We start from the raw sequence: 144,179 nt of genomic DNA, 5'->3' as shown, positions 1-144,179 counted from the left end.
TGCATACAAGACATGGTAAGCACTGTCAACGTTACCTAGCACCGGCTGGAACGATATTCCTTTGCCACGATTCAATTAGACAACGTCAGTGAGGTCTAAACAACGAATTTAAACAGTTCAAATATGTTTAAAAGCTCAATTTCCCAATACATTTATTTTATATAACAGTATAACCCTGTATATGTCCATTTAAAAGTTGATTAACCTATTATTCCATAGCGGTAATTTTCTAACATTGCAGTGCCAAGTGTTTGCAAATGTTATTTCCCTTGATGACAAGTACATGGGTTATATTGTACTTTATTGTTGGCACGAACAATTCCATAACAAAGTATTGCTATGTCAGCGTTATATGACTTCCAAAGAAAATTACGTGAGTTTTGTAAAGTCAAAATATGGGAATGAACACTGCGTATATATAGCATATATAAAACAATGAAACAAGTTTAGCAATATGTTGTTACACATTTTGTTATGCATGACGAGCAGGTATATTTGTGTTATTCAAGTTTTATTTCGACGCATTTCCTTTCAGGCTGCTTGCTGTGTCTTTATCATAGAAAGTAAAGTTATGACAGTAGTGTTCTCTTTGATTGCTCAACTAAATAGTATATGTAACTTTTCTCCTGCTGGGTATGTGCATTTGAAGTAGGAGCATGACGATATATGGAATGAAGTGTGTATGGCCAAACTGCGGTTTTCAAGAATCACATCTTCACACCGTAGCGTCTAGAGCAAGGTAGAGACATGCCAGTCCGATCTTTAGTGGCTCGTCTTGGCGGTCTATTAGCTAAAGCGAAATGAAAGTGCGTGGTCAGAGTTAATGATGGGCTGTGTTATTTTATTCCAATTAGTTTAATGCATGTGTTGTTTCTTTGCATTATGACGATGAACGGCTCTCGTTCAATGTTTGTGTGGCCTTGATCATTGTGTCTTCAAACATGGTCATCGTTAAGGCTAAGGCTGTCAGGCTTTTCTGAGTACGGTATATTTAATTGTTCGGGAATCAGAAAATTATTTGAATACTTTTTTAAAGAGTTCGAGCATCAATGAAAATTAAAAATAGCACCCCGAGTTTGACTGATACTGTTCTGTGTGTGCGATAGTTAGCAAGTTAACCACAAATGCGCCCCGTGCACAAGGCCAATATTCACTATCACCTGTGGTTTGAATTGGAGACTTTAGGCTCATAACTGAAAATCTTGAGTTCCTCGTAAACATATCAGAAAAAGATTGATGATGGAACTTGCTTTTAATAATATACATTCGACAATTGTTACTATAACATAATCAAATAGTTTTGTCAAGAGGGATGATACTGAAATGGGCATTTTTTTTAATTCACAAGAAACAGTGCGTGTATACCACGTGATAATTTGCAATATAAATGCTTCGTTGGAATACTGCGTCGAGATAGTGAATCAAGCAAAATACTTTTTTCATATTGTTTTCGGTGTATTTTTACATATTCTTTCTCGACAAACAGAATACCAACACCTTTTAATCGCGAAACATATACTATGGGTTTACCGGGCTTCCAAATTAACATCAGAAATGCATCTGATGTAGCCTGTAACATATCATTAAGACATTCACGAATGAGAATCTACGCTCCATAACGGCGGTTGACTGTGAAATCAGCAGTGCCAGTTTGAAATAATGATGTATTGCAGGAAATGGTTAATGCTGGTGCCTGCAGCAGCTTGTGATAATGACTTAATAATGCGTGTACATTTATGTTTATTTTTTTGCTGATTTATTTTTCTCGAAATGCCTCCAGGGTTGAGATAATTTTTACAAGTAAATTGCCAGGCTCGCTCTATTAAAAAGACTGAATACGGGACACATATTTCATTTTTACGGGAAAATCTATGCTTATTTCTCAGGGGGATAATTGAAAATGGAATTGATTAATTGAAAATGCCATGCAGCACTAATGCACAATCCTTATGATTTATAACACCGTCACTAGAGGGCAATGACATTCATTGATGGCACCACATTCACATGAGATTTTGCAACCTTCTAAATCCTATAATTTTATTTGATGAAACAAAAAAAGCCATTGCATCCGTACTTCCATCAATGAAGAACATTTTGATATTTTGTCGGCGTGTTTCCAACCGTGCACAATTGAGGTATTGAACCTCGTCCGTCTGGCACACACGGACATTATTCATGCAACGTTACGAATATATTGTGAAAAATTTCCTTTAAAGGCTACACAGAAACAATAGTGATATATCATCTATGGGGAGATATTGTATTCGTGATGAGAACAGAACATATGTTTAGAAGTTATTGTTTTTATTATAAGTATTCCTCACGTGACCAGGGTCCGTATTACAGAAGCATCTTATCTTTAACTTTATCCTTAATTCATACAAAAAGTCCTTAAATGTACTAAAAAAATCTTATTTTTTAAGAAATATTTTAAGTGATATTACAGACACTTTTTATCTTAAAATATTCCTTAAATGGAGCGATTTCTTCCTTAAATTATAAGGAAGGTCCGAACCTTCCTTAGAAGTTGAGGAAAAATTCTTAGAAGTTGAGGAAATTACAAGACCGAGGAACGCTGATCCTGTTTTTGTCAAAAACTATCGTTTGCAGACAATAATACAATCGGCGGTTTTCCAAAGGTATGTATTCATATTTAGATACCGATAATACCGTATTCAAGGTTTCCATTATGACTTGAAACGCGAATTGCGTCAGCGGAAGTAAAGAAAGAAAACATCCCCTCACGATTATGCTTTAAAAGAGTGGTGCACTTTCTTGTTTAAAACAAAAGGATAATACTGTTTTTGCTGTCATTACATCGTTCTTTTATCGCACGAAATGTGAAGCTTCAAGTGGCAAAATATTTAATAGGCGTATAAATACTAGTTGATTAGTATAAACACGTATTCGGATGAGGCTCGGTTTCGGATTTAATTGTTAATGTAACAATGAGTGATTTAATTGTAAGCCACATGTTTGCATCTTTATGTATTGTCTGCCTTGTGATTGTAAATAGGCAGCTTTGATAAAGGTGTGTAGTATTGGCATTTAACATCGCAAATTTTGGTTTGTATTATTTTTAATTATGTTTCTGCTTTTTCACAGGCTTGTAGGGCTGACAAGTCCAGCATCTCTTTCTGCAAGACACTTTCAGTGACCGGTGGGGGCTGACAAGTCTAGCGGCTAGTTCTAGCCCGCTGGACACTTTCAGTGATCGGTCGGGGCTGACAAGTCTTGCAAGTCTTGCAGTAGTTGTGGTTGGACACTTTCGGCTGACAAGTCTAGCGGCTAGTGCAGCTAGACACTTTCAGCGACTGGTGGGGGCTGACAAGTCTAGCGGCTGGTTATAGCCTGCTGGACACCTTCAGCGACCGGTTTGGGCTGACAAGTGTAGCGGCTAGTTCGGCTAGACACTTTCAGCAGTTGATTTGAGCTGACAAGTCTAGCGGCTGGTTCTAGCCTGCTGGACACTTTCAGCAACCCGTTTGGGCTGACAAGTCTAGTGCGGCTAGACACTTTCAGCGACTGGTGGGGGCTGACAAGTCTAGCGGCTAGTTCTAGTCTGTTGGGCACTTTCAGCGACCGGTTTTGGTTGACAAGTCTAGCGACTAGTTCGGCGAGACACTTTCAGCAGCTAGTTCCATCCTTCCAGTATGGCAGATAGGGGCAATATCCTAGATGAACTTACCAACCAGCAACTTGTTGATAGGTATCGCTTCAACAGGGCAGGCCTCAATTACCTTGAAACTGTGTTTGGACCAGCACTGGAGCCAGCTACAATGAGACATAAGAGTTTGTCGGCTATGGACAAACTCCTTATTACTCTAAGGTACTTAGCAACAGGGGGAATTCAGCTAAACGATGCTGACATGCACAATGTCTCACAGCCAGCAGTATCAAAAATATTGACTGAAGTGACAAATCATCTGTCATCTGCTGATGTTTTGGGAAGGTTTGTGCGTTTCCCACTAACAGTGAGGGAGCTTGATGCACAGGTTCAACAGTTTTATGGACTGGCACAGTTTCCAAAGGTGGTGGGTGTCATAGATGGTACCCACATACGTATTCAGGCCCCTTCGGAGGATGAGCCGTCTTTTGTCAACAGGAAGGGTTTCCATTCAATTAACGTACAAGTTGTGTTTGATGGTTTAAACAGAATAGCAAATGTGGTTGCCCGATGGCCAGGGTCTGCACATGACAGCATAATTCTTCAGCAGAGTGGCCTTAGGAACCTATTTGATGAAGGTCACGTACCTAATGGTCAATACCATCTTCTTGGGGACAGCGGATATTCTGGGCGAAGGTGGCTACTTACCCCATACCTCAATCCCCAGCCTGGTAGCCAAACAGCATACAACAGGTAAATGTAATTATTCTGCATGACATTGATATAGTAAACAAAGTGAACAATTATTGGAACATTTGTCAACACTGAAAGAAAATTGTAAACTTTAATCATGTAATAAGGTGATCTGTAACACTAGAAGCTTTCACGAAACATAACTGAACCTATTTCTTCGTAAAGTAATTAAAAACAACAATGCCCTCTTCATTATTTTCTTTCTGAACTCCTTTGAATACACTGATGCATACATGTTCTCACAGTGCATTTACTTTGATATGGCAGTGGTAAGAAAATAATCTTATTTACACTCGTCAATGTATATGTTATGATATATATATATATATATATATATATATATATATATATATATATATATATATATATATATATATATATATATATATATATATATATATATATATATATATATATTTCAGATCCCATAAAATTACTAGAGCCAAGGTGGAGAGAGGCATAGGCCAACTTAAAAGACGATTCGGTGTTCTCCATGGTGAAATTAGGGTGCAGCCAGAAAAAGCTTGCAGGTATTAGTAATATGCAAAACAAAAATTGCATAAAAAAATATACTTTTAAGTTTCATGCACTTTTTCAAACAAAAACAAAACTGATGTATGGGCATGTGGCCATTGTCAGAAGAGTTGTTCCTAATGAAACAATGAACATGTTTGGCCCAGGAACTTGATGGACATGTTGATCATGGGTAGGTGACCCTATTGATTTGGAGGTTTATATCAAACGTTTTATGGTGACATTGAGCTGAAAATTTTAGCTATTGTGTCCTAGACAAAATACATAGGCCAAAACTTTAGGCCAAAACTTTAAGGAAAGTTTTAAGTTAAAAAACAAGCAAGTATTTGTGTAAGCTTAATTAAAGGAACATTACTGGTACAAACATAAGCATGACACAGAAAATTTACTGAACACATACTGTTTTATTCAACTCATTCCTGCATTTGTCATGTCCAGCAAAGTTACAGCATAAGTTAACATGTCAAACATACAACTCATGAGCTCACTGTTCCAGTTATATATATATATGCAAACATATGTTAAATTAGAAAATGAAAACAACCTTTCACCGGGTGCATTAACTCTCTTAATATGATTAAATATTCAGTTAAAAATGATTTCTTTTTACATACAAACACCCAGTAATGACATGTATTTACTATTTAACACTCTGTTAATCAAATCCTAATACATTGAAATAACCAAAAAGCACTTAATACTGTGTTTAGACAATGTATGGAGCCTTTTTGTTTAATGTTGTTGAAAGAACCCTTTCAAATTTACAAAACTAAATTGACAATATTTGTAAATTCAATCCATTTAAAAAACACATTTATGGTATTATTATTATTTTTGGTCAGTGTGGTTTGTTGATTTCAATGTTTACTTACATACTGGATTAACAGACATTTTCTGAAACAATATCTGAATATACAACTGATTTTTTCATATAAGGTTTTTAATACATTTAATTTTATTAGATTCAATACATAATATGAAACAGCTTTGTTTCAAATTATTTTTTTTTTTTTGCTCTTTTGGTTGCAATTTACTGCCTTCTAAAGGCTGTTTACCCTCGTGTAATTCTCCCCCCTCCCCCCCCCCCCCCACCAAAATTATATATTTTTTCCAAGTTAATTAATGAAGGCTACTTTAATAAATAAAAAAAAACAATGAATTTATTGAAAATGAACAAAATCTCTACAAGACTTACTCTTTCACATGATAATGTATTCATAAAAAGGTAAAAACATGTATATTTGCCATTACTTAAGCCAATGTGACCTGTTTATTTTTCCCAAAGTGAACCTTTTTTCCAAATTGCAAGGCACAGGCTGTAAAAATAATCTCCCCAAAAATCACTGAAAATCTATACTATTAAAGTGTATCAATTCATTAATTCAAAAACATTAAAGAAAACAAGTTATTTGCGGTGTTAACATAATTATTCTGAAATTGAACAGTAGTGTTCTTAAATTTCTGAATAAGAACATTCCATTGTTTCTCTAAATTACAGAATTGTTCTGACCTGCGCTGTTTTGCACAATATCTGTAAAGCGCGGAACATACCAATGCCAGACGTGATTGATAACGGCGGCAATGCTAACAACATGGACAATAACATTGCTCCTCAACATGGTATGCAGTACAGAGATTACTTCGCCAACACCTACTTTTAAGCAGTACATGTAAGTTTTTTTATTATATCCTCTATAATGATATATAGAGATTAACCGATGAATTGAAAAGGATATTTCAATAGGTGAAATAACATTTTGATACCATTCTTTAATTTTTTAAATTTAACAAGCTCCTACTGAAAGGAAATGCATATACAAAATGAACGTGCAAAGTGCTGGTACACACTTTTTATGATGTCAATTCTGAAATGACATTACATTTGCCTAAATTTTGGCCGGTTGCCTGAAAAACTTCCAATAAATTTTAATTATTTTATCTCATATATTTAAGCATATAATAAAAGAAGTGTTGAATTCAGTGTAAGATAGCAAAATATTTCACATTGTAAACCCAGAAGCCAATATTTCACAGATGAGCTACACCAATTGTGAAATAGAGATTTTGGTGGTCACTCCGTGAAATATATTATGATCTTATATCTGAACATTAAAAGTACAAATGAATCAGAGGCTATAATCATTCTTCGCCAAGCTGTTTTTTGAGCACCCTGATCTGGAGCCGTAGCTTCTCTTCCTGCAAACCTTGCATCACAGTATGGCAGGAACAGGTGCAGATCACTGAGTCACTGCTGCAAACAATAAGCCAGTTTTAATTACAAGTAAAAAAAGAAACTTGAGCTATCACTAAAGGTGATTTGAACACCCCAAACAAAGTTACCACAGAAACAGGTTTGCCATATAAGTATAAGCATTTTGTATAAAGTTTCATTCAATAACATATTATAAGTTAACTTGGTACTGATAAATACAGTACAAGAATTGATTGTGAGACTTTCTTCTACTTTGTACATACATATATATACAGTTCATTTATTAACAGTGACAACTTTTATCCTTTGTTTTAGATTGTGCCATGGCCTGAAATCATTGGATGATGTGCTGATGAAAAGTTTACAACTTCATTTTATGAATAGACATTATTCACACAGTTTGCAGTAAAAAATTTGGCATGAATGTGTTACTTACATGTTGTATGTCTCACTGGTCACATTAAGGTCTGTCACCATCTGAACTGGGCTGAAAGAAAAAAAATTATTTCATTACATTAAAAATGAATAGCTTGAGAAAAATAACTTATAATATATTGATGTATGAAGAACATAACAGCTGCACGTTTTAACCACTACTGAAGTATAATATATATTTGCTGACCCAATATTGAAAAATATGACCAGCCCTGGACCAATATATATACACACACAAGTGAATTTCAGCATTAACATGCACTCTCAAAAATTGACCGTTTTGGCAACTCCTTAATAATAATAAATGATACAGTCCTGAAAAGTTACCTGTAATTTGTAACCAAGTCTTCACTGGCACTAAGACTTGCATTGGAACTGGCACTTATTCCCCATGTTGATGCACTGTAATGGTTTTAGGAGATATAAATACTTGGTACAAATAATAAAATACAGATATCATTTACAATTGAAGTAGTTGGAAAAAACAACACACAATAAAATTATTGCATTTTGAATTTTGAATTTGCATTCTCAGCTTTTCACATAACCCTGTTGTTGTTGTTCTTGTGGCCTCTTCCTTTGTTCACTTGAACTAGATACAAATTTTCTATTTATTATATATAGTGATAGCTTTCATCACAATCTAAACAAAAATGTATCAGTATGAGATAACTGATAATATGTATAACCAGTTTACATATTAACTTAACTGTCAGACAGTATATTTGCAAATTGATATTGTTTCTTAATCCTAACATTTATTTTAAAAGTTGCTTTTATTATAGCCATACTTTTACCTGTTAAGATCACTCCCATTAGTTGTGGAAATGCCTGTGGACACACTGAAAAAATATAAACAGTTTTCTGGTTTATGATTGCAATGAAATTAAAATGTTCAGTTTGTGATACATAAAACATTTATGAAAACAGTTTAATCAATCAAGATGCATTCACTACCTGAACAATTTGTTAAAAATATGTAACTTCATTCTTTTTATAAAAGTTCTTTGTATGTACAGTGTTAATACTTATTAATGCACCCACTCCTGGAAGAATGGAGTGCTTATTTATGTTTCATCTATGAGCATGTGCTGCAGGTGAACAATTAAAAAATGATAACCCCATTAGTTATTACATGTCATTAGCTTTATTTATTTAATCTTTACAATTTTATAATCAATAACAAATACTTGAATGAATGCATTTTTTTATTTATCGCAGTGTTGTCTTTCTAAATATGAATGATACTATGAAAATATTAGTCTGATGCACTAAGGAAACATGGATAAGAAGAGTGGTTCTAAAGTTAAGGTGTCTGCAACTCGCTTAAAATGTTATAGGCTAGAATTCAACATGGTGAAAATTCTCATATCTGATCGCAACGGAAACCAACCCTGCTTTTACATTAGAAATAGGTAGCAAGAAATCCCAGTATTTAGCTGTTTAATGGTAACAAAAGCAGTATCTGTTACACTCAATATGGTCGGGAGGTAACTATTACAGCTATACATGCAACGATTAATGAGTTTACTTGTTGGAGGGCAGCTGTAGAAATCCCGAGTCCATTGGCATTCCGGCCTGGACGGAGATTCCAATTAGGCCGCAGGCTTTTTTCCCAACTACAGATATTACAGCATCTGTCAATAGACCAATGGTCCCAGCATTAGGTCCACCACCTGGAATAAGTGCAGTGTAAATGATTATCATTGTGGAACATAATCGAAAAAATGGATAAACAATAGTAATTCCTTGTATTAAGATTTTTTGATACATGATCAACTGTTGCAATATCAAAATGATAAATTTGCAAACACATGACATATGCTTTTCCTTACTAGTGTCATAAATGTATTTATAAACAAATCGAACACAAAGGTTCTTATGAAGGGTACCAAGTTAAATTTGAAAGAAATAAGCATAAAACACAGTATTTCTTCTTTATGAGACTATAGTAGACCATAGTAAATCTTTAAGCGTTCACCAATCATTAATATTGTTTTGCGCTTTCAGCTATTAAATATACGGTTAAAATCTTGTTAGGCCTTAAAAAGAAATATGTCTGTTTCGGGTAACCCGACCTTACCTATAAAAATGTGCTGTTTCAGGCGAAATGGCCTGAGTACCACCGATTATCCGTCAATGGAAATCTATAGTCGGACATTGGTCTAGGTTGTGTAATACACCTGTGTCTCGTATCAATAAACGAATAGCTCTTTGGGCAAACGGGAAGGCATGTAATACATACAAATCTTGGTTTTATTATGTAAATGAGAAGATGGTAAGCCTTGACATGGATATATATACTAATATGAATGACCATGTACCAAAATCCACCGTTGTTAGCCAAATATATGATAAAATGATGTCAGCGTATATCAATGAGTGGCACGATTTTATTAATAGACCAAAAGGTATACGTGGAAGGGGTGGAAATAAGTTAAGAAACTATTGCAAGTATAAAATTAACTATTCTGTTGAAAATTATTGTAAATTGATTATGCCGCCAAAACATAGGGCAGCGTTAAGTAAATTTAGATGCGGGGTAGCCCCTATTCGAGTGGAAACGGGCCGATATGAAAATCTTGCCCTAAATGATCGTCTTTGCCCTTTTTGCAATTCTGTTGAATCAGAAATTCATGTGTTATTCTATTGTAAGTTGTATAATAATATAACAATGCCATTGTTAGAAAAGGCGAACACATTTAATCCATTATTTCAAAGTATGTCCGATATAGATAAGTTGTCTTTTATTTTATCAAATAACATGTTGTCAAGACTTAGTGCCAAAACCTGCAACGATATTCTTCATTATAGGATGTTTTATTTGTGTAAGTAATGTTGTTGTTGTTTTTTAAACTTAAATTATTGTGTTATTTTACGTTAAGCTAGAAATGAGTGCTAATCAGTTCATCTACGGTCTGATCGGGGTGATATTCGATTTTTTACACCCATTTCGTAAGTATGCACGTTTGTGCGCGTTCATGTTTTCAGTATTTTATTTTGTTTGATTTAACTAAGTTTTAAAACAAGATTAGCATTGGTTTCTAGTTTCTTACTTTTGTATATAATATCGATTTTAGATGTTAAATAAGTAATATGTAGTTTTATGTTTTTTGTGTGTGTGCTATAGTCTCTTATAACTATACTGAGTGGCAATGCATATTTTAATGTATATTTAATAGGTGATGTATATATGTTGTATTGATGAGACTTTAATAAACTATCAAATATATACACCGACATATCTTTGAATTTCTTTGTCAAACATATTATGTTCTTGCTAATGGATGTCTCTCATTTTAATAATGCATTATTAGAAACAGGGACTGGCTCAATCACAAAGGGCCTGTTTTAACAAAAGGATCTAAGTGGTAACTAAGATATCTTTAATTCTTTAGAAGCTTCAAAAATGTCAAAATGTTGGAGGGTATCGATTCATTAACTTTGTGTTCATTTTCAAAGCCGGGGCTTAACTCAAATTATCGAACAAATTAACAAAACTATGAACCTTAGATTATTTCATTTTACGACTAAATAGATACTTAATGAAACGCGCCGGAAGCATTTAACAAAGGCACTGCCTCGACTTAGAGGCACAGAGTTAATGCCTGAAATCCACTAAATACATCAATTTGATAGTTTGTGTTTTGAAATGAAATACTACTGACTGTATGTATAAACTTGGATAATGTGGATTGTTCAAGGTTTTACCTGTACGTAAAGTAATCAAGTTAACCGATTGTACTTACCTAAATGACGTATTAGTCAATATGATTAAGTAGCGTTGTGAAATGGCAATAACAGAAAGGTTGACGTTTATTCCCCGCGAGACACACAAAAGACATACAAGTATACAAATGAAGCGCGTATTCCTTGTTTATCTAATCTTGCGAATAAACAAACAGTAACATAGTAGCCTGTTTGAAATCATTTGACTCCCAGTCGCTAACATAATAGGCTAACACTTTCAGATTATTTTTTTCATGAATATGAATTATAGTATGAAAGAGTTTCCTTCTGTAGCACATTAATGTTTAAAAACATCAGCGTTCGGTTGGAACCTGTGGCTGAATAATAAAAGTGATCAGTTTAAAATTATCAACATCTTTTAGCATGCAGTGGTGGGCCGCGGGGTTCTAACTTCAAAAATCAACTAAGATAACCTATGCACAAATTGAATCATTTGAAGGGTTGATGAATATAGAACAAAAAAAGGATTTTGTACACATTATACTGAAGAATATATTATGAACAATATATTCTGGCCTTTACATATTAAAACGAGGCTCTCCAACGTCCGATTTTAGTTGAAATAAAGAACAAAAACACAAACTGCAATTATGTTATACCTAGTGTTGTGTAGAACATTTCGTTTACATATTTTCAATAAACGAGCAGTACCCTTTCAAAAGGTATACCTACGTTATATGGAGTAAGCAGGCATCTTAATTTAACATTATCAGCATTGACTTGGTGAATTTTCCATCGGATACTTAAGAATTTACTAAGGATTATCTAATACGATTTGATGGTGATCAATTGGACATTTTTATTTTCACGTATGTTCAAAAGAACAATCTATATTGGTATAACGATGTAGTAACGGCAAAAACGATATCAGCTGTTTGTTATCTTGACAACAGCAACACTTACAGATAGGAATTCGAAAGATAAATTTTGGTTCGTAACCAAATAAAGTTTGGTAGTCTGATTTAAAATCGCAAAATCGCCGGATATTCCAATACATGTAGTAGGAGATGTGTGGCTTTGATGTTAATCTCATTCCTAAGGAGTGACAGGTCCATTTATAGAATATATGTTTTCTCCCCGTAAATGCCCCTAAGTGTTCAACTATCCGTGAGGTCTCATTGAGGAAAGGAAATGAAATATGTCGTTAATCCTATTTTCCATTTGCAAAATGTCATGAAATAATGTTACATTTGCATTTAATCCGTATTCCAATAACGAAATACATTCATCATATGTTAATGAATTGTTATTCCTAATAATCACTTGTGCTTTTCTAAACAGCAAGAATCTGTTAAATCCAGTTGAGATTTGACTAACAGAAAATGCAGACCGAAACCGTTAAGATAACAACCTTCCCCTTTCCACAATGGAATGAATAAAAACGATCACTAGCGTCGGTCCCAATGATAGTATTAGTCTTGTAACATGGTAGGGCACAGTGTCGAGAGGGTATGAAAGATAAAAATATCTCGGTTTCTTTAAAAGAGATGCGGTGATTTTGTTGCTAGAAATAATTGTTGTTTTTAAAGTATAACTTTGGGAGTAGTAAACCCTAGTGACGTATCTGTTTGCATACAAGACATGGTAGGCACTGTCAACGTTACCTAGCACCGACTGGAACGATATTCCTTTGCCACGATTCAATTAGACAACGTCAGTGAGGTCTAAACAACGAATTTAAACAGTTCAAATATGTTTAAAAGCTCCATTTCCCAATACACTTATTTTATATAACAGTATAACCCTGTATATGTCCATTTAAAAGTTGATTAACCTATTATTCCATAGCGGTAATTTTCTAACATTGCAGTGCCAAGTGTTTGCAAATGTTATTTCCCTTGATGACAAGTACATGGGTTATATTGTACTTTATTGTTGGCACGAACAATTCCATAACAAAGTATTGCTATGTCAGCGTTATATGACTTCCAAAGAAAATTACACGAGTTTTGTAAAGTCAAAATATGGGAATGAACACTGCGTATATATAGCATATATATAACAATGAAACAAGTTTAGCAATATGTTGTTACACATTTTGTTATGCATGACGAGCAGGTATATTTGTGTTATTCAAGTTTTATTTCGACGCATTTCCTTTCAGGCTGCTTGCTGTGTCTTTATCATAGAAAGTAAAGTTATGACAGTAGTGTTCTCTTTGATTGCTCAACTAAATAGTATATGTAACTTTTCTCCTGCTGGGTATGTGCATTTGAAGTAGGAGCATGACGATATATGGAATGAAGTGTGTATGGCCAAACTGCGGTTTTCAAGAATCACATATTCACACCGTAGCGTCTAGAGCAAGGTAGAGACATGCCAGTCCGATCTTTAGTGGCTCGTCTTGGCGGTCTATTAGCTAAAGCGAAATGAAAGTGCGTGGTCAGAGTTAATGATGGGCTGTGTTGTTTTATTTCAATTAATTTAATTCATGTGTTGTTTCTTTGCATTATGACGATGAACGACTCTCGTTCAATGTTTGTGTGGCCTTGATCATTGTGTCTTCAAACATGGTCATCGTTAAGGCGAAGGCTGTCAGGCTTGTCCGAGTACGGTATATTTAATTGTTCGGGAATCAGAAAATTATTTGAATACTTTTTTAAAGAGTTCGAGCATCAATGAAAATTAAAAATAGCACCCCGAGTTTGACTGATACTGTTCTGTGTGTGCGATAGTTAGCAAGTTAACCACAAATGCGCCCCGTGCACAAGGCCAATATTCACTATCACCTGTGGTTTGAATTGGAGACTTTAGGCTCATAACTGAAAATCTTGAGTTCCTCGTAAACATATCAGAAAAAGATTGATGATGGAACTTGCTTTTAATAATATACATTCGACAATTGTTACTATAACATAATCAAATAGTTTTGTCAAGAGGGATGATACTGAAATGGGCATTTTTTTTAATTCACAAGAAACAGTGCGTGTATACCACGTGATAATTTGCAATTTAAATGCTTCGTTGGAATACTGCGTCGAGATAGTGAATCAAGCAAAATACTTTTTTCATATTGTTTTCGGTGTATTTTTACATATTCTTTCTCGACAAACAGAATACCAACACCTTTTAATCGCGAAACATATACTATGGGTTTACCGGGCTTCCAAATTAACATCAGAAAGGCATCTGATGTAGCCTGTAACATATCCACAAGACATTCATGTGCAAGAATCTACGCTCCACAACGGTGGTTGACTGTGAAATCAGCAGTGCGAGTTTAAAATAATGATGCTTTGCAGGAAATGGTTATTACTATTGCCTGCAGCAGCTGCCGATAATGACTTAATGCTGCTTGTGTATTAATGTTTTTTTTTGCTGATTTATTTTTCTTGAAATGCCTCCAGTGTTGAGATGTTTTTCACAAGTGAATTGCCAGGCTCGCTCTATTAAAAAAGACGGAAAACGGGACACATTTTTTTATTTTAACGGGAAAATCTATGCTTATTTCTCAAGGGGATAATTGAACATGAAATTGCTTATTTAAAAATGCCATGCAGCACTAATGCACAATCGTAATGATTTATAACACCTTCACTAGAGGGCAATGACATTCATTGATGGCAAAACATTCACACGAGATTTTGCACCCTTCTAAATCCATTAATTTTTTTGATAAAACAAAACAGTCATTGCATCCGTACTTTAGTTCATGAAGAACATTTTGATATTTTGTCGGCTTGTTTCCAACCGTGCAGAATCGAGAAATTGAACATCGTCCGTCTGGCACACACGGGCATTATTCATGCAACGTTCCGAATATATTGTGGAAATTTTCCTTTTAAGGCTACACAGTAACCATAGTGATATATCATCTATGGGGTTGGATTGCATTTGTTATGAAAACAGAACAAAATGTTTAGAAGTTCTTTGTGCACAAAATGTATACGAAAATGTATGTTATTAATCTCACGTGACTTGCTCATGACATGGTAAATAATCGCAAACATAAAAAAATATCAGATGCCGTGGAGGGTGATAGCTCGGCTGACTTAAACGTGCTCGAGTTAACATATTATATTCTTGCATACCGGACGTGTGTTTCCGGTCATGTGACCGGTGCTGGAAAAACTCTTCTAGCACACCGGATAGGCATTTCCGGTGAATTCAGCCGTGCTGGAAATCTCCATCTGGCATCCCCCCATGCCAGATGAGTCACGCGCTGTGACGTAATAATTTCAATTTCTTTTATAATTCACTTTATGTAATCATAATTTTGAGATTTAAATAGATGAGTTACATTAACATTAACATTACTAAAATAAATTTTAGAAAACAAAACAAAATAACCCTTAAAAGACGTGATGTCGAAGGAACTTATTGACGTATGCAGTGAATACAAATTACTGCGCGTCATGACGTCAGTAAACATCATCGCACGCGCTTTTTGGTGATATGTACAAAAATGCGCTTTTTTATGTATTTTGTTCACAAAAAATGTAATTTAATGTATGCTAGAAAAAAATATCTATCATGTGTGTCCGTTCCGGATAGAAAAATCCGACCCTCGGGCACGCTGCGAAGCCGGTAACTCGGTAAGGCTCGTTACCCGGCAACGCAAGTGCCCTCGGGTCGGATTTTTTTCATCCGGAACGGGAACACATGACAGACATTATTAATCGTACACCCCCCATGTAAGATGAGTCATGCGCAACAACGCGCCACTTCTTATTTCTTTTATTGTATGGTTTATGAGAAGTAATTTCAATAAAGCGTAATCAAAAATATAAGTATTCAATACTTTTAATTAAAATTGAAAATAAATAATCGTTAAAAGCGCGATTTTTAAAGGAACTATTTGACGTCGATAGTGATTTAAAATTACTGCGCTTCATGACGTCAGTACACAACGTCGCACGCGCATTTGGTGAAATGTACAAAAGTGCGTTTGTTTTCTACGTCAATTTTTCCACAAATTCATAATTTTAGGGTCGGATTTTTCTATCCGTACCGGAAACTTATGAAATATACTTATATGCTTCCACTCACCATGGCATCTGATATTTATATAATATCAGCACTCTATGACTTTCATAATAACAGAGGGATGCCATTATGAGTAACAGAATAGGGTAAAAACCATTAACATATTAACACGTTCATGATTATTCTAAACTTCAGTATTTCACAAAACAAGAAAATGGAAACTATAGCATGGCATCCTTATCTGTACTAAGTAATTGAATAATGAGCTTTGAATGCATACAACGTCTATCTTGCACTGTTGTTAAATACATGTATGAAGTATGAATAAAAATGGTGCAATCAGAAATGCTTTCACATTCAAGTAAATAGCTCATTCTCGTTGCAGTGTTTAATATTGTGGCTTTAAATTAACAAGTGTCAAGACCCAAAACAAAGGAAGAGACAAAAACATCACCAGATTATAGACAGTAGTATATGATTTGAATGTAGGATATAACATATTGCGCTACTTAATAGTTGTCTATATCAAATTGAGACTGCAGGCACGAAGCTGAAGTTTTCTCCACACTTCATGCCCAAATAAGCTGTGAGAATATGGCAATTTACAAAAAAATAGCAAATTCGTATGCTCCGAATGGTGTCGTTTTGACGAATATTTCAAGGTATCTTCCGAAACTACTTTTCTATATATATACCAAATGCCATTAAAAGGTCACCATCTGATGCTGCATAAGCCGTTTATTTACGAGGTAAACACCGGCACCCGTAAATTGTACTCGGAACAGATTGCTACTGGATAAAGTTTATAATTAATATTCCTTTCCATCCTGTATTTTATTTTTACTGTTTTTTACGTGTCATTAATTACCGAAGTATTCCAGTAATTAACACTTCCAAAAAAAAATGGCGTCTTAGAAAATTGAAGTTGTTTGTCCGCAAAACAATTACAATAGTATCGTAATACGGACTATTGACCTATTAAAACGATGCGGATACATACGCTTGAGTAAAATATTAAATATGAATAGTTTAAGACAATAATATTAACTGTGAAATGTTATGAACTTGCAGATTGACCAGTTAACTGACACTTTCATTTTCACAAAAAAATATTACATTATTTATTCGTTTCGTATGTTCAAATGTAATGATTCTGCTGCAGCATAAGATACTCCGTTAGGCCTACTTGGAAAGCATTATCCGAATGAACAGTTTGAAAAACACCGGCGTATGAAACGTTAATACAACATGGTATTGTGTGTGGGTAGAAACCAGTCGACCAAAAAGCTCAGTTGGGTAGAAAGCCGTGCTAGCGCTACGGCGGTCGTGGGTTTGAGCCTCTCCCCGGCTCATCCCAGGTTAATTTTTATATTGTTTTTTTTTGTTGATCATCATTTCAAATGTGTGAACCAGGTCCTTGTGGAGACAGAGTGTTCTTTCCCAATATATTGTAATAAAATGTAAATGATCATTATTTATGACAGTCATAGATGAATATTATTAAATAAATGAGCTACATTTTAAAAATAACCATAAAGGATTTGAAATCAGATGATCCCCACCCAGGGTACAAGCAGAGTTTATTGGTATGTAATAGCAGTTGAAGATTACGTTACGAATTCCTTAGATTGAAGCTTGTACACTCTCATTTCATAGAGTTTAAAACAAACATAATCTTCCTTGGTTAGGTTAACATTTTAATATTTTGATAATGTTAAGATTATTTTTACAGTTATTGTGATCACATGACTACCACATGATCACGGAATGAGAGGGCACTGCTCGCAGTACCCTGATTGGCTGGCAAGATAAAAACTAAGGGTTACAACATACAGAACCAGACAAAACAGACGTATATCTTAGCAGTTACAGTACAAGGTATTTGTACTAAAACGCAATACAGTACTCTCAGGTGTATTTAATCTTGTCTTATGGATGAATGTTACTGATATACTTGTCCTTAAACATTCTTAAGAAATGGACCTTCACTAATATTAAAACTAGTAATTATAATTGCACTGTTTATTTAAAGAATAACTTATTGTTATGAACATGTTCGTGTGTGCGTTTTAAGTTAATAACTAGTGCTACATGGATATGATGTGAAATGAATGAGTGTGTGTGTTTTGACATCTTATTGCTTTTAGTTGGACTTTTAACAATTCAGGATGTCCAGCTGCCTGATCATCAGAGAAGAAGGTGTTCCTGTATTTACCATATCTGTTTTGTAATCCTCAGAAACACATAGAATTGACGGTGAATACATATTCAATAAAAATATTCATCAAACTCTTTTTTATTTTATTGAAGGAATAGAAAATAGGTAGAAATATTACCACTTGAAGTTAATAATTAAACAATATTTGGATTCTATGCGTTTGCAATATTTCTGTAAAGCTAATAAAATCATTTCGGTTGACTAATTGATTTTAAAGTCTGCATATGTACATTCTGTATTAACGCTTAGGGATCTAGACAAATCATTGCAATAGTTTGAGATGCTTGTTTTGAAACACTTGAATAGTATTGCATTTAAAGTCTGGTAATATACTTTTTAAATAGTATTCTATCATTCTGCCAAAGCGGGTAAACAGTGAAATTTTAAGTCAATGGTATTGACATTAGATATTTTAACATTTTCAATTACTTAGAAATCAAAATACAACATTGTTATAGTCACTAAGAATTCAAAACACAACAATGTTGTAGCTAAGCATTTATCAAGAAATGATTTATTTATGACTATTCTTTTAATTCCTTTTAAGGTACAGTATGGAAGTGCAGAATAACTAGAACTCTGGCTCCCTCATAACAGCAATCAGTATGTAAACAAATATGTTAAGAAAAAAGAAAACAAAGGTCAAAATATTTAAGTTCACGTTACACATGATTAGCTCAGATGAATTTGATCATTTATACAGATCAGTGACATTCACTTCCTTAACTATATATATACTGGACATGAATACACTGTGTCGCCAATCATTATTTTTTTAATTGTTAATTTTTGTATTAAATGTGTTTATTTATGTAGTGTTTATGTTATGTTTATGATATGGTCAAGGGCTTAGTATGAATTTACAAAAATAAAACGTTTTAATGTGACAGCTACACCGTTTCAGCAGCTTAGTGTTTGAGATGATATTTTGTCAACTGACCCAGCCTCTGTTCAAACCTACTGATTCACATAATTTAAATCAATAAACAGAATCTGATTAACCCTAATAAAAGTATGCCAGATTTGAAAAGTAATGTCATCCCAATGGACAAAAATGGTTTTGAAAACTAAGGCTACATATATCGGGTACCTATGTTATTTAATAAACTGCTTCTAGAATACTATGATCTCATTTATTTCTCCTGTATATTTGAAGCATAATGAATCAAAACACGTAGCTAGATACAGATGTTTGAGAATAATTAAGCCACTTCATCCTCCCTCTTTTAGGCTTAAAGATAATGTTGGGGTACGGATTGTTCTGTTACATTTATAAACTATAAAAGTTATCAAAATATAGAAATTTCTCTGAAGGGAAATATAATGCCTTCACTAACTAATTACCAACAGTTTAGATGGTGGAAATTCTTATATGTTTTATTACGCCGGAAGTAGGTTTTAATATAGATAGATAGATAGATAGATAGATAGATAGATAGATAGATAGATAGATAGATAGATAGATAGATAGATAGATGGATGGATGGATGGATGGATGATGGATGGATGGATGGATGGATGGATGGATGGATGGATGGATGGCTGGCTGGCTGGCGGGCGGGCGGGCGGGCGGGCGGGCTGGCTGGCTGGCTGGCTGGCTGGCTTGCTGTTTACCGAGTTTCCGCAAAACACTCTGCCCGAGGGTTGGGATGAACCTATGTTATACGAGCGGCTATGGTAGATGCTTTTTTCCCACCTCAGTTAAATAAAATTAAGTAAAAATGTACTTTTTGTTGAAACTCTTTTGTGCGTAGTGAAAATAAATGCGTATGGATATGTGATTATTCGTGGTTGTCATGGATATGCGCGCAGTGATTCAGATTATGTTAAAAGTCAAACCGGTCTTTAAATAGTTCTGAGGAGAGTGACGCATTATTTCTTGACAGGTGCGTGAAAACATTTTTATGGTGACAATTAATTAGCATTCTAAATATTACCACAAGACAAGGTTTCTATGATGCTACAGACGACAGTCTTCAACAGGGGAGATAATTACAATGTGATGGCCATTAAAAAGGAGTTCCATACGGGTACTTGTTTTATCTTTGCCCGTGGGCAAGATAAGAATTTCTAGCATAATTAATAGTTAAATTTTTGGATCTACTTATCTGATGTGGGAAAAAGATACTTTTTATTCCTCCATGGCGTAAGTGAAGAGATTTACATATATGCAGATGAACACAAAGAATATATACACACATCGATGGTATGATATACACGAACATCAAAAGAACATTAGGATATTATATAGATGGACATTACGAACATTAAACATTTTGCGTAATCATTTACAAGGACATCTTCCATGCACATTTAATTATGTATAGATAGTAAGATGTAGTCTTAATTGACAAAAAATATGAACGATAATTATTCAAAGATGTATTACAGACAATATCTACATGGCACTTTCTTTGTAAAATACAAGTGAAGCACACTTGTTCAAATTAGTAATAGCGTAGCAAATATCATAAAGTAAACACTAAGGTTGCCTTAAACAAAACGTAAATTATGACAGTTTATAGTGAAAACCGTTATTAAAGCTATTTTGTAATCTAAAGCTACACCCACCGCAAGAGTCTTACTATTGAAACTGTGACAGGATAGTTAACAAAGCTTTCATCATACATATCGGAACTAGGTGAAAATAAATACATACATTGATAAGTACATGTCATTGTCATTATCGACTTAAAAATGTCGAGCCCACTATGTTCGTAAATTGTAACCCAAAGGGAATTATGGTAATCTTCTTGCGCATGACAATAAAGTAAGAGATGAACAATAATATTGTCTGTCCTTAAATTACAGCATTTACAAATTTGTAATTTTTTATTTACAATATGACCACAATGCATCAAACAAACAAATAGTACATGTAGTATATCATGTAAAACAATATAATCGCTATTTAAAGCATAACTAGGACCTTGAATACATATTAAGGTACAGTACATTGACATAAGCGCGTAATAGTGTTTACACAGGAAAAGTTAAAGAAAACACCCTGTCGACACTGTAATGCAAACAAAATCAAGTCTAGACCTGCAGAATAAAGACCAGTATTTCATTTTAACACGGATAAATGTTTCGTCAAATGTCAGAATATATAGACATTAACTTGTTTAAACACCAATGAAGGACCAATAATTTCACAGACCACATACGAATATTGTCATTATTGAAATATATACTTTTCCGCAATGTGTTATCTGTCTTTGTTGTTTGTAACTTTTGTGTCGCTCGTTTATGATTCAGCCTTGTGCCTTTAAACTTTTGTTTAGATTAGGCTACTGGGCTTGTCCTTGTATCTGCCAGTGTACTATATAAACTAATTGTCTGTATAAGGCAAGTCTTGAAGAAACGGTAGGCCAACAATTTTATATTAGTCTGAAATTAAACTCTCTAAATATTATTTTCATGAGTATTCGTTAACGTTGACACCCCTGCAGAATGTTCAGTATCATGTCAAGATTCCTAGTGGTGTTTGAACTGCTTAATTCTGCCATTGATGTGGGTTATCCAAGCATCTTTCTGGTCAGGAGATTCCGCCTCTAATAAAAGTTTCCTAAGGTTGAATCCAACATCAGCATGTTTAGCTGCAAAGAAGTCGCGAAACTTAATAAAACTTTTTTTTATTATAAAAAACACAAAACATTGAATCAGTATTGTTATCGGGATGTTTTATTATATGTATTGGTGTTGGTGCAATGTGTTTCTGATTTTATAAAAGTCATCGACGAAACTGCCCTTGGTATACTCAACGTTGACTAAAAGTCTTCAACTTTCACAAACAAGAACTTAACAAATAGGTGCAAACAGGGGCATACTACGTGTTTCATGGGTTGTCATTATGATCATGTATGTATTGTGTAAAGCACAAAAAATGCATTTTTCCATAACGGCACAGATGACAGCCATATCATGGTTTCAACAAGGGTATAATACGCGTATTGTATAAAATACATTTACAATTTATTTTTGAAAAGTAGACGAATAGAAAATATTATACGCACATTTTATTCAATTGACCCAAAATAAAACTGGTAATAGAATTTAAAAAAACAATTGTTGTTTTTCATGTAAAGAAGAACTATTAAACAAAGTAAAAACACAATTGAAATACAATAATTGAATTATGCTACCAATATTCGTACCTATTGGAATCCTAGGACAAGACTTGATGCTTCCGTCGTCCTTGTCATAGTGCTTCTTATGTGTTTTGATGTCACATACTGCAAAAGAGAACAAATGATGCAAGGTAAATACATAATTTGAACAAGATTCGTGTGTAACTTCTAAGTCTAAACTTAGTCACACGCAACAATTATCTATTATTGTAATGATTAGTTAAGGTTCATTTTACCCTTCTGTATATGTGTCCGCTTATAAATTGTAGGCGTTGTATTGCATGAAGATTAAATTATAATAATAATAATAATAATAATAATAATAATAATAATAATAATAATAATAATAATAATAATAAATATTTGAATACATATTTTCAAACGCTCTGTCGGCACATTTGTTTTCAGCATACGATCGTTCACTGTAATAAATTGATTTTATTTGATTGAAGATATCAATACTAAAGAAAAGAGCATAAACTGTAGGAAACAATCAAGTGAAATATTCGATTTCAATGTCGCCTTTCGAAAGATTTCTCAAGTCGATAACCGAAGAAGAAACCAGAACTGTTCTTCCTATTTTAAGTTGCTAAGAGAACCTGTCCGTGTTTGTACACAAACGAATGACGTCTTTGACTAGTAAAGTACTCCTACATATTATATTGAACCATTTTCATCCGCCGTACCTAACTAAATGAACTCCATTAGTTGACTGCAAATGTGAATTTGCATTAATTTTATTAAAATAAATCATTGGTAATACTAACTTGTGCATTTAAATGCTGGCGGAGGATGCAACATATTCCACATGGATTTCTCACATGCATGACATATTGTTGGTGTTCTATATTGCACGTCTTGAAATACGTGACCTTTATATTCGAGGTATTCCGAGGTTATCTGAAAGTTGATGGCAATGTTAATTGGTTAAACATATGCCCACATCCTTGGAAAGGTATTCCCCTTATGAGTCCATACCGATCAATGAATCTAGTGATTAAGTAGAGAAACATTTACTGGTGCTTCTAGTATACGAGCTTGAAGTCCAGCACAGCTGGACGAAAGTCCTTATACCGTATTTACGTGAAAGAGACTCAATCTTTTCTTTGCTGGAGTGATAGCAATCTTTTTGGTAGGGCACAACGTAACCATAAAACTGGAACCAGAAAAGCTTGTCATGCATTGCTCATATAAAACGCGCGCAGGCCGGCAAGCAAATTGTACATGTTTAAGGCGGGTTTCACCTCCGTTTACCAATGAAAAGGAATACGGAAACACCCGAGGTACATGAACATTTTCAATCGGCATTTCCATTTATGGATATATTTGTTTATGCGTTGAAAATAGTTCTACATTTGATAGGATTTTAGTGTGTTTCATTACTATTCAATACAGTAAGTAGCAAACTTTTTTTTTGTCATTTTAACTATAATTGCATTCATTTAGGGAATAAATGAAACTGGCAACACAATAGCTAGAAATTGTTTCCAGTAAAAGAATTCTTATTAGCTTCAGTGTTTTCCGCAACACCTCACAGAATATTTGCCCATGATGGCATAATTTACCATCATATTTAAATTGATTTTTGTCCATTTACTTATAGTAAAAAATACTCTTGTTTGTAATATTATTCTGTGCAATCAATATTGTTAGAAAGACTTCCAAGTTGCCTTTGCATGTACGTTTCCCTTTCACTTCTAGTATGTTTCAATTAGTCATTCAGATTGAGTTAACTTTAATTATAACATGTACGGCAATAATACTTCAAGCCCGTAGAGGCAGCGCCTTAGTTCCTATTATCTCACGATGTTGGTTCAGACAAACATGTTTTCACTATAACTCCAATGTATATCGGTCGGGAGCAAATACAACCTGATATGTTACGAAACTTCTTAGGGACTTTGCTAAAAGATCCCTAGCAGATCTACGTATCATATGTGTAAGCTTTATAGGTATTTTCCCCTTCTTGTTCAAAGTAATACTTTTGCTCTGGCCGCCATAACTGTACTGTACCGCAACTTTTCGAAACATTCGAGAGGTTAAGAGCAATGGAACATTTAACTGAGCATTCAAATCATTTTAAATCTATTGAAGGTTGTCATAGGAAGTCAAAATACTTCAACATTAATTAAGCTGCGTGCGTAGTAACACGTCATTCGAAAGGCATTGTTTCAGCGTCAATGTGCGTCAACCATATTATGCAATATTGAACCTTTTAACACTGATAACTATGTATGCCTAACGGAAGTTTACCTTTTCCGCATCCAAGAAGGCTTCATATACTACTTCACCTTGTACGTCATACGTCAACTGGAATAACATTTCAATGAGCACATAAACAGAAAGTCTGGTTCACTACGTACACAAGAATTACCTTTTGTAAATTTAAATGAATCGGTTTCGATTTATTGGTGTTAACCTATTACTTAGATTGCATTAAAAGTAAAATGTAAAACAATGCGGAATATAGATCACTATGAAGAGAAACTTATGTCTAATAATGTGTACAAACACGCAAAAATAAAATGACAAAAGCAATAATTATATGTTAACACGTAATCCGCTAAAAACGAAGCATTTGCCTGTAAGTGTTAGGAACAATTGCTTTAACATCTAGCAAGGACTTAAACCTTAACTTAAGACAATTGCCTTACAATTATTGATAAAGCTAGGTTGATTCAGTTGTAGTTTGTCAGTATTGTTTGAACTTTGAGTGTTTATCATTCAGAGCAACTAAAGTATAACTATGTTGCCCTTAAACAGGGTTTGATCACCGGGTTTGTCCCTGTGGTTTCCACTGTATTGATATATGTACTCACTGCGGAAGTAGTATGCATCTTTAATAAGGACATTAGAACCACACCCATTCGAAATTACCTAAAAAGGAGTTTCAAGGTAAAGCAGTAATGCAGTCGTCATTAAGGTCAAAAGGCCCTCGGGGTGCATGTTGATCAGACATTGTCATGGCATACACATGTTTATACTGTAGTGAATAAGCTTAATTCAAAATTTGCACTTCTAAGAAGAATAGCATATTATCTAACAGACTAGATGAAATTATTGTATTATAATGCATATATCATGTCAAACATGGAGTACTGTTGTAGTGTCTAGAGACTTACACATTCCTCAGATACCACAAAAATCACTTACACTCAGAAAAGAGCGATTAAGCTAATAATGAAGTCGGGAACTAGCCACTGTGGAAACATATATTCAAACAGTCAGGGTTGCTATCTTTTGAAGACAGGTGCTATTATCATCTTTCATTACTTGTTTTCAAAAGTATGAAATGTTTGACTCCTTCGTACTTCACAGAATTGTTAACATTTGCCAAAAATGAGCACTAAAGCTTGCGTTCTTCAGAAAACAAGGATCTTTTTGTTGTAAAACCTAGAACAAACTATATCAAAAATACATTTGCCTATAAAGCAATGACAATTTGGAATTCTCTTTCTACATACATTAAATGTCAAGATAAGCTTCCAGCCTTTAAACATGCATTAAAAGGCTACTTATTGGCAGAATAATATTATCACTTATGAAAAAAATCTTGACACTTAATTTAATTCACATTATAATAAATAGTTCATTGTTTACATGAATTGTGTTAATGTACGTATATGACATTCTTGCAACAACTTGTAATGGATACTACCAAATGTGTCAATGTTGAAAATATATTGATTGAATGTGGTTTTATTGAATATATCTACATTATTTACAGGATGAAATTATTGTAATCTATAATCATCATATTAAACTGTGTTGTGTTTGTCGAAGAAATGTTGAATACATGTATAATTATGTTGAATTACATGAGAAAAGTATGATAGTGATAGTGATTGTATGTTTTGTGTGTTGCTTAATATGTAAGTTAGTATATGTGTTTTTGTAATACTTTTTGTGTGAAGGCCATGCTGGAAATAAGTAGTATGTCTGTAATGAGTGTACACTTAGTATGTAACCTTCGTTAAATAAAGTTATTATTATTATCATTATTATTATTATTATTATTATTATTAACACCAAGGCAAACAATCAATCAATCAATCAATCATACAATTCAAGGTTTCAATGAGTAAATATGAATATATTGTTCCGATTTCTATGAATTTGTTTGAATATACAGACCGAAAAATATATTGTTTTCATTTCCTATAAGTACTGATATGTCGAACCAGTTTTGCAATGGAAGTGACGGTGCGCTTGCAAGCGAAAACATCCATTGTATAGAAAGGAACGAACTAAATATGAGGCAAATATTATCAAACGGGTTAAATCAACAAGTAAGACTTGAATATTGAACATCAGATACAAATACGAACCTTAATAAGGATGCCATTATGTGGACATAAACATTGTGTATTATAAACCCGTTTTACCACAAATATATTAGACAGGTTCCTTGTCCATATTTCCTGATAATTGTCCACTGAGGAAATACCAGACCGACCGCTTCTCCCCAATTCTTGAAACTCGCCGTCTGTGAAATTATTAGCGTTCTGAATTGAGCTGAATAAAAACACCAAACTGTATATGAGCAACCGTTTGTTATGGCAGATTGAGACCAAAAAAAACATGTCTTAAGGCAAATGCTTTCAGTGTGCTTTTAAAAGATATACAAAAGACATCATGTGTTCATGTGTCCCCTAGCTATTTCATTGCATGTAATATATTAAAACCGCAATTGTATAATATATGTATCTTTTATAATATATCCTGTAACTATGGTGGCTGATTTCTGACGTTTGCCTCGGAAATTCAAAAGAGAAATCGCATAGAAAAGGGGCGATATTATAAAATCGCATTTTGCCCGTCATTTGGCGTATTGTAGTTATTAAAAACTCGCTCGTAGTAAATGGCCTATATTTTGTCATTTGCAGGTATGCAAATTTAAATAGATAGATTAACAAAAGCAAAAGCAACTGTTACATGATAACCATAATTCTTATTGACAAATAAAAAGGCTTAGAGATATTAATTTATGAATCGATACTGACTTACACCAATTCTAATTGACTTAGTTTTGTCCCGGGTCGCTAATTAATAAGGCCGCCGAGCGACCGCCAAAAAGGACATAATCATTCTTAAAGCCAGAGTTGTTAACATATGGCCTGGCCACACATGTGCGCTAGATCACTATAGACATGTGTACCAGGTTTCATATGGATATCTTGAACTGTTTTTGTATTTATTGCCATGGTTAAAAGATGGCGCGACGAAGCCGACGCCAACAAGCATGACGTTGAGACCATTGCTACGAAAATGTTCAAAAGAGCAGACGAGCGAACTAGCAAATGAAATTTCCTTATATCAACGATTGCATTTTTAAAGTAAGAGAAGTTGAAATTGAATATTGAAATACGAGGGGCATTCAGCAAAACGTTAGAACTCCATATATTTTGTTTACAGAGCACTTCTGAAAATAATCAGTTTCCATTTCTTTGATCATTTTGATGTTCGTTTTTGTATCAACCAGAAATACCTTTTAATACGTTAGTAACTGATTTTTACGGACAAAAACAATATCGATTTAAAGGTTCAAAATATTAAATATAGACATGGAAATATGTTCAGACATGCATGCTATTGTCTGCATTCTGTAATCTTTTCCTGGCACAGTTTTCGAAAATATTTAGGTACTTTGTAAAGAAAATTAATCTATTGAAAATATCATCGCTTAATTTGCCTTTAAAAAGCGTACAAATTGAACATAATAAGAATATTTAAACAGTGTTGTTTTAACAAAGAATTCGTACTAATTGCAAAATGGCCTATATTTTAGTAGAGACATTTTAACAATTTGGTTTCCTGCATGTTTATTAATTGTCATTTAAGTTTAGATTTATCAAAATTTGCACGAAATGTCTAGCATTTTCTTAAGACAAATACTATCGCTTGAATTGTATTTCATTCTAAATGACCTTTTTATTACTCACGCAATGTCAAGCACCAGCACCGGTTCAGTTCTCTGCTTTTTGTCGAGCAGTTTGAAGAAATATACGTGATATTGTCTTACGACCACATATAATTTATTCCAGCTGAATTCTGAGACGTTCAACCAACCATCCATGTTGATCTTGGATTCCTCTGTGAAAATGTGATCATTTAGGAGTGAAAGTTGTGGAGTGGTAAAGATGTCCGCATCTCACTTAAGAGATAGTTAGAACGTTCTCTTTATTTCTCGAAACAGTATTCTAATAAAAAAATCGGACACAAAACTGATTTGTAGCAGCAAATAGCTTTTGAGCTAATCTAAACGAATTTGGAAAAAAGTGTCAGTCTGAATATATCTATAATCTCTTAAAAGTGATTTATACAAATAACTGTTGCAACTTGAAGGCGAGCGTAATAAAATATATATTCGACTTTGACTACAGATATTTGATTTGGTATTTAACATTGTCACAATAATAGGCAGAATAAACTCGTTTTTTTTCGTAATACATAGCTAAACTAATTCGTTAATGGTAAGCTTAGCATGAATCGAGCACACGTATATCGGGCAGCTCGGACGTTCGAGTAAGAAACGAATCCGCTAAGTTCCCCATAAGTTTTGTGATGACATTGAGGTGACATTAATAGTGCATAAGTAAGTTTATAGTACTAGTAGAAGTTTTCACGTCAACTTATATACCGAAGGGGTTGTTCGTTATTAGTGTATACATATTAAATTTTGTATATACGTAAGCGTATTACAGATTAGCACGTGTTATGTATACTAAGACAGTGCATGCATGTTCTTATATAGCACGAGTGCGAAACAGTGGCTCCAACTCTTTAAGGAGCTGTATATAAAAAAGAGACAATGACATTTCCGAGCTAGAGCAAAAGAACGGACATCATCATAAAACGTAAGTATGACTCGTTATTTTATCTAATATCATAATTATGAGGGCTTATTTGAGAAATCGGGGAATGCAGTGCCATATAAATATGTTTTATCTTCACACGTATTTCGGTTATTTTGTAAACATATTGTTTATGGAGTTATAAGACCGATTCTCCCATCAAACACGTGTATGTTTACACACGCTTTGGCTCAAGCTCCGTGGCGTTTGGCTCAAGCTCAACCCAGAAAAATAAGTATACACATGCTTATTCCGGTGGTAATTTTTATTTCCGACAAAATAAAAGCCCTCACCAACATTATAGTTTTTTATCTGTGTTGTTGGCATAACGTGTTTGCCTTCTGACATATAGACAATGGAAATGGACTTGAGCAAGTAAATTTGATAAAGTCATTATATGCTGATTGGTCAAAATTATATTTAAAATGTTTCAGGGTTTCTAGAACTAAATGTGAATCTTCTGTAGGCCATAATAGGCCAGGAATACATGTTTCCCAAATCATTTCTATATCATTTTTAAGTCGAGCTATAAACACAACAGTAGGACCTGATATATGTTTATACTTTCATGCCATCGGATAGCGACACACATCAAACGTCAAAGTATGCAGTGACGTCGTCAGGCAGTGAACAGAACGAGACATGTGGATCATCCAAAATCTTCACTTTTAAGAACATGTACCTTAGATTACATTTTTGGTCGAGTCTTTCTCTTTCCGGAATTTATGTTTGGTGCTGCTTAATATAAGAAAAAATATATGTATACAGTGCATGTACGATTGGCCACAAGCAACGGATGGACATCGCAAACATGTCTCTATAACCGAATAGCTGACTTGTTGTCGTTGTTTAACAAAATTTAAATGTCTATATATAGTTACCACAATCCAACAAAACACATTTGATATACCCCACACTCAGCATGTATACCTTAATTTATTTCAATCAAAGTGTGACGACCCCTGTTGCACTGTCCGAAAGATTAAACAAAGAATCAGCTCTTGTATTTATTGTAATCTAACATTAAAAGGCCGAGGTTCATGACCCCAAATATCCTACCAAACAGTCATTAAGCCTATTTGGCAGAGGATTCGGATAAATCGGGTTTATGAAGTCTGCTCAGGTCAGCAGTTATGAATTGTAAACATTCACATGGCTAGTGGTGTTATGTGGTTCTGATAGTGGTACAGAATAATTTGTCCTTTGGCTTCTCATTTGAAAATAGATAAATAAATTTCATATACCATGACAAATACTTCCACCAATAATTGTGTTATAATAAGCCATTTCATAGTATATATTAGCCCAGATAATGATGTTTCCCTGGCATATGTCCATTTAAACATCATACTTTAATAGTAAACATGTATCGGTAGTGAAATTCAGTTGCTGTTAGAAAGCCATGAACTTTCAAGATCTGTCAGTCAACATTGCTGGGAAATTTGAATTCGTTTGAAAGTTATAAAAATATTTGAAACTAGTATTTATAACTGTTTGAAACACTTACATATCAAGCAAAATAATTATTGATACAATATACCCAGTATTTTTTTTTCACTTGTCATGTCACGCAAAATTGCGATTATAAGATATATAATATTTTAATACACTTACCAGGCATCGGCGTTGTCATTTTAAATTCCTTGTTTTCACTTCCCTTCGCAGCTAGTCTCATTTGTGGTAATAAGTGTGCCTCTTCCTTCAAACACAATTAAATATATATGATAAGCCGTCCACATTAAATCTATTTATAAAAACTGCTGAATCAATAGGTTGACTTAAGGACCCATTTCATGAAATCACTCTACACAGGGTTAATGAAGCTGTTCATACTAAAAGCTGATATAAATTGATCGTTAATTAAAGCGAATAACTGGCTCTAACTTAACATGTATTTACACTTCAGGTAAAGTGGGAAATATCATGCATGACTGTCGAGGAACTGTAAGGGTTACATTTCAAAAACGCATTTAGATATAATTTGGCCATGTTCGCACTAAATTAATATCGAAATTTTGCTGAGACGATTATGTGACCTACAGTTCCTTTCTATCAAATACACTTCACACGTTTACCTCACATATACATGATAAATGAAGCTGTTTGTACTGAAGGCTGATATAAATTATATCCTACGTCGGTTAACAATAATTTCAGGCTCTAATATTCAACAGCATCTGCCTTTGTCCAAAGAAGCATTTTATTTTATTCAAATATCATCATTAATTCTACTCAAACGGGATCTTAAGCTTTAGCAATGGTCTCTGCTTAAGAGAAAAATCATTGCATGTGAAAACCAAAGTCAACCATGTAACATAGAACAATTACATTGAGCAATGAATATGAAGTTAAGGAATGGTGCGCACGACCCAATGGTTTCCATGAGTTGTGAAATTAATATGTCTTATCTTAATTATATCTAAGTGGCAGTTAAAATGGCAGCAGCTTTAATCCCTCTATATGATTTGTAGTATAACAATTTGTAGAATTGAAAGGCATGAAAGTTAGTTATGAAACATATATTTTTTATTGACTTTGAAAAAGTTATTGCCCATGGTATTTTCATGTGACAGAATGTATTTATAGTAAGTAGAAATTTTAAGTAAAAATTTATTTTAAGTAAGTGAAAATGCTTAGGTCAATATGGCAATTCATATGAACCACGCTAGCATATTTGTACAAAACAACGAAGTGATTGCTATAGTAGCACAAATAATGTCAATGTCCTTCCATCTGGCCGGATAAAAATTAGACCCTACGATAGTGCATGAAATATGTACATTTGTAATCACTGAGCAACATTTAAACTACCATTGGCCCAAAACAATTTTCTATTTTTTATTAAAAATGAAAAGTCCACCCCAGGGTATGTTTTCAAATGAGCTTGCTTTGTATAAAGTTTCATAGCTACATGTTATTCTAAACTCAGTAAATAAGTAAAATTGTTTTGTCTTTATCATCAGTTACCCGAGACCCACTTTTTTCACTTATTTACTGACCCTAAAAAAATTAAAGATACATGTTATTCTTTACATAACAAGTATTATCACTGAACATCAATTCTAACTAAATTTAATGAGCAAAACCCTTTTTGCGTTTCAGTAACCGCTACCAAGACCTTAACCCCTGCAGCTCAAAATAGAAAACAAAAAGTATGTCTCTACATAATAGTCAACTACAAGTTCCATGACAACACATCGATTTCCTAAAAGTCCTAGATCAAACATTTTCGGTTGACGCATAGCTTCCTCAATACATAAATGTAAATTGCAAGCTTTCTTCAACCTATATAAAAAACAACAACAGTATATCTGTCAATACAATACACATGTTGTTGTTTTTTAAAAAGCTTGACTAATTGTGAACTGTGTTTAAGAGGAAGTTTATATCATTCATTTATCTCGATCTTCATCTGACTTAGTTCATATTGTTATGCTCAAACAGAGGAACAACGTTTGTTATGAGGACATCTTTAGTATGTTTCTCATTCAGTTAGAAGTGTAATTGTGTCTTCTGATATAGAGCTCTGGTGTATAATACGTAGGGTTAAATCAATACTTGCATATAGAAAAATATATTGTGTGAGACATCTGACGAGGTTCCAATATTTTCTCATGCCAACCTACTAAACCGTACATGTATTTGTCAGAAAACACTAAATGTATCAGGAAAAAGTGGGTGTATACGTAATAGAGACACATGGGGGGAAAACATTGCATTAAAGTTTAACTGAGCACTATATTTCTATATCTATTACGTTTGCTGGTACACTTTCCATCATGCGGTTGGAGATGAGAATGTATTCTATATGTAGGAAAGGCAACAAACAAGAGCCTGATGGTTGGAGATGAGGATCTATTCCATTTGTAGGACAGCCAACACACGAGTGCCTGATGGTTGGAGATGAAGGGCTATTCCATATGTAGGACAGCAAACACACGAGTGCCTGATGGTTGGAGATGAAGAGCTATTCCATATGTAGGACAGCCAACACACGAGTGCCTGATGGTTGGAGATGAGGAGCTATTCCATATGTAGGACAGCCAACACACGAGTGCCTGATGTGACAATACTGACAGAAAGCCTTTATTATCTAACATTTTCATGAAAATCCTCCCATGTAGTGTGGACATATTGACCGAAACAAAGTATGCATACAAAGATGATTGGTCACTGCAAAAGGGAGCGAATGTCAAATTGTGTATGTTGTACTAATAAATAAAAGTTGGGAATTATCGAATATGCATGTATATGAACACTTTACATAATGTTAAAGATATTTTGCCAGGATATTAAGTTTTTAATGAAACCAGGAATTTTTAAAAAAACAAAACAAATTTGTTTGGTAAAAAGAATAAAGAACCAAAGTAATTGGTACTTTTGAGTTTTACGTGAATGGCGTATTTGGATCGCTTGATTATGTGCATGTGGTATTTATACGCCTGTGTCCCTAGTTCATTGTCGTTTGGTTCCTTGCCGTCTGCCTCTAAACAGGGTCTTGACCAACCTGCATACCATGTTTGAGGTCGATGGGCAACAACATTCTTTAGTTATTGACAGCTAAACGGATTTTCAGCTTAAGGTCACCACGACCTTGACCTTTGCTCCAATGACCTCAAAAACAATACGGTTCATCTGTTGGTCATGTCCAACCTTCATACAAAGTTTGAGGTCCCTGGGCAACAGAGTTTTTCAGTTATTGACAGCTAAACGGATTTTCAGCTTAAGGTCACCCCGACCTTGACCTGTGTTCCACTGACCTTAAAAACAATACGGTTCAACCGCTGGTTATGACCAACCTGCATACCAAGTTTGAGTTATTTATCGGAAACCTTTTGGATGGACGGACGGACGGCATGACGTTTCGATTACTATATCCTTCAGGGGCAAAAAAACATAGACAAGAACATAGAGTTTGTTTATAACAGTTTCGTGACATAATATGATGTGCATCAGAAAATGATTAATATGGTCACAATGATACTTGGCATACTACAAGGAAAACAAAAATAGACCCCAAGAAACATAACAGAGAAGAAAAATGACTCAAACATACAATAAATATCGAAATGTAAATGATGCATTACTAAAATAACTGGATAATAGGACTTTGAGAGGCTTTTATAAAATATTACTTCATGGTTTAAATCATATTATTTATCATAGAATTTCTTAGACGAAATGCTTGATTTATAAATCTACTTCGATTTTTTGTTATGACGATGTTTTGCGATTTTATTAGTCCAATAAACATGTACATGCTAGGGTTTCTAATATAAAATGGTCCTTACTGATATTGTTATACACAGGGCATATTACGACAAAGTGGTATTCATCTTCTATATCGTAAAAGTTGCACAAAGTACATTGACGATAAGCTCTATTAATTATGTTAAGGCCATATAGGCATGTTTCAATATGTAATTTATGAGACGAAAATTTAAGCATAGACAATTCCATCCTTAATTAATTTGGTAAAATTCCTAGATAGGATCCAACTTCCGAGTGTTTTGCAAAGCATTTTACGTGCATAAGGTTTTACTATTGTTAACATTTTCAAACCAGACTGTTTAAATATATCGAGCACTTTGTTTTTAAACGCAATTTGGAATGCTTTCAAATTAACAGAGTTTGGATTTATCCACACATAAGAGAAACCATAGATATATAACAATGTTTTTTACATCATAAGCCCATTCATAACGATAAGCAAGACTACCTAACATATCATTGTATAGCTTATTTATAATCATGCTATCTAAAGAAATAGTCTTACACCAAAATTTATAATTCTGGCGTATCTATTTACAAATAATAGGTATTTACTTATTTCACCATAAACGGCTTTATTACTTGTGCTCGTTTAAAACCCAAAAACTTTAAGTGAATAAGCATAAATGAACACGTTTTTATCCGTTTTCTATTCCAAGGAGTATCAAATCAAATCAGGCTTCCCGAAAACTCATTTTTTTAATAAAACAATCTAATAATTATGGTTTGATGGCTGATCTTTTTTGTCATATCACAGTATCAACGTAAAATATCTTAGTACCCAATTAATGCATGCACCGTTTAAAACGAAATTATAATACATTACAACTGAAATGTGTTTACTTGATTTGTATTACCTTAATAAAAGATATGTCCTTACCTCTGCGCTGTATATTTATAGCATTTTCAATCCGAATGTTAAAATCGATTTCCAGATATATTATTTTCAATAACTTTTAAGCTCCAAAATGTTTATGTTATAATATTAACAAATAAATCAATCTCTCTAGAGATTCTTAGTGGGTTGGTGAAATTTATATCATAGTATTATCTTTCCAATACTCCCAATCATTGTCAAATGGAGTGAAATCGATAAAGGTAAAGAATAACATGTACGAGGGTCATTTAAAACGTAACTAAAATAAAGTTGCTCACGTACAAAGGAAACTATAATATATTGCGGAAAGGCGCAACGGAGCACTTTGAAAATAAGTTCAGTGATCGTACTTCATTCAGTATGTTTCTTGTAGTCATAATACTTTATAAATATATATTGCGATATTGACTTGCATGTATAAAATTCTATTGAGACGGTATCGAATGGCCAGCATTTAGTAGCATCAATGCTAATTAATTTGAGTAACTTTAACCTTTGTTTATTTTACCACGATCGGAAGAAGGTTATATTATCTTATGCCAACAACTGCCGTTGGCATAAAAATGCGCGAGAGTGTGGTTTTGTTTTTTCGGGAAACCGGAAAACTGATGTAAACCCACTTATCGGGCTTTGTTACCACTAATTCACACACGCCTAGGACGGAAATAGAGCCAGGGTCTACTTTGTAAGAAGCGAGTGCGCTAACAGAATAACCTTTTACAATGTTGTATATGTGGCAATACATTTTTTTCTCTGTTCTGAAAAATCTACATTTAATTACCAAGCAACACTCAACAACGACTATTAAATTAATTAAATTTTGTTAGTCGGCAAAGAATTTTATTCTTTGATTATAACCGACATATCATGCCTTTGAAATCGCAAATCAATATTCAATAAGTACATCCAAGGAAAATTAGAACTATTAGAAGATGAACTGTTTTATTGTTTTCTTTTTCGGTTCTATAATATGTCTGTTTAGTTTTATTACGTTTTGGTCTATGTAGGTCTAAAATCGATATTTTTCTCCGCATGATCTGAAAACAAACAAACATTGTTTACCAAACATATCATGCAATATTGAAACATGACAGGTGATCAAATCTCAAATTATAGCCAAGGCATTTCTATGATGGCCGAGAACCCTACGTCGGCGTAGAATTTTAAGCAATTGGACCGTGGTAAATAGATTTAGCGTAAAAGGTCCAACAACCATTTCACAAGATTCAGAAAGCACTTTATCGGTATCTTGCCACCTAAAATACATACAAATATCTTGTATGTTGACTTTAACTAAAGATGTATATTTTCGTCCGCAGAGAACCCAATCTAGAATGTTTTAACTTTCCATTTTAGGTTTATACAAAAAGTTACTTTCAGAGTGAACTATGACGTGCATACAATGAATATATAGTTGTTCTTTGCGCTAAAAGCTTTTTTTTATTTTGGGATATAGTGTAAAAATGAAAAATTCCTTGTTTGTTGACGTTTCCTAGACAGCGTGGACTCGTTTCAGCAGGTATAAGTGACGTTCGTTCCTTCCTTTGACCACGCTTGAGCGTTCAAAATTGTACTGTTGCAACGTAACAGACGTGACGTCGCAATTTAATTCCCCGGATGCTAGATCAGTTGATAATCAAAGCCTTTTAAAACGCATGAGGTGAAATCTTCTTAATTGAACCAATGTTTGAATTATTACTTAACTCTAATCCTCTTTTGTAGCGAGAACGACCCTCACGCATGTTTTTAAAATGTCCTCAATCTATTAATAGACTGGGTCTCCTTGTATGTACAATGAGTGCTCTTGTGAAATCGAAGGAAGACATAGTTCGATTTAATGCACGTAAGTATTGATTTTGGTAATATGTTATCAGCCCACCCATCGGGTGAATTTACATTCCATCTTGTATGTCTTAGGGCTGACGTATACATGGGCTTTAAATGTGCTCGTTTACATTTCAATAGATCATACATAGAAAAAAATAGTTTTGTTAAGCTTTTGACACAATGCTTGGTACAATATTAAAAAAAAATCATAACATAATATTATAAATGTGTGTTCTGTTGTTAATATTGTTTTAAACACATGACAGAAAAAAAAGTTATATTTGACCAAAAAGCGTAAGTCTAGTTATTGAAAATTATATTAGGCATTATAACGCTTTAATGCTTTTGAAATATTTTATGTTTTAAATTTCAAACTTCTGCTCAGACCACCATTTACTGTTTGGTGATAATAATATTAGTAATTAAAGAGACTTTTGGGAAATTAATGATATAGCGTCCCTTTAAAAGGCCCATTGACTAACAATAGCTAGCGTATGTAACGCACCAGTTTTTAAAATGAACAGATAAAAAGAATAGAAAGGCTACAAGTATAGTTTTGTTCAATAGCTACATGTACAGGTAAAATGTGCAGCAAAGTTAAAAACTCCGTCAAATTTCTCTCTTCAAAATCTTCCTGATATATCATAAATCATTACTTCATGCTATCGTACTTCTCTGCCACTAAATAGTCTTCAGTTTGAAGTATGATGAGTTTAAGTGTCCTTATTTTGACAGCCCTACATACAAAATAAACACATTTATTGACATACAAACTTTTATTACGTTTGCGCAGTATGTTTTTATATATGATACCGTCTGTAAATAAAAACGTTTGGGATTTTCATTACTGTATATCACTGTTATCTGTAATGTGTGATTCAATACAAAAGCATCGTCAGATAAAGTTAACGAGCTGGCGATGATTAATCAAACAAAATTTGGATTCAAAATGATTTACAGTGTACACTGTTTACATCAGAGGTACGTGTTTATGTCCGATGTACGTGTTTAGGTCCGAGGTACGTGTTTACATCAGAGGTACGTGTTTATGTCCGAGGTACGTGTACGTGTTTATGTCCGAGGTACGTGTTTATGTCCGAGGTACGTGTTTATGTCCGAGGTACGTGTTTATGTCCGATGTACGTGTTTAGGTCCGAGGTACGTGTTTACATCAGAGGTACGTGTTTATGTCCGAGGTACGTGTAAATGTGCTCCAGACATAAAGAGTGTACAACATATACATGTAAGCAAGGCTTCGCTGTGAATTTATGTAACCCCTTTATAGATATAATTGTCATTAAACACCATTTAAAATCATTGCGTTTTTATGAATTGTCTATCTGTTTCAACTAGCAATCTGTTTAAAACAGAAATACTTTCGAATTCAATTTGTATATAGTATACATTTAGCCATAACGTAACGTTTTCAGTAACGGTACCGAATACTGGCTTTTAACAGCTCTATGTCTGATTGTAATGGTCATTTTGATTGGTCACTGAACAAGAATTGCTGCATCCATATTTTCCTAAAATAACTATCGGAATAGGGCAAATTACACAAATTCGAAAGTACCTTATCATTTTTACATGCCCTATTTGTTTTAATTACCACATGACCGGAAATCAAATCATGGTTATACATATATTACATATGTATAGGTATTAAACTGAATGCTTTGTCAATTCAAAAACAGGCTGGATCTACTTGATCTACTTTTTATCGTTTACATTTTCACCGCATTGTTTGTCCTTATACACCGGATGTTGTCATTTTACCGAATACAAAGTGGCTACGTTCAACCATATTTTTTTCTTATGAGAAACATAATGTTTTTCTAAAGCTAGCGATATCTGACCTTACAGTCTTATATACTGCCCATAGCTTTTCCTGTGCTTATCGTATCTTTACTGGGTCGTCTTTTTCAATTAGCGTTTCCGAGCCTTCAAGAAATCGGTTATACATTTCCGAGCCTTCTAGAAATCGGTTATACATTTCCGAGCCTTCAAGAAATCGGTTATACATTTCCGAGCCTTCAAGAAATCGGTTATACATTTCCGAGCCTTCAAGAAATCGGTTATACATTTCCGAGCCTTCAAGAAATCGGTTATACATTTCCGAGCCTTCTAGAAATCGGTTATACATTTCCGAGCCTTCAAGAAATCGGTTATACATTTCCGAGCCTTCAAGAAATCGGTTATACATTTCTATGTTTAAGCCTATACTTGTTCAGTACGAAAGGCTCAATTTATTATGTGGATATAAAGTAGACGCGTAAAGTGTATTCGATAAAATGGGACTTTAAGTCACCTTATTGATAAAGCCTTTTTGTCCTCTAGTGTTGACGGGCTACTTGTACATTTGATATGAAATAATTGTATTTATTTGTTAACATAACTATATTATAACTTATGTGAAAATGAAATAATCATAACTATATTTCACAAACTGGCTCAAAATACGTTTGATGATTCGAGTTTGTGGTTAATACGAGACCTAATATAATTAGCGGTCCTTTTGTTGGCCATTCAAAAATCGACAGGAGAAGGAGAACTTAAACACTCTTTACGACATATCACAAAATGTACACTTGTCTATGTATATGACTGTTATAAAGCCTGTTTACATCTCTTTTTTTAATTTTCAGTGCATGGTGTATTTTCGGAATAAATGCTCATACGTAGTTCGTAAGGTCATGCCACATTTATCCTATTTTTAGCGATATCGTGCGGATAGGTATCCAGCTATCAGAATGAAAAAATACCACAAAAATAGATTACAAAATTTCAAAATTAAGCAAAAAAAACATTTTCTAAAACAACAACAACAATAACAACAACAGCCATGAATGCGCTGCCGATATTACATCAGAAAAGCATGGCAAATCAAACAGAAATATAAGCATATGAGGGTATCAACTATAAAATGCAGTTATGAAAAACCTTGACGCTAAGAATGAGAATACATTGTTTTCACACAATAATAAGGATACAATAAAGAAAAGAAAAATATATCTCAATCATGAAATGCATCATATACAAGAAAAAAGTTCAATTTTCTATATGTATTGACCTAAAAAAATAAAATGTTTTATTTTTGATTTTCATTCGCTGTTACTAGAATTAGAGTTGACGTCTCCCTGCCAGATACGAAGGTTTGGAAATTGAAACCTGATATTCGGACCAGTAACAAAAGCGTACATTCAATTGCTTAGACGTAGACAGAATATTGTTGCTTAAAAAAGTATTTTGGTTGTCTAGCTGTGATTAATCTTTAAACATGAATTTCAATTTGAAAATTAAATTTAACTCCAAATGGGAAAGTAACCGATCGCAGATCAACTCGGCAATCTCCGGCTACCTTCGGGATATACATCGTTAAATAGCTCTTAGATTTGCGAACAGTTGATGTCACAAGAGATTAACTCAATAAATATCAGTATTAATTCGCTTAGTAGGCTGATTCCATAACGTAACCCATGAACTGAAATGACGAATTAAATTCCTGTCTCAATTACGCTTTGGGGAATCTTGAAAATGAACTTTCAGGACCGTTATAATGTCAATAATTATCTGCCCTAAAACACCAATTATGTCCCCTCTTGGAAGATAACGCATACAACACATTTTCAGTATGTGCTCCGTCATGATTGAGTATTAAATTATGTCAAGTCCCGTATTATTCTTGAGTCATATCTGTCGGATAATGGCCGAGGTGATCCGATTAATCACAGAAGTGAATTATCTTGACAGTTTAAGTGCAGTTCCTACAAATCAGAGAATGTAATTAGGACGGCATGCAAAGATTTTCCCGATAAGCCAGAAACGCTGACAAATAACACTATCTAAATCACATTATTTCTTTTTCAACTGCAAAAACACTCGTGAAAAAGCACCAGTGATGTTATTTATGTTCAAAGGCCGTCGATATCCAACCAGGTCATGTCATTGACTCAATTATTTAAGCAATTATATCTCGTTTCTATATTTAATAAAAGTTCTGTATAATTGTAAGAATTGTAGTTAAAACTTGCAATAACATAATCGTCAGTAGACATTTAATGGTCACATCTAGTATCGATAGGATATAGATCTAGTATGTATAGCAGACGCACTTGGTATGCATGGGAGACGCGCTGATTTGAATGAGAGACACACCCAGTATGAATAGAATGAGCGACACACCTACTATGAATGGGCGACACACCTAGTATGAATGGGCGACACACCTACTATGAATGGGCGACACACCTACTATGAATGGGCGACACACCTAGTATGAATGGGCGACACACCCAGTATGAATTGGCGACACACCAAGTATGAATAGAATGAGCGACACACCTACTATGAATGGGCGACACACCTAGTATGAATGGGCGACACACCCAGTATGAATTGGCGACACACCCAGTATGAATAGAATGAGCGACACACCTACTATGAATGGGCGACACACCTAGTATGAATGGGCGACACACCTAGTATGAATGGGAGACACACCTACTATGAATGGGCGACACACCTAGTATGTATGGGCGACACACCCAGTATGAATTGGCGACACACCTAGTATGAATGGGAGACACACTTACTATGAATGGGAGACACACTTAGTATGAATAGAATGAGCGACACACCTACTATGAATGGGCGACACACTTAGTATGAATGGGCGACACACCTAGTATGAATGGGAGACACACCTAGTATGAATGGGAGACACACCTACTATGAATGGGCGACACACCCAGTATGAATAGAATGAGCGACACACCTACTATGAATGGGCGACACACCTACTATGAATGGGCGACACACCTAGTATGAATGGGAGACACACCTAGTATGAATGGGGGACACACCTAGTATGAATGGGAGACACACTTACTATGAATGGGAGACACACCTATTATGAATGAGAGACACACCTAGTATGAATGGGAGACACACCTATTATGAATGAGAGACACACCTAGTATAAATACGGGACACACCTAGTATGAATTTGAGGCACACCTAGTATGAAAGCCGGACACACCTAGTATAAAAAGGGGACACACCTAGTATAATAGGAGGCACACCTAGTTTGAATCAGAGGCACACCTAGTATAAATAGGGGACACACCAAGTATAAATAGGAGACACACCTAGTATAAATAGGGGACACACCTAGTATAAATAGGGGACACACCTAGTATAAATGGGAGACACCCCTAGTGTGAATGGGAGGCACATCTAGTATGAATCAAAGGCACACCTGGTCTGAATGGGAGACACACCTAGTATAAATGTTCTGAATGTAGTCTTGAAAGATCAATACACAAAATGAACAATATATTCGTTCAGTAAACAAACAGGATATATATCTCCCCGGAGACTTAGATCCAAACTATACAATCAACGCTTCACAATAAATCCTGATTAAAATAGTTCAATTGTTTGGGCGAGACGTCTTATATATGCTTCGGAACACGAATACACTTAATTAAGTCGGATAAAGGTGTATAAGGTGTTGACAGTGTCTTTCATTAGACTGTCTCAATCAATCGGAAACTTTTACTTTGTTTGCAGCTTTTAGCACTTTAATGATATGTTTTAATTGTCAAGAGAATATGCCGGTCCGTAATTTCTGTATTCTACATTGGACCTTGGAAGTCTGAGAGGTCTCGTGATTAAGTGTTAAAATCGTGTCACGGCGTCATTGCTGCAGTGGTTAAACGGTGCTAATGAGTCTTTGCTATAGTGGTCAAACGGTACTATGGGGTCCTTGCTACAGTGGTAAAACAGTACTATGGGGTCCTTGCTACAGTGGTAAAACGGTACTATGGGGTCCTTGCTACAGTGGTCAAACAGTACTATGGGGTCCTTGCTACAGTGGTCAAACAGTACTATGGGGTCCTTGCTACAGTGGTCAAACGGTACTATGGGGTCCTTGCTACAGTGGTAAAACAGAACTATGGGGTCCTTGCTACAGTGGTAAAACGGTACTATGGGGTCCTTGCAACAGTGGTCAAACAGTACTATGGGGTCCTTGCTACAGTGGTTAAACGGTACTATGGGGTCCTTGCTACAGTGGTAAAACAGAACTATGGGGTCCTTGCTACAGTGGTAAAACGGTACTATGGGGTCCTTGCAACAGTGGTCAAACGGTACTATGGGGTCATTGCTACAGTGGTATAACCGTGCTAAGGGGTCCTTAATAAAGTGGTTAAACAGTACTATGGGGTCCTTGCTACAGTGGTAAGACGGTGATAAGGGGTATTTGCTATAATGGTCAAACGGTACTCAGGGGTCCTTCCTACAGTGGTAATACAGTACTCAGGGGTCCTTGCTACACCGGTAAAACAATACTTAGGGGTCCTTGCTACAGTGGTAAAACAGTACTCAGGGGTCCTTGCTACAGTAGTCAAACAGTGTTAAGGGGTCTTTGCTACAGTGGTAAAACATTATTCAGGGGTCCTTGCTACAGTGGTAAAACAGTACTCAGGGGTCCTTGCTACAGTAGTCAAACAGTGTTAAGGGGTCTTTGCTACAGTGGTAAAACAGTATTCAGGGGTCCTTGCTACAGTGGTAAAACAGTACTGTGGGTTCCTTACTACAGTGGTAAAACAGTTCTGTGTGGTCCTTACTACAGTGGTAAAACAGTATTCAGGGGTCCTTGCTACAGTGGTAAAACAGTACTGTGGGTTCCTTACTACAGTGGTAAAACAGTTCTGTGTGGTCCTTACTACAGTGGTAAAACAGTACTATTGGGTCCTTGCTACAGTGGTAAAACGGTACTGTGGGGTCCTTGCTACAGTGGTAAAACGGTACTGTGGGGTCCTTACTACAGTGGTAAAACAGTACTACGGGGTCCTTACTACAGTGGTAAAACAGTACTATGGGGTCCTTACTACAGTGGTCAAACAGTACTATGGGGTCCTTACTACAGAAGTAAAACGGTACTATGGGGTCCTTACTACAGTGGTAAAACAGTACTATGGGGTCCTTGATACAGTGGTAAAACAGTACTATGGGGTCCTTACTACAGTGGTCAAACAGTACTATGGGGTCCTTACTACAGTGGTCAAACAGTACTATGGGGTCCTTACTACAGTGGTCAAACAGTACTATGGGGTCCTTACTACAGAAGTAAAACGGTATTTTAGGGTCCTTGCTACAGTGGTAAAACAGCACTATGGGGTCCTTACCACAGTGGTAAAACGGTACTATGGGGTCCTTACTACAGTGGTAAAACAGTACTATGGGGTCCTTGATACAGTGGTAAAACAGTACTATGGGGTCCTTAATACAGTGGTCAAACAGTACTATGGGGTCCTTACTACAGTGGTCAAACAGTACTATGGGGTCCTTACTACAGTGGTCAAACAGTACTATGGGGTCCTTACTACAGAAGTAAAACGGTATTTTAGGGTCCTTGCTACAGTGGTAAAACAGCACTATGGGGTCCTTACCACAGTGGTAAAACGGTACTATGGGGTCCTTACTACAGCGGTAAAACAGTACTATGGGGTCCTTGCTACAGTGGTAAAACGGTACTATGGGGTCCTTGCTACAGTGGCAGAACGGTACTATGGGGTCCTTGCTACAGTGGTCAAACAGTACAATGGGGTCCTTGCTACAGTGGTAAAACGGTACTATGGGGTCCTTACTACAGTGGTAAAACGGTACTATGGGGTCCTTGCTACAGTGGTCAAACGGTACTATGGGGTCCTTACTACAGTGGTAAAACAGTACTATGGGGTCCTTACTACAGTGGTAAAACGGTACTATGGGGTCCCTGCTACAGTGGTAAAACGGTACTATGGGGTCCTTACTACAGTGGTAAAACAGTACTATGGGGTCCTTACTACAGTGGTAAAACGGTACTATGGGGTCCCTGCTACAGTGGTTAAACGGTACTATGGGGTCCTTGCTACAGTGGTAGAACAGTACTATGGGGTCCTTGCTACAGTGGTCAAACGGTACTATGGGGTCCTTGCTACAGTGGTCAAACAGTACTATGGGGTCCTTGCTACAGTGGTAGAACAGTACTATGGGGTCCTTGCTACAGTGGTCAAACAGTACTATGGGGTCCTTGCTACAGTGGTAAAACGGTACTATGGGGTCCTTGCTACAGTGGTGAAACGGTACTATGGGGTCCTTACTATAGTGGTCAAACAGTACTATGGGGTCCTCACCACAGCGGTAAAACGGTATTATGGGGTCCTTGCTACAGTGGTGAAACGGTACTATGGGGTCCTTACTATAGTGGTCAAACAGCACTATGGGGTCCTTACCACAGCGGTAAAACGGTACTATGGGGTCCTTGCTACAGTGGTAAAACGGTACTATGGGGTCCTTACTATAGTGGTCAAACAGTACTATGGGGTCCTTACCACAGCGGTAAAACGGTACTATGGGGTCCTTGCTACAGTGGTGAAACGGTACTATGGAGTCCTTACTATAGTGGTCAAACAGCACTATGGGGTCCTTACCACAGCGGTAAAACGGTATTATGGGGTCCTTACTACAGTGGTAAAACGGTGCTATGGGGTCCTTGCTACAGTGGTAAAACGGTACTATGGGGTCCTTGCTACAGTGGTAAAACGGTACTATGGGGTCCTTGCTACAGTGGTAAAACGGTACTATGGGGTCCTTGCTACAGTGGTAAAACGGTACTATGGGGTCCTTGCTACAGTGGTCAAACGGTACTATGGGGTTCTTACTACATTGTTAAAACGGTACTATGGGGTCCTTGAAACAGTGGTAGAACAGTACTATGGGGTCCTTGCTACAGTGGTCAAACGGTACTATGGGGTCCTTGCTACAGTGGTAGAACAGTACTATGGGGTCCTTGCTACAGTGGTCAAACGGTACTATGGGGTCCTTGCTACAGTGGTCAAACGGTACTATGGGGTCCTTGCTACAGTGGTAAAACGGTACTATGGGGTCCTTACTACAGCGGTAAAACAGTACTATGGGGTCCTTACTACAGTGGTAAAACGGTACTATGGGGTCCTTACTACAGCGGTAAAACAGTACTATGGGGTCCTTGCTACAGTGGTAAAACGGTACTATGGGGTCCTTGCTACAGTGGCAGAACGGTACTATGGGGTCCTTGCTACAGTGGTCAAACAGTACTATGGGGTCCTTGCTACATTGGTAAAACGGTACTATGGGGTCCTTACTACAGTGGTAAAACGGTACTATGGGGTCCTTGCTACAGTGGTAAAACGGTACTATGGGGTCCTTACTACAGTGGTAAAACAGTACTATGGGGTCCTTACTACAGTGGTAAAACGGTACTATGGGGTCCCTGCTACAGTGGTTAAACGGTACTATGGGGTCCTTGCTACAGTGGTAGAACAGTACTATGGGGTCCTTGCTACAGTGGTCAAACAGTACTATGGGGTCCTTGCTACAGTGGTCAAACAGTACTATGGGGTCCTTGCTACAGTGGTAGAACAGTACTATGGGGTCCTTGCTACAGTGGTCAAACAGTACTATGGGGTCCTTGCTACAGTGGTAAAACGGTACTATGGGGTCCTTGCTACAGTGGTGAAACGGTACTATGGGGTCCTTACTATAGTGGTCAAACAGTACTATGGGGTCCTCACCACAGCGGTAAAACGGTATTATGGGGTCCTTGCTACAGTGGTGAAACGGTACTATGGGGTCCTTACTATAGTGGTCAAACAGCACTATGGGGTCCTTACCACAGCGGTAAAACGGTACTATGGGGTCCTTGCTACAGTGGTAAAACGGTACTATGGGGTCCTTACTATAGTGGTCAAACAGTACTATGAGGTCCTTACCACAGCGGTAAAACGGTACTATGGGGTCCTTACTACAGTGGTGAAACGGTACTATGGAGTCCTTACTATAGTGGTCAAACAGCACTATGGGGTCCTTACCACAGCGGTAAAACGGTATTATGGGGTCCTTACTACAGTGGTAAAACGGTGCTATGGGGTCCTTGCTACAGTGGTAAAACGGTACTATGGGGTCCTTGCTACAGTGGTAAAACGGTACTATGGGGTCCTTGCTACAGTGGTAAAACGGTACTATGGGGTCCTTGCTACAGTGGTAAAACGGTACTATGGGGTCCTTGCTACAGTGGTCAAACGGTACTATGGGGTTCTTACTACATTGTTAAAACGGTACTATGGGGTCCTTGATACAGTGGTAGAACAGTACTATGGGGTCCTTGCTACAGTGGTCAAACGGTACTATGGGGTCCTTGCTACAGTGGTCAAACGGTACTATGGGGTCCTTGCTACAGTGGTAGAACAGTACTATGGGGTCCTTGCTACAGTGGTCAAACGGTACTATGGGGTCCTTGCTACAGTGGTCAAACGGTACTATGGGGTCCTTGCTACAGTGGTCAAACGGTACTATGGGGTCCTTACTACAGTGGTAAAACGGTACTATGGGGTCCTTACTACAGTGGTAAAACGGTACTATGGGGTCCTTACTACAGTGGTAAAACGGTACTATGGGGTCCTTGCTACAGTGGTAGAACAGTACTATGGGGTCCTTGCTACAGTGGTCAAACGGTACTATGGTGTCCTTACTACAGTGGTAAAACGGTACTATGGGGTCCTTACTACAGTGGTAAAACGGTACTATGGGGTCCTTGCTACAGTGGTAAAACGGTACTATGGGGTCCTTACTACAGTGGTAAAACGGTACTATGGGGTCCTTGCTACAGTGGTAGAACAGTACTATGGGTCCTTGCTACAGTGGTCAAACGGTACTATGGGGTCCTTGCTACAGTGGTAAGACGGTGATAAGGGGTATTTGCTATAATTGTCAAACGGTACTCAGAGGTCCTTGCTACAGCGGTAAAACAGTACTCAGGGGTCCTTGCTACAGCGGTAAAAGAGTACTCAGTGGTCCTTACTACAGTGGTAAAACAGTACTCAGGGGTCCTTGCTACAGTGGTAAAACAGTACTCAGGGGTCCTTGCTACAGTGGTAAAACAGTACTCAGGGGTCCTTGCTACAGCGGTAAAACAGTACTCAGGGGTCCTTGCTACAGCGGTAAAACAGTACTCAGAGGTCCTTGCTACAGCGGTAAAACAGTACTCAGGGGTCCTTGCTATAGTGGTAAAACGTTGCGAAGGGGTCCTTGTCATAGTGGACAAACGGTACGATGGGATCCTTGCTAGAGTGGTAAAATTGTGCTAAGGGGTCCTTGCTACAGTGGTAAAATTGTGCTAAGGGGTCCTTGCTTCAGTGGTAAAATTGTGCTAAGGGGTCCTTGCTACAGTGGTAAACGTTACTTAAGGGTCAAAAGTATAAAGTGTCAAAACCGTGCCACTGCGTCCTTTAAATGGTAGCAAAACAATGCCAAGGCGCCTTTGCTATAGTGGTTAACCGTGCCAATTCGTCTTTTCTAAGGTTGTAAAAACATGCTCAAACGTCATTGCTAGAATAGTAATACCGTGACAATTGCGACCAAGCAATAAGTGACCGTTTAAAGACTTTATGTTTTTTTTCTATAGTGTAAAACCATGTCAATGCGTCCTTGGTAAAGAGGTAAATCCGTGCTGATGCGTCATTGCTGTAGTGTTGCGATATTGTGTATCTAGGCATTGCGTCCTTTCCATAGAGGTAGACCAAGGTGTCATTTTATAGTAGTGAGACCGTGCCATGGTGTCCTTTCTATAGAGGCAAACTGTACCAAGGCGTCCTTGGTAAAATCATGACAAGGCCTCCTTTATAAAGGTATATACCGGGCCAAAGTGTCAATAAATATGGTACCAAGGTGTCATTGCTAGGAAGTTGAAAACCATGCCACGGCGTCCGTTTTATAAGGGTGAACCGTGCCAAGTCGTGATTTCTATAGTCGGGAAACATTTCCAAGGCGTCCCTTCTAAGATGTAAACCGCGCCACTGCGCCCATTTTATACGGCAAACCGTGCCAATGCGCCCATTTTATACGGCAAACCGTTCCAATGCGCCCATTTTATACGGCAAACCGTTCCAATGCGTCCATTTTATACTGCAAACCGTGCCTATGCGCCCATTTTATACGGCAAACCGTTCCAATGCGTCCATTTTATACGGCAAACCATGCGCGCCCATTTTATACGGCAAACCGTTCCAATGCGTCCATTTTATACTGCAAACCGTGCCAATGCGTCCATTTTATACGGCAAACCGTTCCAATGCGCCCATTTTATACGGCAAACCGTGCGCGCCCATTTTATACGGCAAACCGTTCCAATGCGCCCATTTTATACGGCAAACCGTTCCAATGCGCCCATTTTATACGGCAAACCGTTCGAATGCGCCCATTTTATACGGCAAACCATGCCAATGCGCCCATTTTATACGGTAAAACGTGCCAATGCGCCCATTTTATACGGCAAACCGTGCGCGCCCATTTTATACGGCAAACCGTGCCAGTGCGCCCATTTTATACGGCAAAACATGCCAATGCGCCCATTTTATACGGCAAACCGTTCCAATGCTCCCATTTTATACGGCAAACCGTGCCAATGCTCCCATTTTATACGGCAAACCGTTCCAATGCGCCCATGTTATACGGCAAAACGTGCCAATGCGCACATTTTATACGGCAAAACGTGCCAATGCGCCCATTTTATACGGCAAACCGTTCCAATGCGCCCATTTTATACGGCAAACCGTTCCAATGCGCCCATTTTTTACGGCAAACCGTGCCAATGCGCCCATTTTATACGGCAAACCGTGCCAGTGCACCCATTTTATACGGCAAACCGTGCGCGCCCATTTTATACGGCAAACCGTACCAGTGCACCCATTTTATACGGCAAACCGTGCGCGCCCATTTTATACGGCAAACCGTTCCAATGCGCCCATTTTATACGGCAAACCGTGCGCGCCCATTTTATACGGCAAAACATGCCAATGCGCCCATTTTATACGGCAAACCGTTCCAATGCTCCCATTTTATACGGCAAACCGTGCCAATGCTCCCATTTTATACGGCAAACCGTGCCAATGCGCCCATTTTATACGGCAAACCGTGCCAATGCGCCCATTTTATACGGCAAACCGTGCCAGTGCACCCATTTTATACGGCAAACCGTGCGCGCCCATTTTATACGGCAAACCGTGCCAATGCTCCCATTTTATACGGCAAACCATGCCAATGCGCCTATTTTATACGGCAAACCGTGCCAATGCGCCCATTTTATACGGCAAACCGTGCCAATGCTCCCATTTTATACGTCAAACCGTTCCAATGCGCCCATTTTATACGGCAAACCGTGCCAATGCGCCCATTTTATACGGCAAACCGTGCCGATGCGCCCATTTTATACGACAAACCGTGCCAATGCGCCCATTTTATACGGCAAAACGTGCCAATGCGCCCATTTTATACGGCAAACCGTGCCAATGCGCCCATTTTTATACGGCAAAACGTGCCAATGCGCCCATTTTTATACGGCAAACCGTGCCAATGCGCCCATTTTATACGGCAAACCGTTCCAATGCGCCCATTTTATACGGCAAACCGTTCCAATGCGTCCATTTTATACGGCAAACCGTGCCAATGCGCCCATTTTTTACGGCAAACCGTGCCAATGCGCCCATTTTATACGGCAAACCGTTCCAATGCGTCCTTGCTACAGCGGTTAACCGTACCAAATGAAACCTTAACAGTTTTCAATGACAATATTGATAAACGTTTGTTTGTAAGCCATACAACTTATAATCGTCAATATGGGACCTCGTTGCACATGATATGAATCGCGATCAAATATGTAAGTCAAATAGAGTAAGATTCGGTGCATACATATCATAAGGCAATACACTGCTTCAAGACTTTCAGACGAATATTGTGTACGGTATCTGTGAGTATCCATCTTGGGAAACTGTTGAATATTAAACACTCCTGCCGCCGTTGTTACCCCGCCCACCATCGGCGTAAAACTCCAAGTGACGTTGTTGGCCCTTTCACAATCGTGTTTCACACTCCTGCCGCCGCTGTTACCCCACCCATCACTGTTGTTTAATATCAGAAACAATAGTCTCACTATGCGTAATGTATTTCCTGTGCTAGCTCCGTCTCGATGAATAATAAATGATCCTTTTCTCAAATATTCCATAGAGTACAACCACGCACCGAATATCAGGATATTACTCAAGTGGCAATAAATCACAAACGGGCCCTCTTGCATGAAAAGGGAGAAAAAAGGATGGGAAAGTACAACGAAAACAGTTAGCACGTCTGATTGTTCCACGATACACTCTATGATTATTTTAATCCTAAGGCCACATCAGATTTATGTCATGGTCATTGGTCAATTTGACTACAACAATAGGAGCGAGTTTTTTTTTTCTTTTTTTTGGAAAATGAAGAAGCGACCGAAGAATTTATAATAGTAAAAATGTTTATATATCATTTAAAACAAATAACATTGTCAATAATTTTATACCCGCCTTTATAAAATATACAGTTTAACTGCTAGATAACTTCGAATGTTCAGTGAAGTTTTGTTTGTCTGAATTTCCATGTTTCAGTACAACCGCTAAATTTCAAAAGAGTGCTTAAAGTTGATACGTTACAGCATTAACATGTATAGCTATTTCTTACTTTGTTTGTTTTGTGTTTGCTATGCGAGCAACTGTAATCAGCAGAATGTAAAACTGAATACAAACAGAATGCACAGTTACTAGCCACATTAAATCTGCCATGAACACTGCAAAGAAATGGTCCACTGATTGTAAATATTGTGTGGTAGTTTCAAACCATTTAACTAATTACCTCTTCTTTAAATTACATTCACTTATAAATCACAATATGAACAAGGGTTAAGTCAGTACTGTAAGTGTGAAACATTATGTGTTTTTTATTTAATTTTGATCGAATAATCCTCAGAACAAGTCAGTTATCAAGTCATTTACACATCGATAATAAATGACGTAATTTGGTAATATAGACAAACATCTGTTTGACAATTCTGCTAAATGTCCCTAGGATTTACACATATTTCCAGTCTCAAATCCTGCGTGAAATCCGTTTGAAATGAAGTTGCAAATAAGATGAAAATATTATTATGTATTTCATGGCAAATTTGAATAAGAATTGACTCTCTCAGTTATCTTGGCAAACTTTCTACCAAGGAAAGTAACTTGTCTTTTTCAAGTTGAAAGAGAATGACGGTCAATCTAAATTTCAGCGCAAAAAGTGTGTTCGTGTATTGCTATTGGTACGGGTGCAGCGTTATTTGGAAACAATGACAGGAAAATGACTGCTAGCTGTTACCCCAATGGCCAAGACATCAATTTTGTTCGCCTAAGCTTTCTTAAATGAATGTCTGTATTGTATCTGGTATAGTGAAACATAATTAGTATGACCTCTGTCGAATTGTTATCCTTGTAAAACACAAAACAGATCATTGTGTTACCCCCATGATATTTCTGTACAGATACAGCTAATCCATCCTATGTATATCTCATTGGTAGAGTCGACAAAAAGTTGGCCTTGATAAAAGAAAAATGGTAATTGAGATTTATGAGCGAAGTTTAGTTTTGCGGTAACAGGATATATCTTTATTCAACTAATAAACCGTTCCGTCTACAGGATCTCTCTGTAAGAATGTACTCCTGTTTGCAATTATCCTAAGTATTCATAGCTTATGTGAGTCAGTTTCTCAGTGTCATGTTAATATATCAATTCCGTCTGCTATCGTTTTCGTCCATTAATATTTTTCAAATCTTTGCCTCAATGTATCGTCTTGCCAATCCGTCTTTAGTAATTATATATATTCCCTCTATTTAGTCGACGGGATAGGCATAAAGGAATGTCCGAGACCAGGCGTTTTATGGAATATAAACAGGCGGAAAGTTGATTAAAACTATATTCTCAGTGTTCCACATATAAGTGCAAACACTAAATAAGGTGTAAGGATCATTTTTGCATTAACCTAAACGAGTCTGTATAACTCCAATGACCTTTCTTGAAGAAAAATTACTATTTATTTTATTTTGTACCTAAAAGATTTGCTATTTTCAGGACGTTGAAAATACTGCTTACACATCAGGTGTCGGACAAAAATTTGATTTTTTTTCAATGTCGACTTTTAAGCTAGTACTCGCACAATTTGTCTTGTCCCATGGATGATATGGTATCTCAAGGTTACTTGTAATGTCAGTAGCTATTTGTATTTTATATACAGTCGCTTAATGACTTATTTGACCATGTTTTCATGACTATATATTGTGATTGTAAAGATACATGGAAGAGGTCAGGTCAGCGGCCATGAATTTGGTGTATTGTTATTTCTGACAGTGACTGTGACCATTGTTCCTTTACAAAGCACTCATTGTCGATGATGTGTACTTTCTAAGCTTAATTGACTGTAAACGCGTCAACTATTTGAAGAATTATACGGTTTGTGTAAAAATTTAGTCCTGTAATACATGTTTTATTCCATATATGCTCGGAATTGGCTAATTCTCAAAAAGAACTAAGGAGAAACCGTGGTCTAACAACGTCGTTAGTGATACTAGTGGTACAAGGGAAATAATCATGTTTTAGCCTTTTAAAAGATACGCGCATAGTTATCGTAGATAAAACTGATAAATTTCTATTGGTAATGGTAGCGCTGTTTCCCCGGCAGCGTATCGCAGAACTTTTAAAAGGGATAACCACCGTGTTGGAAAATGGAAGTTGTCGAACGCCCAAACGGATAACGACCGTGATGGAAAATTGAAGTTGTCGAACGCCCAAACGGATAACGAGTGTGATGGAAAATGGAAGTTGTCGAACGCCCAAACGGATAACGACCGTGATGGAAAATGGAAGTTGTCGATCGCCCAAACGGATAACGAGTGTGATGGAAAATGATTTTCGTCAAGCATTTACGATTGATGAAGTATTAAATAGATGGTTCCTACACCGGTGGCGTCTCAACAAGAAAAAAGTGAATGTCCATGTTTGGAGTTCATCAACAATACATGGACAATATAAAATCATGAATCAAACACATGAAAATGTGCCAATGAAATCAAGTTTTGTTTACAAAAATAAACAATAGTTCTTGTTACACATTTATTGAATGGAGTCCGTGGTAAACGGCCTTTGGTAAAGCAAGGTATAGCTGGCGGTGGCCTATGAGGGTAAATTATATGTACAACAACACTGAAGATTCCATGTATTTATCACTAATATATTCATTTAAATTATTGCACGTTAAAGAATATATGAGACGCCTTGCAACAGGACAGGTTCAGCCCAGAGGCGTATGTACAGTTTATACAACCACTTGTTTGGTATAAATACAACCACTTGAACAGTTACGGTACAATCCTTCCCTTTTAAACTTCCATTTTAATCATTCAGACAGTAGGATGGATCCCGACCGCCATACTCTCAATGCTGCACTCGTCATTTCCCCGCCGGATCCGAAAGAAGCCCTCCTCACCCCACTCGGGGCCCCACGAGTTCTTTACAATCCAGTAGGGCACTCCCCCTTCTTCTCCGTAGCCCACCACGAGTACCACGTGGTTCGTGATTTCCCAGGGGTTAAACTTTCCGTCAAGCTCACTCACGTGATGGTATACACCTTCCTGGAATAGAGGCATGTATATGTACGTTTGTGCATTTCATTTGTTCCGTAGAGGTTAAGCTGCACTCTCACAGATTGAACGTTTTGACAAGTTTTTTTATTTGTCTTGGAACGAGCCCATTTTTTGCTAAAATGCATGGAAACCAGTGATAAAAGACGGCTGACGAAAAAATCAGAGCGCAGGTTTTATTTTAAAGAATTGACGTCTTATGCATCTTTTATTAAAGCGTTAGTAACACTTTTAGCCATAAGTCATTATTCTTCGAAAGTAGATATCAAAAACTGCGATCTGACCTTTTTCAGCAGTCTTATATCACTGGTTTTCCGATATTTACGCAAAAGTTGGCTCGTTCCAAGACAAAAAAAAAAGTTGTCAAAACGGTTAATCTGTGAGAGTACCTGTACTTAACATTTCTCTTGGTAGTCCAAGAGGAAAATAAAGGAAGACATTCCGTTGGTTGAGAAGAGGCCCAAACTTAAAAGAAACTGCTGAGGAGAGGTTAACAATGTAAGAAATTTCTGTGTAGTAGAGGTTTATAATGGAAGACATTTCAGTCTAGTAGAGTTTAAAATAGAAGACATTTCTGAGCAGTAGAGGTTAACAAGGGAAGACATTTCTGTGCAGTAGAGGTTTTAATGGAATACAGTTCTGTGTATAAGACGTTGATAATGGAAAACATATATGTTTAGTTATGGTTAGTTGTTTATATTTAGTATCGGTTAATAGGGAAAACGTTTCTGTTGAACACAGGTCATAAAGGGACAGTAATTTGTTGAGTAGATGTTCATAAGCGGGGCAGACATTTCTGATCAGTAGAGGGAAATAAGGGAAAATATATCTTTTTTCGATTACCCAAGGAAGGGTTAAACATTTAATATTCAAAAAAGAAAAATACTCCTTATAAATCATAACATAATGGGCTGTCTCGTTTCGTTTTAGAGTCGATAAAAGTCTGTCTACGCACTCTGGCATGATCCCGCCGTGTATCACCAAGACATAAGTGTATTTAAATAGCATAAATACATTGAGTTCGAAAAGAAAGTTATTTACAGTCAAGGTTTACGGGAGCTACCCGTACAAGCGGCTAGGGATTGAAACCGGGACCTTTTTCGCCCAAAGCAGACGCTTAATCACTAGGTTATCGGGTCAGTCCTGTGATCACTGTCCGCACAATTCAAATACCTTATAGTGGAGGAAGTCGTTGTACACCATGAAGCTGACGGCGATTGGCCCGCGGTTAACAAGTTCCGCTCTCATTTGGGGCTCGTTACAGGCGCCATAGTAACCGCCCACGTAGTAGTAGTCACGTGTGAACGTTCGTGGGCACGTGGTTTCTTGGCATGGCATGTCCTTCCCCTCGTATGGGAAACAAGACTCTTCAACCAGACCAAAGTCTTGACCGTACTTTCCTGCAGTGAAAGAGGTATTCAGTTCATGGATAATTTATTGGAGAGTTGCGTCAATCATGAGTGTGGATTTTGGTGATAGATTTGAAAACGTTACAATACTATATCGGCTAGTAAAAATACTTTCAAAATGAGTCAAAATTAAGGCTGAACCTCGCCAGTTTTGTGAGCGGTACCAGGAGCGTTTTAAGAAGTGTTCAGAACCTTAGTGGGTGAAAGGAATAAAGCTGAGTCTCAATATTAGGCATTAGTCATTGAGATCAAAGTAGTCAGATCATATTTGCTTTGCAGGGTGACGTAGAAAATGGATGAGTATTCTGTTCGCAATGGGATATGAGGTATTGCATTTACGAAACTAAAGTGAACCTACTTTAGGGAATGAGGGAGCGATGTAAAACTGCCTTAAACTGTTCACTACTATAACATAAAACCTACCTGCTATCAAATACGGGAATCCACCGTCACAACCCTGCGAGTATTCGGAGCAGCTGACGACATCCTGTGTAGAGTACACCTTCTGGACGGAGTTGTTTGTGTAGATTCTCTCCCTTGCCTCGTACAACGCCATTGATCCAAACGCGTAGCAACTCCCGCAATTTCCCTGGTTTCTGATTGGAGACACATAATTTACACCTTCCTTGTTCCGCCAATCAAATTGTTTTGGTAGGGCACGAGCAGCTAGACATTTCAAAGAAGTATAAGTTATACTTAATTGTAAAAGGGTACAGATAGTAAACAGAAATGAACATAAATAACTTGGAGAAAAGCAGGCACGAATACAAATTAATAACCAAACACATCAATACCAGGTTATAATACAACCTAATTCAGCCAATGCAATTACAGATAGGCAATCATTAAGAACAAGGATTAATCATTAAAAAAGATTCGCAGGTGTTTAAAAATCTGCCTACTGCCACTCATCCGATACACATTGACAATGTATCAGCCAATGAGGTTGTATTCTAAGTCAGTTATATGACCTGAAGTTAAATCTTTATGATTAAGAAGGGCTCGTTCGCTACGCTCACTCCACCCATTCTTAATCATTAGGACTTTACTTCATGTCATCTAATACTTAGTTTTAAAAAAAATAAAGCGTTTGTTTACTTTAGTGTTTTCCTTCACAATTAATGGACAGGTGCGATATTCGTAATACATTTTAAGTCGATTTCTTAAACCTTTCATAGTCAAAGAAAAAAAGTATAAGGCTTTTTGAAATAAAAAAGTATGTATATTAAATAAAATCAATTACAATAAAAAAATCGAGTTCTGATTAAGATATTATATCATATGATCAGCTTAGGAAATAACTTGATATCTTTTTATACGGCCTAGCCTGCTATACGTATGGGGCACCTTGGTTGATGAACAGCTTTACCACACGATTACTATCCTAAATGCCAGGCGCCTGACAAGGAGGAAATATGTACTCGGATCTAATAAGCTGCCACACCGGCCATATCTAAACAAGCACAAAGTGGGGCTAGACCCATCCACATGCCGCTCCAGATGCGGACGCCCTAACTAGTAGGTCATGGTGGCAGTTGTATAACAATTGATCTGAGGCAATATGTTTAAATATGTTTATTTCCTATTTGTCAAAATGCTTTGACCATTAGGTTTATAATGGATTAAAAGTAACTTAAAAAGTTATAACCATCATACCTTTGACATATTGATCACTGACGGGCGCTGGGCGAGGGTAGGCCCTGGCAGAAAGGCGGCCACCGGCCATCCTCTGAACGTCCGCCCGGTCCATACCTGCAAAAACCGTCCGTGAGGTGGCCCTCCACGCGCTCTGATTTGAATTGACAGCTGGAAAATATTAGAAGCCTCTTTTGAAGCTTAATTAACTATAAAAGAACTAAACACATGTACCCTGGAGTATTGGTCAAGGGATGTATCAATGGTAACACCGGGGGGAAAAGAACGGGGTTGGTTCCAAGATAAGTAACTCGTACCAAATATATTTAAAATGAGTATTGCTAACGCGCAAATAAAACGTGCAATACCACAATAACAATATGATTCTAAAACCATGGTTTTATTCATTAAATAAGCGCGCAAGGTGGAAAGTTTGCTTTCATTTCTTATATTTTGGCAACAGGTAATACTTCAAACATTTGTAGAGCAATGGAAACTACGAGGTTTATCCTAGCACTCAAACCCTCACTGTGGCCTAGATTAAACCAGTTTCTTAAGACCAACCAACCTTTCACGAGGTCTTCATTCAGTCCGAACCTCTTCCGGTAAGCGTCAACCTTCTCCGACACGTGCTGTATCTTCACGGCGGTGTCACAGTTAAGTTTCATCCCTCGCATACAGTCCCAGTTCCGCTCATCAATGCTGTGAACCCAACCTAGAGTAACAATGGTTTTGAGTTTAGTTTAACCTTTCTTACTCAAATGCAATTTACAGAGTAACATTGACACGCCTATTGCGCTAAATAAACGATGCATGTTCGGAACATCTCTGCTAGTACAAAATAACTCATGTGGACTGTCATGTGACATTTTGTCTCGGTAAAATGTGGTGGATGAAACACATAAAGCCATTGACGCTTCAACTTTTCAAATATATTCTACGTTCAATTGCCTTGGAAGTGTTAAGTTTAGAGAACTAAATACGATCAATGGGCGTCAGTATAAACATCGAATATTTTTCTTAAAAAAAAATAAACTTATAACAACATATGAATAAACAGAATGGCCTGTCCTACCGGGGAACGTATTGCAGCATTCACTCAAGATTTCCTTGCCACGGGTCTCGTAGAAAGAGAAGGCGAAATACTTCCGGCCGCCCAACGTCACCTCGAACCCCTGGTTGTATATCAGCGTCCATGTACCTAGAACAAAAAACAAATACGCAAATTATCGTCGACACTCACGATAACGACAAAAATAGAAAGTCAAAGAGAAAAAATGCATTGTTTTTGGATTATGTCCATAAGACATATCCGCAGTGTACGTGAATTCACCAAGCATATTCTAAACACTGGCAAAGATATATATGCTAGAATGTATCACTACATGAGCCCCGCTGCAACACAAGGTAAACTCACGACGTCAGCGTTATAAAACGGTATTTATTTATAACTTGTTTGCTTTGTTTTATAATATATTCAGCAGGCCTCGTTACCGACTACTGCACGTGCCCTCAATTGGATTTCCTGATCCGAAACGCAAACACATCATTATAATTAAATTTATTCTCCATAGAAACTTATTTTAGAAGGTTGGAAAAAATCTAGCTAGCTACTCTCGTACCTGTATTTCCGAACTCGTCGATGGCGAAGTTTGGGAAGTCCAGTGTGACCTTCAGTGTGCGGGTGTATTTCGTCTCAACCGTACAGTTGATCGAGTTGTCGCCAGATATCTAAACCAGTATACATGTGGTTCTAGTATTATTGCGTTTAATGTTTTTATCTTATTACAAACAATAAAGGAATAGCCATAAACTAACAATGATACGGTCATTTATTATTTTATTTGGCGGCAAGTGAATATATTAACCACGAGAATGACAACATAAAAGTGAAACAAAATAGCAAGGAAAATGGGCAAATGTTTTGATGGATAGTAAGTTTATTCATTTTAAGTAGTTGAGTTATTATGCTAAGATCTGACATTTTTTAATTGTTTATATGAGCTATTTGTCTAATCAGCTAGTAGCCATGAAAAACAACGAAACTATTGTCAATAGTTGATGGAAGTTTAGATTTTACCAACAAGGGAGGTTGCTTATAGCCCCATTGAATCCTTTTTATAACATCTAGCTGACCCCTTGGCTCTTTAACGTACGTTTGTAAGAGAGAATCCCCAGGTTCCCCTAATGTCCTCGAAGGTACAGTTGGCGGGCGTGTCCGCGGCTACTGGGCCCGTCACCGTAAACATCAACACGGCGGCCAGCAACGTCGTCCACAGCAACTGTAAATTGAGGAGCTGATTGAAACAAGATCGAATGAAGCAGTACATATTGTACGAATGGCGTGTGTACGATACTCGTACAATTGGCGGACCCCGGGCCTTGAGCAGTCATCGTCACCATCATAACGAAGACAGCAGCGTCATCTACAGATTCTGAAACGGTAAATCGATCGAAAACAAAATAAAATGTAGCAGTGTATATCAGAATAGAACGTAGTGTGTGGGCGTATCCGCGGTCACCGGTGGCTCAACAGTGTCGTCCATACGGGGTTGGAACGCCGAGGCCTTCACTGATAGAAGGAATTAATGACATAATAGTTGTCAGATAGACTGCGAAAATGGAACCCCCTCTAATACGTCCTTATACACTTTAAGTAACTCGAGGTAATGTGTCCAGTTCAAAACTTGCGGAAGACTATACTTAGTATGATAGACCATTTAACAAATTAATGCGAGCGTAAAAGTATCCCCTGGCTTGAAGATTCATTTATTACTAAGGTAAATCTGTTTATGGTATAACATACTTCTTAATATCGTACTATATACGTACTCCATAAATGCAGTTATTATATTTATTTTATATTTTTAAAACAACTCGAGGTTGTTTTTCATTTTCAAAGACCATAAACCTTCCAGCCAGATGAGATGAGGCTAAAAATACAATAAATCTGGCATGGCATTTTCTGTGATTTCGAAATTCAACCAAAACATAATCTTTTATATTGTGGTTTATATTTGCTTGATCAGTTTTTACACCATCAATTGACGATGGCTCTACGCTGTAACGATATATATGCTCTGTTTACAATTACGCTATTTCAGTTCACGTCCTCTTTATTAACGATTCGCTGACTTTATTGAAGTTTACAGTCTAAGTTAAGCTTCCTTGTCGAGAAATTAAATATCAATCATAAAATACAATACAGAACATTTCATTTAATTATTACCTTTTCCATTCTGTTTTGAAGAAAACTCCAATGTATAATGAATTTAAATAACTTTAAACTTCAAACTGAAAGCAGAACAAACATGATCACAAGGTTACAAGTAACTCACGATATCACATGATCGTTCATGTGTGTGATCCATGGTCACGAGGACGTAAATATATAGAGGATAGTTGTTTGTTTCCGTGTAAGATCGCATTACATTTTAAGCTTGGCACATAAAGACATTTTATTAAAGTTTTTCAGAAAAGCGTCCCAAATTATATGTGAAAGTAACGCGTATGTTTTATCTGGATGTAGGAACGATCGAGCTAAAATTTCGAAACAGTAAAAAAATAAAAATATTTTCACTGTTTAAAACAGTAAAAATTATCATTTTTATTTCATTGATATATCTATATAAATATTAACACACTTATTATATGCATATATATATACAGTCACCCTTATTTTCTTCTTCATACCTGAATTTTGGTTTGACACGAACATTTGAAATATTTTAGTGTTTCAGTACGTATAATAATAATTACAGGTGTTTTAATACTATGCAAGAAATTAAAAGGTTACCATATTTAAAACCGCTCTCAAAGCTGATAACGAATTCTGATTTCAAGTTTTCCATTTGTGTGTATTTCCAATATTGAAGGTGTAACACCCTCTTTTGATTCGCTGGGTTGGGGTATTTGGGATACCGAGGTTTGGTTGGCTAGAGTTTACAAAGTGTGGATTCGGATTCCATCAGATAACATCCGAAAGTAATACAAACACGTGCAGATTCAGGTGGTTGGCACTCCACCCAACTTCCAACCCTGTCCACTTTTCTAAAATGGTCCAAGTTAACTTTTTTATTTCATTTTTGGAGAGAAAAAAATATAAGATACGACCAAAAGCACGACTCCGCGTGTGAACCAGGATTATATTGTTCGCTTCTATGGTAAGGACGCATATTAAATATTAATAATAGTGTTAAATAAAGGTAAAGCAAATTCGAAGCCCATTAATATATATAAGAAATACATTGTTTTAAATGCCACTTTCTTATAACTGTGTAATTATATTGTGTAAATAACCTGATTTAAAATAAGGCAGTAGAAATTTGAAGGAGAACAGGAAAGAGGAAGGTAAGTTGGTGAAAACCAGTACACGATTGTTAGAGGAGAGGCAAGTTGTGTGGGGGGGGGGGCGTAAATGAAGGAAAGGAATTATGACGAGAGTGGTCAGAACAGAGATTAAGTAAAGGAGATATGAGTGGAACGATGAGGAGAGTTCAGATCAGAGATGGTGGACAAGAGAGAGGAGTAAGATTAAGAAGAGAGTAGAACAGAGACATCGACAGACAAGAGAAGTCAGAACGCAGATGAAGGATATGCGAGGGGATTAAGAGAACGTAGCATGCGCGACCACATACGCATGTACGATGCTGGCTCAAAGAGCCAGTGGGAAAGACAGAAGAGGGGAGACAGATCTCGTACCATGCACAACCACACGTACGAGCGGTTGCTCTGAGAGCCGGGTTCGAGAACCAGCACCGCTAGTCCCGTACAAATGCATCCAAGATTTGAAAGCCTGGAATGATGTTTTTCTTCTCCAAAATCTAGAGGTCAAATGATAGGCATATATAAATCACTTTCCGTTGAAATAAGATATTGTCGAAATGCGTCAAGTGCCTTATAATAAACTACGTGTTATAAAAACGTAGTTTGTGATGTTTAATCTAAAATAAATGTTCATCAACATTGTGTTACATTGTCATATTATAGGGAATTATTAATATGTTTCTGGCTTCCGGTTTTTGCGTCAGTCTACATCATTATTTTTTTTTAAATAAATTTATTATTAACATAAGATATTGATTTGCTGTTTGGCGTTTGGACATTCAATGAAAGGTGCGAAAAAATGTACATTGTATGAAACACAATTACACTTATAGTCACAACCAGGTGACAGAAGCATAGGAGGCATTATCCGTAATGGATGGTGGAAAATATATAATATTATATGCACAATAAGAAAGTCTCCAAGAACGCGTTCACCCCGATGAGGACTTGGAATATTATTTTAATATCTTATGAGGACAGTTTAATAATAAAAGGATAATTGACTGGTTTGGGCGAAAAAATAATAAAGATGTTGAATAGAAATATTTTTAATCCGCCTCCCTCCTCGTTTTTTTTTTAAAAACAAAATTGAGCCAGAGAAACTAACGAATATTTTCCGGGGCCAAACTGAAATTTCATCATAAAGAGCAAGATTTTACCAAACAAATACGTTGGAACTTAAATAATCCGTTCATGGATATATTGTTCGAGGGAGCAATTAAAACTCTATGATAACTTCCGGGACATCGGATTTCCCGAGAGTTGACATTGAATGTATCCTTTTATATTCTTCAGTATATTCCATTAAATAATGAAAACATTGTGAGATCGCATGAATTTACAATTGTAACCTTAATATAATAGAATGAAATTGATAAAACTTTGATTATGTGTTCTTTAAGGAATCAATTAAAAAATCGAATATTATTTATATGTTGCCGTTCTTCAGAAGAACTTTTCACCTCCTCACTGATATGGAGTCTTATACTTATGATCAACCGTAATAAGCTATCATGTGTTGTTGTTTTTTAAGTTTTTTTAGTATATTCGTCTGTTATTATGCACATGCTCTGTCTATCTGTCTGTCCTTTTAACGTACGATAAAAATACTGACAAACTTACGATTTCAGAAAAGTCTCTTATAAACTCTCCGGTCGTTCGGAAAAATAATGAACAAGCTCAATATTAATCTAAAGTGAAAGGACGTCAATTTATGATAATAAACCTTAAGTGCGCACCTGTCAGGTTTATTTGACATTAAGCTTCATATTCTGACCGTCTCTGAAATGAATTCCTGACCAAGATCTCACTAAAATATATGCGTACAAATATAAATACGTCTTGCTACGCCCTAGCTGACGGGAGACTTAATAAAAATATGTGTCGAAATTAATGTATTTTTTTATAATATCCATTTCATCCCCGATATAATTATGGAAAATGTATTCGTTTTGAGCATTGAGAACGTTACCTAATATAAAATTCGGCTATACAAAATGCTGTTCCGAGTCTTCGAGTCTTTTCTTGTGTTTGCATTTTCCGCGGGGGGGATAAATGCATTCTCATTAGATGTTAGATAATGATATAAAGTGGTGCGCAAAGCATCGTCACTCTGGTGAACGAGAATGGGGTAAATGAAACAAGTAATACCATTACTTGAAATCATGGACTGCCTAAAATGGAGAAAAGTGTTGACTGTTTCATTTGCGAAAATTACTACAAAGAAATATATCGCAAGTAAAAAAGAAAATCTACGACAAATTTTACAATATTTATCATAAACATTTGCGTAGAATAACAACACAATCTTGTCAAAATGGGAGATGACCTTCAGGCCAACCTGTCTATGTACAAACTTCAACTCCAACAGGTACATCTAACCGAAGATATACTTTGTGCGAATGTACAGTATCCGGAAGTTCAACAAATTCGGATTATCATTAAAGTGCAAATCATTCCAATTCAGAAGTGACTCCTCAGAATTACATGTGTTCATTATTTTTTTAAGCACATAACAGTGAATCAGAGCATGGTTACATCATATCCGACTGTTAGTCATAGTAATGCGCATAAAGGGAACGTTTTTTAAGGGTACCGGATGTTTCGTCACCTTACCTGTTTGTCTACCTTATTTTATAGTGCAGAATGGGTAGCTTTTTCGTCAACATATTTTTACAGTTCGTCAACCTTATTACAATTAGCAATTAATGCAACTATTATGTCCAATTTATTAGGTGTGAGCAGTCTTCCCGAAATTGTAAAAATTCTGCTTGTCCACCGGACAGGCACTTTGGAAGTTTTTGCCGGTATGAAAAAATATTTGCCTGTCGGAACAATTATGTCATTGCATTGTATACAAAAAGAGTAAAAAAATGAATGTCAACTGGTTTTAATGCATTCCTGATTTAGTTCACAAAAAAACAACAACACATAAACATTACATGGACAGGTTTTTCTGTCTTACGGTAATTCCACCAACTGTCGCCATTTTGACTGTAGACGAAGAATATATTGTGCGCTGACGATTTTGATTGTACCTTGTTGCAAACCAAGAACCAATCAAAACAGTTGTAATTAAATGCTGTTACTGATGAATCATATTTACTCGTTTATCCCGGGCGATCAACATCATGATTGCATATCGGAAATGGCCAACTTTTGGCGATGTTATGTGACGTCAATATCAGTATGGGATCGACTAACTACCGCTAAGGCAAATGATCAGCGAACTGTTTTTAGAGACATTTCGCTTTCAGGTACCTTTTCGCTAAATTTAGTCATCTCCAAATATGTCGGTCATCCGGACTGTCATTTTCGGAAGACCTGCCGGACCTGTACAAATTTTGCCGGATATGTCCGTCGGACCGGCACATTTCGGGAAGACTGTGTGAGCAAATGTAACGGTCCGCTGTAGGCGGCGGATTTGTGTTCATAATAATATTCCGTTATAAACGGAAGTACGTTCGTAGTACGTATGTTAACTTGGTAATATGCAAATTAGCAAAGCCCGGGATCTGTGTGAATAGAGAAGTTAGTATATATAAAGACCAGCAGACCCCTTCAGGGTCGAGCATGCTTTTCTCTGAAGGGATCTGTTGATGTTTGTTTGGCTCGCACGTTACACAAACACCAATTTAGGAAGAAAGGAATAATTCAGTAGACCATTTTATTGAATATTTTACCTTTTGATGTGTATGTTGACAAGCGGAGTGTGTGAAATCGTTTATTACTCAAAACATTGTTATTGCTATTTTTTTATTTATTTATGTGATACATGACTGTGCCTAAAATAGCATTGTTAATAAATGAAGAAATCTTGGTGTTTAAAACTATTTAATAAATATAAACAGTATAGTATATACATTATTTATACAACAATCTCAGTCATTTATGTGACATTAATAAACGCAATATTTGATACATCATTTACACAACAATCTCAACATATTTATTTATTTATGTGACCAGTGTTAGAATTTAGCACTCGCACAGTCGCAAAATGCAAGCCAAAATTGAAAAATGCGAGTGGAATTTAAAGACACTCGCAAAAAATTGCGAGTTCAAAATTTGCAGAAAATATGCAATCCTCGAATTGTATATGAACATAATCGGTGATCAATTCCTGCACAATAGATGTAAAACTAATTTAAGAAATGCCTACTTTCGTTTTCTGATAATCACACAGAAATTGATGACGTAGATTAAAGTTATGTGCACAGGCAGGTACCGGTACTCATTACTAAGTATTTTTGAAGACTGGTTTTTCAATTCCAGATTTTTAACACACTGCCTATTCTAAACATAACCCACTTGAAATTGACTTGAATGTTCTGACTGACTGTATTTTAGAACTTAAACATATTATTTTATGTTTTTGGAGAATGTTTAATATACTATCAACCACACTGTTAATTCATTTTCAGTGAATTTTTTTTGGTGCAGTTTACCGCCTTCTAAAGGCTGTTTCCACTTGCGGAAAACTGTCCATTTTTCCCAAAATTTTAAATATTTTTCCTAATTTGATATATGCAGATAACGTAAGTGAATAATAAAGCAATGAGTTTCTTGAAATATAAACAAATCTAGACAAGACTTACTCTTTCACAGCATAATGTATGCATAAAGATGTTAAAACAGATATATTTGCCATAATGAAAGTTGTTTGACATGATTTGGTATTTTTACCAAAATCGACTTTTTTTTTCCAAATTTGCAAGGCACAGGTGGAAGAAATAATTCCAAAAAAAATCACTGATTTTAATTTTGAAATTAATATCAAATTTGGGATGGGAAATGCTTTTAACTACTGAAAATGATTTTGTTTTTTTAGTTAATGTTAAACTGTGTGTCCAAAGGATTAACATCATGGCCCATTTATCTGTATGACGGAAGTCACTGTTTTAAATTTGTTCCAAACTCTTCAATACTAGATTCTGACAATCCTTTTAAGTTGTATTATTTATTTTCAGGTCGATGAGTCACTATCTTCAGACCCTGATAACGAAGATCTCAAGAAACTGAGGACAGATTTGCTGGTAATATATAACTGTGTATTAGCTTACTATTTGGAGAATACTCATACTAATTAGAATATAAGTTATGAGATGATGACATTTAACTTCAGATTAAGTATTTGCGTAAAAATAATAATGAAAAAGTCATTCACTTAGGAGTAAATTTTTCATTGAATATGTTTAATGTGTTGTTAGATTGTATTTTATAGATGAGGATGAAATGTTATTGCTAAAGTCCTCGACATCGTTTCTGGTGTAAGTATAAGCTGTCCACATTGAGCGACCATACATGACCAGGTTTGGTTTTGTGGAAAAGCATTCTTTTATTTTCAATATCTGTTGGCGTCAAGCTTAATTATGAATCTAGGCAGAAGTGTAGGTAATACATGAAGATCAAAATGAATATCATGCCATGTCCAGCATAATAATGTCATTTTAACAAAAGTGGCCTAACTTTAGAGCACATTTAAACAATTTGAAGACTATGACAGGTTAAAAACAATAAAATCAAATATTAGAAGAAATAATAAATGGACTAGTCCATGTTAAGTGTATTTTCCCCTACTAAAGTCGGATATTCTGTTAACAGGAAGTGATTGAGCTCACCCTTGATCTGATTGGACAAAACCAGCCAGCCGCGACTGATGATGTCACAGAGGTGGGAGGTGCATCTGGTGAAACCATGGCAACCAAGCGGGCACCTGTCAAACACTGGCTGCCCGGGGACAGATGTCTGGCAATGTGGTCCAAGGACAAGAAGTAATAGTCTGCTTCAGATTAAAGAAAATGTTTTGCAGGCCAAATTTGTTAATGCAAAGTTATTGTTGTATTATTGTATCAATCATTACTTAGTTAGTATGTAGTGTCCGTTACCTATCTTGTAGTTTTGCAGTTTTTAGCTCGACTATTAGAAGAATATGGAGAGCTATACTACTCACTCTAGTGTCAGTGTGATATAAATATAGTCAATATATATATATAATTTTCAGTCACTAAGTTGAGCATTAATAAAACTTTAATATAGGGCTTTCATCTTCATTTGGTAGCTGCTCTGTCTTTTAATTTGATAAAAGACATTTTTATAAGGTGAATAGTTAAATTTTGTTTTTAACTACATGAAATTGCCATAGCCGTTTTTTAAACATTTCAAACATAAACTTGATTTGAATTGTTATTACGAACACGTACCTATTTAAACTGCAGTTTTTTAGTTAATAAAATTTGAACCTTCACAATTCTGTTATATTAGTGTCATACTGACTTATAAAGCACTTAGTAGTGTTACATGTGTTGATATGTGATAGTTACGCCACAACAATGTTTTTAAAAATGTGAAGTCATTAAAACATAACATATGGAGCATTTATCAACAAATGTAAGGCATACAAAGGCACATGTTGTAATGAAATGTAGCCATTTTGACTTAATTTTGACACATTTTTTTTTAATATGAGGCCAACTCAATTGTTGTAACTGCTACTACAGTGAAGTACCATAATAGTGATAGTCATATACAAAGTGCTCTGTTCAGAGGTCAGATTTGTTACTAGGCATAAAATTTAATAGATAAAAAAGGAGTTAATCAATTTAGAGTGTGTTGTCCATGTATAAGCAGTTCTTTTCAGTTTTTAAGATTTTAGCTTGTCCGTTTGTCAAAGAAAATATTGAGGTATTGTCCTAGCATTCGTTAGGTTGACGTAGGTGGCATTGTTGTGCTAAACCCTTACACTGGCTATAACTGTAAAATCCTTCAAGACATTCAACTGAAACAATACACACAACAGCAAGAATCATAACTGGCCCTTTGTTGAGGAATGCCTCATTTTCAAGTGAAAACAAGCAATAGAATGCTTTGCTTTGCAGAGTTTTGCTGTTGACCTTTAGGTGTTCTTGTTTTCTGTTATAATCATTATGAATATGATATACCAACATGCTTACCAAATACCTGCTTAATGAATATCATCTCCCTCAATCACAGTTTCTACGAGGCCACAGTGGACGAGGTTCTGGAGGACGGCTCATGTACGGTCACCTTTGACGAATATGGAAACACAGATCTCACAGAGGTAAGGTCACATTGTACATACCATAAAGGAGGAGGCTTGTGCCTGCAGATCTTATTGCATTGTTATAAACATCTGGTTGTCCGGTTAGCGAGTTGGTTAGCTCACTCGCTTCTCTCCAAGGCGACCCAGGTTCGATTCCCAGTCTGGATGTGTCTTTGGTAAGTGGTCACTGACCGGACGAGTGGGTTTTCTCAGGGTACTCCGGTTTCCCAAACAAAAGACCACACTGTTGACACTCTCCCACAACAACCTGCCAACGAGAGTGACTTTGTATAAGTTATCATAACTTTCTTCACAATCGTTGTAAAATATATAATGTTTCAACTTAACATCTGCATTTGTATTAAACTGGGACAAATTGTCCACAGGTTATCTTTTGGTAAGTTTGCACATTTAAATGTTTTAATTGGTAGACAGTCATCATTGGATAAATATTCACCAATCAATAAAGGTTTAGGCCAAACTTTCATCAAACCAAAGAATTAACCAGTTATATACAATTGGCTGCAGGTCATTATAATGTCACCATGACCTTTTTAGTATAAACAGTTTTTCAAACATTAACTAAAAATGATAATTGTGTAATGTTCTTTTTATCTTGTGATGTTGTATGTCTCTGGTTTAATGTCTGCTTAGCTTTGAAGGATGTGCCTTAAAGTAAGATCTTGGTTAAATTATAGGAAACTAGATTTGTTCCTATAATTCTACTTGAACTGAACCAAGCTCAATTTGTTTCCTGTTTTGAATATTCTGTAATAATGCAATGATGAGTGTTAATGTGTATAGCTTAATTGCAAGACTTATTACAATAGTTAGTACAAGGTCTTTTATTTGCTTCTTTGTATGACAAGATTAAAATTCAACCTATGTTTTTGTCAGGTTTCCCTACTTAAGCCAGCAGACAATGAGTCGGCCAAGAAGCGCGCCATGGATGGGGCTGGAGGCAGTGGGGACGGGAAAAAACCTCTCTCCAAGTAGGTGGCTATAAGTCCAAACCTTGAGCCACTCTCTTAGTATTTGGCTTTACATGAGAATGTTATCTAAATACACCTAATATTCAAACAAATTTATTGTTTTTTATTTAATATATATGTTATAAATGCCTCACCAACCTAAAACATTTTCGGCTCCGATTTTGACATTTTTCTGCTGCGTCCTATCTTTTGTATTAAGGGTTTTTACCCGTTTTCTCACCATTATTTTTTGCCTGCGTCAAAATCTTGTACCACTCTCTTAGTAGGTGGCTATTCATCAAAACCATGTACATCTGTCCTAGATGCTTTATGTCAAAACATTGTACCTTTTTCCAAGTAGGTGGCTATACCTTAAAACCTTGTACCACTACTATAAGGTGGCTATATGTCAAAACCTTTCTCCAAATAAGTGGTAGCCTTACATCTCCTGAAGTGGGATGCTATATGTTAAAACATAAGTTTATGCTTATTTATCATAGCTTGATTGACAAAGCAGCTTTATTCTGACATGAACCACACATGGTCTGTTTCTTGTATAGAAACTGGTACTGTTGTCCATTTTGACCGTCAATCAGAAAGTTAGTTTGATGGGGCTTGAACACATAACATATGTGGACACCTAAACATAGGAATCGGCAAACCACCTCATCTAAACCCTAGCCAATACCCATCAACAAATTATCGAAATGCAAATTTAAATGAATAAGTTTTTCAATGGTAGATGGTCATCACTGGCATGTACAATGTTTTTCAGGAAGGACAAGCTGGCCCTAGAACGGGAATACAAGAGGAAGAAGAACCAGAAGAAAGCTCAGAGACGCAAGGAGTTGGAGGAGGAGACAGAGTCGGTGAAGAACAAGTGGCTCGACTTTAACGTCAAGGTTGGACACATCAATGTTCTTCTTTCATTAGAGGTGTATATTAAAGTGAAAACATTCAGTTTATACTGTCTAACAAATATAGATTTTCAGACATTCAGCTTATGCTTGTCCTGTCCATAACTGACGATTGAATGGTAAAATGATTTTAAAATTTGTTCAAAGACATTATAAGTTATTATATATCATCTTCCCCTAAAACTTGGAGGATTTGTCTCTTTACAATGGCATATCTCTGTGAGTTTTTTATACTTAGTTATCAAATTTTCAGTGATGGCAGATGATGATTTTTTAATTTCAGTCGTAATTGACTTAAAGTACATTTTCATATTACAATGAAAACTACAGGGATAATCCTCAGGTTGCTATGTTATTAAGTCTAACAAACATGTGTTTACAATTATACATTATGTCCATACTTCTGAATCCCATTTCAGACATTTGCCAAGACCAGTAAGGGCAAGGTCAAGAAGAGCATATTTGCCACACCCGACAGCGTGATCGGCAAGGTTGGGGTGGGGACTTGTGGCCAGGGGGGCCGCCCTATGACAAAGTTCCAGGGGCAGGATAAATGGAAGAAATAACCATAAGCCAGCTATAGATTGGACTTGATAAAACTTGTGTGTAGAATTTTTAACTATGGACTGATTTAAGGTTGACCATGAACAAAGTGAATGATACAACCAGCCCATAGCCACAGTTACAGCTAGTTCCAGCTTTGATTATATGTTCAAAACTTAATTTTAACATAACAACAATCCTTTGAAATGGATTGGACAGCCATAGAAACAGCTTTATCTAAATCATGGCTTTAAATACAGTTTTGTTTTCATCATGGACAAATCAAGGATCAGCAGATAAATCAACAATTGATGCATAAATAATAGCATATTCATCATGAGCGAGTTGAGTTATCAGCAGATAAATCAACATTTTCAGGTGCAGGGATGGTGAACTACTGCATATATATTTATCATGAGCAAGTTGATTGGAAGAGCAGTCAACTGGGACTTCGTGATTCTACCTATTAGTCAAAAGTGGTTCATTGTCAAGGGTTATCCTGACTTATGGATTTTCATACATTTTAATCTCTTTAATCACTGTTTTTTAAAGGTACGAAGTTAAGATATTGTTCTTACCATCGTCTTGAGGAAAAGCATTTACCTTTGTCATAACTCAAACGACATTCATGATATTATAATAAAACTTGGTACACATGTTGCCTGAGACAATATGCACATCTACAACAAGGTCCAGCACTCTGGCTGTAAAAAATAATTGAGTTATGTTCAATGTTTGATTTAAATTCAACAGCAGATAATTGTTGTCATTTTCTCTTCGGAGCTTTTGTTTTCTTTCATCACAAACCTGTTGAGGTAATAATGAGCAACACTCATGGGAACCGTGGATAATGTATAATATATTCTTTTCTTCATAAGCAGTCCGTGTATTCAGACTTATTATGTATGTAATGCATAAAGGAATTATCTCAGTGTGGCATAGGGATAACCTCTGGGATTGGTGGAGGAAGCTTCTTGTGATCCATAGATTTCAAATATATTTCTCATTTCATCATGGAAAAGTATAAGATATATAACAAGGTGCTTTCTGTGGATAAAGCTTATCCTGATCTGTGGAATTTAACCCTGACTTTGTTTTAGGCTTTGACATGATTAGGTGTATATATTGTGATATGGACCATAGAAAGATGTATTCACCAAGATAAAGTTGAGGTGAATCTCACTTTTTGTTGTTCACAAAACGAGATAAACACTTATATCAACTACTTTTACATCATATTTTTTATTCAGTCACCCATCAACATTACCGTGCGCTTTGAATATCACTTCACTGATGTTTATTCTTCTTATGGTCTCTTATTTTTATTATAACATACATCGATTAAGTTTCACATGCTGGTTTATGAAAAAAAGTCACTTTTTGCCAGTAGATACATGTATCCGTGTCTATGGTTTGTCATGAAACAGACTTTCGACCATTTTAAGGGTGGAAATATACTTAACATATAATAATAAGACATTGTGTCACCGCATCCATGGGTAAATGAAGTCTACGGTTTACTGAAAATAAAGAACTTATCTTGCAGAATCAAATGTGTATTGTTCTTATTTTGTAAACAAATCATTTCAAAAATTGAAATAGAAGTAATAACAATACATCTTTGTTGTAAATCTTAACAGTATAGGAGGTTTAGATGTCTTTTTTACTTCCTTTTTGTACATTATATGTGACTGCATTTTTAATTTCATATAATATTAGTATACTGTACTTGACATGATTTCCTGAAGACAAAAAGCTGTACCTTGTTTGTACAGACTGTTTTTCTATTTGTACTTTTATATTGGGTCATTTTCCTTGAATTTGTTAATAATTTAATTATTTACATTAAAAAATAACTCGTCATCTCACAATCTATTCATATTGTATTATTCTTCTCAGACTAACCTCTAATTTGATATGTTCTTGTTGAAACAAGTGTAAATGTTTTATTGTAACAAAATTAAATAAAATTTTGAAACATAGTTGATGCAAATAAATGTTATTTATGCAGCAAGCATCAGCCAATGAAAGTCTTGCCAGATGAACAGCAACAACCGATATATTCTTACGCCTTGCCAGATGAACAGCATCAACTGATAAATTCCCATGGCTTGCCAAATAAACATCATCAACCGATAAATTCCAACACCTTGCCATATAAACATCATCAGCCGATAAATTCCTACACCTTGCCAGATAAACATCATCAGCCGATAAATTCCTACACCTTGCCATATAAACATCATCAGCCGATAAATTCCTACACCTTGCTAGATAAACAGCCTAAACCGATATATTCCTACACCTTGCCATATAAACATCATCAGCCGATAAATTCCTACACCTTGCTAGATAAACATCATCAGCCGATATATTCCTACACCTTGCTAGATAAACAGCCTCAACCATTATATTCCTATGCCCTGCCAGATATACATCATCAACCGATATATTCCTACGCCTTGCCAGATAAACAGCATCAAATAATAAATTTAAATGCCTTGCCAGATAAAAATCATCAACTGATATATTCCTACGCCTGGCAAGATAAACATCATCAACCAATATATTTCTGCGCCTTGCCAGATAAACATAATCAACCTATATATTTCTACACCTTGCCAGATAAACATCATCAAATGATATATTCCTACGCCTTGCCAGATAAACAGCCTCAATCATTATATTCCTATGCCCTGCCAGATAAACATCATTAACCGATATATATATTCCTCCGCCTTGCCAGATAAACAGCATCAAATGATATATCCCTACGCCTTGCCAGATAAACACAATCAAATGATAAATTTCCACGCCTTGCCAGATAAACATCATCAACTGATATATTCCTATGCATTGCCAGATAAACATCATCGAGTGATATATCTTAGCATTGCTAGATAAATATCATCATGCGGATATACCTAATATGCATTGCCAGATAAACATCATCGAGCGATATATTCCTATGCATTGCCAGATAAACACCATCTAGCGATATATTCCTATGCATTGCCAGATAAACATCATCTAGCGATATATTCCTATGCATTGCCAGATAAACATCATCTAGCGATATATTCCTATGCATTGCCATAAAAACGTCATCGAGCGATATATTCCTATGCATTGCCAGATAAACATCATCAACTGATATATTCCTACGACCTTGAAAGATAAACAGCATCTACCAATAAATTCTCACACCTTGCCAGATAAACTGCCCCATTCATGGTATTAACCTGTCGCTATTATTCTCCATGTTTTGTCCAATCAGGGTTATACCTCTTTTAAATTGAATTATGTTGGTATAATGTGTCGCCCGAAAAGGCGTCGTTGCCGATGACAGCGCAAGCGAAACATTGTGCATACAATAACTTAAATATGTATTAATCTTTCATGAAGATACTTGACAGTGTTCGTGGTACATTGTAAGGGTCCTGTTCGATATTGGGGTCAACGACAGTTTATTTCCAAAATTTTGCACCTTCTTACATTAAAACTAGTTGGTTATTAGTTTGTACAGAGCATAACAGGATTTATAAAAGGTGTCACGACATTATGGACCAGACAGGACGGACCGTATTTTGGGACATTATGTACCATATTTGGGGATATTGATTTAAAATGAAACGTTTCGGTAGTGTTTGTGAACATATTGTCTCGGTCAAGTACGATAATGGGGCTAATTGCCTCATAAATTGGAGAGTTCTGCCCCTTTTACATGAAAACAGAAGCTTTGTATCGGGTGCAGACAATAATGTACATGTATTCACATTAAAATAGTGTGTTTTATATGGGAGGACAATAAGTTAGCGGTTTAGTATATAATCAAAATGAAAAAGGAGGCCGTGTATGTTTGCATAATGTAAGTCAAGTTCGATTTTGGTCATAACGGCTTCAGTAACTCCAGAGGTATGTCTTTTTTTATATCAATTTATATTATACATGTATGCATTCATAGATTGCCATCTTTATTCATTTCAAACGTGTTTGGCTGACCCGGGACAGTCGATAAGGTTTTTTATTGACTCATTCTAGTGCGTTCTTTATCAAGAATGAACATATACTTTCGTTGTGTGCGTATCGCCATCTTTTTGCATAGGCACACACAATGTTACGCTAGTTTGTAAGTGAGACAGGGTCAACTCATCGGCGAGGTTAGATTTTCCGCCTTAAAATGTCTTACGACCGATCCATACACATGTAATGAATGCCCTGAGTACACTCCACGCATACCAAATTCACAAAGACAGAATTGTGTTGCAAATTAAACGCACTAGAAGTGTGAAGCATCCTGACGGTGTGTATGCCACACTAATTCAATTACTTGTTTTACGGGTTTTTGACAGAGCGGGCGAAGAAAAATGTTTAATGCATTTTCCTCAGAAATCAACAGCGTGATCTGATGCATCATTACGTTGAAGCAGAGCGGGGTCTACTTGAGTTTATAAGTATATTAAATAATATGTCTTCACACGGAAGATGAAGAATTGAAGCGGTATTGTTTGTGTTGATATTATTACAAAATGGTACGACAAATCTAATTTGTTCAAGTCTAACTACTTGTTGAAAATAAATTTAACGTTTTTTTTTTTTTGAAGATTTGGTTAAACGTGATTTAAACTCTGTCCCTCCGTCATCTATCAAGCGTGACTTAAACTCTGTCCCTCCGTCATCTATCAAGCGTCGTGACTTAAACTCTGTCCCTCCGTCATCTATCAAGCGTCGTGACTTAAACTCTGTCCCTCCGTCATCTATCAAGCGTTATCTATCAAGTGTGACTTAAACTCTGTCCCTCCGTCATCTATCAAGCGTTATCTATCAAGTGTGACTTAAACTCTGTCCCTCCGTCATCTATCAAGCGTTATCTATCAAGTGTGACTTAAACTCTGTCCCTCCGTCATCTATCAAGCGAATTTAAACTCAAGTACAACATCTATAGTCACACATGAAATAAATCGACTGACGCCATATTTTTACACATCAAATGGTACTGTATAGCTACCAAACCATAGAATATGCACGGTTTGTAATGATTTCATTTCAAACAAACAGAAGACTTGAAGCTTTAAATTAATCTCTCAAGCACTGAGCGTTGACAATCTAATCTCTTTGGAAAATGACTGATCGATGCACGTTTTGTGAAATTTGCAAACAATTATAAATAACAATCAATACAGAGAATAATATTTATTATAACTATATATTAATGATATATACGGTTTACAAAAATGCAGTATGCAATAAGAATAAGTGTATATTTGTGTTCATAGTTTATAACATAAATAGCAATAGGCCAATGAGAGTACATCAATGACATGCATATACAAACATCAAGCAATCAATCGTTGGCCACATACATATAAATATGTGCATATTACTAGGATACAAGATAATAATAAGTCATATACTGTGAACAAACAACACATGTAATAACAGTAGCATGAGTAGAGCGCAGTTACAAATCTTATATATGTACGAGTATATGTTCTAACATAGCAGGTATTCGAGTATATATGACATGTTCTAACATAGCAGGTATTCGAGTATATGTGACCTGTTCTAACATAGCAGGTATTCGAGTATATGTGACATGTTCTAACATAGCAGGTATTCGAGTATATGTGACATGTTCTAACATAGCAGGTATTCGAGTATATGTTTGTGTCATCTGTCAGCTTCAATTTCTAATGATAAAGGTTAAAGCCGCGTTAATGATTTTCAAAATTTTGCAATATTAACAACATGCAAGTATATTTGTAATTTAAAATCTGCCAAAAAATCACATCTTTGACCTTTGGATGAACAATTCCGTCCCGCAGTCCAGTTCTGTACATATACATCTTGGAGTGTCTGTTTCAATTCACAGATAATTTTATTCAACACTTTGAAAGAACTTAGCTTCATACGATACTAATTACTGTAATATGTCCCTAACACATTTTGCCCATATTCAAGTGAAAGTTTTATTAGCATATTCAATTAGAACATTGTCAATACACACCGAACATACAAGAAAGCAATAATAACAACAAAATAGAGTGAAATATCAATATAAACTAAATATGAGATCATTTGTTCTACATTCTATCTTAAGGAGAAAGGTATCATTTTATGTGAAATACATTTAAACGTGAACGTTTCGTAAGCAAATAATTTATTTAATCTGTATACCGTTTAACTTTAAACCTGTACTAGAAAAACGTATTTTCCTGGGAAAAAATTCATGATAAATGTCTTACACATACAAACATGTTTTAAGAATTTTAGTTGTTCTCTCTTGGTATCGAAATATTGTCCATTGAATTATAAAAAAAAAAATGCATAAGGTTGAAGGAAAATAATGTTTTGGGTCAGAAATAGACTAAACATATAAAAATAAAAGTCATCAACTGATAATTGGAAGGAAATTGTTTAAAAACATTAACATTTCATTTTTACATTGTCCAATATGCCTTACAATTTGAAAACCATATACATGTTGGAGTGGCCGTCTGTACTGCAACAGATAGGGCAACAATTGTCGAATTACTGCAAAGAACAACGGTTTCAAACTTTTAAAACGAAACTGTCCGAACATGTACTGAGCAACACAGATCATGAGGAACATTAATGAGTATTTCAAGCATAAACAGAATTATATGATGTTGTTATGACCATCAAACGCAACAGAAAAGTATAAACTGGCACCAAACTATAAACAACAACAACACAATACATTTACAAACAGTTTTACAGACATAATTAAAAAAGCTAAAACTTAAATGACTATAAATATCTACACTGATGCTGGTATTTAAAAGTCCGCAGAATTAAATCAACATGAAATATCCAACAACAATATCATTATAATTTCCACAAGAGCTTAAAATGTTATCCTCATTAAATCCAAAATTTTAAAATGTTGGTGGAAGTTGTTTTTTTCTCAAGATCAGAGAAGTTTGCCCTTATATACCGAACTCCAGAACATACTACAAACATCCTCCAGAGATTTTTCTCAAAATCTATACGAATCATATTTATTCTTAACAAAACCTAATTAATGCATTCTTAAAATATAACAGGAGAAAAACATAGTTTACTTTATGAATCTAGGTCAACCAGAATGGAACAAGATTTTAAAACAATGAAGAACTGAATTTGAAATAAATATTTGTCTATAAGTAATAATGATAAGTGTTGCACGTGTCTCAGGATATTATTGTTCCGTCGATCTTTACCTGTAAAAAATAATGAATGTTAATGTGTCTAACAATAAGTTGAAAGCAAATAGAAATACAGGTAATTTTTTAAGAAATAAATAAATCGGATTTATTAAACATTTTTAGATCCAGTGCAACATCCTGGATGTGTGTGGGATGAGGTTGGGTTGAGCTCCTATAAAAGCCTTTAAATTACGCTTTTAAACGTTCAAAAGTTTCTTCGAAGATGTTTTTGTGTTGGCCATTTTGAAAGTAATCCGTCAATCCAGTGGAAGACTTGCACGTGACATGCTGGTTGCCAGCACATGACTGCCAGAGAGGTGGTAGCCAGTTTCTGAAGTATCGTCTGTGGGTTGACTGGTCACTGAGGATGTCTAAAAATGGAACATACATCGTTAATTTCGTTTCACAATACGGACTACCACTATCGACAAATGTATTGGTATACGTGTTTGTGATAGGAAGTCGCTATTAAAGGTTGAATAAACATATTCTTTTAAATGTTTTTTTCTTCTTTTATTAATTTCTAATTGCCGGTTTATAAGTAGAATTAAACACATTGCACAACGAATTAATGAATGTCTAGATAACATTTGTGTACATTTTAAAACTAAATAAATTAGTGCCAACGACCTTTAATGAATAGGTATAAAAATCTTTATTTAGTCAGATTTAAGCGTAAGTAAGATAAAAGTCAGCTTGATGTCTACTTTGTAGAAAAATCGAATAACTAGGAGTTGCAGGATTAAAAACGAGTTTCAGTAAGAGGGAGTATTGGAAGAAGGAAGGAATATTTTTTGTAACATATCTACATACTGTTTTAATCATTGGGAAAACCACATTAATCATCATATGATTGTCCTAAATGTTGTGAAGTATAAAGAACGGATGTAAAGACCCATAAGCTGCGCCATTAAAAATGCAATGTAAAACATTTTCGTAATTTGAAGTGGTAAAATAAAGACAATTTTTAGTATATGAAAAGCTACAGAAACCAGCCCAGTAGCCAAAGGTTTAAACATTAACCCCATTTAATGGCACAGGATAAACGCCAAAGACATTTAAAAGAACACAAAAACAAACAAAAAACACAAACAAGAAACATGGAACAACAGCACAGAACTCCACAAACAACACAATGCATATATACACAAGTATAAAACGATGAGAATTAAAACAAAATAAGATATACAGCAGGACTTAATCATGGGTCTTTACCATTGTCCCAATATTGACACAACTAATAATTTAATCTTTGTCATCATCGCATGTGTATGTTAATGCTTTACAGATTAAATAAGTTTATATTCGAACGAAGCGATCACATAACGAAAAATGTTATCGAACTTTTTCAACATCGCAGCAGAAGTTGTCAACATTTAACTCTACTTTTTAAATTAGGTAAACAGAAAACCTACTTGTTTATAATCCCTGAAAAGAATCTCCATTGAGGCGAATGACTGGATTCCATTCCCTTGTTAACTCCTGAATACCGGTTGCCAGGCAAGTTGATTCGTCGGACCTCCCCGTTCATCTTAACTATTAAACGGATTCCTCTTAGTGGTTATTTCAATTTTGGAGACAGATCGAAATCAGGGGGAGAAATATCTGGTGAGTACAGAGGATGATCAAGTACTTCCCAGCCATATCCCTCCAGTAGCACCTTTACAACCTTAATTATGTCGGTTGACGCGCTGTCGTGCAAAAAAGCTGTGTGCTGTAAATGAGTTCTGAGCGCTTGTGGCGTAATGCTGGAAGAAGTATTGTTCTAAGATGCATCTTGTAGTACTCTTTTTTTTACTGTTTCACCCTATGTGATGTCAATACGCCGCGAAAATCATATGCAAATAGCATCATCATCTTGGAACAGTTCTGACTTCGACGGAATTTTAACAGCCTTGGCGAGTTATTGGTGTTACATTCGCTTCTCTGTCGCTTCAGTTCAGATTCAAAGGATCGCATCCAATTTTCATCATTGCAGCATTTCATCGCCCTCTTCATCTTACCTTTGTAGGAGAGAGCGATCGATATTCACACGTCCGGGTTTTCCGTTTCTGAGAGCATTGGGATACCAAGCAAGCGGCGATTTTCCTCATTTGCAAACGTTCAGTCAGACAGTAATATGTCGATTTGTAACTTATGTCCAACTTATAAGCTTTCTCATCGCATGTGTATCGTCTATCAGTGTTAGGCAGTTTTGCTTCATTTTCATTATTTGTCGCAGACAAAGTCCTTCCGCACAGGTGCTTGTTGCTAACGATATTTCGCCCATCATTAAACTACAGCACACATCGATTGATAGAACTATATATTAGTAAAATGTCACATGTAAATGACGTCACCTTACGTAAGTTTTCCCGCGCAAAAGATGCACAAGATACTGGTCAACAATCGTGTCCGATATTTTTACCGTGAATTTAATAATGAAAAAAATCACGAGGTAGGGCTCAGTTATATTTTACTAAACCTCTTAAACGAACAAAGGTTTGAACGCAGATGTTCGTTTTTGACACGTTTCTGATATCGGACAGAAGGTTAATAAGATGCCTCCAAATGGTATTTTCCAACCAATACTTATCTGTTCGATTATATACTGCCAAAAGCCCAGAGTGTTTGGCTAATTTGATAAAACATGCATTGGTTTAAATTAAGAATTTAATTAAGTAACACACATATAATTGCATGTACTGCAGTGCTATATTTTTCATTTTTTGTTAAATAGTGTTTCGTTACACAGGACAGCGTGGCAACCGTTTTTTGCTCATGAATGGATACAATACACATTCATCTATACTTGTTAAAATTTGGTAGACACAGGACCAATGCCCCTAAACTAGAAATGGGAAAACATGATCAAGGTACTTCCATACATGAAATGAGGAAAAAATACGCATACTATTTGATAGGTTTAAACATATATAGAGAATTGAATGGTACCAATAGAAACAAGGCTTCGGAGTGCATAGGGTGTTTAGCGTGTGTTTGTCACTGTAACATAAAGAGGCAATAAAGAGTGTGATAAGCAATGCTACATTTAGAGTCAATCCGTTTTAGTGTGTTTTGATGTGCGGGTCAATTGTTTATAGAACAAAACAGAACAGAACAGATATTTTATTAAGACTTGTAGAAAGTTCTTCGTCTTCTTAACTACAAATGAATAATAAATAAACAAGCACATGGTATGACATAGGTTATACATTATATGAAATAGAATCATAAATATATTCCAAAATATATATTCAAATCAGGTGATGATGAACAAAACTATTATAATTATAAATCAATTATACAGAGGCAAGACTTTACATCATGTTAAGAGTTTGTATGTGAATGGGTATTGGCGGTTATTGTGATTGCGTCGAGTTGATAGTCTTTTTTAACGTGTCTTACACATTCGTGTGTCTGTCGGTCTGTCGTGAACGAAGGAATTTACGTTTTATTTTGGGTACTGTGACTTGCCAGGCAGGCTGAGCATTTGTATTATACATTGTTTTCGTATATATCTCGACTTATTAACTTTCTACGGAATTAACGACGACCGGAGCATTTGCACGAAGTTGTGACTTTTTCGGATTTATGGCACTTAAAGTTGTATAAATACCAGTGTATTTCAATTATTAGGGGAGTTGTAAATTTGAATCATAACATTCATGTGGATTATGAAGTTTTAGAATAGTGTCTTGAAATTGCAAATTTATATAAATAATAAAATTAAAATGATTTTTGCTGGAGGTGTGATTTATTTATTTATTCATCATAAACCAGACAAAAACATGAACTCAAATTTCAATGTGGTGATAAAAAGTTGTTCAGTCTAATCATTATGTTAACTAGTTTCAACGAGGAATTTGAAATAAAATCGCCACACGGTCTGTCATCAGTCTGTCTGTTTATGACTCAAGATCCCATTGACAGTTGGTGCATTTATAAAGCGAACAAATCTTTTTAAAAGATGTACTACGTACCACAGTTTTCATGCCGTTGTCTTTAGGATCTGAAAACCAAACAACCAATGCGTAATTATAAGAAGTTCAGCGTGATTGTATACGGAGACTTCAAAACAACCAATAATAAAGTTACGACGTAACTAATTAAAGCAGTGGAAACCGCGACTTTTACAAATCAATTCATTGTGTTCAAAATATTATTTCAACAAAGCATGAAAGGCTTTTTTATGTGTACCTCTGCGGCCTGGAGTTTCCCTTAAATATAAACTGCCAATCTTAGCTTCCAAACATGTACTGACTTTCTTAGTCAGTACCAGGGCCTGAAAAGTGAAAAAACGACCCAGTGCTAAATGTGGTATTCATTTTTGGTAAAGGATATTCAGAAGATCGCAACATAAGTTTGCCGATTGCTATGAACTGATGATGTTGACTATCATAATGTATATGTTAAATACAGTCGGATAGGATTTGAGGGAGCTGTAGGACGTTTTCATTATCTGGCAGGAGCCGCTGATTTGATCTGGAGTCGGCGTTCTGTAATCAAAAGGCATAATTTGATTTAAAGCATTAACATACTCTGCCTTGCAATGGATTCCCCTGTGCACTGCCATTACAGTAAATAAAAGTCCTTAGGATTTGTTTGCTAATGTTTCGCTTTAAAAAATACAATTTCGAACCAGTGTACCATCAAAATGCATAAATTGGATTTACTGTGTTTTTATCTACAGAATTGACCTGAACAATGAGGTTGTGCATGTGTTTTAACTGATTTAAAAGGCACGTCATGGATGCATCGCATGGCGTGGGTCTGGGCGTCTGCGAGCCGCTGCTTCTTTTGGGTCAGTTTCTGCGCGGCAGCAGGCACATGCTTGAACATTCCATGGCACACTTTGCTGCTTACAAATACAATTGTGTATTATTATTTGTGTCTTAATGCTTTTTAATACTATTTAAAACAATACTTATTTTATGCACAACATCAAAGACTGAAATGAAGCAGATGTAATTTACCAGCATACCAAGTGTGAGATACCTGGATACAAGCAATCTTCAGTTATTGAACAAAATTAGATTTTTAACTCACGGCCTTGTCCTTTGTCAAACTGACGTAAAAAGTAAGGGTCATGATAATATGTTAGGGACCTCTGTTAAGTTCGAGGTCACTAGGCCTAAGCGTTTTTAATTATTGATGGGAAACTGCGTGTGTTACGCTTAAGGTGACAACGGCCTTGAACATTGACCAACTAATCTCAGAAGCAATAGGGTTCATCTGCTGACCAACCTGACTACAAAGTTTGATGTATCTAAGCCATAGCGTTCTTCATATATTGATTGGAATCCAATTTTCAGCTTATGTTTGCCACCAACCTAACCTTTAATCCACTGACCTCAAACTGAGCACGGTTCATCTGCCAATTATAACCAAGTTTAAGGTCCCTGAGCCAAAGCGTTCTTCAGAAATTCAATGTGAACCGATTTTCAACCGAATGTCAACACGACCTTGACCTTTTACCGATTGACCTTAAACTAATAGAGTTTATAGCATGGCCATGACCATCCTACCGAGAAAAATTAAGGTCTCGGGCTTAAGTGTTCTATATAAATTGATCGGAAACAGATTTTCAGCTGAAGGTTATCTTAATGTCACCACGACATTGACCTTTGACCAACTGACCTTAAAGGCTATTTTAAATAAGAAAAAAAACGAAACCCCCTTTTCTGAATTTTCCTATTAATCTGGTCCTAAAATTTGTAAAACAAACTATAAACCAAGCTATACAAAACCGTAGCCTACGAGTTTGGGAACAAGAGATTAAATATCCAATAAATGTGTCCAAAGGTTTTTAGGAACGGTTTAAGACATATTTTTCTTGTATCTTGATGTTTCTTTTTTCTTTAATTTTATACAATTGTTTTTTTTATAAAGATTGTCTTTTATCAAACATGTTTTAGTTTTATTTTACAATAATAATGTAGGCTGGTATTTTTTATCACGTGACCCTCTAAGATACAACATTGAAAACTATTCTATACTGACATCACATGAAAACGGGGTTATTTGATATTTGTGATCATATGATATTTGATAAGTCAGCTATGTGATTGTGCAATGTAACGCGCTTATCATTTGTATACATTGTATGGCGTATATCATTTGTAATGATTTATGTAGTGTAGTAACCAAGTATTTACAGCCCATAGTAATGTGAATTAAGCATTATTTCACAGCTGAATAATATTCTTAATATAATTATCTTTGGATCCATTCGCAATGATCATTGTGATTAAACAGAAGATATGATAAAGAAGATATTTTTAACTCGCATGAACTGATTATCACGGACACTGATCTAAGATACTTATAAATAAATATCCATACAACCATAATAATAAATTGTTTGAAAAATAATAAGTTGATACTATCCATTCTGTCTCCTTAAATAGGATACCAAACTTAAGAATTGTTGAAAGAAATAGTTGTTTATGGCATATCAAAATCTTAGAATTGACCATTAAGCGTAATCTTCACATATGAGTTCATATTGTTAATATCAAAATCAAAGTTCATATGTTTACCCGTATTTCCAATATATTACCTTTAACTAATATCAGTTATCAAATGCATTCATACACAAAATAGAATATTACCATTGTCTTGGCTATTTACTTTGATATGAAATGCTCAGTGACTAACTACTAACTCATGACGACAAATAACTACATACGCCAGTATTGAACATAGCCAATAAAGCGATAGAGATCATCGATACCCGGATAAGCCCTTAAATTCGTAATGTATCGTTGCATCCATTGGACCCGTTTGTACACCATACAGGATCAGGCTAATATTGTTGGAATATACTATGAAAAAAATATCTTGTGCGACATGAAAATTACAGGTTTAAACTACGTGACATCATTTGTCTAAACTGTACCTTTCGATATAAATCCTCTGATTTGTTTTTGTCGTCACGGAAACACTTTTCCCCCTCTACATAACAATGGCCGATGTTCACTATATTCTCGTAGAAATCTTTGCACAAATCCTCTGGCGGGATATTTCTGTCGGTATTGTCTATTCCACTGGCCATGATATTCGCAATTCAAAAGTTGAATCCCGTACACATGTAATTTAAACTTTTATGAGACACAACGAATTTTAATATCTAATCTCATCTTAGGAAGAAATAGATACTAAAATTGGTACCGAAAGTTTGTATGCATAGCTAACTCTTTAATAGACATTTTGTTAAATCAAAACAACGATACTTAACTTTCTTTATATACAAACATACTTCCTAAACATTTTTATACAATAATGACACATGGGGCCTTAGGATCACGATGAGGATGTAGATATCATGGACAATGAAGGAAGTAAATACCTATCTACTTGATAAATTTTGATTGTACGCAATTGCCCTTTGAGTTTATTATCGTCTGAACAGGCCTCCGACATACCACGGATCTATGAACAATTGTTTATTGGGTAGATAGTTTAGCTGTTATTGAGGAGGTTGATGTTGCAAATAATAAGACAGCTGATGATAATTAAGGTGCCAGTGCGACGGTTTATGTTGCAAACTGTGAGACAGCTAGTCATAATAAAGTTGTCCATGCGATGGCTGATATGGCAGAAAGTGGGACAGGTAACGATAGTTATATTAAATTAGAAGGTAGAGGGACAACTAGTGAGACAGCTGATAATAGTTTAAAGGTCAATGAGATGGTTGATGAGGCAAATAATAATGATGATGATTTTAATTTAAATAAGGCGGTTGATGTGTGCATATAGTGAGACAGCTTGTGATTGAGAAAACTTAAATGAGAAGGGTTTTGGAGAAGAAATGCGACTGAAAATATAAACAAATAATAATGCAAATGTTTATTTTGATGCAAGCACGGATGAGAATAGGAACCAGATATGTAGCATTGAAAAGAAAACACCACTCGCACTTGCATGTTTAAAGGGATACATGCTACTAGAAAAGACAATGGAAAACGATGTTTTGATTGTGAGAGAGTCACACCAAAAAACATTTTTGAAATATTGTATGATCGAAAATGGTAAACTAAATGGAAACTATGTTTCCGGTGTCAAGAAAGATTCAGATACAAGACTCGGTATCACCTTGCAAGTGTCATTGCTATTGTTTTTATTATTGTTGCTATTGCTACTGCTTTTGTATTCCTGGAAATAAGAACAACAGGTATTAACTTGATAAAAACACTCTTTGCGTAATATTTTTCTTGTTTTTTTTTTGTCGTGAAATATTTTCATAAGACTTATCTTTTAAAAAATTGAGCTATTTAATGCAAAAAGAGTTAATGCACTGTTGATTGTTCGTTTTTTTATCTATACAACTTGTCACATCAGTGGAATGATTGGGCCTTGAAGGAATCTTTATTGAAGAGGCATACTTAAACACTGCTACCCTACCCTTGTTTTGTCCTTTCCGCTTTGCACTAATGGCCATACTCCTGAAGCTAAGATACCATTGGTTATGCAATTTAGCTATTTGTAAATATTGTGCACTTTCTTGATATTATCTACTATATGCTGGTTACAATGAGCACATTCACGTTTATGCCAGAACTCTTGCAAAAGTCCTAAAGAAGTCTCAGGTGCAACTAATACAGAAAAAAAACTGTGGTAAAGATTTGGAAGCCCGGTACTAATTGTCTTTCAACCTCATTGTAACCAACATATGGTAGATTGTTGCCCTCTGCACACTCTATGTGCAGTGTACTAAATATGACCAATACCTGACATGGAACCATAGCCAATAATCTTGTTCGGTGGTGACGATGGCCAGGGCACCTTTACTCGTTAACTTATAATAAGTCGTCGCCCTTCAATTTAGATGCATCATGGAAAATGCATTGTGTGGTAAATGAACCATGATTTTTTACCGATTTATAAGGTTAATTATTTTATAATTACAAATTCTTGAAATAATTTTCACGATTTCTTACGTGTGAAATGAACGAATGAACTATAACTACAGATATGACTAAAATGAATACCATCATGTTCAGTATTATCAGGGAATATAATTTCATATGCGGCATTTCCTTCAAGCGGTAACGCTCTTGCCTTTCAAGCCTGGGCACGCAGGTTCAATCCCGATCACGTAGCTTCCATAGCGATTGGTAATACAATTATTTCTTTACCCATTCGCCCCCTATTGCTGTTTCATGTAGGAAAGTTGTCTGTGAATTGTGAAAATACCTGTACCCCTGAGCCTGCCATGAACCGTTTGAGAGGGGTATCTGAGCGCCTCAAATACTTTTTTAAAACTTTTAGCGTGAAGCCGAACGAAACAAATAAGAACACATTACATCTCGAAATCATCCATTGTCATTGTAAAGTTTTGTGTTGGTAATAAGATGTTTGAATAATGTCAAGTGTATCGAAACATGATTTGGACATTTATCTCATAGTTAACTTCCCCATAGTTGAATAAAAAAAGGATCAGTGCAAGTTGTTTTGGAGAATCACGCCCGTATTAAAGCATTACTAGCTTTGGACTTGATAAAATGTTTCATGGCAATCTGCAGTTACTGTTTAGTGGATAATTTTAAAACAAAGTATTGGAAGCTCTGTAGCTTTACTGTATTTAGTAACACAGTCAATTACCACTACCACAAATTTTGAAATGAGTTGAAAGTGTTTTAAATTGCTTGATTTCGTTATTTATGTATTTCACAACATGCATATACATGTATATATTGATATAATTCAATATAGTTGGCATAACATTTTAATACGAGGGATTGTCCTGAAAATATATTCTAAGTTGTAATTTAAACGGACCAAGATGGCCTAATAAATATCAAGAATACCATAATGGTATAATCATTCACCAGAGTACCACTGCTCTGAAGATAACATCGATTAAAGAAAGTGCGTTTCGTTAAGAATTATTTTAAATATTAATTGGTCCAACAATCCTATTGGAGGGGACTGAATATCAAACACTACATATAGTATGTAATATTCGATTGATAAATTACAAGAATTTAAGGACTCTAAGAGCTATTTTAATGGAAAAATAGTTCATAATAATGTACACAAATGAAGATGAACAGAACTCAGTCCAAACGTGTGTGTTAGGTAAATACATTCCTATGTTTGCAACTATATTCGACAGCAAACATCCAACAGTGCCATTAGGCACACAACGATAGCATACAAAACACCACAATGCCGTCACATTAGCCAGAAACAAAACAACAACGAAAGTAAATGCAATCATGATTAAATCAAATGTTTCTATTGACTTGTACAACATGGAGAATTTCACAATTGTATTTAAAATTTCAATCACACCAAGATGTGATTTTTGAATGTTTCCAATTCTGACGTTGTCCTGCGGATTTTGCGAAATGGAAATAGATATAACTTGGAGCCCATCTACAGTTTTGTCAAAAACAAATTTACTACAAATACGAACACAGTTTGACTGTTGTCAAATGTACATTGTAAGTCGTGTAACTAATGATTTTACTATCAAAACAACAAAAGTAACATATTAAGATAAGTTCATGTTGTTCAGATTCGAACTTAATATCCTGCATTGTACTGTTTAAAAAAACAAAACATCAGCTCTAATCAACTGATAAAAACTTATCTTAAGTATCAGTTGAATAAACATACTGGCATGTGATATAGTTATTAAATGTCCGCAAAAGCCTCTTTTCCATAAGCGCTCTTTCCAGTTTCATTAACTTGCTCCCAGGCTTCAACCAATCTTTTGTTGCCTTTCCCTTCTCCGACTGGGGCGTGGTCGCACTCCCCGTGTGCCCAACTGGGGTTATTTGTTGTGTGGTTGGGAACAGATAACCTCACCGTCTGAAAACACGAACATTTATGAGCAAGATTGTTGTGCATCGATTAACATGAATATGTTTTACCAAGTTCTCCATCTTGAGTACCCAGTATGTAAAATGCACAAAGAGTAATTCATCAATATCAATCAAATAGCACTTTGGACTAAATATCCCAAACCTAACACAGCAAAATATTCTATGTCGATGCAGTAAAATGTATAGTCTTTGGTTGTAAGCTTCTGTCTGTACAATATGTTTTTAAATTAGACGCCAACATATGAAATGTCGATCCATTTGAAAGAGTATTTTACACAGACCTAATGCTCGTCCATGCAATTGCACCAGTTCAACAAAAGGTTTTATGAGGTGCACCTTTATATAATTTAGAGGTGCACCTTAAAATATTAAGACGTGAGATTCTGAATAAAGAGGTGTATCAACCAATAAAGTAGAGGTACACTTCATTATTTCAAATTCACCGCTGTCTCAACAATTTTAACCAAATCCTGACCTTGACGTTTTGAAAATCCTAAAATGCATGGTCAATATACAGCCCGGGCCAGGTTCAGTACTCATTTCAACTTTTGACCTTATCGTGACATTGACCTTTAAGTTACAGACCTGTGTCTTGTGTCAATAACGCCGCCTAATAATGGGGAACCTTCATGAAACGTTGTTTTTTAAATTCCTAAAATGCATGACCAAGATACAGACCGCTCAAGGCTCTGTCCGGACGGACAGGCGAACACACATACAAGACACCATAATCTCGCTCACCGCAGGCGTACTCGACAAAAATGTTTTTCTTTACCATTATTCTGAAAGTTCTTTTTAATATGATACTGAAAAAAACCTATTTTCTAACCTTTATTTGAAAAAGGCCATCATTACAAGTCTCTGAACATGGAAGAAAATGGTAAATGATATATTTTACCCAAAGCCGGAAAGATTCGCCCCCTTTCACAATAGCCACATACACAAGAAAATTTTGAAAGGAAAGGAATACTATATCAGAAAATGGAAAGACAGAAATTGACATAAAATGGTGGGACTGGTGGATTTTACTAATCCTACCAGTTGTATTAGTTTTTTTTTTTAATCTGGTGAAACGGGTTAATTAACTTTGAAAAAATTGCCCTTGTTAAGGCATTGCTATTGTCAAGGCTAAATTTAGGTTATTGATTATTGCAGTAGCTTACGAATGGAGAAGCTGCTTCTGACATTTTAAACGGTCAAAGAAACAGGGAAAAAGGGATATATTTTAATGTTTTATCACTAATGAATATTTTTGAATACTTACAACTTCTGATTTGATTATACCAATGAGTTAGATGTTATCATCCCCAAATATTATATATATATAAATACTGTCACAATAATAAATGTTTATGTTTATGGTACAATGGATGCAAGCACAATAAAAAAAAATTAAGTTGTGTGCCGAACTAGTTAAAATATGCTCACGTTGCTTGTACAACGTCGGCTTCAGTGGTAGATGAAATACATCAGATAAACGTTTTTCACAGATGTATATATTACGACCTATCCATACTGGAATAATTCTAGGTCATGGGGGAGCTTGTCAATGATCAAAACATAACACTCCTGATTGTGGGACGCTTTGCTTGACCGGAAGAGATGATAACGGTATGCCGTTTATCAGAAAAATGATTTGTTCATCTGAACAACAGTTTATGCCTGCCTAAAGCTTCAGGGTTAATCCAAGCATACCATATTCACCAAGAGAGAATTGTGTTGCACATTAAAAACGCACTAGAAGTGGGAAACATTCGGGCGGCGTGAATGCCACACCAATTCAAATTATTTGTTCTACGGAATTTCGACAAAAAAGATAAACGAGCGAGCTGGTTAGGTAAAAATAATTAGGCAAATTGATCATTTACCAACAGCGTGATTTGATGCATCATTGCTTTGCAGCAGAGCGGGGAAAACGTTGGCATATAGGTATTTTAAGTAGTGCGTCTTCATTGGAATCGTTTTTCAAATTTAAGGTGAAATATAGAAGCGGTCGGTTAAAAAAGTATTGTTTGTTTTAACATTATGTTCGAAAAAAGATACGGTAAATCTAATTTGGTAAAGCCTTACTACTTTTTGCAAATATACTTTAGGTGTCAACTTGAAGAAGTGGTTAATCGTGACTTTTACTTCTTCATAACCCAATATATCAAACGAGTTCAAAATCAAGCGAATCATCTATAGTCACACACCAAGTAAATCGACTAATACCATATACCTTTTAGGTATCAATTGGAACTGCCTACTGAATAGCCAGAAAGTCTTATTACGTGTACTGTTTCTAATAATTTTCATTTCAAACGAACAAAACAATTGTAGCTTTAAATTACTCTCTCAAGCACTGAGCCCCGATAATCCAAACCCTTTGGAAAACGACTGATCGAAGCTGCTGTTGGAAAGATACTTATCTTTTGTCTCTTCATTGCAAAACAGCAAATTGGTAATGCTATATTTAACGGATTGACTACCACGTTTTGCGAAGTTTTTAAACAATCAATAACAACACCGAGATCAAAAAAGAGAAGAATGTTTATTATTAACATTAATGAGATCTACGATTTAAATGGAAAAAATATAAATAAAATAATAATAATAATAATAATAATAATAATAATTATTATTATTATTATTATTATTATTATTATTATTATTATTATTATTATTATTATTATATTAATTATTATTATTATTATTATTATTATTATTACTATTATTATTATTATTATTATTAGTATTATTATTATTATTATTATTATTATTATAGCAATGATAATGATAGAGCAGTAAATATAAAACCCAGGTATATATTTTGTACATAACTCTCAATAATGAGGACACACTATCAAAAAGTGATATTCATTTTTATTTATTTTCTCGCTTTATATCCCTATATCTCCCCTCTACAATATCGGCTTAACTTATTGCTATTAATAAAATATAAATATTTTTCAATTGCAATATCTTGTTTCAAATTGACATAACACTGTAGCCTGTCTGCATTTCTAACATTTGTATACCATTGATGTTAGTAAGTATTATTTAACCTTCTAACAACAGCTTCTATCTGTATATTCGTAACATTATCACAGGTAAATGAATAAACAAATCCATGTTCATTTAACAACTATTTCAAATTAACTCCGATATAAGTGTGTATATGCTAGCATTTTACAAATTTCATACCAAATAGGTTATACATAAGAGACTCTGGATAATATTTGACCTTAAACCAGTATTTGAAAAATCGTATTTTCCTAAAGAAACTGTATGGGAGTCTAGCCCATAAACAGTACCATTGCATAATTGCTGCCTAACACATACAACTTTTTAAAGAAATTTAGTTGTACTCTCTTGATATCCAAATATCGTTCGTTGAAATATAAAAAATCTGCATCAGGCTGAAGGATAATAAGGTTTTGGTGCAGTAATGGACTAAACTATAACAATAAAAGTTATCAGCTGATAAATTTGAAGAAGTGTGATTAGCTACATAAACATTTCCGTTTAACATTCTTCAATATGCCTTAAAAATTGACAACCATACAAATGCTGCAGTGGCCGTATGTACTAAAACAGTTAGGAAAACATTTGTCAAATTACTGCAAAGAGTGTTGGTTTTTGAACTTTTTACACGACACTGTTAGAACATGAACTGAACCGCACAGATCATGAGGAACATTTATGAGTATTTCCACCATAAACAACATTGAATTATGTTGTCATGACGACCAAACGCAACAGAGAAATATAAACGAGCAACATATTTAAAATACAACAGAACAATACATTTACAACGAGTTTTACAAAAATAATTTCAAAATAATAATGCTAAAACTTAAATGACTAGAAATAGCTACACTGATCCTGGTATTTATATGTCCACAGAATTTAATCCACATGAAATATTTAAGTCCAACAAAAATATCATAATAATTCCCACAAAATGTTGAAATGTGATCCTCATTAATTCCAAAATTTTGAAATGTTGGTGGAAGTTGTAATGCCATTTTCCCCAAGATCAGAGAAGTTTGCCATTATATGCCGAACTCCTGAATACACTACAAACATCCTTCAGAATTTTCTCTCAAATTCTATAAGAATCATGTTTATTTTTAACAAAACCTAATAGATATATTCTAAAAGTATAACAGGAGAAAGAACATATACTTTTATTAAAGCTCATTATTTAAAAGTTTAAACATAAACCCCAAAGACATAGCACACAAAAACAAAAAAATCACAAACATGGTAAATTTACATTTTACTGACCGTTCAAAGGCGGTACCTAACAATTCTTGATAAACATACCAATTATTTATATATACATATAGTATTTATGCACTGTGCTGTTTGTAGAGTTTTGTGCTGTTCTATGTTTCTTGTTTGTGATTTTGTGTTATATGTCTTTGGCGTTTGCCCATTGCCACTAAACCGGGTTTATGTTTAAACTTTTTGCTAATGAGCATGTTTCTGTAGCTTTTTGCATATATTTGGAACAACAGCACAATAGTTTACTGTTATGGATATAGGTCAACTAGAATGGAACTTGATTTTAAAACAATAAAGAACTGAATGTACAATAAATATTCGTGTATAAGTAATAATGTTTACTATTGCTTGCATGTGTCCCCGGATATTGTTGTTCAGTCAGTTATTTGTTTACCTGAAAACAAAATTGATGGTAATGTGCCTAACAATAAGTTGAAAGCAAATATTACTATGTGTAATGTACAATAAATATTCTTGTATAAGTAATATTGTTAACTATTGCATGTGTCCCAGGATATTGTTGTTTCGTCAGTTCTCTGTTTACCTGAAAACAAAATTGATGTTAATGTGCCTAACAATACGTTGAAAGCAATTATTATTATGTGTAAATTGTTTTTAAGCAATTAAGCAGAATAATTAAATTTTTTTAGATTCAGTGCACCATCCCGCATTTATGCGGCATTGGAGTTGGTTGGGAGCTAATATAAAAGGCTTTAAACTACGCTTATAAACGTTATTTTTTTTCGGAGATAAAATGTGTTTTTGTGTCGGCCATTTTGAAAGTAATCCGTCAATCCAGTGGAAGACTTGCACGTGACATGCTGGTTGCCAGCACATGACTGTCACAGAGACCGGAGCCAGTTTCTGCAGTATCGTCAGTAGGTTGACTGATCACTAAGGATGTCTGCAAATGTAACAAACATTTGTGTTTTTTTTTGTTTTTTTTATCAATTTCAAATTACCCGTTCATAAATATAATTAAACACATTGCACAATGGCTTATGAATGTCTAGATGACAAATTTATGTGCATTTGGAAAAATATCAAATTAGTACCAACAACCTTTTTTAAACCGTTATCTTTTATAATAATGGCGTTTACTTCACTTTTCCAAAATATATCTGTAACAAGTTAATTTCATTGTTGAAGAAAATTTTAAACGTAAATACCATTTAATGAGTCAGATTTAAGCGGAAGTAATATAAATGTCAGGTTTATGTCAACTTGGTAGAACAATCGAATAACTAGAAGTGGCAGAGCTAAAACGAGATTCAGAAAGAGGGAAAATAATAATAAATTGTTGTTATTGTTATCATTGTGGAAAACCATATTAATCATACAATCACTTTCATTAATGTTGTGTGATTGTATAAACAATGGATGTAAATGCCCGCTGGCTGCGCCATTGAAAATATCAACTTTAATACATTCCTGAAAATTTTAAAATACATATACCAGCATGAACGTAAGAAAATAAAATAAATGTTTGAATCGTTAAATAAAGAAAAGTAGAAAAAGGAGAAAAAAATAAAACGAGTTAAGCTATAGAGCAGGACTTGATTACTGGACCTCTGCATTACCCTTGTCTCACCCACTATAGACACTAATTATTTGATCGGACTTTGTCCACATCGCAGCATCAGTTGGCAAGATTCAAATGCTTATTTTGATGATGTAAACATACCTTTGACCAAAGTAATCACACACATAATTTTTTATCTGACTTTGTCAACATCGCGGCAAATTTGTGTCAACATTCAAATATTTTAGATTAAAGGAGAATAATTTTGTAGTTATTTTTCTTTAGTTGTCACGTTTTGATATCGGAGAAAAAGGTTGATAAGAAGCGTCCACGAGGTATTATCCAACCAACAGTTTGTGTATCCGTTCGCATATATACTGCCTGTGAGAAAGATTAAAGGGAGTAGAACCCAAGTGATGAATCATAAGTCAGTCTGAATATGCTGTCGTCGGTTGATTTGATCACAAAGTAAGGTTGAAAGGCCGACAACTTTCCATTATGTCAAAGAAAGAACTATCCGAGACACGCATTGCCGAGGCTATTTTTCGCTGACATAATGGACAGTTCGAGGCGTTTCACTTACTAAAAGCATGTACACAGAGTTTCACACTGTCACACCTATTGTGTGGGTCAGTGTGTGGGTCAATGGTACATTTAGACTAGGATTGTATGTTGTGAATATAAGTTTCATTATTATTATTATTATTATTATTATTATTATTAGTAGTAGTAGTAGTAGTAGTAGTAGTAGTAGTAGTAGTAGTAGTAGTATCAACTCTTGTTGTCAAATTAAAGGTTGTACTACATTGCAACTTCAATTAACCCGTGCTTGCTATTGTGATTGCCTAGAGTTATGTCGGTCGGTCTGTCACCAGTCTTTCTATATATTACTCAAGATCTCGTTGACAGATAGTACATTTCTAAAGCAAAGAACTCTTTTTAAGAAAATATACTAAGTACCTCAGATGCCATGCCGCTGTCTTTATGATCTGAAAAACAACTAACTCATTAATATGAAAAGTTAAGCGGAATAGTATACGAAAAATACAAAACAGCCATTTATACATTTATGAAGTAACTATTACATTTCCCTGTGTAAACCACGGCTTTTACAAATCAATATATTACTTCAATTGAAACACGAACTACTTTTTTCATTGTACCTTTGCGGCCTGCAGTCTCTCTTAAATGCAATTTGCCAATTTTAGCTTCCAAACATCTACGGAGGGTCTCAATATGGTGCAGTGCCTGGAAAGTGAACATACGGTTCAGTGCTTAATATATGGTGGCATATTACTGCCGTAAGATAACCTGATAGCGTTTGGGAATTGTTTCGTGTTAACCACTTAATTGTCGTGATAATTATCTAGCTATTTAGTTAATATTCGCGTTACCTTTTAGGATAAATATCCTTAGAATAAAAACAGGCTTGAAAGTGCCCAGAACTGCCACCTATAACCCTTTTTAACTGTACAACACTAACATGTTAACTAGTAATGGTTTGCGAATTCCAGAAAACAAGATCTAATAACCAGACCATACGCCAGTATTGAACACAGCCAATATATCATCATCTAAAGTTTGTAATGTATTGTTGTTTCCCTCGGACCCTCTCGTTCACCATATAGGATCAGGTTAATATTGTTCGAATATATACAAAATGAAAATCGTAAGCGAAACGAAAAATAAAAGTATGAAACAACGTCACTTCATTTATCTACATGTAGTACTAAACTGTACCTTTCGATATACTTCCTCCAACTTGCTTTTTTCTTGTGGGGAAACCTTTTCCGACTTTACACAACAAGAGCCGATTTTCACTACAGTCTTGTATAAATCTATGTCCAAATCCTCCGACGAGATGTGTCTGTCTATTCCACTGGCCATATCCAAAATTCGAAGACACGAATACTAGTAATTAAAATGTTTGTGTGACAAAACGGAATTTAAAATTTAATATCAACTGAGGACAATTGGTGCCGAAATAAATCATTAAAATTCCTTTTTTATTATATATTCTTATTGACTTATCACATTCACGGTTAAAAAATATATTAAATAAGTGACACTGCACGTGCTTCTTTGTATACAAATTAATGCGAAATAAACATACCAATGTCAAATTATGAAATTATAGGTTACGACAAGGAAGTTAATACCATAAATCTGACGTAAAAGTCATTGTAATACAACAAAACCCACTTATGATGCTGAAGTAAACATATTTTGTGTTCTGATAAATATGATATATTCTACATCCTTGCGCATTCAATGAATATCCTATTACTTTGCGTGTATCAATATATTTGGTTATAGACGCACAGAAAGCGACAAGTCTATACACCATCAACGTTAAATATGATCAGTTACTTGTGTAGAAAACGTACTAAAGGAACATGATATTATGAAAAATATATGAACATATTTAGAAGAGTTAAACTCATCCGGGTATATTCGACCAAAGTTTAAGAACCTTTTCGGCCAAGTTACCAGTTTGGCCAGTACCTGTCCGACAAAGTTACCAGTTTGTCCGGTCAAGTTTCCAGTTTGGCCTGTACCATTTCGCCAAAGTTAGCAGTTTGGCCAGTACAATTTCGGCAAAGTTTCCAGTTCGGCAGGTACCATTTCGGCCAGTAACATTTCGACCTGGACCATTTCGGCCAAGTTACCATTTTGCCTATTTCGGACAGGTAACCATTTCGGACAGAACCACCTCGATATGGACCATTTCGGCCAGTAACATTTCGACCTGGACCATTTCGGCCAGTAATATTCCGACCTGGAGTATCTCGGCTAAGTTACCATTTCGGCCTGGACCATTTTACTAGAGAATTCTAGGTCATGGAGGAGCTTGTCAATGATCAAAACATAACACTCCTTGTTGTCGGACGCCTTGCTTGACCGGAAGTGGTGGTAACGGAATGCCGTTTATCAGAACAATGATTTATTCATCTAAACAACAGTTTATGCCTGCCCTGAGTATAATCTACGAATACCAAATTCGCAAAGGGAGAATTGTGTTGCATGTTTAAACGCACCAGGAGTGTGAAGCAATTCAATGTTTTGTATTACGGATTTTTGAGAAAAAAAATTGACCGAGCGGGCGATGTGAACCTAATAAGGCAATGTTCTCATTTATCAACGATGTGTTCTATTAATCTTTACACTGCAGCAAAGCTGGGATTTCTTTGGCATTTAAGTATTTTAAATAATATGTTTTCATGCGGAAGGTGAAAAATAGAACCGGTTGATTCAATCGTATTGTATGGTTTGGCAATCTTCGAAAAAAATCCAAATTGGTGAAGCCTTACTACTTGCAAATAAACTTAAGGTTTCAAGGTTTTGAAGAATTGGTTGATCGTGACTAAAACTCCTTCATCTATCAAGCGAATTTAAAATCAAGTACAACATCTATAGTCACACACCAAATAAATCGACTGACACCATATACCTGTTAGGTTTCTAAACTACTGAATCGCCACAAAACCTTAGTACATGTATGGTTTGTAATGATTTCATTTAAACAAACAGTACAAAATTAGCTTTAAATTACCCATTCAAGCACTGAGTGGTGAAAATCCAAACTCGTTGGAAAATGACTGATCGAAGCCGCTGTTGGGAATACTTATTTATCATCTCTTCGATGCAAAACAAGATCGGTCATGCTATGTTTGACGGATTGCCTACCACGTTTTGCGGCGTTTTCAAACGAGAAGAACGAGATCAAATAGAGAGGAATATTTATTATTAACATTAAATATATTTACGATTTACAATAATGCAATATGCAATAAAAATAAATGAATATTTGTGTAGTTTTCATAGTAAAAAACATATGTATAAATGGCCATAGGCTAATGTGAGTACATAAATGAAAAATAATAGTGAAGTCAAGTCAAAGTTTTCTTTGCAAATCCAATTAGAAAATTGCCAATACACAAATATTATCATTAATAGTAATAATAACAACACAATAGAGTAAAATATATTAATGTGGAATACATATGAGATCATTTTTTCAACATTTTATCTAAGGAGAAACATATCAAATACAGCGTTACGTGAAATACATTCAAACGTGGTTATTACGTAAGCTTAGCGTTTGTATAATCCTTAGCAAATGATAAATAAGTAGCAATGTTATTCGATATTTAATCATTATTATAGGACACCAAGTTGTTAAATTTGGTCAAACTAGGCCAGTGAATATAATACCTGGGTATAAAACTTGTACGTAATCTTATTAATGAGAACACACTAGCAAAATGTGATATTTCTCATTCTACAACATTCATATAACATTTTTTTACATGTTTTATCCTCTCGGATATTCCTATATCTTCCTTCTTCAATATTAAGGTTGTTTGTCGAACATATAAATCTAGTTAGTATTATCCTTCACTTATTACTATGAATACAAAATGAATATTTTCAATTGACCTTACGACAGGATTTGATTGACAGGTCCTATCAGCCAATCAGAATGCAGGGCCGATAAGCCGTGTTGCTATCCGCCATTTTGTCCGTCAAACTGACCAGAGTCCGTCATATACATGCGCTGGGAATTCCTCGCCTTTTTAAGTATTATGGTAAAAAGGTGTTGTCATGGTACTTGTAATTCGGATACAAGGTAGCCAGGCCGACTAAAGATGGCTTCCAATTCGTTCCGTATTCGAAACCAGCGAGTTATTTAGAAAAATACAAGTGCTGTATCAGACTCTGTGGAAGACCTCATCAACAGCTGAACTTGGAAATTTTGAAAGATCGTTCAAAGGCGAAACATCTATACGTCTGTACAAAAGTATTTTTTGAACAAAACTACTTATTTCAATCCGCTCAAAATTTATTTAATACTGAAATTGTCCGTGCATGACCTAAATTAGTGTTACTATTTTTAAACTATAAACATCGTACATTTATGCTTTGGCTTGTGTTGTCAAATCGGCATTAATGGCCATTTAATATCAGGTTCAACATGGACACGATTGATTTCATTCAAGATAGAGGTATTTTTGTTGATACCGTTATGTAGTTTTTATAAACTGCTTTGCTTTCAAAGTAAATCAGGAAATATCGTACAACTAAATTTTTGTCCGAACCATCGCATGCTTCCGAATCTCATCTACTCGTATGGATCCTATGTAAACAATGGCTTTTGTAGCTGTCATTCCGACACATTTCATAGATTTCTTATTTTCATATCAGCACTTTGTCGACGGGAAATCCAATCAAGAAAACCCTGACCCTCAAGCAGCTACTGTATTTGTCCAGCTCACACCAGCTAGGCCTCCTCCAAAACTCAGATAAATATTTGAGCCACCAAAAAAAAACGAGAACAGATCGGTCTGAATCGTTAAGGTATTATTTTCTGTATAAAACAATTTATTTCACTGTACATTTAAATCAATTATTATGTTCATTAGAACTTGATTCGGCCAAACATGTGCTGTAAAGACTTAGACTTATTATGAATAAAGAACAAGTCAAACATGTACATATTTTCATTGTTATTCTTATATTTTGGGCCATTTACGTAAATCTACAATATTTAATGATAGTTCATCCAATGTTCAGAGTCCGGATCACATGCACACTCGATTAATAGTATTCTTAAAGTTGCACTCTCACAGAATTCTAGTTTGACACTTTTTGTCTCAGAATCGTCTTATTTTGGCATTCTTTAAATTAAGACCTAATATATAAATCACAAAGCAAACTTCTCCGAGCCAAAATATGATAAATGCAATCAAATCCTGTGTAAGTTGTCAAAGTGATCAATCTGTGAAAGTGCAGCTTTAACAGTGAAAAATAACTTCTGCTAATGCTATATATTTTAAAATATATTTGCCATTGCAATAAAGAGATATTCACCTAAAATATCATACATAAACACCAAAGAAATATCAAAGTTTAAGTAATGTTTGCAAAACAACAATGTATTTAATAAATCTGATATTAAAAATGCAACAACTGGTGTTATACTCCAGAACTGAAGCTAACATCATAGAGGTACATCCTTCCAAGAATCCATCAAAACAACATGCTGAACAACTTCAAGAACTCTCTTCAAAAGACCACACTTTCCTGAAATAAATAAAAGATGCCAATATTAAAATAAATCAGTTACATGTATTGTTAAATATTTTAATACTAGCTGTAAATGCTACTGCCTTTGATGTTTGCTTCCTACGTGTATATCATAATGAAATATTGACAAGATAATAGCTAATGTTTTGTGGTTGTTGTTTTTCTCTGGACAAATAGTCCATTACTTTTGTACAGCAAAGTAAAACTAAATGTTATAAAAAGCTTTAAAATAGGTCCTACCGATTATTTGTAAAACTTGTCATCACTGGTTTTCTCTTGCGGTTGACATTGCCTGGACTGGCAAATATCATGTGTGTGTGTGTGTGGGGTGGGGGGCGGTTTCCGGTCTTATGCTAGGTCCCCTGTTGCGATAGGCTTGTTGAAGACAATAATAAGGGGACTTCCTTATCTCCATCAATCAGAATACTTTAATGGTGTCAACGGTAAATAGCAGGAGACCCTCCACCAGCCTTAACCGGTAAATGGGGGGAGGGTAGTTTGTGTGTGGGTTAGAACCAGCTGCCCGGTCAGCTTAGTTGGTTAGAGCGCCGGGCTAGTGTTCTGGTGGTTGTGAGTTCGAGCCCCACACCGGGGGCAATTTTCCTCCCAGGTCTACTTTTACAGCCAGAGTGTGTGAACATGTTCCACAATTTCTGTAAGAACAAAAATCAAAGCATGTGAATGTTTGAGCAATGCAAAAGTTACAGATTGGTATCACCCACGATTGTCACTTGTCAACTATTACATTATTATTCATAAGGGGGAGTGTTCAATCGCTTAGAACTGAAACTTTTTATGCATAACTCCAATAAACCATTTCTGCTCATACTATAGAATACAAGGTTATACTGTATAGCTGGCATGTAACTGTTATTTAATGTCACTTCCGGGTTCCCCATTCGGGCCATTTATGATTTACTAATATTGTGCGATGATTTAATCTTTAATTCAACAATACTGTAAGAAGGACCGGAGTTATTAAAAGTTAAACTTACCCTTGTTTGCATTTACAGTATGCGTCACACACACGCTTTTCCTTTGTATCGATGTCAATGTTGACAACATGGCGGCTATCCGATTTTCTCTTACTTGGATAGATTTCACCCGTCAATGTTAGATATCGTCATTTTCTAACGATATATCGAGCCTTCCGATGTAGCAGCCAGTTACAAATTCCTTTGACTTCTATTTTTTTCGCATTGTAATGTCACATTTATGATAATTTGTCAGGAATATCGGAAAGCGAAACGACGCGAGACGCCATTACTTCCTCGTTTGTTTGACGGACATAGACAGAGTTCGCTCCCTTGAAATCAGGGGGCGTGGCTTAGAAGCCGCTGTCGTAAGGTCAATTGCAAAATATAAAATTGACATAACACTGTAATTTGTCTGCATTTCTACCATCTGTATACCATTGCTGTTAGTAAGTATCATATAATCTTCTAACAACAGCTTCCATCTGTATATTCGTTACATTATCAGATGTAAATAAATAAGCAATTCCATGCCCTTTCAACAATTGTTTTAAAATAACTGTCCAAGTATATATATGCTCGCTATGAACAGATTTCATATCTTATACTTTATACATAAGAGACTTGGGATACCATTTGACCTTAAACCAGTATTTGAAAATAGTAATTTCCTAAACAAACTTAATGGGAATCTAGCCAATGCACTATAAACTGCGGCATTGCACATACAATTTGTTTTCAGAATTTTAGTTGTACTATCTTGATATCCAAATATCGTTCATTGAAAAATAAATCCGCATAAGGTTGAAGGAAAATAAGGTTTTGGGTCAGTTATAGGCTAAAAATATAACAATAAAAGTTATCAGCTAATAAATTTGAAGAAGATTGATTAACAATATAAACATTTCATTTTAACATTTTCAAATATGCCTTACAATTTGACATCCATATAAATGCTGCAGTTTCCGCCTGTACTTCAAACGGTATAATTATTAATCTGTCAAATTACTGCAAAGAGCAAATGTTTTCGAACTTTTAACACGAAACTGTCCGAACATATATTAAACAATCCAGATCATGGGGAACATTTATGAGTATTTCCAGCATAAACAGCATTGAATGGTGTTTTTACGACCACCAAACACAAAAGAGAATTATAATCGAGCAACACATTTTAAACAACAACCGCACAATACATTAATAAACAATTTTACAGAAATAATTTCCAAAAAATAATACTTATGATCCTGGTATTAAAATGTTCGCAGAATTAAATCCACATGAATTATTTAAGTCCAACAACAATATCATAAAAATTCCCACCAAAAGGTTTAAATGTTATCCTCATTAAAACCATATAATTGGAGATGTTTGGTGAAAGTTTTATTTAAAATTAAATTTTACCCACAGACCCAAGATCAACGAAGTTTGCCCTTATTTTCCGAATTCCAGAACATACTACAAACATGCTCCAGTTATACCTGTCAAATTTTATACGAATCATGTTTATTCTTAACAAAACCAAATATTAAATGCATTCTAAAAATATAACAGGAGAAAAAGCATAGTGTACTTTTATGAATCTTGGTCACATAGAATGGAAGATGATTTCCAAACAATAAAGAACTGAATTGACATTACATATATGTGTTTAACTAACAATGTTGACTGTTGAATGTGTCCGAGGATGTTATTGTTCCATCGGTTCTTTGTTTACCTGTAAAAAGGAATGGATGTTAATGTGACTAACAATAAGTTGAAAGCAAATAGAAGTACGTTTTTTTTAACAATTAAATAATAAAGATTTATAGATCCTGCATTTATTGGGAGCTTATATAAAAGGCTTTAAACTACGCTTATAAAAGTTCATTTTTTTGTTTTCGAAGATTAAAAGTGTTTACTGAAAGTAATCCGTCAATCCAGTGGAAGACTTGCACGTGACATGCTGGTTGCCAGCACATGACTGTCACAGAGACCGGAGCCAGTTTCATCAGTATCGTCTGTGGGCTTACTGATCACTGAGGATGTCTGAAATTGTAACAAACATTTGTTTTGCTTCATAATACGTAATACCAATAAGTATTTATATTTAAATACGTGTTTTTGATGAGAAACCATAATTTAAAGGTTTAATAAGAAATATTCAAAACTTTTAATAAGGTTTTGGGAACAAACTAATTAACGAAATGACAAACAAGGAAATATATCAGCTCTTTGTCCGGCAGATTTTCGAAAAACCGTATATCAATAGATACTGGAATAAACGTGTACAAGAAAGTATCGAGTGGAAATCATGGTATTATATAGTTCATGAATCTATCGTTGACAACAAGTTAAACAATTCAAAATTAAATTATTAAATAATTTAGTGGCGACTAACTTAAATTTATTTACATGGAAATTGAGAGACAGTCCCCTGTGTATGTGTTGCAAGGAAGTTGAAGATTATCAACATTTTTTTATCCATTGTTCTTCATTATCCAATGTTTGGTCGACGATAAATGCCTTATTTAAAAAATGTGGTATAAAGAAAATGTTTAATGATATCAAATATATTGTAATAGGATATAAGATACACCAAAAAGAATACAACTGTGTTAATATTGTTTTAAGTCAAATATGTTACTGTATTTATAAAACATACTTCATATGCGACCGGAGAACGAAGCCCATAAACATATTGTCTTATTTATATTACGATCTGATTGCTTTAGAAACATACCTACGAATAAAAAATGTCAATTACCGATTCCTAAATGACTTTATAAAAAACCTTAAGTACATTCAATAGATACTTTGAGTGTATATATATTTTTTTAAATCTTTGTCTATGTATTACTTTATTACCTGTGACATTGTTGCTTTTATGATCTAATAAACGGACTGTTATACTTTAGCAGTTCCAAAAAGAAAAAAGAAATATTCTTTTAAACATTTTTCTTCTTTCATCAATTCAATTCAAAATTGCCCGTTTATAAATATAATTAAACAAATTGCACAACAGTTTATGACTGTCTAGATTACGAATTTGAGCACATTTGGAAAAATATAAATTTAGTACTAACAATCTTTTTTAAATGGGTATCTTTTATAACAATTACTTCACTTTTCCAAAATATATCTATAACAAGTAAATTTGTTTGTTGAAGAAACTTTTAAATGTAAGTAACTTTTAATGAGTCTGATTTAAGCGGAAGTAACCTTTAATGAGTCAGATTTAAGCGGAAGTAACCTTTAATGAGTCAGATTTAAGCTGAAGTAACCTTTAATGAGTCAGATTTAAGCGGAAGTAACCTTTAATGAGTCAGATTTAAGCGGAAGTAACGTTTAATGAGTCAGATTTAAGCGGAAGTAGCCTTTAATGAGTCTGATTTAAGCGGAAGTAACCTTTAATGAGTCTGATTTAAGCGGAAGTAACCTTTAATGAGTCAGATTTAGGCGGAAGTAACCTTTAATGAGTCAGATTTAAGCAGAAGGAGTCTGATTTAAGCGGAAGTAACCTTTAATGAGTCAGATTTAAGCGGAAGTAACCTTTAATGAGTCTGATTTAAGCGGAAGTAACCTTTAATGAGTCAGATTTAAGCGGAAGTAACCTTTAATGAGTCAGATTTAAGCAGAAGGAGTCTAATTTAAGCGGAAGTAACCTTTAATGAGTCAGATCTAAGCGGAAGTAACCTTTATTGAGTCTGATTTAAGCTAAAGTAACCTTTAATGAGTCTGATTTAAGCGGAAGTAACTTTAATCAGACAGATTTAAGCGGAAGTAACCTTTAATGAGTCAGATTTAAGGGGAAGTAACCTTTAATGAATCTAAATTAAGCGGAAGTAACCTTTAATGAGTCAGATTTAAGCGGAAGTAACCTTTATTGAGTCTGATTTATGCTAAAGTAACCTTTAATGAGTCTGATTTAAGCGGAAGAAACTTTAATCAGACAGATTTAAGCGGAAGTAACCTTTAATGAGTCTGATTTAAGCGGAAGTAACCTTTAATGAGTCTGATTTAAGCGGAAGTAACCTTTAATGAGTCTGATTTAAGCGGAAGTAACCTTTAATGAGTCAGATTTAAGCCGAAGTAACCTCTAATGAGTCTGATTTAAGCGGAAGTAACCTTTAATGAATCTAATTTAAGCGGAAGTAACCTTTAATGAGTCAGATTTAAGCGGAAGTAACCTTTAATGAGTCAGATTTAAGCGGAAGTAACCTTTAATGAGTCAGATTTAAGCTGAAGTAACCTTTAATGAGTCAGATTTAAGCGGAAGTAACCTTTAATGAGTCAGATTTAAGCGGAAGTAACGTTTAATGAGTCAGATTTAAGCGGAAGTAGCCTTTAATGAGTCTGATTTAAGCGGAAGTAACCTTTAATGAATCTAATTTAAGCGGAAGTAACCTTTAATGAATCTAATTTAAGCGGAAGTAACCTTTAATAAGTCAGATTCAAGCGGAAGTAACCTTTAATGAGTCAGATTTAAGCGGAAGTAACCTTTAATGAGTCAGATTTAAGCTGAAGTAACCTTTAATGAGTCAGATTTAAGCGGAAGTAACCTTTAATGAGTCAGATTTAAGCGGAAGTAACGTTTAATGAGTCAGATTTAAGCCGAAGTAACCTCTAATGAGTCTGATTTAAGCGGAAGTAACCTTTAATGAATCTAATTTAAGCGGAAGTAACCTTTAATGAATCTAATTTAAGCGGAAGTAACCTTTAATGAGTCAGATTTAAGCGGAAGTAACCTTTAATGAGTCAGATTTAAGCTGAAGTAACCTTTAATGAGTCAGATTTAAGCGGAAGTAACCTTTAATGAGTCAGATTTAAGCGGAAGTAACGTTTAATGAGTCAGATTTAAGCGGAAGTAGCCTTTAATGAGTCTGATTTAAGCGGAAGTAACCTTTAATGAGTCTGATTTAAGCGGAAGTAACCTTTAATGAGTCAGATTTAGGCGGAAGTAACCTTTAATGAGTCAGATTTAAGCAGAAGGAGTCTGATTTAAGCGGAAGTAACCTTTAATGAGTCAGATTTAAGCGGAAGTAACCTTTAATGAGTCTGATTTAAGCGGAAGTAACCTTTAATGAGTCAGATTTAAGCGGAAGTAACCTTTAATGAGTCAGATTTAAGCAGAAGGAGTCTAATTTAAGCGGAAGTAACCTTTAATGAGTCAGATCTAAGCGGAAGTAACCTTTATTAAGTCTGATTTAAGCTAAAGTAACCTTTAATGAGTCTGATTTAAGCGGAAGTAACTTTAATCAGACAGATTTAAGCGGAAGTAACCTTTAATGAGTCAGATTTAAGGGGAAGTAACCTTTAATGAGTCCGTTGTGAGTTCGAGCCCCACACCGGGGGCAATTTTCCTCCCAGGTCTACTTTTACAGCCAGAGTGTGTGAACATGTTCCACAATTTCTGTAAGAACAAAAATCAAAGCATGTGAATGTTTGAGCAATGCAAAAGTTACAGATTGGTATCACCCACGATTGTCACTTGTCAACTATTACATTATTATTCATAAGGGGGAGTGTTCAATCGCTTAGAACTGAAACTTTTTATGCATAACTCCAATAAACCATTTCTGCTCATACTATAGAATACAAGGTTATACTGTATAGCTGGCATGTAACTGTTATTTAATGTCACTTCCGGGTTCCCCATTCGGGCCATTTATGATTTACTAATATTGTGCGATGATTTAATCTTTAATTCAACAATACTGTAAGAAGGACCGGAGTTATTAAAAGTTAAACTTACCCTTGTTTGCATTTACAGTATGCGTCACACACACGCTTTTCCTTTGTATCGATGTCAATGTTGACAACATGGCGGCTATCCGATTTTCTCTTACTTGGATAGATTTCACCCCGTCAATGTTAGATATCGTCATTTTCTAAAGATATATCGAGCCTTCCGATGTAGCAGCCAGTTACAAATTCCTTTGACTTCTATTTTTTTCGCATTGTAATGTCACATTTATGATAATTTGTCAGGAATATCGGAAAGCGAAACGACGCGAGACGCCATTACTTCCTCGTTTGTTTGACGGACATAGACAGAGTTCGCTCCCTTGAAATCAGGGGGCGTGGCTTAGAAGCCGCTGTCGTAAGGTCAATTGCAAAATATAAAATTGACATAACACTGTAATTTGTCTGCATTTCTACCATCTGTATACCATTGCTGTTAGTAAGTATCATATAATCTTCTAACAACAGCTTCCATCTGTATATTCGTTACATTATCAGATGTAAATAAATAAGCAATTCCATGCCCTTTCAACAATTGTTTTAAAATAACTGTCCAAGTATATATATTAGGGATGCAAACGAATGGCAAAACAGATATTCGAATATTCGGTAATTCTTTCGATCGAATATTCGAATATTCGATTAGCGAAATACATATTTTAGAAGATGTAGTAAACTACTATTATTATTCGCTAAAGTAATAGCCGGGGCATTTAAACCCAATTTTGTCGTATCCAGTACGCGCGGCGGACCCTGATTTCCCCAAAATGAGCCTTTGAAATTCTCCATTTCCAGGAAGTAAAAAGCAATACATTATAAACAGACAAACAACAAAATCGAATAATTCAATTCCGCTGCCTTTTGTAAACAATGTGAAATTAGATGGATTCCTAGTAAAACAGTGTTTTGCGCCAATGGAAGGTCTTTCCGTAGGATGATCAGCCTTAGTTTAAACATATTTATTTTACAACGATTGTGAAACAAGTTATTACAACATTATATTAATCACTCTCGTTGGCACGATTTAACGCGAGAGTGTGGTCTTGTGTTGTGGGGGAAACCGGAGAACCCGGAGAAAACCCACTTGTCCGGCTTGGTGACCACAAACCAAACTCACATGCGCCCAAGCCGGGAATCGAACCCGGGTCGCCTAGGTGAGAAGCGAGTGCGCTAACCACTGCGCTAACCGGACAACCAGGATGATCAGCCTCGTTCTGAGATTGAGCTCTAAACTGACTAAATATAACTATGGAAAACTCAAACCAACTCGGGAACTAGTAAAATAGTAAAACGAAAACATAAGTGGATTGGACTTATTTATTGTACAACAATAGAGGAATTATATTCAAAAATCCATTTCAAAGCACGAAAATTGTATTGAAAGATGAAGCACATATTTAGTGCACAGTTTAAAGCACATATATGCAACAACATTATTGAGCACAATATTACATTATTGTGGCATTTATATCATCACCTCGTTTTGCGCTATTTTGCACAGCATAATTTGCAGCCAAGACAACACATTGGTGTTAAAGCCGATCCCTAGCCAGTTATTGTAAAAGTAGGGGGACTTTTTATAGTACCCGACGAAATGTCCCTAAATGACACATGTCGCGTGTCTAGTCATCACATTCACACCTCTGGGATTAGGGGCCAATCGTTGTAAAATCAAGATAAACGAGCTTTATAAACAACATCAGTGATGAAGGCAAAATGTGTTTTGTTCTCTTTATTGATTTTTTTTTCGAATATTCGAATACCGATTTTGACATTCGAATACCAAACGTTTGATCGAATATTCGAATATTCGAATATTCGTTTGCATCCCTAATATATATGCTCGCTATGAACAGATTTCATATCTTATACTTTATACATAAGAGACATGGGATACCATTTGACCTTAAACCAGTATTTGAAAATAGTAATTTCCTAAACAAACTTAATGGGAATCTAGCCAATGCACTATAAACTGCGGCATTGCACATACAATTTGTTTTCAGAATTTTAGTTGTACTATCTTGATATCCAAATATCGTTCATTGAAAAATAAATCCGCATAAGGTTGAAGGAAAATAAGGTTTTGGGTCAGTTATAGGCTAAAAATATAACAATAAAAGTTATCAGCTAATAAATTTGAAGAAGATTGATTAACAATATAAACATTTCATTTTAACATTTTCAAATATGCCTTACAGTTTGACATCCATATAAATGCTGCAGTTTCCGCCTGTACTTCAAACGGTATAATTATTAATCTGTCAAATTACTGCAAAGAGCAAATGTTTTCGAACTTTTAACACGAAACTGTCCGAACATATATTAAACAATCCAGATCATGGGGAACATTTATGAGTATTTCCAGCATAAACAGCATTGAATGGTGTTTTTACGACCACCAAACACAAAAGAGAATTATAATCGAGCAACACATTTTAAACAACAACCGCACAATACATTAATAAACAATTTTACAGAAATAATTTCCAAAAAATAATACTAATGATCCTGGTATTAAAATGTTCGCAGAATTAAATCCACATGAATTATTTAAGTCCAACAACAATATCATAAAAATTCCCACCAAAAGGTTTAAATGTTATCCTCATTAAAACCATATAATTGGAGATGTTTGGTGAAAGTTTTATTTAAAATTAAATTTTACCCACAGACCCAAGATCAACGAAGTTTGCCCTTATTTTCCGAATTCCTGAACATACTACAAACATGCTCCAGTTATACCTGTCAAATTTTATACGAATCATGTTTATTCTTAACAAAACCAAATATTAAATGCATTCTAAAAATATAACAGGAGAAAAAGCATAGTGTACTTTTATGAATCTTGGTCACATAGAATGGAAGATGATTTCCAAACAATAAAGAACTGAATTGACATTACATATATGTGTTTAACTAACAATGTTGACTGTTGAATGTGTCCGAGGATGTTATTGTTCCATCGGTTCTTTGTTTACCTGTAAAAAGGAATGGATGTTAATGTGACTAACAATAAGTTGAAAGCAAATAGAAGTACGTTTTTTTTTAACAATTAAATAATAAAGATTTATAGATCCTGCATTTATTGGGAGCTTATATAAAAGGCTTTAAACTACGCTTAAAAACGTTCATTTTTTTGTTTTCGAAGATTAAAAGTGTTTACTGAAAGTAATCCGTCAATCCAGTGGAAGACTTGCACGTGACATGCTGGTTGCCAGCACATGACTGTCACAGAGACCGGAGCCAGTTTCATCAGTATCGTCTGTGGGCTTACTGATCACTGAGGATGTCTGAAATTGTAACAAACATTTGTTTTGCTTCATAATACGTAATACCAATAAGTATTTATATTTAAATACGTGTTTTGATGAGAAACCATAATTTAAAGGTTTAATAAGAAATATTCAAAACTTTTAATAAGGTTTGGGAACAAACTAATTAACGAAATGACAAACAAGGAAATATATCAGCTCTTTGTCCGGCAGATTTTCGAAAAACCGTATATCAATAGATACTGGAATAAACGTGTACAAGAAAGTATCGAGTGGAAATCATGGTATTATATAGTTCATGAATCTATCGTTGACAACAAAGTTAAACAATTCAAAATTAAATTATTAAATAATTTAGTGGCGACTAACTTAAATTTATTTACATGGAAATTGAGAGACAGTCCCCTGTGTATGTGTTGCAAGGAAGTTGAAGATTATCAACATTTTTTTATCCATTGTTCTTCATTATCCAATGTTTGGTCGACGATAAATGCCTTATTTAAAAAATGTGGTATAAAGAAAATGTTTAATGATATCAAATATATTGTAATAGGATATAAGATACACCAAAAAGAATACAACTGTGTTAATATTGATTTAAGTCAAATATGTTACTGTATTTATAAAACATACTTCATATGCGACCGGAGAACGAAGCCCATAAACATATTGTCTTATTTATATTACGATCTGATTGCTTTAGAAACATACCTACGAATAAAAAATGTCAATTACCGATTCCTAAATGACTTTATAAAAAACCTTAAGTACATTCAATAGATACTTTGAGTGTATATATATTTTTTTAAATCTTTGTCTATGTATTACTTTATTACCTGTGACATTGTTGCTTTTATGATCTAATAAACGGACTGTTATACTTTAGCAGTTCCAAAAAGAAAAAAGAAATATTCTTTTAAACATTTTTCTTCTTTCATCAATTCAATTCAAAATTGCCCGTTTATAAATATAATTAAACAAACTGCACAACAGTTTATGACTGTCTAGATTACGAATTTGAGCACATTTGGAAAAATATAAAATTAGTACTAACAATTTTTTTTAAATGGGTATCTTTTATAACAATTACTTCACTTTTCCAAAATATATCTATAACAAGTAAATTTGTTTGTTGAAGAAACTTTTAAATGTAAGTAACTTTTAATGAGTCTGATTTAAGCGGAAGTAACCTTTAATGAGTCAGATTTAAGCGGAAGTAACCTTTAATGAGTCAGATTTAAGCTGAAGTAACCTTTAATGAGTCAGATTTAAGCGGAAGTAACCTTTAATGAGTCAGATTTAAGCGGAAGTAACGTTTAATGAGTCAGATTTAAGCGGAAGTAGCCTTTAATGAGTCTGATTTAAGCGGAAGTAACCTTTAATGAGTCTGATTTAAGCGGAAGTAACCTTTAATGAGTCAGATTTAGGCGGAAGTAACCTTTAATGAGTCAGATTTAAGCAGAAGGAGTCTGATTTAAGCGGAAGTAACCTTTAATGAGTCAGATTTAAGCGGAAGTAACCTTTAATGAGTCTGATTTAAGCGGAAGTAACCTTTAATGAGTCAGATTTAAGCGGAAGTAACCTTTAATGAGTCAGATTTAAGCAGAAGGAGTCTAATTTAAGCGGAAGTAACCTTTAATGAGTCAGATCTAAGCGGAAGTAACCTTTATTGAGTCTGATTTAAGCTAAAGTAACCTTTAATGAGTCTGATTTAAGCGGAAGTTACTTTAATCAGACAGATTTAAGCGGAAGTAACCTTTAATGAGTCAGATTTAAGGGGAAGTAACCTTTAATGAATCTAATTTAAGCGGAAGTAACCTTTAATGAGTCAGATTTAAGCGGAAGTAACCTTTATTGAGTCTGATTTATGCTAAAGTAATCTTTAATGAGTCTGATTTAAGCGGAAGAAACTTTAATCAGACAGATTTAAGCGGAAGTAACCTTTAATGAGTCTGATTTAAGCGGAAGTAACCTTTAATGAGTCTGATTTAAGCGGAAGTAACCTTTAATGAGTCTGATTTAAGCGGAAGTAACCTTTAATGAATCAGATTTAAGCCGAAGTAACCTCTAATGAGTCTGATTTAAGCGGAAGTAACCTTTAATGAGTCAGATTTAAGCGGAAGTAACCTTTAATGAGTCAGATTTAAGCTGAAGTAACCTTTAATGAGTCAGATTTAAGCGGAAGTAACCTTTAATGAGTCAGATTTAAGCGGAAGTAACGTTTAATGAGTCAGATTTAAGCGGAAGTAGCCTTTAATGAGTCTGATTTAAGCGGAAGTAACCTTTAATGAGTCTGATTTAAGCGGAAGTAACCTTTAATGAGTCAGATTTAGGCGGAAGTAACCTTTAATGAGTCAGATTTAAGCAGAAGGAGTCTGATTTAAGCGGAAGTAACCTTTAATGAGTCAGATTTAAGCGGAAGTAACCTTTAATGAGTCTGATTTAAGCGGAAGTAACCTTTAATGAGTCAGATTTAAGCGGAAGTAACCTTTAATGAGTCAGATTTAAGCAGAAGGAGTCTAATTTAAGCGGAAGTAACCTTTAATGAGTCAGATCTAAGCGGAAGTAACCTTTATTGAGTCTGATTTAAGCTAAAGTAACCTTTAATGAGTCTGATTTAAGCGGAAGTAACTTTAATCAGACAGATTTAAGCGGAAGTAACCTTTAATGAGTCAGATTTAAGGGGAAGTAACCTTTAATGAATCTAATTTAAGCGGAAGTAACCTTTAATGAGTCAGATTTAAGCGGAAGTAACCTTTATTGAGTCTGATTTATGCTAAAGTAATCTTTAATGAGTCTGATTTAAGCGGAAGAAACTTTAATCAGACAGATTTAAGCGGAAGTAACCTTTAATGAGTCTGATTTAAGCGGAAGTAACCTTTAATGAGTCTGATTTAAGCGGAAGTAACCTTTAATGAGTCTGATTTAAGCGGAAGTAACCTTTAATGAATCAGATTTAAGCCGAAGTAACCTCTAATGAGTCTGATTTAAGCGGAAGTAACCTTTAATGAGTCAGATTTAAGCGGAAGTAACCTTTAATGAGTCAGATTTAAGCTGAAGTAACCTTTAATGAGTCAGATTTAAGCGGAAGTAACCTTTAATGAGTCAGATTTAAGCGGAAGTAACCTTTAATGAGTCAGATTTAAGCGGAAGTAGCCTTTAATGAGTCTGATTTAAGCGGAAGTAACCTTTAATGAGTCTGATTTAAGCGGAAGTAACCTTTAATGAGTCAGATTTAGGCGGAAGTAACCTTTAATGAGTCAGATTTAAGCAGAAGGAGTCTGATTTAAGCGGAAGTAACCTTTAATGAGTCTGATTTAAGCGGAAGTAACCTTTAATGAGTCAGATTTAAGCGGAAGTAACCTTTAATGAGTCAGATTTAAGCGGAAGTAACCTTTAATGAGTCAGATTTAAGCAGAAGGAGTCTAATTTAAGCGGAAGTAACCTTTAATGAGTCAGATCTAAGCGGAAGTAACCTTTATTGAGTCTGATTTAAGCTAAAGTAACCCTTAATGAGTCTGATTTAAGCGGAAGTAACTTTAATCAGACAGATTTAAGCGGAAGTAACCTTTAATGAGTCAGATTTAAGGGGAAGTAACCTTTAATGAGTCCGTTGTGAGTTCGAGCCCCACACCGGGGGCAATTTTCCTCCCAGGTCTACTTTTACAGCCAGAGTGTGTGAACATGTTCCACAATTTCTGTAAGAACAAAAATCAAAGCATGTGAATGTTTGAGCAATGCAAAAGTTACAGATTGGTATCACCCACGATTGTCACTTGTCAACTATTACATTATTATTCATAAGGGGGAGTGTTCAATCGCTTAGAACTGAAACTTTTTATGCATAACTCCAATAAACCATTTCTGCTCATACTATAGAATACAAGGTTATACTGTATAGCTGGCATGTAACTGTTATTTAATGTCACTTCCGGGTTCCCCATTCGGGCCATTTATGATTTACTAATATTGTGCGATGATTTAATCTTTAATTCAACAATACTGTAAGAAGGACCGGAGTTATTAAAAGTTAAACTTACCCTTGTTTGCATTTACAGTATGCGTCACACACACGCTTTTCCTTTGTATCGATGTCAATGTTGACAACATGGCGGCTATCCGATTTTCTCTTACTTGGATAGATTTCACCCCGTCAATGTTAGATATCGTCATTTTCTAAAGATATATCGAGCCTTCCGATGTAGCAGCCAGTTACAAATTCCTTTGACTTCTATTTTTTTCGCATTGTAATGTCACATTTATGATAATTTGTCAGGAATATCGGAAAGCGAAACGACGCGAGACGCCATTACTTCCTCGTTTGTTTGACGGACATAGACAGAGTTCGCTCCCTTGAAATCAGGGGGCGTGGCTTAGAAGCCGCTGTCGTAAGGTCAATTGCAAAATATAAAATTGACATAACACTGTAATTTGTCTGCATTTCTACCATCTGTATACCATTGCTGTTAGTAAGTATCATATAATCTTCTAACAACAGCTTCCATCTGTATATTCGTTACATTATCAGATGTAAATAAATAAGCAATTCCATGCCCTTTCAACAATTGTTTTAAAATAACTGTCCAAGTATATATATGCTCGCTATGAACAGATTTCATATCTTATACTTTATACATAAGAGACATGGGATACCATTTGACCTTAAACCAGTATTTGAAAATAGTAATTTCCTAAACAAACTTAATGGGAATCTAGCCAATGCACTATAAACTGCGGCATTGCACATACAATTTGTTTTCAGAATTTTAGTTGTACTATCTTGATATCCAAATATCGTTCATTGAAAAATAAATCCGCATAAGGTTGAAGGAAAATAAGGTTTTGGGTCAGTTATAGGCTAAAAATATAACAATAAAAGTTATCAGCTAATAAATTTGAAGAAGATTGATTAACAATATAAACATTTCATTTTAACATTTTCAAATATGCCTTACAGTTTGACATCCATATAAATGCTGCAGTTTCCGCCTGTACTTCAAACGGTATAATTATTAATCTGTCAAATTACTGCAAAGAGCAAATGTTTTCGAACTTTTAACACGAAACTGTCCGAACATATATTAAACAATCCAGATCATGGGGAACATTTATGAGTATTTCCAGCATAAACAGCATTGAATGGTGTTTTTACGACCACCAAACACAAAAGAGAATTATAATCGAGCAACACATTTTAAACAACAACCGCACAATACATTAATAAACAATTTTACAGAAATAATTTCCAAAAAATAATACTAATGATCCTGGTATTAAAATGTTCGCAGAATTAAATCCACATGAATTATTTAAGTCCAACAACAATATCATAAAAATTCCCACCAAAAGGTTTAAATGTTATCCTCATTAAAACCATATAATTGGAGATGTTTGGTGAAAGTTTTATTTAAAATTAAATTTTACCCACAGACCCAAGATCAACGAAGTTTGCCCTTATTTTCCGAATTCCTGAACATACTACAAACATGCTCCAGTTATACCTGTCAAATTTTATACGAATCATGTTTATTCTTAACAAAACCAAATATTAAATGCATTCTAAAAATATAACAGGAGAAAAAGCATAGTGTACTTTTATGAATCTTGGTCACATAGAATGGAAGATGATTTCCAAACAATAAAGAACTGAATTGACATTACATATATGTGTTTAACTAACAATGTTGACTGTTGAATGTGTCCGAGGATGTTATTGTTCCATCGGTTCTTTGTTTACCTGTAAAAAGGAATGGATGTTAATGTGACTAACAATAAGTTGAAAGCAAATAGAAGTACGTTTTTTTTTAACAATTAAATAATAAAGATTTATAGATCCTGCATTTATTGGGAGCTTATATAAAAGGCTTTAAACTACGCTTATAAACGTTCATTTTTTTGTTTTCGAAGATTAAAAGTGTTTACTGAAAGTAATCCGTCAATCCAGTGGAAGACTTGCACGTGACATGCTGGTTGCCAGCACATGACTGTCACAGAGACCGGAGCCAGTTTCATCAGTATCGTCTGTGGGCTTACTGATCACTGAGGATGTCTGAAATTGTAACAAACATTTGTTTTGCTTCATAATACGTAATACCAATAAGTATTTATATTTAAATACGTGTTTTGATGAGAAACCATAATTTAAAGGTTTAATAAGAAATATTCAAAACTTTTAATAAGGTTTGGGAACAAACTAATTAACGAAATGACAAACAAGGAAATATATCAGCTCTTTGTCCGGCAGATTTTCGAAAAACCGTATATCAATAGATACTGGAATAAACGTGTACAAGAAAGTATCGAGTGGAAATCATGGTATTATATAGTTCATGAATCTATCGTTGACAACAAAGTTAAACAATTCAAAATTAAATTATTAAATAATTTAGTGGCGACTAACTTAAATTTATTTACATGGAAATTGAGAGACAGTCCCCTGTGTATGTGTTGCAAGGAAGTTGAAGATTATCAACATTTTTTTATCCATTGTTCTTCATTATCCAATGTTTGGTCGACGATAAATGCCTTATTTAAAAAATGTGGTATAAAGAAAATGTTTAATGATATCAAATATATTGTAATAGGATATAAGATACACCAAAAAGAATACAACTGTGTTAATATTGATTTAAGTCAAATATGTTACTGTATTTATAAAACATACTTCATATGCGACCGGAGAACGAAGCCCATAAACATATTGTCTTATTTATATTACGATCTGATTGCTTTAGAAACATACCTACGAATAAAAAATGTCAATTACCGATTCCTAAATGACTTTATAAAAAACCTTAAGTACATTCAATAGATACTTTGAGTGTATATATATTTTTTTAAATCTTTGTCTATGTATTACTTTATTACCTGTGACATTGTTGCTTTTATGATCTAATAAACGGACTGTTATACTTTAGCAGTTCCAAAAAGAAAAAAGAAATATTCTTTTAAACATTTTTCTTCTTTCATCAATTCAATTCAAAATTGCCCGTTTATAAATATAATTAAACAAACTGCACAACAGTTTATGACTGTCTAGATTACGAATTTGAGCACATTTGGAAAAATATAAAATTAGTACTAACAATCTTTTTTAAATGGGTATCTTTTATAACAATTACTTCACTTTTCCAAAATATATCTATAACAAGTAAATTTGTTTGTTGAAGAAACTTTTAAATGTAAGTAACTTTTAATGAGTCTGATTTAAGCGGAAGTAACCTTTAATGAGTCAGATTTAAGCGGAAGTAACCTTTAATGAGTCAGATTTAAGCTGAAGTAACCTTTAATGAGTCAGATTTAAGCGGAAGTAACCTTTAATGAGTCAGATTTAAGCGGAAGTAACGTTTAATGAGTCAGATTTAAGCGGAAGTAGCCTTTAATGAGTCTGATTTAAGCGGAAGTAACCTTTAATGAGTCTGATTTAAGCGGAAGTAACCTTTAATGAGTCAGATTTAGGCGGAAGTAACCTTTAATGAGTCAGATTTAAGCAGAAGGAGTCTGATTTAAGCGGAAGTAACCTTTAATGAGTCAGATTTAAGCGGAAGTAACCTTTAATGAGTCTGATTTAAGCGGAAGTAACCTTTAATGAGTCAGATTTAAGCGGAAGTAACCTTTAATGAGTCAGATTTAAGGGGAAGTAACCTTTAATGAATCTAATTTAAGCGGAAGTAACCTTTAATGAGTCAGATTTAAGCGGAAGTAACCTTTATTGAGTCTGATTTATGCTAAAGTAATCTTTAATGAGTCTGATTTAAGCGGAAGAAACTTTAATCAGACAGATTTAAGCGGAAGTAACCTTTAATGAGTCTGATTTAAGCGGAAGTAACCTTTAATGAGTCTGATTTAAGCGGAAGTAACCTTTAATGAGTCTGATTTAAGCGGAAGTAACCTTTAATGAATCAGATTTAAGCCGAAGTAACCTCTAATGAGTCTGATTTAAGCGGAAGTAACCTTTAATGAGTCAGATTTAAGCGGAAGTAACCTTTAATGAGTCAGATTTAAGCTGAAGTAACCTTTAATGAGTCAGATTTAAGCGGAAGTAACCTTTAATGAGTCAGATTTAAGCGGAAGTAACGTTTAATGAGTCAGATTTAAGCGGAAGTAGCCTTTAATGAGTCTGATTTAAGCGGAAGTAACCTTTAATGAGTCTGATTTAAGCGGAAGTAACCTTTAATGAGTCAGATTTAGGCGGAAGTAACCTTTAATGAGTCAGATTTAAGCAGAAGGAGTCTGATTTAAGCGGAAGTAACCTTTAATGAGTCAGATTTAAGCGGAAGTAACCTTTAATGAGTCTGATTTAAGCGGAAGTAACCTTTAATGAGTCAGATTTAAGCGGAAGTAACCTTTAATGAGTCAGATTTAAGCAGAAGGAGTCTAATTTAAGCGGAAGTAACCTTTAATGAGTCAGATCTAAGCGGAAGTAACCTTTATTGAGTCTGATTTAAGCTAAAGTAACCTTTAATGAGTCTGATTTAAGCGGAAGTAACTTTAATCAGACAGATTTAAGCGGAAGTAACCTTTAATGAGTCAGATTTAAGGGGAAGTAACCTTTAATGAGTCCGTTGTGAGTTCGAGCCCCACACCGGGGGCAATTTTCCTCCCAGGTCTACTTTTACAGCCAGAGTGTGTGAACATGTTCCACAATTTCTGTAAGAACAAAAATCAAAGCATGTGAATGTTTGAGCAATGCAAAAGTTACAGATTGGTATCACCCACGATTGTCACTTGTCAACTATTACATTATTATTCATAAGGGGGAGTGTTCAATCGCTTAGAACTGAAACTTTTTATGCATAACTCCAATAAACCATTTCTGCTCATACTATAGAATACAAGGTTATACTGTATAGCTGGCATGTAACTGTTATTTAATGTCACTTCCGGGTTCCCCATTCGGGCCATTTATGATTTACTAATATTGTGCGATGATTTAATCTTTAATTCAACAATACTGTAAGAAGGACCGGAGTTATTAAAAGTTAAACTTACCCTTGTTTGCATTTACAGTATGCGTCACACACACGCTTTTCCTTTGTATCGATGTCAATGTTGACAACATGGCGGCTATCCGATTTTCTCTTACTTGGATAGATTTCACCCCGTCAATGTTAGATATCGTCATTTTCTAAAGATATATCGAGCCTTCCGATGTAGCAGCCAGTTACAAATTCCTTTGACTTCTATTTTTTTCGCATTGTAATGTCACATAATTTGTCAGGAATATCGGAAAGCGAAACGACGCGAGACGCCATTACTTCCTCGTTTGTTTGACGGACATAGACAGAGTTCGCTCCCTTGAAATCAGGGGGCGTGGCTTAGAAGCCGCTGTCGTAAGGTCAATTGCAAAATATAAAATTGACATAACACTGTAATTTGTCTGCATTTCTACCATCTGTATACCATTGCTGTTAGTAAGTATCATATAATCTTCTAACAACAGCTTCCATCTGTATATTCGTTACATTATCAGATGTAAATAAATAAGCAATTCCATGCCCTTTCAACAATTGTTTTAAAATAACTGTCCAAGTATATATATGCTCGCTATGAACAGATTTCATATCTTATACTTTATACATAAGAGACATGGGATACCATTTGACCTTAAACCAGTATTTGAAAATAGTAATTTCCTAAACAAACTTAATGGGAATCTAGCCAATGCACTATAAACTGCGGCATTGCACATACAATTTGTTTTCAGAATTTTAGTTGTACTATCTTGATATCCAAATATCGTTCATTGAAAAATAAATCCGCATAAGGTTGAAGGAAAATAAGGTTTTGGGTCAGTTATAGGCTAAAAATATAACAATAAAAGTTATCAGCTAATAAATTTGAAGAAGATTGATTAACAATATAAACATTTCATTTTAACATTTTCAAATATGCCTTACAATTTGACATCCATATAAATGCTGCAGTTTCCGCCTGTACTTCAAACGGTATAATTATTAATCTGTCAAATTACTGCAAAGAGCAAATGTTTTCGAACTTTTAACACGAAACTGTCCGAACATATATTAAACAATCCAGATCATGGGGAACATTTATGAGTATTTCCAGCATAAACAGCATTGAATGGTGTTTTTACGACCACCAAACACAAAAGAGAATTATAATCGAGCAACACATTTTAAACAACAACCGCACAATACATTAATAAACAATTTTACAGAAATAATTTCCAAAAAATAATACTAATGATCCTGGTATTAAAATGTTCGCAGAATTAAATCCACATGAATTATTTAAGTCCAACAACAATATCATAAAAATTCCCACCAAAAGGTTTAAATGTTATCCTCATTAAAACCATATAATTGGAGATGTTTGGTGAAAGTTTTATTTAAAATTAAATTTTACCCACAGACCCAAGATCAACGAAGTTTGCCCTTATTTTCCGAATTCCTGAACATACTACAAACATGCTCCAGTTATACCTGTCAAATTTTATACGAATCATGTTTATTCTTAACAAAACCAAATATTAAATGCATTCTAAAAATATAACAGGAGAAAAAGCATAGTGTACTTTTATGAATCTTGGTCACATAGAATGGAAGATGATTTCCAAACAATAAAGAACTGAATTGACATTACATATATGTGTTTAACTAACAATGTTGACTGTTGAATGTGTCCGAGGATGTTATTGTTCCATCGGTTCTTTGTTTACCTGTAAAAAGGAATGGATGTTAATGTGACTAACAATAAGTTGAAAGCAAATAGAAGTACGTTTTTTTAACAATTAAATAATAAAGATTTATAGATCCTGCATTTATTGGGAGCTTATATAAAAGGCTTTAAACTACGCTTATAAACGTTCATTTTTTTGTTTTCGAAGATTAAAAGTGTTTACTGAAAGTAATCCGTCAATCCAGTGGAAGACTTGCACGTGACATGCTGGTTGCCAGCACATGACTGTCACAGAGACCGGAGCCAGTTTCATCAGTATCGTCTGTGGGCTTACTGATCACTGAGGATGTCTGAAATTGTAACAAACATTTGTTTTGCTTCATAATACGTAATACCAATAAGTATTTATATTTAAATACGTGTTTTTGATGAGAAACCATAATTTAAAGGTTTAATAAGAAATATTCAAAACTTTTAATAAGGTTTGGGAACAAACTAATTAACGAAATGACAAACAAGGAAATATATCAGCTCTTTGTCCGGCAGATTTTCGAAAAACCGTATATCAATAGATACTGGAATAAACATGTACAACAAAGTATCGAGTGGAAATCATGGTATTATATAGTTCATGAATCTATCGTTGACCACAAAGTTAAACAATTCAAAATTAAATTATTAAATAATTTAGTGGCGACTAACTTAAATTTATTTACATGGAAATTGAGAGACAGTCCCCTGTGTATGTGTTGCAAGGACGTTGAAGATTATCAACATTTTTTTATCCATTGTTCTTCATTATCCAATGTTTGGTCGACGATAAATGCCTTATTTAAAAAATGTGGTATAAAGAAAATGTTTAATGATATCAAATATATTGTAATAGGATATAAGATACACCAAAAAGAATACAACTGTGTTAATATTGTTTTAAGTCAAATATGTTACTGTATTTATAAAACATACTTCATATGCGACCGGAGAACGAAGCCCATAAACATATTGTCTTATTTATATTACGATCTGATTGCTTCAGAAACATACCTACGAATAAAAAATGTCAATTACCGATTCCTAAATGACTTTATAAAAAACCTTAAGTACATTCAATAGATACTTTGAGTGTATATATATTTTTTTAAATCTTTGTCTATGTATTACTTTATTACCTGTGACATTGTTGCTTTTATGATCTAATAAACGGACTGTTATACTTTAGCAGTTCCAAAAAGAAAAAAGAAATATTCTTTTAAACATTTTTCTTCTTTCATCAATTCAATTCAAAATTGCCCGTTTATAAATATAATTAAACAAATTGCACAACAGTTTATGACTGTCTAGATTACGAATTTGAGCACATTTGGAAAAATATAAAATTAGTACTAACAATCTTTTTTAAATGGGTATCTTTTATAACAATTACTTCACTTTTCCAAAATATATCTATAACAAGTAAATTTGTTTGTTGAAGAAACTTTTAAATGTAAGTAACTTTTAATGAGTCTGATTTAAGCGGAAGTAACCTTTAATGAGTCAGATTTAAGCGGAAGTAACCTTTAATGAGTCAGATTTAAGCTGAAGTAACCTTTAATGAGTCAGATTTAAGCGGAAGTAACCTTTAATGAGTCAGATTTAAGCGGAAGTAACGTTTAATGAGTCAGATTTAAGCCGAAGTAACCTTTAATGAGTCTGATTTAAGCGGAAGTAACCTTTAATGAGTCTGATTTAAGCGGAAGTAACCTTTAATGAGTCAGATTTAGGCGGAAGTAACCTTTAATGAGTCAGATTTAAGCAGAAGGAGTCTGATTTAAGCGGAAGTAACCTTTAATGAGTCAGATTTAAGCGGAAGTAACCTTTAATGAGTCTGATTTAAGCGGAAGTAACCTTTAATGAGTCAGATTTAAGCGGAAGTAACCTTTAATGAGTCAGATTTAAGCAGAAGGAGTCTAATTTAAGCGGAAGTAACCTTTAATGAGTCAGATCTAAGCGGAAGTAACCTTTATTGAGTCTGATTTAAGCTAAAGTAACCTTTAATGAGTCTGATTTAAGCGGAAGTAACTTTAATCAGACAGATTTAAGCGGAAGTAACCTTTAATGAGTCAGATTTAAGGGGAAGTAACCTTTAATGAATCTAATTTAAGCGGAAGTAACCTTTAATGAGTCAGATTTAAGCGGAAGTAACCTTTATTGAGTCTGATTTATGCTAAAGTAACCTTTAATGAGTCTGATTTAAGCGGAAGAAACTTTAATCAGACAGATTTAAGCGGAAGTAACCTTTAATGAGTCTGATTTAAGCGGAAGTAACCTTTAATGAGTCAGATTTAAGCCGAAGTAACCTCTAATGAGTCTGATTTAAGCGGAAGTAACTTTTAATGAGTCAGATTTAAGCGGAATGAACCTTTAATGAATCTGATTTAAGCGGAATGAACCTTTAATGTGTCTGATTTAAGCGGAATAAACCTTTAATGAGTCTGATTTAAGCGGAAGTAACCTTTAATGAGTCAGATTTAAGCGGAAGTAACCTTTAATGAGTCAGATTTAAGCGGAAGTAACCTTTAATGAGTGAGATTTAAGCGGAAGTAACCTTTAATGAGTCAGATTTAAGCGGAAGTAACCTTTAATGAGTCAGATTTAAGCGGAAGTAACCTTTAATGAGTCTAATTTAAGCGGAAGTAACCATTAATGAGTCAGTTTAAGCGGAAGTAACCTTTAATGAGTCAGATTTAAACGGAAGTAACCTTTTATGAGTCTGATTTTAGCGGAAGTAACCTTTAAGGAGTCAGATTTAAGCGGAAGTAACGTTTAATGAGTCAGATTTAAGCGGAAGCAGCCTTTAATGAGTCTGATTTAAGCGGATAAACCTTTAATGAATCTGATTTCAGCGGAAGTAACCTTTAATGAGTCTGAGTTAAGCAGAAGGAGTCTGATTTAAGCGGAAGTAACCTTTAATGAGTCTGATTTAAGCGGAAGTAACCTTTAATGAGTCTGATTTAAGCGGAAGTAACCTTTAATGAGTCAGATTTAAGCGGAAGTAACCTTTAATGAGTCTGATTTAAGCGGAAGTAACCTTTAATGAGTCTGATTTAAGCGGAAGTAACCTTTAATGAGTCTGATTTAAGCGGAAGTAACCTTTCATGAGTCAGATTTAAGCCGAAGTAACCTCTAATGAGTCTGATTTAAGCGGAAGTAACCTTTAATGAGTCAGATTTAAGCGGAAGTAACCTTTAATGAGTCAGATTTAAGCTGAAGTAACCTTTAATGAGTCAGATTTAAGCGGAAGTAACCTTTAATGAGTCAGATTTAAGCGGAAGTTACGTTTAATGAGTCAGATTTGAGCGGAAGTAGCCTTTAATGAGTCTGATTTAAGCGGAAGTAACCTTTAATGAGTCTGATTTAAGCGGAAGTAACCTTTAATGAGTCAGATTTAGGCGGAAGTAACCTTTAATGAGTCAGATTTAAGCAGAAGGAGTCTGATTTAAGCGGAAGTAACCTTTAATGAGTCAGATTTAAGCGGAAGTAACCTTTAATGAGTCTGATTTAAGCGGAAGTAACCTTTAATGAGTCAGATTTAAGCGGAAGTAACCTTTAATGAGTCAGATTTAAGCAGAAGGAGTCTAATTTAAGCGGAAGTAACCTTTAATGAGTCAGATCTAAGCGGAAGTAACCTTTATTGAGTCTGATTTAAGCTAAAGTAACCTTTAATGAGTCAGATTTAAGCGGAAGTAACCTTTAATGAGTCAGATTTAAGCAGAAGGAGTCTAATTTAAGCGGAAGTAACCTTTAATGAGTCAGATCTAAGCGGAAGTAACCTTTATTGAGTCTGATTTAAGCTGAAGTAACCTTTAATCAGACAGATTTAAGCGGAAGTAACCTTTAATGAGTCTGATTTAAGCGGAAGTAACCTTTAATGAGTCTGATTTAAGCGGAAGTAACCTTTAATGAGTCTGATTTAAGCGGAAGTAACCTTTAATGAGTCAGATTTAAGCCGAAGTAACCTCTAATGAGTCTGATTTAAGCGGAAGTAACTTTTAATGAGTCAGATTTAAGCGGAATGAACCTTTAATGAATCTGATTTAAGCGGAATGAACCTTTAATGTGTCTGATTTAAGCGGAATAAACCTTTAATGAGTCTGATTTAAGCGGAAGTAACCTTTAATGAGTCAGATTTAAGCGGAAGTAACCTTTAATGAGTCAGATTTAAGCGGAAGTAACCTTTAATGAGTGAGATTTAAGCGGAAGTAACCTTTAATGAGTCAGATTTAAGCGGAAGTAACCTTTAATGAGTCAGATTTAAGCGGAAGTAACCTTTAATGAGTCTGATTTAAGCGGAAGTAACCATTAATGAGTCAGTTTAAGCGGAAGTAACCTTTAATGAGTCAGATTTAAACGGAAGTAACCTTTTATGAGTCTGATTTTAGCGGAAGTAACCTTTAAGGAGTCAGATTTAAGCGGAAGTAACGTTTAATGAGTCAGATTTAAGCGGAAGCAGCCTTTAATGAGTCTGATTTAAGCGGATAAACCTTTAATGAATCTGATTTCAGCGGAAGTAACCTTTAATGAGTCTGAGTTAAGCAGAAGGAGTCTGATTTAAGCGGAAGTAACCTTTAATGAGTCTGATTTAAGCGGAAGTAACCTTTAATGAATCTAATTTAAGCGGAAGTAACCTTTAATGAGTCAGATTTAAGCGGAAGTAACCTTTAATGAGTCTGATTTAAGCGGAAGTAACCTTTAATGAGTCAGATTTAAGCGGAAGTAACCTTTAATGAGTCTGATTTAAGCGGAAGTAACCTTTCATGAGTCAGATTTAAGCCGAAGTAACCTCTAATGAGTCTGATTTAAGCGGAAGTAACCTTTAATGAGTCAGATTTAAGCGGAAGTAACCTTTAATGAGTCAGATTTAAGCGGAAGTAACCTTTAATGAGTCAGATTTAAGCGGAAGTAACCTTTAATGAGTCAGATTTAAGCGGAAGTTACGTTTAATGAGTCAGATTTGAGCGGAAGTAGCCTTTAATGAGTCTGATTTAAGCGGAAGTAACCTTTAATGAGTCTGATTTAAGCGGAAGTAACCTTTAATGAGTCAGATTTAGGCGGAAGTAACCTTTAATGAGTCAGATTTAAGCAGAAGGAGTCTGATTTAAGCGGAAGTAACCTTTAATGAGTCAGATTTAAGCGGAAGTAACCTTTAATGAGTCTGATTTAAGCGGAAGTAACCTTTAATGAGCCAGATTTAAGCGGAAGTAACCTTTAATGAGTCAGATTTAAGCAGAAGGAGTCTAATTTAAGCGGAAGTAACCTTTAATGAGTCAGATCTAAGCGGAAGTAACCTTTATTGAGTCTGATTTAAGCTAAAGTAACCTTTAATGAGTCTGATTTAAGCGGAAGTAACTTTAATCAGACAGATTTAAGCCGAAGTAACCTTTAATGAGTCAGATTTAAGGGGAAGTAACCTTTAATGAATCTAATTTAAGCGGAAGTAACCTTTAATGAGTCAGATTTAAGCGGAAGTAACCTTTATTGAGTCTGATTTATGCTAAAGTAACCTTTAATGAGTCTGATTTAAGCGGAAGAAACTTTAATCAGACAGATTTAAGCGGAAGTAACCTTTAATGAGTCTGATTTAAGCGGAAGTAACCTTTAATGAGTCTGATTTAAGCGGAAGTAACCTTTAATGAGTCTGATTTAAGCGGAAGTAACGTTTAATGAGTCAGATTTAAGCCGAAGTAACCTCTAATGAGTCTGATTTAAGCGGAAGTAACTTTTAATGAGTCAGATTTAAGCGGAATGAACCTTTAATGAATCTGATTTAAGCGGAATGAACCTTTAATGTGTCTGATTTAAGCGGAATAAACCTTTAATGAGTCTGATTTAAGCGGAAGTAACCTTTAATGAGTCAGATTTAAGCGGAAGTAACCTTTAATGAGTCAGATTTAAGCGGAAGTAACCTTTAATGAGTGAGATTTAAGCGGAAGTAACCTTTAATGAGTCAGATTTAAGCGGAAGTAACCTTTAATGAGTCAGATTTAAGCGGAAGTAACCTTTAATGAGTCTGATTTAAGCGGAAGTAACCATTAATGAGTCAGTTTAAGCGGAAGTAACCTTTAATGAGTCAGATTTAAACGGAAGTAACCTTTTATGAGTCTGATTTTAGCGGAAGTAACCTTTAAGGAGTCAGATTTAAGCGGAAGTAACGTTTAATGAGTCAGATTTAAGCGGAAGCAGCCTTTAATGAGTCTGATTTAAGCGGATAAACCTTTAATGAATCTGATTTCAGCGGAAGTAACCTTTAATGAGTCTGAGTTAAGCAGAAGGAGTCTGATTTAAGCGGAAGTAACCTTTAATGAGTCTGATTTAAGCGGAAGTAACCTTTAATGAATCTAATTTAAGCGGAAGAAACCTTTAATGAGTCAGATTTAAGCGGAAGCAACCTTTAATGAGTCAGATTTAAGCGGAAGTAACCTTTAATGAGTGAGATTTAAGCGGAAGTAACCTTTAATGAGTCAGATTTAAGCGGAAGTAACCTTTAATGAGTCTGATTTAAGCGGAAGTGACCTTTAATGAGTCAGATTTAAGCGGAAGTAACCTTTAATGAGTCAGATTTAAGCGGAAGTAACCTTTAATGAGTCTGATTTAAGCGGAAGTAACCATTAATGAGTCAGTTTAAGCGGAAGTAACCTTTAATGAGTCAGATTTAAACGGAAGTAACCTTTAATGAGTCAGATTTAAGCCGAAGTAACCTCTAATGAGTCTGATTTAAGCGGAAGTAACTTTTAATGAGTCAGATTTAAGCGGAATGAACCTTTAATGAATCTGATTTAAGCGGAATGAACCTTTAATGTGTCTGATTTAAGCGGAATAAACCTTTAATGAGTCTGATTTAAGCGGAAGTAACCTTTAATGAGTCAGATTTAAGCGGAAGTAACCTTTAATGAGTCAGATTTAAGCGGAAGTAACTTTAAATGAGTCAGATTTAAGCGGAAGTAACCTTTTATGAGTCTGATTTAAGCGGAAGTAACCTTTAATGAGTCAGATTTAAGCGGAAGTAACCTTTTTTGAGTCCGATTTAAGCGGAAGTAACCTTTGGTGAGTCAGATTTAAGCGGAAGTAACCTTTAATGAGTCAGATTTAAGCGGAAGTAACCTTTAATGAGTCAGATTTAAGCGGAAGTAACTTTTAATGAGTCAGATTTAAGCGGAAGCAGCCTTTAATGAGTCTGATTTAAGCGGAAGTAACCTTTAATGAGTCAGATTTAAGCGGAAGTAACCTTTATTGAGTCTGATTTATGCTAAAGTAACCTTTCATGAGTCTGATTTAAGCGGAAGTAACCTTTAATGAATCTAATTTAAGCGGAAGTAACCTTTAATGAGTCAGATTTAACCGGAAGCAGCATTTAATGAGTCTGATTTAAGCGGAAGTAACCTTTAATGAGTCAAATTTAAGCGGAAGTAACGTTTAATGAGTCAGATTTAAGCGGAAGCAGCCTTTAATGAGTCTGATTTAAGCGGAAGTAACCTTTAATGAATCTGATTTCAGCGGAAGTAACCTTTAATGAGTCTGATTTAAGCAGAAGGAGTCTGATTTATGCTAAAGTAACCTTTAATGAGTCTGATTTAAGCGGAAGTAACTTTAATCAGACAGATTTAAGCGGAAGTAACCTTTAATGAGTCTGATTTAAGCGGAAGTAACTTTAATCAGACAGATTTAAGCGGAAGTAACCTTTAATGAGTCTGATTTAAGCGGAAGTAACCTTTAATGAGTCTGATTTAAGCGGAAGTAACCTTTAATGAGTCTAATTTAAGCGGAAGTAACCTTTAATGAGTCAGATTTAAGCGGAAGTAACCTTTGTCACGTAACAGAATAGAATGTGACGTAATACGTTATATTTAAGATATAATTAAGATTTAATTAAATGGATATGTGTCTACATACTGCATGTTTAGTAATGTAGGGCATATTTGATTGTCATTTGAATATGAAGATGGTTGACAGCCGACCTGGTACAAATGTACAAAATGGTCATGTTAATTACAAAAACGTGTATTCCTGTGGTTGTAAAGCTGTCATAGGTAGACAACAAATTAGTACAAATTAGTATAAAAGAGATGATTTGGGATGTGAAAACAGAGTTGGCTTAGGCCAGGCAAGCAACGCGGCCTTGGGTCCTTAATGGACGGCAGTTAGGATGTGGGATTACCTTAAATGTCATGCTGTATTATATACTGATTATTATACTTAGAAAGAACGTTGAACAATAAAGACTTAGAACACTTGAACAGTTGTTGGTTGGTTACTGAACGAACTATCACGAAAGTTAAGTGAGCGTTGGCGTTACGTGACACGTAAAAGTTTGGCGCCTGCTGACCGAAGATATTCAAGAACAGGGTTGACGTGGAACACAACGGCGAAGTACTGAAAACTATTGGATCACATTTGAAACGTAAAAGAAAAAGGTACATGATGACAACTGCGGTTCGAGTGACTATGGACATTGCAGCGCGACCAGGCCACAGGACAAAAGGTAGTGACATTTTATTACTTTGTATTTCTTGCCTAGATATGACATGTGTTGCTATAATTTTGGGATATTTAACGGGGCAAAATTTTAAAGTTTTGGATAATAAATGCAATCAGAGCAAAGCTGTTTTTTTGAAAGAACCCCTAAGTAATCTAATTTCTGACTTAACAACGTTCTACATTATTAAGTACAATAAAACCATTTGATTTAAATAAGAATAAACTAAAGAATGAGTATTTAAGGTAACAAAGATAAAAATATTGAGAAATTCGATAAAAAAAAGTAAAACAGGTGTGAAAAAACGTTGTTAAATGCAAACGAAGAATCATTTAAGTACATTATTGAATAACTAGATGAAAAAGAAAACTAAGTCATTTAAAGACATTAATTGAATAATTAACATGGAAAGAAATGTAATTAAAAGAATTTGAGTAAACTTATTTAGCAGGTCTAACATTAATGAAAGTTGCATAAATACAAAAAAAAAATAATGACTTATACTCAGGGTTTAGTGCAAACACTGACGATAATACAAAATGAAATATTTTTTATGTCGAAGAAGGAGACAAATGGCAGGTTTCATTACTTCAGTTGTCATGTAACTGCAAATAATTGTCAAACACATCAGATAGGTAAATGAATGCAATGTTACCTGTAATTAACTTGACATTAATGATATGAAATCATTAAAATTAAGTAAGTTTATAGTCTTGTAAATAATTGTAGTATTTTGTCAATATATCATTTTATATAATTTTGAGTAAATTGGTGATGGTTTTAAAGTTGTAAAAATCATATAAATAAATCATTGTTTGGATCATAGTAAGGTCTGAGAGAGAAAGCGTGCAAAACGAAAAGTAATTTCTTAGATGTCATTATATAAGTGTATCGCCTGAATACGGCAAGTAATTTTCAATTTCGAAATCACTAATAAAATTATTTGTTAGGTAGTAAGTAATCTAATTAAATTATTTAAGTAACTCACAGATTAGTTTGGTAAAACTAATGAATCAATTAATAAGTTGTAAGTTATCCGATGATAAGCATGATGGTAACATGTTAAGCTAGAGTTTAGCTTTCTTATAACTGTGAAGATGTACAAAGTTGTACAAAGATAAACAAAGATAGTGGTCAAGAAAGACCAGGTTTCTTAAAAGTGATTGGAGATGATACGTTCAAGATATTGAATTTCAACAAAATTGTTGGACTCCTGTAAAGTCACATTAGGGTGTGAGTTATTTAATAAATTAATTGAATCACTTATGTATTAGTTTTCTTAAAATAATGGACTACTTATGAGCTAACATATAAGCTTTGTAAAATATTGCATAAAAAGGTTCTTAATAAAATAAAATGCTGTTCATAAAAACAAAACGTTTCACAAAAAAAAAAACTTAGGTCAAACATTCATTAAATCAAACATACGAATACTTACGCACAGATACAGTAATTAATTATAAATGGGGCCACTTTCAAAATATAAGCCTGCTTGAAAATATCAACACAAAATTTCATGGTAATAGCAACACCTATGTCAATGAAAGGTAAAAGTACAGGTAATATGTCACGTGATACGAACAGTCAATATCAACATTATTCTTCAGCGGATATCGAGATAATATACCTAGTGGCGATATTGTGTTAAGTGGTCATCGGTGTTTCATAAAGGATCGAACTATATTCTGGTATTGCGTATGTGATGTGCTAACCAATTGGTTACACTTCGGAATATCCAGAGGAGCTAAGCACACATTCTCGTATGACCTGTGCTCGGCTTGACGTCACATGATCAAGTCTTTAGGACCGTGATGATTCCTGTGTGATGGACAACACCAACTTGAGATCGTTAGCATCTTCAATAACATGAACACTTGCACACATATATCTAAGTACACTTCCGGAATTAGCAGTAGTATAATGGCAGAACATTTCGAGTCGGTGGGGACATTCTACAATCAAACAACCCCTTGGCTATAAACTCTACATCTACAACAACACGGCAGCAGCAACAACAACAACGATGATTCCCTGTCTTCAGAATGATAACATGAAAAACAGCGCTACATAAAACATTGACTAATTACCAAATTTGACAACAGTACTGTCAGTGTTAATTACTTGTACTCAATCTGCAGTGTTATTTTCTAATTGTTAACTATGTTTATTAATTACCTGAGGGCTAATTACCAATTAGTCTATATTATGTCAGACATTTTGACAAATAACGTGTCAGTTTACTTTCTATTGCTTACGAAAAGAAAATCTTGCATTAAAAAGGGACGGTATCTATACGTATCTATACAATTTGATATCATTGTTTGGGATTTAGGCACAGATTTTCTTTTGCGTATTTTTTGTCGAAAATACAACTTGATCATCATTGTTTGGGATTTAGGCACAGATTTTCTTTTGCGTATCTTTTTTATCTACTATTACAATGGGAAAACTCCAAGGACTATGTGACTTCCTAATTACCTTTGCCTCAAGCATTTCGTCAATTGCCTTGTCAATAATTTTCCTATTATTCAAAGGTGTGCGGTATGGTCGTAATTTAATTGGGGGGTGATCTCCTGTCTCGATTGTCATGGTAACGGTGTCAGTTTGAGTAAGATCGGAGTCGTTTTTAGCGAAACGTTTTCGATTTTGCATTATAATTGGTAAGATCGTTTCAGCATGATCTTTGGGTACTCGTAAGTCTGTCAAAATTTCATCATCAGTCATTGGATTACCTTTAACCGAAGTATTTTGAACAGAAGCAATCTCTTGAGCCTCTAATTTTTCAATTTTGCCTATAGCACTGCCTTTCCTTAACTTAATTGTTTTATGAGTGTTATTTATAATTGCAATTGGAAATGTACGTTTGCTTTGAAATTTAACCACGGAATTAACAATTACAAGGCCTGGTTCAGAATCTAAAAATGAATTGTTTATGTTTTTAATCTCATAACATTTTTTTGTATCTATATTGGGATTTGATTTTACTTTACCATTTAGTAAATACCGTGTTTGTGGTTTCAAGACAGTACATTTTTGAAGTCTCACAATTGAGGCAATATGTAAATCTTCTTCCAAAGGTACATAACTGTCATCTATGCGCATACATTCTAAATCAAAATAGAGTCTTACCCCATTTTTTGATAAAAAATCCCTGCCTAAAATGATATTTCTATTTATGTTTGGGACAACATAAAATTCGTGCACTTTGTGAACTCGGCCGATTTTAAATTTTAATTGTACTGAGCCATCAACTTGTAGCGAATTACCGTTAACTGATTGTAAATGAGCGCGTTAATTTGAGAGTTTAGGTTTGTTTTGCAATAACCTAAGGGCCTTTCGACTAATTAAACTAACTTCAGCACCTGTGTCTACTAAACTTCTAAAAGAAATGTTTCCTATTTTTATCAGACATGAATTTGGATTCCCACAAATTGCTATAGTGAATGTTGACATATGTTTTCTCCTATCACCGACTTCTTTATGATAAGAGACTCCTAGTTTTTTTGATTACGTGAGGGGTAATATGGTCTCCTGCCATTTCGACATTCCCTTTGAAAATGACCCATTTTCCCACAATTCCAACATTCAATCTTTGATTTCCAATCGTTATTTGGCCTATCGCTAATTTGGTTATTTTGAACTTGAAATTCTTTACCTATGGCATTTATTTCGCGTTTTCTTGATTTACAATCTTTTATGTTATGACCGGGCCGTCTACAGTATATGCAGTATTTATTTGGTCTTAAATGATCAATTTCCATTGGTTCATGCCTATCATTGATGCTAATATCATGCCTGCTATTTTGACTCGGCGCATTACCTATTCGAAGATTAAATCTAGTTCTAAGATTTTGTTCATTTGTTGCACTACGCACCGCGGCTTGAAGAGTATCTGGATTTTCTCGCATTACTTTCATTTTTAGGAAATCATGTGCCAAACCATCAATAAAGAACCCTATTAGTTGCCTTTCAATAACTATTAGGTCGCCGTTATGACCTACAAAAGCTTCTTCCGCCATCGTTAAAAGTCGTTCTGCATATATTTGAACATTTTCCCCTGGTGTCTGTTTTATTGCCCTTAATAGACAGAAAGCATGTTGTGGATCTTGTACTTCCGAAAATCTTGATTTTAATTCCCCCTTTAGTGTTTCCCAGTTATCATCAGGGTTACTTTTTAGATATCTTTGTATAAAATCACTAACTGCATTTTTGCTAGACTGATAAGCTACCATTTTTAACCTTTCGCTATCTAGACCCGTAAGAACGCCGTATTTTTCAATATTTTTTATCCAATATTTGAATTGTTTCGTATCCCCGTCAAAATATGGTACTACTTGTGCTATACTCTGAGTGCCTACTACAGCCGAAACATTTTGTAATTGTTCCCCTAAATTTTGAAAAATTCTACTAATATCTGGTTCTGCCATTTCTCTATGTTATCCAATAAAACCGAAATTGTCACTCACCCCTTTTTCGTTTCAGGTGGTTTAGTACTTTTTGGAGATGTACCAAATGTTCTTCCTTTGTTTTTGAAAATATTAAGATATCGTCTAAATACGCAATGGCAAAACTTTCACAGCCTTCTAATACTTGGTTAAGTAATTCTTGGAATCGTCCAGGAGTTCCACAGAGTCCGAAAGGAGAAGTATTAAACTCATAAAGACCTCGGAATCCGGTCGTAAAAGCAGTCTTTTCTTTATCTTGTTCTGCAAGTTTCATTTGGAAATATCCTGATTTAAGATCAAGCGAACTAAACCATGAACTTTTACCTAAAATAGCCAATATGTCATCTATCTATACGTATCTATACAATTTGATATCATTGTTTGGGATTTAGGCACAGATTTTCTTTTGCGTATTTTTTGTCGAAAATACAACTTGATCATCATTGTTTGGGATTTAGGCACAGATTTTCTTTTGCGTATCTTTTTTTTTTTTTTTTTTGTCGGAATTACTTTTTTATTTTTTTATTATTATTTACCTGTTTGGGGTTGAGAAACATATTTACTTACGATTTTATTTATCTATTCAATTATAACCATTGTTTGGGGTTGACGCAAAGATTTTCTTAAAAATCTTGATAAAAAAAGGACGAATGTCACGTAACAGAATAGAATGTGACGTAATACGTTATATTTAAGATATAATTAAGATTTAATTAAATGGATATGTGTCTACATACTGCATGTTTAGTAATGTAGGGCATATTTGATTGTCATTTGAATATGAAGATGGTTGACAGCCGACCTGGTACAAATGTACAAAATGGTCATGTTAATTACAAAAACGTGTATTCCTGTGGTTGTAAAGCTGTCATAGGTAGACAACAAATTAGTACAAATTAGTATAAAAGAGATGATTTGGGATGTGAAAACAGAGTTGGCTTAGGCCAGGCAAGCAACGCGGCCTTGGGTCCTTAATGGACGGCAGTTAGGATGTGGGATTACCTTAAATGTCATGCTGTATTATATACTGATTATTATACTTAGAAAGAACGTTGAACAATAAAGACTTAGAACACTTGAACAGTTGTTGGTTGGTTACTGAACGAACTATCACGAAAGTTAAGTGAGCGTTGGCGTTACGTGACACCTTTAATGAGTCAGATTTTAGCGGAAGTAACCTTTAATGGGTCTGATTTAAGCGGAATGAACCTTTAATGAATCTGATTTTAGCGGAATGAACCTTTAATGTGTCTGATTTAAGCGGAAGTAGCCTTTAATGAGTCAGATTTAAGCCGAAGTAACCTTTAATGAGTCAGATTTAAGCGGAAGTAACCTTTAATGAGTCAGATTTAAGCGGAAGTAACTTTAATCAGACAGATTTAAGCGGGAGTAACCTTTGATGAGTCCGATTTAAGCGGAAGTAATATAAATGTCAGCTTTATGTCAACTTGGTGGAACAATCGAATAACTAGAAGTGGCAGAGCTAAAAACGAGATTCAGAAAGAGGGAAGATAATAATAAAATGTTGTTATTCTACTTGTGATCATTGGGAAAACCATATTAATCATACTATAATTTTCCTTAATGATGTGTGACTGTTAAAACAATGGATTTAAACGCCCATACGCTGCGCCATTAACAATTTGAAATATAAAACATTATTGATTATTTTAAAAAAAACATATACAAGCAGGAAAAAATAAAATAAAATAAATGCTTGAATCGTGAAATAAAGACAAGTAGAAAAAGAAGAAAAAAATAAAATGAGTTAAGCTATAGAGCAGGACATGATTACGGGACCTCTGCATTACCCTTGTCTCACCCACTATAGACACTTATTATTTGATCGGACTTTGTCCACATCGCAGCATCAGTTGTTAAGATTCAAATGCTTATGTTGATAATGTTCAGTTTGTGTATCCGTTCGCATATATGCCTGGGAGAAGGATTAAAGGGAGACGAACCTAAGTAATTAATCATAAGTCAGTCTGAATATGCTGTCGTCGGTTGATTTGGATACTAAGTAAGGTTGAAAAGCCGAAAACTGTCCATTATGTCAGAGAAAGGCGGAGTTTTACACTGGCAAACCCATTGAAAGATGGATATAAATTGTAAATAACTATTTTGTTGTCAATGTAACATATAGAAACAAGGCTTTACGGCGTGCTTGGAGTGTGTATTATTATTATTATTATTATTATTATTATTATTATTATTATTATTATTATTATTATTATTATTATTATTATTATTATTATTATTATTTATAGGTTGTACTACATTGCAACTACAATTAACATGTGCTTGCTATTGTGATTGCCTAGAGTTGATATGTCGGTCGGTCAGTCACCAGTCTTTCTATCTATATCTCAAGATCCCGTAGACAGTTGGTACATTTCTAAAGCAAAGAACACTTTTGAAAAAAAAATGTACTTTAGTACCCCAGATTCCATGCCGCTGTCTTTATGATCTGAAAAGACAACAACTGATCAATATGAAAAGTTTAGCGAGATCGTATACGAAAACTGCAATACAGCCATTAATAAATTTATGAAGTAACTTATACACTTCCCAGGGTAAACCCCGGCTTTTAGAAATCAATATATTACTTTAATTGAAACACGAACTACTTTTTTCATTGTACCTTTGCGGCCTGGAGTCTCTCTTAAATGCAGTTTGCCAATCTTAGCTTCAAAACATTTACGGAGTGAATCAATATGGTCCAGTGCCTGGAAAGTGAACATATGGTTCAGTGCATAATGTGGTTTTAATGTTTGGTAAACTATATGGAAAGGATATATTTATATATATATATTAGATCGCAACCTATGTTTTCAGTCTTCTTTAAAATGGCTAGGTTGACTTAATATCATAGTTCATCAGTTTAATACTGTTAAAATCGGAATGGATTTGAGGGAGATATGGGACATTTTAGGCATCTGACATGATGCGCTCATTTCATGTGGCGTCGACGTTGCAGGTTCTGTTATCATAAGTCATACAGATTAAACGTTTTCGTTTAAACACTACAACGATTGTGAAGAAAGTTGTGATAACTTATACTAAGTCACTCTCGTTGGCACGATGTTGCGCGAGAGTGTGGTCTTGGTTGTGGGGGAAACCGGAGTGCCCGCAGAAAACCCAGTAGTCCAGCTTGGTGGCCAAAAAACCAACCTCACATGCGCCCAGGCCGGGAATCGAACTCGGGTCGCCTTGGTGAGAAGCGAGTGCGCTAACCACTGCGCTAACCGGACAACCAACATTGAACGTTTTGACTTGAATGGAGCCATTTGTTGCGAAAATGTATGGGAACCAGTGTTATAACACTCATGACAAAATATCAGATCGCAGGTTTTCGTACTTATGATGAAAAATGATGTTTTATGCATTTTTGAAACGCTTTTATCCATTTAAATTTTCGAACGTTAATGTGGAAAACTACCATCTGATCTTTTTGTCAGCAGTCTTATATCACTGGTTTGCAGATATTTACGCGAAATGACTCATTCCAAGACAAAATGTAAAAAAGTTGCCATAAGCGGTAAATCTGTGCGAGTGCAACTTTAACGTCTTTAGCCTTACTTCTATTTTCCCTGCATGTGTTTCAAGCTTTGCCTTTACGTAACTAAAAATCCTTCCGATATGTTTACTTAACCAGTTCATCCTTGAAAGGCACAAATTGGATTTATTCCTGTGTATTTATTGACAAGATTGACCTTAACACTCTTCGCATAATTAATTTTTACAGCTGAGTCATTTTCTAAATATATCTTTTGATCTATTCGTACCGATCATTGTAATGATATTGATATATATAATTAACTCGTTATGTACTGATTAACACTGACCTCATCGCTCTAATACTTAGTATTAGAGTAGAAATCAATGCGACAATAATTTCTGATATCGTTCATAAATTATCGCTGCACCGCACGAATGCTTAAATCAACGAATCTTTTTTTACTTCCATACATTGTCAGGAAGATGCCATTTTGTCTCCAACTAATATGATAATGTATTTATTCGTGTTTGTATTCATATTTATCATTTGATATCACCGCATTTATCTACGTATGTATTGTTGCCAGCGAACAAATGAAAATAATTGCTAATAAAGTGAGAGATCATCATCTACAATTTGTAATGTATGGTTGCGTCCCTTGGACCCTTTCGTTTACCATAAAGGGTCAGGTTATTATTGTTTGAATATATATAGAATGTAAATAGTAAGCGAAACAAAAAATAAAGGTATGAAACAACGTTACTACATTTATCTAGTACTATAATGTACCTCTCGATATACTTCCTCTAATTTGCTTTTTTCTTGTGGTGAAACCTTTTCCGCCTTTATACAACAAGAGCCGATTTTCACTACAGTCTTGCATAAATCTAAGTCCAAATCCTCCGACGAAATATTTCTTCCTATTCCACTGGCCATATCCACAATTTGAATACACGTATACTAGTAATTTAAACGTTGGTGTGTCACAACGGAATTTAATATTAAATATCAACTAAGGAAGATTGATGCCGAAATAAATTGTTTTTTTATATTCCAAATACTATTAAAAATATCATTTTGCAGATTTAAGGACAAAATTTGTGACTAATTATCTTCAAGGTTGTATCAAATAACTGCACGCGCTTCTTTGTATTCAAACATTCTTTGTGCAAGATAAAAATACCAATTTGAATTGAAGGAATTTATAGGTTACGACGAGGAAGTAAAGACCATATATCTGACATAAAGATCACTGTAAGATAAGGAGCCTGTTATGCTTAAGTAAACATAAATATTCCGTTCTGATTATAATATATTATGTCCTGCATCTATGTCATAACGGGTTTTATGTTTAAACTTTCGGCTTCTGAGCTTGTTTCTGTTTAATGGCAACATGGTTAACGCTAAAAGCGTAGAACACAAAGTCAAATTATTAAGTAAAAGTTTTATTAGCCAATTCAGTTGGAACATTGCCAATTCACAAAGAACATACTATATAGCAATAATAACAACACAATATAGTGAACTGAATATAAATATGAAACAAATATGAGATCATTTTTTTCAACATTCTATCTGAAGGAGAAACGTATCAACTACAACTTTACGTGAAATACATTTAAACGTGATTATTACGTAAGCTAGGCATTTCTTTAATTTGTAGCAACTGTTAAATAAGTAAAAGTATTATTCATTATTTTATACCTATTACAGGATATCAAGTAGTTAAATTTGGTTATATAAGACCAGTGAATATTATACCTGGGTATACATTTTGTACGTAAATCCCAATAAAGAGGACACACTAACAAAAAGTGATATTCATTTTCAACAACATTCATGTAACATTTATTACACGTTTTATCCTCTCGGTTTATATCCCTATATCTTGCTTCTCCAAATATTAAGGTTGTGTGCCGAACATAAAAATTTAGTTTAACATAAGACTGTTTTTTGTCTGAATAAAAGTTTAACATACCACTGTAGTTTGTCGGATGTTCTACCATTTGTATACCATTGTTGTAAGTAAGTATCATATAATCTTTTAATAACAGTTTCTATCTGTATGTTCATTTCACTATCACATGCAAATAAATAAGCAAAACATGCTCAAATTAACTTTCCAAGTGTGTATACACTTGCTATTATTGATTTTATATTAAATACCTTATACACGACTAAGGATACCGTTTGACCTTAAACCGGTACTTGAAAAAACGTATTTTCCTGAACAAACTTAGTGGGAATCTAGCCAATTCGCCATAAACTGCAGCATTGCATGATTGCTGTCTTACACATACAATTTGTTTTAAGTATTTTAGTTGAACTCTCTTGATATCTAAATATCGTCAATTGAATTATAAAAAAGGCTGCAGGTCGAAGGAAAATAAGGTTTTGGGTCAGTAATAGACTGAAAATATAACAATAAAAGTCATCAGCTAATAATTTGAAGAAGAGTGATAAGCAACATAAACATTTCCATAACATTATCCAATATGCCTAAACATTGGACAACCATATACATGCTCGAGTGGCCGCCTGTTCTGAAACAGGTAGAGAAACATTTGTCAAAATACTGCAAAGAGCAACGGTTTAGAACATTTAACACGACACTGTCCGAATATGAACTGAACAACACAGATCATGAGGAACATTTATGAGTATTTCCAGCATAAATAACATTGAATTATGTTGTTATGACCACCAAACGCAACAGAGAAATATAAACAAGCAACACAATTTAAATAACAACAGCACAATACATTTACAAAGAGTTTTACAGAAATAATTCCATAAAAATAATGCTTAAGCTTAAATGACTAGAAATATCTACACTGATCCTGGTATTTACTTGTCCACAGAATTAAATCCACATGAAATACTGAAGTCCTATAACAATATCATAATAATTCCCACAAAAGGTTGAAATGTAATCCTCATTAAATTTAAATTTTGAAAATATTGGTTGAAGTTTTATTTAAATTGTTTTCTCAAGATCAGAGAAGTTTGCCCTTATTTACCGATTTAAAAACATCCTACACATATCCTCGAGAAATTGCTCTCAAATTATATACGAATCATGTTTGTTCTAAACAAAAACCTACTAAATGCATTCTTAAAATATAGCAGCAGAAAAACATAGTTTCCTTTTATGAATCAAGGTCAACTAGTCGAATGGAACTTGATTTTTAAACAATGAAGAACTGTATTTAAAATAAATATTTGTGTATATTAAAGTAATAATGTTAACTATTGCATGTGTCACAGGATATTATTGTTCCGTAGGTTCTTTCTTTACCTGTTAAAAGGAATGGATGTTAATGCGTCGTACAATAAGCGAATAGACATACGTGTAATTTGTTTTTAAAATAAATCAGAATGATTAAACATTTATAGATCCAGGGCAATATCCCGCGTTTATTGTGTGTGGGACGAGAGTGGGGTGGGAGCTCCTATAATAGGCTTTTAACTACGCTTATAAACGTTCTTTTTTTTCAAAGATTAAAAGTGTTTTGCGTCGGCCATTTTGAAAGTAAACCGTCAATCCAGTGGAAGCCTTGCACGTGACATGCTGGTTGCCAGTACGTGATTGTCACAGAGGCCTGATCCAGTTTTTGCGGTGTCGTCTGTAGGCTGACTGATCACTGAGGATGTCTGAAAATGTAACAAACATTTGTTTTGTTTCATAATACGTAATACCAATAAGTATTTATATTTGAATACGTGTTTTTGATGAGAAACCATAATTTAAAGGTTTAATAAAAAGTACTATTTCAAAAAAGCACGAGCATAATAAAATGAAATGAATTCAAAAAAACGAAAATAAAGACAAACATAAAAAGAGAGAATTAAAGCAAGATATGCAGCAGGGTTCGATCATGGAACTATTGTATTGCTAAACGAGGTATTTACCTTTGTCGCACAATATACACAACTAAGAATTTGATCAATAACGCAGATAAGGTTGTCAAGATTCAAATGTTTATGTTGATGCTGTACAGATACTTGAACAAAGTAATCACACATCTAATAATTTTATCTGACTTTTCAGCATCGCAGCAAAAGTTGTCAACATTAAAATATTTAAGAAATTAATGAACAAAATTTTGAACTCAGTAAATCTTCTGTTGTCAGTTGACACTTTTGATATCGGGCAAAAGGTTGATACAATGCGTCCAAGAGTTACTTTCCAACTAATTATTTGTGTATCTGTTCGCATATACGCTGCCAACAGCCGAGAGTGTTGGGCTATTTTGATAAAACATACATTGGTTTAAATTAAGAATTCAATTAAGTGACACACATAATTATATTTGAATTTACTGCGATGTATTATTTTCCTTTTATGTTCAATATTTTTCTATTAACAGAACAGCATGGCAACCGTTTTTTGCTCACGCCTGTATACAATACACATTGTTATAAATTGGTAGACACAGGGCCATTGTCATAAAACTAGAAATAGGATTTGTTTTTATCAAAGTTCTTCCATACATAAAATGGGGAAATAATACGGATATAATTTGATAGGGTTTTACATTATATAGATAATTTGAACTGTTCACATAGAAACAATGCTTTATAGTTCCGGGTGTTTAACTTGTGTTTGTCAATGTAACACACAGAAACACGGTTTTATAGCGTATTAAGAGTGTGTAGGTAAATGTTACATATATACTTATGTTGTTTTTGTGTGGATCAATTATATACAGAGGCAAGGCTTTACAACGTGGTTGGACTATTTGTATGTAATTTAAAATATGAATCGACGGTTATTGTAATTATATATTGTTGATAGTCTTTATTAAACGTGTCTCATATATTCGATTGCTTGTCGGTCTCACAGCAGTCTGACTCAAGATGCCGTTGACAGTGGGTAAATTTGTAAACCGAAGACAACTTTTGAAAAGACTACTTACTACCTCAGATTCCATGCCGCTATCTTTAAGATCTGAAAACAAAACAACAAACGCATAATTATGAGATTCTCTGCGTGATTGTATAGGTCAGAGACCACTAAATAAATGTTCTATATATTCTATAGTTAACAGACGTCATGAGAAGTGAAAGACATCCAGTGAGAACACTCAGTTCCATAAACTTTGTGTTAATTTATCTGTATAAAAACGAAGAGTAAACTATGGAAACAGCTTTGTTAGTTGTGCACACTAGGACATGATACGAACCTCGACCGACTTGGTCTTATACTCGTAAAATATAAAATATCTATTGTATGACCTTGATAAAGGCCAGACCATTAAAAATTGACCAATTTGCATGCAATATTACACTGATTTCTAGTGATTCACAACCACTATACGAAGACTACCATACAGCCAATTATAAAGACATAAAGAAACTAATACTTCCAGAAACCTCGGCTTATACAA

The 144,179-nt window shown here is 34.9% G+C and overlaps 7 protein-coding genes and 2 long non-coding RNA genes across 9 annotated transcripts; 3 read left to right on the top strand and 6 right to left on the bottom strand.

The window, feature by feature from the left end:
* The first annotated feature begins 3,666 nt into the window (after window positions 1-3,666).
* On the top strand, window positions 3,667-7,550 carry LOC128206817 (putative nuclease HARBI1). The gene is made up of 4 exons (XM_052909500.1): window positions 3,667-4,363; window positions 4,786-4,893; window positions 6,396-6,567; window positions 7,425-7,550. Exons 1-3 carry the CDS (start codon window positions 3,783-3,785, stop codon window positions 6,556-6,558), a joined length of 852 nt encoding a protein of 283 aa, XP_052765460.1. The 5' UTR covers window positions 3,667-3,782; the 3' UTR covers window positions 6,559-6,567; window positions 7,425-7,550.
* On the bottom strand, window positions 7,037-31,097 carry LOC128205910 (uncharacterized). The gene is made up of 7 exons (XM_052907968.1): window positions 31,037-31,097; window positions 22,596-22,673; window positions 9,076-9,220; window positions 8,342-8,386; window positions 7,872-7,946; window positions 7,546-7,596; window positions 7,037-7,148 (listed from the first exon to the last, which is right to left on the bottom strand). Exons 1-7 carry the CDS (start codon window positions 31,095-31,097, stop codon window positions 7,037-7,039), a joined length of 567 nt encoding a protein of 188 aa, XP_052763928.1.
* A 23,422-nt stretch (window positions 31,098-54,519) lies between these two features.
* LOC128206041 (dipeptidyl peptidase 1-like) lies at window positions 54,520-61,362 on the bottom strand. The gene is made up of 9 exons (XM_052908172.1): window positions 61,229-61,362; window positions 60,156-60,281; window positions 59,622-59,730; window positions 59,075-59,200; window positions 58,568-58,714; window positions 58,021-58,170; window positions 56,788-57,030; window positions 56,129-56,355; window positions 54,520-54,946 (listed from the first exon to the last, which is right to left on the bottom strand). Exons 1-9 carry the CDS (start codon window positions 61,235-61,237, stop codon window positions 54,716-54,718), a joined length of 1,368 nt encoding a protein of 455 aa, XP_052764132.1. The 5' UTR covers window positions 61,238-61,362; the 3' UTR covers window positions 54,520-54,715.
* Window positions 61,363-64,552: 3,190 nt separating this feature from the next.
* On the top strand, window positions 64,553-73,801 carry LOC128206643 (survival of motor neuron-related-splicing factor 30-like). The gene is made up of 7 exons (XM_052909234.1): window positions 64,553-64,696; window positions 67,296-67,361; window positions 67,930-68,099; window positions 69,319-69,406; window positions 70,286-70,380; window positions 71,135-71,261; window positions 71,696-73,801. The coding sequence occupies exons 1-7, from the start codon at window positions 64,643-64,645 to the stop codon at window positions 71,840-71,842; spliced, it is 747 nt and encodes a 248-aa protein (XP_052765194.1). The 5' UTR covers window positions 64,553-64,642; the 3' UTR covers window positions 71,843-73,801.
* Window positions 73,802-77,016: 3,215 nt separating this feature from the next.
* Window positions 77,017-86,270, bottom strand: LOC128205396 (uncharacterized). The gene is made up of 4 exons (XM_052906980.1): window positions 85,908-86,270; window positions 83,207-83,291; window positions 82,990-83,018; window positions 77,017-79,398 (listed from the first exon to the last, which is right to left on the bottom strand). Exons 1-4 carry the CDS (start codon window positions 86,061-86,063, stop codon window positions 79,285-79,287), a joined length of 384 nt encoding a protein of 127 aa, XP_052762940.1. The 5' UTR covers window positions 86,064-86,270; the 3' UTR covers window positions 77,017-79,284.
* Window positions 86,271-92,637: 6,367 nt separating this feature from the next.
* On the bottom strand, window positions 92,638-97,884 carry LOC128206333 (uncharacterized). Its single transcript, XM_052908718.1, has 5 exons — window positions 97,835-97,884; window positions 97,373-97,543; window positions 96,796-96,880; window positions 96,593-96,621; window positions 92,638-95,014 (listed from the first exon to the last, which is right to left on the bottom strand). The coding sequence occupies exons 2-5, from the start codon at window positions 97,517-97,519 to the stop codon at window positions 94,901-94,903; spliced, it is 375 nt and encodes a 124-aa protein (XP_052764678.1). The 5' UTR covers window positions 97,520-97,543; window positions 97,835-97,884; the 3' UTR covers window positions 92,638-94,900.
* A 2,370-nt stretch (window positions 97,885-100,254) lies between these two features.
* LOC128206940 (uncharacterized) lies at window positions 100,255-101,744 on the top strand. Its single transcript, XR_008256621.1, has 3 exons — window positions 100,255-100,433; window positions 100,838-100,990; window positions 101,620-101,744. It is a non-coding gene; the product is annotated as an uncharacterized LOC128206940 (long non-coding RNA).
* LOC128206939 (uncharacterized) lies at window positions 101,123-102,111 on the bottom strand. Its single transcript, XR_008256620.1, has 2 exons — window positions 101,960-102,111; window positions 101,123-101,716 (listed from the first exon to the last, which is right to left on the bottom strand). It is a non-coding gene; the product is annotated as an uncharacterized LOC128206939 (long non-coding RNA).
* A 19,621-nt stretch (window positions 102,112-121,732) lies between these two features.
* On the bottom strand, window positions 121,733-139,800 carry LOC128206343 (uncharacterized). Its single transcript, XM_052908734.1, has 5 exons — window positions 139,579-139,800; window positions 137,932-138,016; window positions 137,729-137,757; window positions 122,557-122,683; window positions 121,733-122,373 (listed from the first exon to the last, which is right to left on the bottom strand). Exons 1-4 carry the CDS (start codon window positions 139,723-139,725, stop codon window positions 122,570-122,572), a joined length of 375 nt encoding a protein of 124 aa, XP_052764694.1. The 5' UTR covers window positions 139,726-139,800; the 3' UTR covers window positions 121,733-122,373; window positions 122,557-122,569.
* Between the last annotated feature and the right edge of the window lie 4,379 nt (window positions 139,801-144,179).

The sequence above is a fragment of the Mya arenaria genome, chromosome 10 (genome assembly GCF_026914265.1).
Source record: "Mya arenaria isolate MELC-2E11 chromosome 10, ASM2691426v1".
NCBI classification, from domain to species: Eukaryota; Metazoa; Mollusca; class Bivalvia; order Myida; family Myidae; genus Mya; species Mya arenaria.
This window is presented reverse-complemented; position numbering and strand designations above follow the sequence as displayed.

Bases quoted from the DNA above. Each gene is read 5' to 3' on its own strand.
- LOC128206817 (XM_052909500.1), top strand. From the start codon at position 3,783: ATGAGACATAAGAGTTTGTCGGCTATGGACAAACTCCTTATTACTCTA. The intron at 4,364-4,785 runs GTAAATGTAATT...TATATATTTCAG, and splicing joins AGCCAAACAGCATACAACAG to ATCCCATAAAATTACTAGAG. The intron at 4,894-6,395 runs GTATTAGTAATA...TCTAAATTACAG, and splicing joins CAGCCAGAAAAAGCTTGCAG to AATTGTTCTGACCTGCGCTG.
- LOC128205910 (XM_052907968.1), bottom strand. From the start codon at position 31,097: ATGAGACTAGCTGCGAAGGGAAGTGAAAACAAGGAATTTAAAATGACA. The intron at 7,947-8,341 runs GTAAAAGTATGG...AAACCATTACAG, and splicing joins AATGGGAGTGATCTTAACAG to TGCATCAACATGGGGAATAA. The intron at 7,149-7,545 runs GTAAGTAACACA...TATTGTTTGCAG, and splicing joins ACCAGTGAGACATACAACAT to CAGTGACTCAGTGATCTGCA.
- LOC128206041 (XM_052908172.1), bottom strand. The intron at 57,031-58,020 runs GTATGATGGTTA...TGAAATGTCTAG, and splicing joins CAGTGATCAATATGTCAAAG to CTGCTCGTGCCCTACCAAAA. The intron at 54,947-56,128 runs GTATTTGAATTG...CCTCTATTCCAG, and splicing joins ACGACTTCCTCCACTATAAG to GAAGGTGTATACCATCACGT.
- LOC128206643 (XM_052909234.1), top strand. From the start codon at position 64,643: ATGGGAGATGACCTTCAGGCCAACCTGTCTATGTACAAACTTCAACTC. The intron at 64,697-67,295 runs GTACATCTAACC...ATTTATTTTCAG, and splicing joins ACAAACTTCAACTCCAACAG to GTCGATGAGTCACTATCTTC. The intron at 68,100-69,318 runs GTAATAGTCTGC...CCTCAATCACAG, and splicing joins ATGTGGTCCAAGGACAAGAA to TTTCTACGAGGCCACAGTGG.
- LOC128205396 (XM_052906980.1), bottom strand. From the start codon at position 86,063: ATGGCCAGTGGAATAGACAATACCGACAGAAATATCCCGCCAGAGGAT. The intron at 83,292-85,907 runs GTACAGTTTAGA...TTCACTTTTCAG, and splicing joins CAGAGGATTTATATCGAAAG to GCCCTGGTACTGACTAAGAA. The intron at 83,019-83,206 runs GTACACATAAAA...TTTGGTTTTCAG, and splicing joins GGAAACTCCAGGCCGCAGAG to ATCCTAAAGACAACGGCATG.
- LOC128206333 (XM_052908718.1), bottom strand. From the start codon at position 97,519: ATGGCCAGTGGAATAGACAGACACATCTCGTCGGAGGATTTGGACATA. The intron at 96,881-97,372 runs GTACAGTTTAGT...TTCACTTTCCAG, and splicing joins TGGAGGAAGTATATCGAAAG to GCACTGCACCATATTGAGAC. The intron at 95,015-96,592 runs GTACTTAGTATA...TTACATTTGCAG, and splicing joins ACAGCGGCATGGCATCTGAG to ACATCCTTAGTGATCAGTCA.
- LOC128206343 (XM_052908734.1), bottom strand. From the start codon at position 139,725: ATGGCCAGTGGAATAGGAAGAAATATTTCGTCGGAGGATTTGGACTTA. The intron at 138,017-139,578 runs GTACATTATAGT...TTCACTTTCCAG, and splicing joins TAGAGGAAGTATATCGAGAG to GCACTGGACCATATTGATTC. The intron at 137,758-137,931 runs GTACAATGAAAA...TTGTCTTTTCAG, and splicing joins AGAGACTCCAGGCCGCAAAG to ATCATAAAGACAGCGGCATG.